A 144,179-nucleotide genomic window follows, 5' to 3' on the forward strand; every position below is an offset into this window, starting at 1 on the left:
AATGAATAAATTTAAAGAAACTGAAGAAAGATATGGATGACAAACTTTACAACCATTTTAATGTGACAGTAAACGTCACTCAGTCATACTTATCACGTGCGGTTTTCAATGAAATTTAAATTGAACTGGATATAGGCTTCTGCAAGACTGTCGAGTTTCACCGTCATTGAGATTGTTTATAAGAAACAAACTGTAAAAATAAAAAAAAAGTACCATATTTGTTTTCCATTTTTAAAAATAGTAGCTTAGCCACTTTTTCAATATTGTCTTTGAGTGTGTGTGCATGTGCGGTTATGACCCCACAGTTGTGACACACCTCAGAATCACTTGCATACACAAAACAGAATGAAAAAGTAGCCATATATATTTCCACCCTCTTGAGGTTACATCATTTGTGGTTGTTTTCTGCAGAGTCAGGGCTCAGAGTTTTGTTTACTGGTCTGGTTGGGCGGCCATTCACCACAGAACATTGCCCAGACCGCCTGGACAGCTCGCCTCTCTGTTCTGGGCGTTTAGGGAGTCGGATGGGGGATGGTGGTGGGGGGGGAACTGTGATTGTCAGGGATTGCACAACTGTGAGTGAAGGAATGTGCCTGCCCTTGGGACCCAGAAATATTTCAGCTGCAAATAGAGTGGGTTGAGGTGGGATGGGGAAAAGAAATAAAATGAAAGGGAAAACCAACCCGTGAGTAAACAATAAATGTAGTGTTATTCTTCCATATAGTATTTGCAGCTGTGTTTTGATACTGCTGTGTCCAGGGTAATTAAAGCACCACAGATGTGGTAATCTGTGTGTGAAAATTAAATAGCTCAAATAAATGCACGTGTTAAATGAACCTAAGTTTTATGATAGGGCCTGGCCCTTGTTGGAGAACCAGTGGTAAGAGAAAGGGATGTAAAACATAGGCAGATTATTTAAGACAAACTTTGACCCCTGCTAATCGTGCTCTGTGTGATTGGGGTCATGCAAATATCGCTGAGAACGCAGTGACTAATATGATTGGACAGAAGCTTGTGGACTTATTCAAACGGAGGGCAGTGCACCTTGAACCCTCCCCGGCTGTGTGTTTAATGGTGGGTCACATTTCAAACTGTCAGCGCACTGCATAGTGCACTTTGTACATTATAATTTTACATCTCATGAAGGAATGATAGAACAACTGTACCTACAAATGATTACGTCTCATGTTTAGCAAGGTATCGTTAGCGCTTCACTCTTGAACGTAACGTCTGACATGCGTGTGTCGTTTCCATGGCCTCGAATATCTCCAAACGTGTCGAATTCAGTTTCAAAATCAATAAATAAGTTTCACCGCCGTATGACGTATTTGTTTTCATATCACACACAATTTACATTTCCAGATTGAAATTGCATGTTTGAGGAAGTTCGTGGAAGGACTAGCAGGGAGAGAGAGGAGGATTCCAGGAGAAAGCCCCAGCGCAAGACACTAAACATCTGTTTGAGCTGTTAGTACAGGCAGTTGTCTTGTACAACATTGCAGACATTTCTCAGAGTACGGGGAAGCAGTTGCATTGTCTTTCTGGGGACAAAAAGCCTGAGCCTTAAATTTTTTATCATGTTGTTGCTGAAGCCATCAAAGGACAGACAACGTCACTGCAACTCTTTTACCGAGTGGATGACTCAGGGCACAACACGTATAATTACAAGTGACCTTTGAAATGATTGATTTGCTCAGGAAATGTATTAGATATTTTTCCTCTGTGCTGCTGGAAAAGGTTTTTAGAAATCCTCGGGTGAAGGCAGAATGAATCTATTACCCCTCATGTAGCCATGGAACATTAAAATCTGTTGGAGGATGACAAATGTTTGACTTTGTACATGGAAACGGGGATCAGCTGTGAAAGGAAGTGGTGTGCGAGGCATGGGGCGAAGAGGGCAAATGGACCAAAATAAAGTCAATTAATTACAATCACGATGACATGAAGACATTCCTTGTTTCTATAGCTCATAAACAGTGTTGCCATAGGACAGACACAAATAGTCTGATATCATGTAAAAGCAAGTAAACAACCACCAAGACAATCAACTAAACAAGGGCTTTGAGGAGGAGGACTGGAAACTATAAACATAAACCATGAAACAAATCAAACCATGTGTGCTGATGTGATCATCAGAGGTGAAAAAAGTAATGCCTAATCGAAAATGTCAGTAAAGTCTGACTTTACTCTAAAATCTGACCACTTTTAAACAAAGTAGGAAACCAGTTGCCTTGAAAAAATGAAGTAGGCTACATATAACTATTAGCATTTTAGTCCTTGTTAAGTTTAGTTACAATTTAGTTGTATTTACATAATTCTGCGATAATGTGCCAACTTAGAAATGGCAATGGAATTTAACCTGTGTAGAAGTACGGATGCATTAAGAGCAAAATGCACTTAAAAGGATGAAAAGTAAAAGTTCTCAGTAATACTGATTATTGGTGATAAAAGCAGCATTTTACTGTTGTAGCCGGTCGAGGTGAAGCTTAATTAAGTCTCTGAGGATACACCACATTTTGAGATCCATGAGTTGTAAAGACTGAGAAAGGATCTATTACGAGATGGACTAATTGGATAATACACTGTATGTGGGTGAAACATGAAAATGGCAGCTCGCTTGTCTGCCTACTTTGACCTCCTCCTTAAATCTAGATTCACATTTTACATACTTTTTATGAATGTTTTTTATTTTTTGAACATTGTAGTTTTGTAATTATTAGTTTTTTTTCAAGATGCACTATGTTGTTTTGGGACAAGACATTTTAATCAGGAGAGAGAGATTTTCTAATTACCTAATTTTACAATTTTTTTTTATGCCTCAACAAACTCTCTTTGTGTCCATGACTGAATAAACTGAATAAACAAACTGACCTTAAAGGACAACACAATTTCATACTGTTTCATTTTGTTTATATTTGGCGGACCCTGCCACCCTTCTAGCTTCAAACAGTGTTCTGGGGACCTTATAGAGAACTGAAGCCACGCCCCTTCCGGTTTCCCTCACGGGACCTTATTTCAGCAAAACTTTGTGTGGTGGTGAAAGGAGAGAGAATTTTCTTTTCTCGACATTTTAAAAGGTAATTTCCCAAGTCAATTAAGTCGCAGTTTGTCATTAAACTCATGAAATAAAATCAGTAACTATAAAGACTACACAGCCAACAGTCACGTGAGTGACGCTGCCTCATTGAACGCTCACCAAAACCCGAGCTGCTCCTGTATATTAGCAGCGCACAAAACTGACGAACACTCCTTTTGCATAACTGCGTTCGTCAATCTGACCAGATTTATTGTGATTTTTCAATACTTTTCGGTGCCTAGGTGGCGGCCATGTTGGGTTCGGTGATGTGTGTTGAGCGAGACGATGTAGTTAACCCAAAACTAGATGATATTTTACTTTACTTTAAAAAATTATCTTTTAAACTGACAAACATGCGGATCAAAAAACTTATTTGTCTCTCTCCATTCAATACCGTAGGCTACAAAGTTTCTCCGAAATAAGGTCCCATGAGGGAAACCGGAAGGGGCGTGGCTTCGTCTTTTTATTTTCCTCTGAGAACAGCTTGTTCATTCAGTTATGGGGAGAAAAAATATATATTACTGAGTTTGTATTATCACCTCATTAATACTGTAAACATTAAAATTACGAGTTTGAATTTCTTCTCCAAAACTACACAGCGCCCCTTTAATAATAGTTTCAGATTATAAATCCTGACTGAGTAATAATATTCCTCAACACTGTGTGTGTGTGTTGTAATTGTGTCCATGAACCGCTGGGCGAGCCTCTCGCTCTCTCTCTCCCTCTCTCAGTGTCTCTCTCCCTCCGAGCTGTGAATGGGAGGGGAGATGCTGGATTCGGGAGAAGGTCCGCCATTATTGGGAAGCTGAAAAAAAAAATAGACTTATACACACCGTCACACATTTAGCCTGTAAGGGGCTTAACGATAGAAAGGAAAACAGAGGCGGTCTTGGCCGAGCTGTTGTTCTCTGAACGCGGTCTGCGCCTCGCGAAGAAGAAGGCACGGCTCGTGTTCGCGTCTGCCACGGACTCTTTTTATTTTTTGACACAACAAAGGAAATAATAATTGGTCAAAACAACGTGGTGCTCGGACCAAGAAGGAAAAACACGCCGAAAACAGCGCTCGCTTTCCCATCGCCTCCCCACCCCCCCTGCCTTTCTTTTCTCTCTCTTTCTCCTCACAAGACGTTTCCAGCCGTGGTGAGAAGACTGGAGTTTGAACAGCATTTTTTTTTTCTTTTTCCCGACGACAATTTAGTTGTTTTTTCCCCCACACGCGCACACACACACACTCGCACTCTCTCTCCTCACACGGGGAAAGAGAGAGAGAGATGTGCATCTCGTCTCTGAAAACTTCAGGCTGATGAAAACGAGCACTTAATGTGGGAAGCGCTGCTACGACAATAACACAAAGAGAGAGAGAAGAAGAAAAAAAAAAAAGAAAACAGCGGAAAAATAATCGATGTGAGTGTTTTTGGAGGAAGTGTGTTTTTTTTGTGTGTTGCCCTGCTGAAAGTCTTTCACCGGCTGTGAGTCGCAGAGGAGCGGAGGGAGAGAAAAGAAAGGAGCGGACCAGAGCTGGAGAGAGGGAGGAATGCTATGGTATGTAGACTACACTGGATAATCTTTATTACACACCGAATAATACGCGATGTGAAGAGCTGAGCGATGTTAGAAAGGCATTTAAATAAAAAAAAAAAAAAGAAAGAAAGGGGAAAAAAGGCGTTTACTTCTCCCCGAGCTGCAGCCTGGGTTAATCTGAAGTGCTGCGAATAACAAGAAACTGGGAGTCAACCCCAGTCCCCCTGAGGGCTGGTGTGATTTGAAGCCTTTCATAGTGATAATAATGATTATTCTAATGGTGATACGAGGGCGTTTATATATATATATGTATATATAAAAAATAAACCTGTTCTGGTGTAGATTGGTTTTAAATGGGAAGTTCACAGAGGAAGAAAGCAGAGGTCATAAAAAATGGACCTTGTCCAAACATTAAAATTGTTTGTACAACAACACCTGGAATGCATTGGTCTTGTCAGGCCTGGAGAAACACCCCCCCTCCTCCTCCTCCTCCCTCCTGGTGTTGCCTTGAATACAAGGAGAAATAAGGACTTTCAATTGGCTGGAGGGGGAAATAGGATGTTTGGCTGTCAAGCAACTGTTTGGAAGCCGTGTCTGCGTTTCTTCACGTCCTGATCGTCTCCTGGATAAACTCGAGCAATTAGTTGAATTATAAATGAGGTGTAACACGCTGTTGTTTGGCGTGTTGCGTCAGATTTGGGTCATGACGTAAGCTCTCAAACAGGAGAAACTTTTGTCGTGAGTGATTATTTTCTCCCTTATTAAATGCCCCACTAACTTTGGCAACATCAAAGCTGCATGTACAGGGCTTCCTGGTGACACACTTAGCTAATGTGCGTACGCCCTGCCGGGAGGTAACTCTGCTCTGACAGGATACACACTCAATGTCTGGCTTGTTTTTTTTCCCCACCAATTAAACGTCTCAGGTGGGGGATATTTAACTTTCCTCTCTGGAAGCTGCATGTCTCACCCCCTCCGTGTTGCCAGATAAGACGCAGATTTTTAGGGTGACCCGATGACAACACGACCATCAATCTATTTCTGTGCCAGAGCCAGTCACTGCCTGTGTGTCACGGCTTAATCTCAGTGCCAGTGCGAAGTGGTCATTGCCCTGCCAGCCACTCCCTTTTTGTCAGAGTCCTTCCACTGGACTTTCATTTTAAAAGTGATGTGCCTGCCCGCATGTGGAACAGTGATTCAAGATTGACTGAAAGACTTCAGAGAGTGAGATGAGTGGGTGAATGTAAGCAGAGGCCTGTGATAACACAGAGGTGCGTGCTGTAGCAGGGGCTGTGGCCTGCACTGCTGTGTCACCGTCAGATAGAGGAACTTTGTCATCCGAGAATGGTGGTATGTTGTGGATTTACCGGCAGTGGTTTGACTGAGTTTTTCTCTCTTTGATCTCAATCAACCTTATTGAGAAGACCATGCTATGGAGGAAGTAAACACACACACACACACACTTTCCTCGGTAGGACAGTCTCTTTGCTCTCAGGTAAATGCATTAGCAGCTGTCAGCACTTCTGTTCTCTGCTTGATTGGGCCCTTTGCAGTGCAGTCACACCTCTCCAGGAAGCCTCTTTTCCCCCCTAATAGCCGTGCCATTTGCCCAGGCAGCATGCTGCAGCTACCAGCATATACTCACTCAGTCACTCAGTCACTCACTCACTCACTCACTCACTCACTCGCTCGTTCACTCGCCCCTGTCTGTCCGTTGTGCCTCTGGGCTGCGGATCGTGTCGTGAGTCCCTGGGCTAGAACATGTTCCTGGGATTAGAGGCGGGCAGGCTTTGTTCGTCAGGATGTAGGCCAGAGATGCGGATACATCCTTTGATGAGGGCAGTGGAAGAGAGATTCTGTCCCGCGTTATGTGGACGGATAAACACAGGGTTTGGCGTGCTTAGTAACAGAAACAGGAGGGGAAATCTACTCCTCGTATCAAGTCTAATTCTAATGGGGATGCACCGATACTGATAAAGATGTTTTTTTGTTGTTGTCTCTTTTGTTTTTCATGTTATTTATTCCCCCTCATGTGCCAGCGAAACAAAGGAATCTTTATTATGAAGAGTATTATCAAAAGTCATTCAGCCGTTCGCTACTCTACCTTTTTGAAAGAGCACAAATTTGATAACGCAAATTTATGAAACGACCCTTTAAAGGTGCACTATGTCGTTTTGTAGATTTGGGGAAGAAATTTTAAACTGACGAGAAAGATCTTCATTGACTGATTTTTTTTTTGCTGAAACAAGCCTATTAAACAATAAACTTAATAGTCAAACTGACCTTAAAGGACGACACAGTCTCATACTGTTTTACTTTGTTTATATTTGGCGGACCCTGACACCTTTCTAGCTTCGAACGCGGTTCTGGGGACCTAATTTTTCCCCGAGAACAGCTTGTTTATTCAGTTATGGATAAGCTAAATATTTCCTAGGTTGTATAATTACCTCATTAATATTGAAAATATACTTCTTCAAAACTACATAGTGCTCCTTTTAAAATAACACTCTTTTACATGAAAATGAACTGCTTCAAAGCCTTTTTTGTCTGCTCTACGCTACCAACTCATTGATAAGAATGTTTCACTACTTACACAGCCTTACAAGCTGATGGCAGGGATGTCACACCCAGTAGCTCATGAATGTGCCAGCGTAAAATTGATACGACACAGCAGATAAACATCAGCCACTGCCCTTATTTGAATGTCATCTTCTTCGCCAATAGCGGTCAACAAGGCGAATATCGGCCGATAAATCGGTGCATCTCTAAATTCTGCTAGTCCTTCACTTCTCAATTCTGGACCAGTAATAAAATGAGAAGGGTAATTGAAAAGTACTTGAGCCCTTTAGTGTGAAACATGCCCTAAATCAGTGTGAGTAGGTTATTTAAATAAGGAACGATGTGTTTCTGGCTTGTAATACCACTCTATTTGAAAACTTGCCCCGTACCATATAATTTCCACGTCAACCCAGGCTTTTATTTCCACAAACCACCGTGCCGCTGACTGAAACGGCAGCCTCTCTCACCTGCTCATTTGCCGATTTCACAGCTAGCCTACCTGTCAATGCGGGGCCACTCCATATGCCAAGGATGTAAAAATGTCCCTCCCGCTCGTCGCTAAATCTCTCCCTCTCTTGTATTACAGGAGAGGTTTGCTTGTGAGTCAGTGTAAGCCTGTGTTTGATGGAGAAAAGAGCTAATTATAGCGGGCAGCTTTGGAGTTTGGTGGACCAGATTACAGTCACTCTGCTCTCAATGGCCGCCTTGTTCTAGTGGCCGATTATTAGGCAGAGAGAAGTGCATTCTGGGATGATTGTATCTGAATTTCCATTAGAAAGTGTGCCTGCCTCAGTTGAACTGAGGTTCTCTTCTCTCCCCACTGTTGCAGCTCCCTTGCTCATTACAGATTTTGCAGATGGGGACAGCTTGACATAAAGGCCTCTGTAGTGTGGCCCTATTCTGTTCTAGAGCCAGTTTTACTGTGAATCCTGAATGGGCGAATTATGTTTGAGGCAACTGATCCCAAATCAGCAATGAGAGAACAAATTATAAAAATATATCACCAGTATTCCTGTGCATGGTTCACCCAAGAACTTTTAAACTAATTTTTAAAGAAATCAATCCGTAATAAAGATTGCATTTGCTCTATATCCCAAGCCCGTGTTATTATGGTATTGCTTTTCCAATACAAATGTATTATTAATGGATAATGCTAGTGGAAAGCAAGGGCTTTAGATATGATTAATGGTTTGAATGGGGACTCTGCAGGGCTCTAGCTTTAACTAGCCTTTATATTTCGAGACGGTGACACTGTTTGGAGGCCTGGTGGCCATGGAGATGAAGGACCAGGATGTAAGCCACAGAGGAATGGTGACCTCTGGACGTGAGCGGCCCCGCTTTGCTATTCCAGATACAATTACGCAACAGAGGGACAAGGGTAATGGGGCTATGGTAATTTGAAAGGGCTGTAGAGAGGGAACATGAGGGGATCAGTGGGAGAGACAGAGAGAGAGTGACACAACAAAGTTGGTAGTCAGTCGGAAGAGAAAAAAGCTACAAGAATGAGCGAGAGAGTAAAGTAAAGCTCGAGCAAACGGCTGCCAGTTTGTGCTTCAGGCTGTGTTCCTGGTATGTGCCCTTTCAGCTTTGTGCTCAGGGATCAACCAATCAATGACAGCCATAAGTAACCCTGCTGCTTGGCTATTGGCCACAGCTGAATTCCATGACTCAGCATGTCCGCAGATAAGATGTTATGATTGAGTCACTGCCAATGAAATGAGGCCACTGCCCGGAGTTCAATAGGTTGGACACAGAAAGTTTGCACCACTTACATGCACAGGTTTGAATGTTTTACCAAGTTTTGTGGAGCCTGGACGGAGAGGGTTGTCATGCATGAATACATAGTCCGTCATATTATCATGTTAAGGGTTTATTAGTCTCGCTTGTTCTCGAGTGAGTCAGTGTTTACGCTGACTGTACTGGGGAAAACCTCTCACCCTCAGAAACAAAGAGAGACTGCCCTGAAATCCACCTACACACGTATTAAAGGATAACGTCGAGCAAGTTTGCAGTCTGCGGACACATTTCTCACAACTAACCACACACCTCATTTCTGTCTTAACCTGTCGTGCTGACCTGCCCCTCGTCCCAAGTCTCCAGGCTTCATTGCCTAAATTGGGCCGGAGTCGGGAGGAGAGGTCCCCGTGTGTCATTGTTTGACTTTCTTTCTGGAGATTCTCCCTCGTGGCGCCCCTGGGTTTCCTGAAGGAAGTCCACCTACGATGCCTGGTTGTGTATGTGTGTGTATGGGGGAGGCCAGGAGAAGTTGATAGGGTGGAGGAGATGAGGAGAGCTGAGGGTCAAAGGTGAGACGATTCAGAGGAGAGCAGCAACTGAGGATTTTTTATTCCACTAATATTTAGGATTACAGTCAAATCAGGCAACTATTTTGATAACCCACAGCTCAAGACTAATTAATCTCACTGGTTGCACTAGTGCGCCTAACTTTTTCATGTAGGTGCACCAGCACATAATTTGGATGCACCTGATAATACATTTTAACTTACCTTTGTAACACCACATGTTTGAAACAGGAAAAAAAAGATGTTAATACACGTTTCTCTTTATTTAAATCACATGCAACACGAAGCTGCCATAATCTCAATTGCTTAAAAATAATAATAATAATCATAATATTTTTTCTACAGTAAATAATTCAGTGAAAATCAAAAAGAAAACAGCTGATATAAGGTTATTGTATTTTCATTATTAAACTTCCAAATACTGATATCAGTATCACCCTCCACCAGCTGTTCAAGCCCTCTTTAGCGATGGCCTCGTGATTGCTTAAGATTCCTCTAATAGTCAGAATAATCACTAAATCAGAATAAAGTAGCGAGCTCCGTTCGAAACACTTCCTCTATGCAGATTATAGTTCGTCATGTAAATGCTGTGTCCGTTGCTCGTGCTTCCCTTTCTGAATAGTGGCAGGTACAGAGGCTGGCACACCTTCTGCTTAACAGCGGAGCAGTAGTTCTGTATTCTGATACAACTTGTCGGTTCAGTATGAAGCTCAGTGCACGTCAATCCTTGCCCATCCTTTTAAAAAGGAGAGAGGTGCAGTGCAGTGGATTTCTTGCGTATATGATAGAACGTTTCTCCCTTATTAGCTTCTGTAGAACATGTCAATAATCCACCTTGTGCAGACATTTTATTTATACTTCCTTAGGCACCATCAGTGGGATTAATTTCACTTGGAAAAAAGGAGGGAAAAATGGTTCTGTAGCAGCAACTTGTGTGTGACGGAGAGACTCGCAGGTCTGGGTGTTTATCTGTGAAGACTGGCTGCACATGTAAGCTGCTCCTTTCAGGTATAACATTACAAAAAAATCAAGTAAAACTCATCTCAGCTCCTCTCCTCTCCTCCACTCGAACTGTTCTGTAAACATTGTAATAGAAAGCTGAGGTTGTGTTGCTAACTAAAGCTATTTTCATTTCATTTCTACACATTAGCCATAATAAGATTAGGTGTCTGGTGAATAGTATCACCACTTTAGGTAAGTGTATGTTAATTCTCACGGTTGATGCACATTGGCACTGCTGGAACATGATGTCTGGTTTGTGTGTTATCCTGCCCTGTCGTCCATCTCTCATGATGGCTTCTGCCCAGTGCTCTGACAACTTTATTGGAAGTGTCTTGGCACACCTGCAGCACTCAGACAGAGAAGAGAGAGGGCGAGAGCGGGAGGCAGAGAGGTGTTCTGCTTCTGACGTATTCTAATTAAAGTTGGCAGGTTTAATCACAGACTGATAAGCATCAGAGAGGAAAAAAAAGAGAGGGACGGAAGCAAAGAGGAGAAGGATTTGAAGAAGCCCTGCAGACAACCAGAAAGTACTTCGCCTGACCCCAAGTTTTTCTTACTTTTCTCGAACTCCTTTAAAGCCCTATCGATCGTGTTTCCCCTCCACTTCTTTTCTCTCTTTCTTGACTTTTTCACATTGTTTCTGTTTTCTGTTTATTTCTGTTCCCCTGGCTCCCGCCGTCCCTCAGTTTTTCTGCCCTTGGAGCACAGTGCAATGTTATTGTCAGCTGTGGTTAAGGACACAGGAAGGGCACCACCTTGTCACTAGACGTTTGTCTCAGATGCCACTTCAGGGGGATCTGGCCACCGCTGTGGTGGCCTTTGGCATCTCCCGGGTGAACATGTGCCGACTCTGTCTCTCTCCCACACACAACAAGGACACACAAAACCCTTGTTTTTTGACAGGGGACATTTTTTACAATGTTGTGATTAGGTATTCTTAACTTGGAGCTTGCTCCAGGCATTTTAACATTTGCAAATCATTACTTGGCTCTTCTCGTTTAGTATTCATGGTTGATGTGACTCAACTTCGAAAGTTTGGAAACTGTTGTTTTCCGTCTGAGGACACCTAAACAGTCTGAAAAAAATGTATGAACACAACACATACACTGTGACTAATAGTGACTGACCTCTCCTCACCCTCATAACATAACTGTCAGAGCGGCTCTGGCCGTTAGGCAGCTGTGACAGCGGACATCATATCCTCTTTAAGGTGAGAAGATAAGGTGGCTCTTCATAGCCATTTGTTATCACAGGCGGCGAGCCTCCGACACCTCTGCATCCCTTATCTGGCCTAGCCCCAGTTTCCCAGCCCAAGCTAGGGCTCATGCAAGCCCAGGGCTGATGAGTAAGCACTGCTCAGCCTGCGGATGGCTGCGCCTGCCGTTATCGATCGCAGCGCCACAGCCTGTCATCCAGCCACCACTTAGCTAATGATGTCCATGCTATTGTCTCACGGCTGGGAAAACGGCCATAAAACAGAGAGCGGCGACTAACGGTGTCGTCGGAGGGAAAGATGGATCTTACCGATAGAGGAGGCACACCCAAAGCAGCCTGAGCCAACTGTAACTGTGTTGTGCTATCTTGGGATGGGAGCACTGTCATTCTTCTTTTTATTATTATTATTATTATTATTACAGCTTATACTCTCTCTGTCTTCTTTCAGTTGTTGGCTGTCGTTATTGTGGTGCTGGTCGGTCCGTCTGCATCAAAGAAAGACAGGCCGCGATTTCTGCCAGTCTGCCAGTCCCCGTGTTGGCCTGGTTTTGACCTTGTTACTCCCATTGTTACTGTTGTCAGGCAAAACAGCACATTGTTTTTGCTAAACAAATACTCTTACTGATGAATCACCTGGAATCTCGGGGCAATTAGAAAAGGCTGCTATGAATGCTGCGAAGATCTATATCCACGTGTGACATTTCAGACGACTGTGAATGGATTTAGCTCCGAGTTCGGTTTTCGTGGGAGTGACATGGGTCATTTCTCTTCTCAGTGCCATAATTTCCCAGGATGCAGTAGGGGCCCCAAGGTCCATAGCTCTTATGTCAGAGTTCATTTCCTGTTGCAGTGCTCCAGCAGCTCCTGAAGATCCACCATTTTGTAACATTCCTGACGAGGACTGGGGAAATGTGTCTCGATCCACAGCCCATGTGTGGCGTTTTGACTCTACACAATGCGTTTCATAGCTTTAGATTATTTAGGATCGGCTGACCTAACCAGTGTTGTACAGGATGAAGGAAGTAGTAGAAAATGTAGACTTAAAAACTCATCGCGTTGCAGCCTTACAGTAATAAACGGTAGGCATAGTTGAGGTCACCCACACTACTTTCAATAGTTTTTGCTGATGATGCTCTAATTCTAATAATATAATAATATCCTAATAATACTCCTAATGCATCATCATTGGTCGTAAACCACCTCAAACCGCAAACTTGAGTCCTGCCTCTTCCTTTGTTGCTGCGCTGACTCCCCTGTATGTCCTACATTGTGAGGATAAAAGTAAGGGAAACATGGGTGAAGAATGTAAACATTTCTCGGAGTTGTTTTCGGTCTGAGGGTTGTTCAGGGAAAGGACAGCCTCACCGCACCGCACCACGGCTCGTATTAGTCACAGTCGTCGGAGAGAAGAGAATGCAGACCTTTTTGCCCAATGAGGGAAAAGGTCGTTGGGAATGCAGTTTGTCAGGTCAGGACGAGCTGGGCCTGTTTGTAGCTTAAGTCCATGTGACTGCGAGAGAGAAAATGAGGTGGAGAGAGGCGAAACTCAACTGGACATGAATATCAAAACACTAGCAGACCATTAGCGTGTATAGGTGACTTATTTTTATTTTCAGTTACAGACATTATGTCTACCGTAGAGTCGGGACCACTTTAGTGAGGAGCACAGGATCTGTAATGCAAAGAGGGGAGGCAGGATTTCACTCTTTACATTTGGATTAACATTTGAATTTTTCCATTTGTACAAGTGTGGGAGCTATTTTAAAATTAAATGTCAGATGTCTAATTTACCTTTCCAAGTCGTGAGAAAATTATTCATATCCACTTAATGGGTACTCCAGCTCTTTATTAATTCATTTCCATAAAGTCTGGAAACGTTTTAGAGATAAAAGCTCCAAACTTATGCAACAGGGGCATTTATTTAGTTTTTTTTTGTCGCCAGTATAGGTCAGGCTTCAAAAACACTGGAGCCTACATTTTCCATAATGCAACTCAGTAGAAGACATTAGACAACTTGTTTTTACAGGCTGTGTAGTCCTTAACATGGCTAGTAAATTGACTTTTAAGTAAAATTGGTGGACTGCCCCTTTTTAAAAACGCATTTTAATCGCACTTAAAGGTGCCCAATGTAGTTTCAGCGCCATTTTAATTGAAAGAGAAATATCTTTCGAGAAATATCACCTCTCTGGCTTCAAACAGTGTTCTGGGGAGCTTATTTTCCTCTGAGAACAGCTTGTTTATTCAGTTGTTACTCAAAGTGTGTATTATTACCTTTCTTATATTGTCAATATACAAATTTTGAGTTTGAACCTCTTCTCCAAAACTTTGTAGCACACTTTTAATGGATCTACCAATCTGTTTTTGGAAAAGATATTTCAAGAACAGAACAGAAACTTTAACTATATCAATAAAGTAAACTGTGTTTTCAATTTTTCCCGTTAAATTTGATAAAATATTGCATGTTGTGGAAGTTTATGAACTTGAGCATTTGATTAATGGAGACAAACTGTCTCTCATACCAGTGTGAATCTACTGGCACGCTGTCAGTGTTTGTTCATTCAGGCTGTTGTGGTTTCAGTCATGCAGTTACTCCGAAAAGGCAGCGTAGTTAATCACTAATGACTCCGGATGACTAATGGCGTATTCGTCCCACAGTGATTGTGGTAAATGCTGATTAAGAATGTCTTTTGTTCTCAGTTGTTGATCACGTCTGGTCAATGAGAAGACTTCGATCCACATATATCTTTGAACAATCAAGAAAGACATTGAACAAGCTTGGAAACATTGTGGTACTGTAAGTGGAATTTGTCATTTACTTAATCACATGCATCATAGATTGTGAAGTGTTTGGCTCCATTCCTGACATCAGATTTAAGATTTTATGCAAAAGAAATCAATCAGAAAATGCTTGAACTTTCACTCCAGTAGTACTTGAATACCCAGCCTAGAGCTGCATTCAATTAAAATGCAGCTTTACCCGTTCTGGAGCATGTGAACTCGGGCTTATTCAGGCTCCAGTCCACAGTCAAGACAACACATTTTTATTCCGATAAAGTTACTTGAGAAGAATGGGTTGCTAAGTGGAAATCAATTGAACTTCTCTGCTTAAGTGTTGTCTGAGAGTACCAACAGTAATGCTTTATTTTAACCATATATGTATTGAGTCTGTCAATTCTGAGACACAACTACGTTAAACAGACAGGAGTGGCAGCATCTAACAGCCTCTGTATAGCATTTAACATTAAGCATGGGATGATGTGAGTATTTCATAAAATACTTAATGATATTATCCTGATAATAATAATAATAATAAAAAATAGTCAAATGAGGTTAAAACTCTTAAAATAGAGCTAATACATACTGAAAATCAACTTACATCTTGTAAAGAAGTACATTTTTTTTCACGGGTGACAGGCTTAGGATTTTGGAATAACTAGAAAGACCTGACCTGCGATAACATCTTATGTTGTCCCATCATTATTTTACAATGTGTGTCATGCCATGTGAATACTGTGCATGATTTATAGACATGAAGACATGCCTCCTAATTATATACAACAATATCCTGTTCTGCTGTCACTGCATAGTTACCTCGGGCAAGGAGGTTTTCACTCATATCCGTTTGTTGGTTGGTGAGTTGGTTGGTTTGTTAACCTGGATTACACAAAAACTACTGAATGTTTTTCCACAAAACTTGGATGGAGGATGGGTCTCGGCCCAAAATAGACCACATTAACTTTTGGTGCGGATAAAATGATGCATCCAGGATTTTTTTCTGGCTTTCTCAGGGCATTTTCATTAATCTCTCAGGGAATAATGCGTGGATCTTGAGGAAAAAAAACTAGGTGTTAAGGTGGCTTGTATCTATGAGTGAGTATAAAAGAGGGCTGTTGGTCCTTGGTGGAGGTATGCGCTCTACTGCGTACCATTCATGTTTTAACATGACAAAGTTTTACATTTTCAGAATGCTAATTCATTGTGAACAAGTTTCAGTCCTTACGTTGGTTCTCTCACTTCTGATGTTGGTTCTTATTTGTTATGTTGCAATACACATCAAACACATGGTGATAGCATCGTAAAAAACATCCTCTTTGTGACAGAAAGCAGAAATGTGATTAGGGTGAAATACACAACGTAAACAATAGTAATGATTTTAAACAAACAGGCACGATTCTGATCTTGTCTGGAACATGTGATTGAAAAGCCATGATGCCTAATGAACGTTAGAAATGAATGCAGTATAGCAGTAATTGGCAGTTACCTTACCTTTTATGAGTTTCTGCCAGAACTGACATACAGCTATCATTAAAGGGACGTTGAAGCTTACATTATTTCCACCACCTGCTGTGTATGTATGGTGAAAATATGTATGTGCTTGTCAGCGAGATCAGGAGTCAGGCAGAGGTTGTTCTGAATAGCAAGAGAAGACTTGTAAGAGAAAAGTGTGTATCAGAGCCATCAGTTTAGGTGTTGCCATAAACATGTCAGATCGTTTGAGTCATGCTAGCTTGATTGTAGGGCACTTCTTGTTTGTGTGCTATTCGGTAGAACAAACCAAACAAGTCCCTGAGACTAGTTCAACCTGCCCTTGAACCACAACTCAAGGTATTACATGTGAGCACACTTACTGTCAGACACTAAGCAAACTCTCTTTCAACATACTCATATATTACAGAGGCTCCCATCCACAATATTTCAAATTTTGCTTCGCAACTATGTAAATATATTCCCTCTCTTTGCCCTCGGTTGCTCAGTGTTTGGCCATAGTGGATCAGATTCTTGGAAATTGTGCAACTCTGAGAGTTTCCACGTGCAGCTTTTCAACCACAGAGCAGAGCTTACATCTTAGGGCCTTGCTGTTTCCTTTCTCTCTTCCTTTCCCTGCTCCCTCCAGAGGTCAGAGTTGACAGGAGACATGGGTGGGTGGTGTCAGGCCTCTCCTCAGGGGATCCAGGGGGTCCTCGTGGGTCTTGTGAGGTTGGGCAGCAGCTCCAAAGGGGAAGACAGGAAGGAACAGCTCGCTGTTGTTCTGCTTTGTTTGTTTTTTCACATGTCAGTGCTAAAGAGGGAGACGCAGGATGTCGATGGTTAGGGCTCTATGACCAAGAAGTGTGTGCATGTGTGTAACTGCAAGATTTTGGAACCATTTTGTTTTCGTCTCCAGAGATTCATTGTTTTTGCCGCATTGTTCGATTCGACGATTCTGCGCCGCGCTTAAAGCGAAAAGGTTGTTTTAGCCCAAGCTGGGTCATCGCCTCGTCTGTAATTTTCAACATCATGTGCGAAAACACTTGTGCAAAGGATGTGAGAGCTCGGCGAGCGTGTTGGGGCGGTGCTCCCGGGGCTCCCTGATGATGTACCATGGTAAACAGCTCCCACTGCTTGCACAGCTGGGGCACACTTGACGGGCCTCCGCAGTGCATGGAGAGAGGAGGCAGACACAGAAAGAGGGAGACTGGACCGATAGAACAGACAGAGGAATGCTGTGAGGGCCTTCAGGGCAGGATACAAACTGCAAAAAAAAAAGGACAAGCGAGTGCAGAGGAAACAAGAGCAGAAAACTGATTATAAATGACAAATCCCCAGCTCTTGCAACCAAACAGCGTTAGCTGCCGTATCCTGAGGGTGGGAAAATGCAACAGTAATAGCTCCGACTCCAATCCAATCTCCTGTACGTACTCTGCGCTCATGTGTGTTTGTGTGTGCGGCTGTGTTTGTGTATGTGGCCTCCCTAAATTCAGCAGACGGAGACAGGAAATTTTGCCCCTCCCCTCCTGCGTCCTCCCTTCATCCTCTGCCCTGTGCTCAATGCCTGGCGCTGATTGGCTGGGGGGAAAAGCGAGGGATGAGGTTTTGTCGTCTAATCTGCCAGCCGATCGCCACTGATGGGCCTCTGTAGAATGGCTTTAGTAAATTACTGTTCCAGGGAAGGGCAAATCCCTTCTATCAGATAGCAGCTCTCTCTTCATCTCTCCCTCCGTTCCAAGTCCCTTTCTCTTCTTCACTATATCAGTCAGGCTTGGACTCTATCGCTTTGTTGCTACCTTGCTCTCCTCTTCTCTTCTGTGTCGCCGCGTTCTTTACTACTATGTCTCTTTTTATATAATTTAAATACCTCACGTCGTGCACCTATTTGGGTGTCTGCAGCAGAGCCGGCTTCCTCCGCCCAGGGGCCTCACACACACCTGGAGTGAATGAGATGAGTTGGTGTCAGAGAGAGAGACGCTCTGTGGATTTTGCTCGAAGGCTACTCATCGACATCAGCACATTACAGTGTGTGTGTGTGAACAGTTCCCTCTATCCCCCGCTGTGTTTGTGCATGTTAACAAGATGGACCAGTTTCCAGGGCGGCCATCTTGCCTTGCCCAGCCTGAAACCACACGAGAGATAATACTGTACAACCTGGAAGCTTAGAGGGAATTGCTTTTTTTTTTGTTTTGCATACCTGTGTCACAAAAGATAGAACTTAACCACGGGCTGAATGAAGATTAGAGAGGAAGATAGCTTACTAAAGAAGAAGGAAGTGTTTTTGTCTACGTGTGTGTGTGTGTGTGTGTGTGTGTGTGTGTCTGTGTGCGGGAATGTTGCCCGGCGTGGAAAGCTCCCAGTGACCTGCATTCTCGTTACAGTTTCCTCCGGCTCCTCCGCAATCGTGTAAAACCACATCGTTGCTCCGCGCTGACATGTGTCACATATGTCGCTCCAGCTCTATAATTAACAGTTTGTGTAGAGGAAGAGTTGGAGAGGCCACACACACACACTTTTTCATTGACAGTGTTTCATTGCTGCGCTGTTGTGATGAGGTGTCTCACCAAACAAGATTTACGGTTACCCAACCCAGCAGAAACATCTGTTTGTTAGAGGTTGTTGTTCTAACTGTTTTGTAATCAGTGTGTTTACATGCACATCCCAGTTTTGAGTCTCATGCGGGTTCGGATCGAGCTTGATAAGATGTTTACGAGGAACATGTGATACCTGGTTACAGATTATGACATGATAGGTTTCTAATCGTCTGAGGCGTGGGCTGTTTGAATGGACTCTTATGGTTATAACCCTTGCAACTGAGACACATCAGCAGCTAAGGATGGAGTCACTTTGGTTTACCAGTCGGCTGGATCAGCAGTTAATGGAGAACGAGAAAAACAACACAATTTACCCTTCACATTACAGACATCAGACTTCATCTCGGTGTGTAAATCATTTCTCTATATTGGTTGGCCGGTATTATCAGCAGATACCACAGATATATCGAATAGGCATAAGTGTCGTCAGTATCAGCCGATATGAAAACATTTTGGTGTTAAAGAACACAGTGCAGAAAAAGGACACTGGCTGATTTATGTTTATTACATTTCCTGCGAGGTTTACTGTTTGAGTGCAGTGCTCTCATTGTAGACAATAAAAGTTCATTATTAATCCGTAAAATACCCTGCCTTCATTACACATCTGTGCCACCAGTGATTCTGCCCTTTTCCAAACAGTTTCTAGCGACTCCTTTCCAGTTGGTTCTGTGTAACAAACCATCTGGCAGGTCAGGTTAATAGAAAACAGCAAATCTTCATTTTAATATCATCAAATCTTCATATTTATTTTAGCCATTTTATATATAATCCTCATTTTTTTGTTTTATTAAATAACACATGCATACAGTGATCAGAAACTCTCTATAATAGTAACTTGATTTCTAAACATATTCCCAGAATACTCCATAACATCGCTCCTCCTGACACAGCTGTTCAACAAACCACCTGTAATTTACATTTGTTCCCTGGACCACACTGTTTGGTAATGCCCGCGGCCTGCTTGGTGATGTATTGTCACTGATAATGAGCAGACTGCACAGCCTAATTTCGGCTGGTGTACCAATTCTGATTCGAACGACGGGAGGACTGGTGTTTGGTGAGCCCCACCCTTCTTCATCGACTCTCTCCCCCTGCAGTCTGAGAGGAAGCATCTGCCTGCTCCTCTGCCTCCCCACCGCTCACCACACATGCTCTCTCCTTCTCTCTCCTCGCAGCCCACACTGCTATCGCCGCGGCTGCTAGCTATCCAGCTCGCGCCGATGTCAGAGCCTCTAATCTCTCCAGCATAAAGGCCATGCAAAGGGAATTTATGTTAGCCTGCCACAGGAAGAAAAGGAGAAGCGGGGAATCGTTTGAGCAGGTTGACAGATAAGGCTCTTGTGCTTTCTGTGTGGTGCTTTTTAAGCCATGTTAAGCTGCTTAATTAGACATAATCTACAGACCCCAGACTGAGGCGGAACTAATGAAGTTAAAAGACTCAAATCCCATCCTACCATCACACTCTCCTCTCCTCCACACCATCACTCGCGCCTCTCGGTTTCATCACCACGCTCTCCTCTCTGCTGCCGAGCATCACACTCTCTCCTCCTCGCAGCACACACTCTGCCCTCTGTTGCTCCTTACCGTCCCACTCTCTCCTTGTAACAACATTAATGCCTTCCATCGCACCCCGACGTCCTGTCCAGCCTACATTACAACCTTATTCCTTTATAACAAAACAGCCAGATCTACCATGTACCATTGTATCCTCAGAACAAGTAAAGTGTAGTGTGCCGAACCCGAATGAGTATTACAGATGTTTTATGTTGTTAGGGCTGCAGCTAACAGTCATTTTCATTGGCGATTTCTCGATTAAAGATTTAATATCTAACGTTTCTGCATTAAAATGTCTAAAAAACGACAATATGCAAACACTCAAGGTAACGGTGCGTCTCAGTTAGTCACTTGTTGCTAACTTTCCGGGAAAACATCAGATGATACACAAGAGAATGAACATGACGTGGATAAAACATCACCTGGTCCTACTGTGCGTACAGTCGATAAGTTTAAGGTAAAAAATGACAGTCAGTGTTTTCCAAAGCCCAAGACGACGTCCAAGTGTTTTGTTTCATCCACCGGCCAAAGATATCCAGTTTACAGTCATAGGCGAGTAAATAAACCAGAAAATATTTACATTTAAGAAGTCGGAATCAATTTCTTGAAAAGTTACTCAAACCCATGAATTGATTATTAAAATAGTTGCCAATTAAAGGGGCACTATGAAGTTTTGGAGAAGAAATTCCAACTCAGAATTTTAATATTTACAATATTAATGCGGTAATAACACAAACTCAGAAATATATATCTTTGCCACAACTGAATAAACAAGCTGCAAAATAATGTCTCCAGAACACTGTTTGAAGCTAGAAAGGTGGCAGGGTCCGCCAAATATAAACAAAGTAAAACAGTATAAAACTGTGTTGTCCTTTACGGTCGGTTTGTTTACCCAGTTTATTGAGTCATGAAAACGAGGAGAGTTCGTTTATGTAGCTTGTTTCGGATAAAGAAAATTAAGAAATCAGTCAATGAAGATCTTTCTCCTCTGATTAAAATTTCTTCCCCAAAACTACAAAGTGCACCTTCAAGTCAATAGATGACAACTAATCGATGGATTGCTGCAGCTGTAGTTCACTCTCTCTGCCTCTAAGCCTGGTGCTGATGAGTGTTTAGGGGTGTATTGTCTGAGCAGAGAAAAGCCTTCAAATTGTTGACATTTTCTTGAAATGTGCTTATTTTGCAAAAGTTAGACGAAACTATCGATGCTTCTCTCACATGTACAGCAGGTATCGATCTTCTCATGTAACTCCTACAGAAAATGTCACAATATTAGTTCTGTGCTTTATATTCTGCACAGATTATGTTGCCATGATTGAACTGCACGAGTACATGCAGTATACATGCCGAGCAATGATAAATACTACATGCTGGAGGCAATGTAGGAGAATATGAACATCTCCCGTCTCATCCACGCTCTTTATCCAGTGTTAGCTTGACAGAAAAAGTAATCCTGCACATAATGAGGGTTTTCTGAGGTGAGGCACTAATGGCTGCTCTGATCAAAATTCAAAAGGTTGAAGCCAGACTGAGAACCTGCAGGGAAAATGGTAGAGTGTTATAACAAGTAACTTGGCAGAGTCTGCTTTCTTTTAGCACATTTCCATGTCCGCAGCAGTTCTGCTTCCACTCTCTCCCCTGCCCTTGTCCTTAAGCTAAGCCTTCTCGCTGCCTCTTGTAGTAAGAAGAGGATGTGTTTCTTGTGTCACTACCACACTTCTCTAATCCCACCGTGGGACAAATCTGTGGCCCTGGCATTGTGTAATGATCTGATCTTTGGGGGGGTGATACCAACTTTTTTCCAGCTCACATTAAGAGCTGCTTTGATTCGTTCAGGGAATCAATTTGTTGAAAGAATATTATTGGTAATATTGGCCAACTATTTTGATAATTGATTAATCATTTAAAGATATGATATGGAGGAATTCTGCATTATTACGTTTAAAAACGACTAGATAATTTGGGTTGCTCATGCAGCGTTCATCCACGCCAAACAGCAAGATGACTTTACCAGAGACTCAGGTTCTCTCTTCTTCGTCCCTCTCCTCTCTGTACTGATTTGTTCATGAAGTGAAGTTAATTTCCCCTCCAGCTCCAGTCAGCAGTCAACATTGCTGTACAATGGAGGTAACCTCCATGGATCGCTGCCGCAGTCAGGTTGATAAACAGGAGTGAAGATAAATCCACATTTTAATCCCCAAAGTTAAAAAGTAATCCCTGAGCTCTCCTCCCGTCTGTAAACGGCTCCAGATCAGAACAGAATCCGATGTGACTCTTGGTCTTTATTCTCCAGAGGGCCGGGCTCTGCACCCGACTACTTACATATTGTATGTTTATGTCGCTTTTTCAAGAAAAACGTCTTTGGGTCTGTTCGTTTGAACAAAAGATGCATTTTAAAGCTTTGGGCTCTGGGAAATTACAATTCATCAGTGAATCAAGAAAATAATCGTCACGCAGACTAGGCGATAATGAAAATAATCGTTAGTTGCAGCCCTGCTCACAATACTCTTTGTTCATGCACCAGCTCTTCTTGATGTGGCCCCCTGTTGTTGCGCTGCTGTGTTTACATATCTCTCCTATCTCTGCATCTTGCAGGACCAGCTTCTTTGTTGTGTTTTGAGTTTTTTCCCTGAAGTCGAACAGCGGTTCTTTCTCTGGCACGCTCGCTTGTAAACGCTCATCTTCTGTCCAGGAGGAGATTGCAGCTGACCATTGTTGGGTTTCATCATCATCATGAATGCACTGCCTCACTCGGTGATGGCCTGTCAGAGAATTTTCTTCACCCCATTATCTCTCTGCCTCTCCTTCATGCCCTCCTTTAGCCCTCCTTCTCGCCTCGTCTTTACCTGTAGCCGTTACGGCCTTTTGTGCTGTCAAACTCATTCTCTTCACCCTGTGTTCGTGTGTGTTTTCATTCATTCAGATGAGGCAAATGTAAACACCGACCCAACCTTTGCAATTATTACCCTTGGTGCTTATCAGCTGCAAGACCTTAACAGGTACATTTGTCCTGTGCATATTTATTCTCCTCAGCCCGATCAAATTCTGCGTTTTCTTCGTCTCCTCGCGTGAGAAGCCTCTCCCCTCCAGTGCAGCCCCGGTATCATGGTGCCGTTGAGTGGATCTGAGGGCTGCTGAATTCTGGTCTTGCTTGATTAGCCAGTGTGTGATGCTGTAGGCAGCTTTGTTTTGTTGCTGAATGGGCTGTTCCACTGAGAGCACAGGAGACGACGAGGAGCAGAGGAGGAAGGAAGGGATGGCGAGGAGAAGGGTGGAGTGGAAAAAGGAAAAGCGGGAGAATGCTGGAGAAAAAAAAAAAAAAAGAAAGATGAAAGCCAAGGGGGGGGAAGAATATATAAAAGGGAGCGGTGGGGTGGGTAGATAAATGAGACGGGAGAAAAGGCTGGAGCAGAAACGAGGAGAGGAGAGGGGACGGTGATGCAGGCGAGAAAAGAGAAAAGGACTGACCTCTCCTCCTGTGGAGAGGGAAGATAACTGTGAGTGTTTAGAAATGCTGAGGTGGACAGAAGCCATATCTTCCACCAACACAGCACCTGCTAGTCTGCCTGCCCCCTCCCATTCATTGACCGACTTTCTATTGTGGGTATTTGTGCGTCTTTCCTGCCTGTGGAAGTGTGTGTGTGTGTGTGTGTGTGTGTGTGTATCTGTGCCTACACATTATTATGCATACAGTAAGTATACCATTTCTGTTTCAGCCCATAAGATAGCAGCCTGAGATTCTGTGCCAGAAACATGTTAATACTCAGACACGACAAATCCCAGAATCCCTGCACTGCAGCACTTTAATACATGCATGCTTTAATAGCTTTTCTTGTAAAATATGGAAGGAGGTCTGTGCTGTGGCTTCTCCCTCGGTGTCTGCACATACATACAGTATCAGAACTGTACAGCAACAGGAACACAAATCTTGCTGATAGTCACACTCGGTCGTGGGCGTGGTCGCTAATGTGGTAACAATGACCATCTTGTAGGGCTGAAAAGATTTGCCAAATATATCTATTTGTGATATCTGGTTATTGTGATTAAAAAAAGAAAAGTTATTTCCTATGAATTAGATTTAAGGCCTGAGTTTGTAGTCTACGTAATGTAACATTACACTTCATGCTACTTTTAACTAGGACCCGGTATCGAAAAATGTCTTGACATTCGATACGAAATTTCAATACCTAAGGAGTTAATCTCATTAGTGTTAGTGAGCCAATAAGCATGCAGCATGCTTGTCGTGCGAAGATGCATGCAGGAAGAACCCTAGGTTTTGCCCAGAGACGGGGCTCACCGCGTGAATGTATCCGACGTGACGAGAAATATTCACAGACGAGGTGATGTTTTAAAGTTTTATTCACGATGAACTTAGACACTTTCGCCAACTTCCTTCATCACTCTCTGACGCATCATCTGACGATTCCCCGGAAGTTATAGTGACAGGTGAGCAAAGGAAACGCACCGTTGCCGTAAAATTAGGGATTTCTCTGGGTTTGAATATTGTTAAAAACATTTGGGATAATGATAAAGTACACGACTTTAAAAAAATATACATATATATACATATTTTGTATTTAGACTTTTACATATTATATCTTTCAACCAAAAAATCCTCGCTAGCTCATCAAATGCTCTCTCCGCCACCCGTCTGATGACGCGACTCCATGTTTATCTGGGCGTAGACAGATGGAGCATGATGAGATGTAGCCCAGAGAATTTGGGTTATTTTTTCCTTTTAGTATGAAAAAGAAGGATTTCGGTGCTGTCCGTGCCTTTCCTCCAGAGATGTTTTTTTGTGTGAGAGTGTGTAGTTTTGTGCGCCTGTGCCGTTGTGTATGTTAGGTTTTGTGGTAGCAGCCTGCAATGTAGATGGAATAAAGCCGACTGTGAGTGTTGACAGTATTGGCTTGTTAGCGCTGATGGGGTGGATGAATGCTCGGTGTGGCGGGCTTGAATGGGAAGGCAGATCTGCAGTGTTTTCTTGTACCGCATGTGTCTGAATTCCGCAAATCTCTCTTGATAAATTCAAGGTTGTACAGTAAAATGAAAATATGACAACGATAAGCCCCCTTGAGCTCCTTCTTTACCATCCCTGAGCCTCACTTCCACTTTCATTGCTTTCCTCGTCGCACTTTCTCTCATTCCTCTGCCCAAACAGTGATTCCTCTTTTCTACCTCCTCTTGTTTTTCCTTGTCCTAGAAACCCTCCTTCTTCCTTTATTGGTGACTCTATATGTTTCCACTCCTTCGTCCTTAACAAATGGTCTGTTTGATAGACGATTGGAAGCGCACACACTTGCACACATTCATTCACACACAAGCGAAAAGACTGAAATAAAGAAGCCCCTTATCTCTCCCACCAGAGACACTTCGCTCATGTGCTCGCATGCAGATGAATAATATATGTGGATACAAGCGTGCGCACACAGACACACACACATACAAGCAACCGATTGGTGGTGATGCTGACACGGGCCCTTGTATGCTGTAACACAACTGCGTGCATGTGTGCGTGTGTGTGTGTGTGTGCGCGAGCGCTCTGCTGACTGTTGTCACTGTGGAGGGATGTAGAGTCTCCAGGGGCATGGTGATGAATGGGAGTGTTGTCACTAGTCAGGTCCAGCTGCCTTTGTGCTGTCTTTACGCTGCATGTTCTCCTATTATACCACAAGCGCTGCATGTTCGGTGTGTCTGCGCGGCGGGCGAGCGAGCGTGGGTGGGTTTTGTGTTAATGTGGCCTGAATGAAACGATTCTTAACATGAGAGGGCGTTAAGATGTTCACACGCCGCATGTGCGCGAACAAGGTGTTAACACGGAGGACATTTGGGTGGTGTTTATAAGCCATGTGCACATGTGGGCATGCACCTGTGTGCACGTCCGGTTGCGACAGGCCAACATCTCTTGCATCAGATAGAGTAGCTGTGTTCTCTCCATTTGCGCGAGTAATTATGAGAGTGTGTATGTGTGTTTTTGGCTCCTGTGCCGGCATGTAGATATGTCGGTGTGCGAGCGCCGGGCTCTGAGAAAATGCTGTCAAAGCAGGAGCTGAATAATTTTCCTCCAGACACATTCATGATACGGTGACGTGTGCGCATAAATTTGCCTGCCAGTAGACGGGCTGTATGGTTTAGTGTGTGATATCAGAAAACCCATACTTACGTGGGGAGGTCTTTTTTCCCTCCTGTTTTATAGATGGATACTGGTCCCACTGGGATCTCTTTTAGAAGACGAGGAGAGTGTGCGCACCACACACACACACACACACACACACACACACACACACACACACACACACACCACACTATGCCTTTAAGCTTTATGCAGATGAATCAGGTTGTGATTTGTGTACTGTGGGTGTGGAAGCAGGTAGTTCTGGGATGGGAAGTTACTGTAGAGCCTTGTGGGATTACACTACACAGCAATTACAAACGGCAGGTGTGACTATTTGATAACTTGATGCATTCACCGTGCCCAGTTTGACACACATTCAAGTGAGTTTTTTTTTACTTTAGGTGTTCTCTTAAAAAGAAGCTTCAGTCTTACTCTATAAAGGCTAAATGTAAATTTGACTCCTTGACTATGTAATCATGTGTCGTCTCTTCATGATTTATCCCAGTTTATTTTTACACCACAAAAACCCCAAAGAACATCCTTCCAAATCATCCTTTGTTCGTGCCTCTAAGTGTTTGTCAGCCATGTTTTTTGTTTTGTGTGTGTCCAACTGTTTAAGTCCCCAAAGCCTGTTTGATTGGGTTTGACGGATTGGTCACTGCCAGTCAGGCAATCTGGGACAGGACTTGGCTTATTATATGTCTCCGTCTCAGCAGTCTTGGTGGGACACAATATGGATACGGCAATATAGTGTATCACTTCCTCTTGGGATATGATTATTGATACACTGGTGCTAGGGCTGGGCAATGTATACGATATAAATCCTTATCGTGATATGAGACTAACCCTAACCCTATACTGTCCGGACCCAACTGGCGCCAGATATCAATATTTTAATTACAACATGAAGGCACTTTAAACAGATTCCCCTGACAATTTGACCTCCCAGTGTCACTCACTTCATTTCAACATTTTAAGTCCAGGACACTACTTCTTTCTGGTAGTTTGGCATTTTGCCAGTTTATTTCCATTTGTATTCTTCAGTTAGATGTTTGTTGATTATCTCGCAGTGTATTGATTATGGTAGAATTGCTGTATCAGTAACTATCGTTGCAGTGGGTTATGAATTGCATGGTATTCCCACCCCCTACTCAGCAGTAAGGTGATGTTCTCAGAGCCATCTGAGGAAATAAATACAGTTGTCTGTAACTACACTGACAGTATTTTCTATGGAGGCTTACCACTATATGGACGGCGCTAAAAGAAACTCTTGCGGCGATGTTTCCTGGTCTGTAGGAGAGAAAATGACTGCAAAGCATGACTGGGCATTAATGGTTGGGTTTATGGTCTGGAAAGCATCACTTACATGCAGGTCCTGTTCAGTAAAACTCTTTCTCGGTGTAGATTCATACTCTATATAGGAAGATGGAGGGAGGAGGAGTTTGTCAGCCACTTTCTTTCTTGCTGTGACGGAGATGTAAGTGAGCAGTGTAGACCATTTTAAAACTGGAGACAAATACGGCTTTCATGTTTCTCTTTCTGCTCCTTGGTCATACGGCACATAATGTACAGAAAGTCTTCTATCAAATTCTTTTTCTGCGAATAAGATAGGCGTCAAAGGTGCAATATGTAAGACTGTTAGTTGCCAACATTCATTTAGTGTCCTTGGATTTGAATATGCTGGTGTCGTCGTAGTAGGTGGAGGGTAGTATGAAAGATGTGGAGCCGAGTAATTGACTTGTCGTATATGGATTTTGTAATTTGTTTGAATGCTAAAAACCCACCTGACACATTCATTTTACTCCGTGTACGCCGCGCCTTGCTAATTGACAAGGAGTCCGACTGAACTGACTCATCCTTTTGTTTATTTTGCAAAGCTTGTTTTCGACACAGGTGATAATAACAAAATCACAGCAAGGCTTTAAGTTATTGTTGGACACACAGACGGGCTCTCACCTCACCGTGCTCCTTCAGGGATCTAAATGGGAATCTGACTGGAGGTAAACATGTCATTGTGTAGAGCAGCCCGGCAAACAGACAAACCTGACAGGGCAGTTAATGGGGAGATGAAAGGATAGGGTTTAATAGGCGGCAGAGAAAAGAATAGTAGATTTATTTAAACAGGGCAATATTTACCAGTCTGCACTGTGTCAGATTGTGTTTAAATTGGCCTCGCTGCGCCATTTGTCTTTGAATTCCTATTATTTAATTCTGCTCGTTCATTACCATATTCCCCTGATTGTGCCAAGAGTTTGATTTAGCTTCTATCATGAGTTGTTTCTACTGAGGCAAGAGCCTCACTTGAAAACCTAAACATCAGAGTGGATTGTGGGACGGGAGCCAGGAGCTGCCGCTGCTCCTGCTGCTGCCACCAAAGGATTTTAGAGGTTATTGGAGGCTATAGGAGCCGATATGTTGGTTGTTTCAAATTAATGTCGTTAATAAAATCAAAAGTTGGGGACATGTTTCTGGCTGCTGCATAGGCGACAGTGAATTAACCTTTTCTCTTTAACAAAGTTACAAATTGCTGCTGAAACAGGTTTCAGTGTGCGACTCAGATCGCCACTTTTCCTTTCTTTCACTTCCAAGGGCCTTTTAAAGCCTTCTCTTCCTCTCTCCCCTTTCGACTGCCATGGCAGCAAGTCTCCAGAGTGCAATAGGAACAAGGCTTTATCTGGCTTAATTCGTTTATTCCTTTCTTTCCGGCCTTTTTTTTCTCCTCCCCCCCACCCCTCCTTCCCCAGTAGATTTTATCACATTTAGATGTTTGGTTGCGCCCCCCTGCTATGCAGTTTGGCTTTATGAATGAGCCCCCTCAAGGTCATTTGGTCACTGTGCCTGTCGAGGCTTTGCACACGCAGCTCACACATACTTCCTTTATCTCCTGTCATGAAATAAAAAAATAAAAAATTGAAACTTGTTGACTGGCTCACACCTCCTCCCCCTCCTCCCCACTCTCTCGGCTCAAATCCCCATGGAGACGGGAGAGAAAGAAAACGAAGCAAAGTGAGCCGGAGAGATTGCAGGAGAAAGAGAGAGAGATAAAGACAAAGGAGAGAGCCTTAAGTCCCCTGATGTGTGTTGAGTGGACGCTGGCAAAATAATCCCTCTTTACCTTCACACGACAATCACTGTAATGACCTTAGCCTGCGCTCATCAATAGACGGACCTGCGTCTTCAGGGGGACAGGTGGGGCGTGTGAGTCGGTGTGTGTCTGTGAGAGTGGCCTCCTCCTTTGTCTGAGATCAAGGATTAGAAAGGCTTAAAGATGGTACGGCGAGCTGGATGTGCGCATTTGTGTGTCTTTGTGAGGTTAGTGTTATCTACGATGACGTCAGCAGCACTCAAAGAGACTGTTGGTGCATATAAAACTCTAAAATTCGAAGACTGCAGTTATATTGACAATGAATGGGATGTTTTAGAAAGAGAAACCTATTCTTTGGTGCTGATAGTCTCATGGGGTCATCATAACTTTAAAGACAAGATTGTTTTTGTCCCTATTTTTTGTCCCACTTAACTTCCCCCCATTTAGCTTTTATTATCAACATATGAGTACTTGTTAATAGTGCAATATGTAAGAAGTGCAATATGTAAGAATTTTATAAATACTGATATACTAAGTATATTTATTTAAATATAAGTATGGTTAAAATATGCCGTATATAAAATACAAAGACATTGATATTATGACAATTGCATTAAATTATGTTATCCATTATCTATTTGTGCAACAGTTGCTTCACGGTCGGAGTTATAGCTCTTGAAATTCACGATGAGAACATATTGTGAAATATTCTAAAAGTTCAGTTTAGCACATATGATCTGTGTGATTTTTTTAAAAAAGAGAGAGAGGCTATTAGAGCGAAAATCGCCATGAAGGATTGCACACTGTTTCCTCCTAAGCCAGGAGTCCTTGTTTTGTCTTTCTAGGGCCTGTGATGTCAGAGATTTTGGAACCATATCAGCTAACCTGATTGGCCGATGTGCTCATACGAGAACCCTGGGATATGAGGTAGTGAGGAGCAACAGTGCCAATCAGAGGGGGAAGAAGGGATGGGTGGAGAGAGGAAGGGAATAGTGGAAAGGAGTCTTGGCATCATCGCTAAGTAGTGGAATTTAATAGTGTGTGTCTCTGTGTGTGTGTGTCTGTGTGTGTGTTCATGGGGTGGGAGGTAGGGGGTTAACACTTGGATTAGAGCCAGGAGAACTGCTTTAAAATCCAACCTGGTTGCTTTCCTGTTTCAGCAGAGAGAATGGTCTAATTCTCGCCCCCTGCCTTTTCCTGAGACATTTCCCTCCTCCGGGCCTGGAGAGGCAACAGGGCCGACACGGCATAGAAACTAGTTTGAGGAAGAATAAATCATATACTACACATGTAACTTTTAGAAATGAGGAGGAGGATGAGGTCAGAATAGGTCAAGATCGATTTGTTTTTTCTTTCTCTATAAGGCTCCATCTGTGTCCGTGCTCTACCATTATATTTCTCACATTTCAACAATGGTACATTATTGCAGAATGTAACTTTAGACTTCTCTTCTTAGCCTAGTTCACACATGCACTCCTTCCTGAAATGTTTCTGGACATTACCCAGAGGAGCTGAATGCAAAATGTCTGAATGAGTTTGCCCGGACATTAAATAGACTTTACTCTTCCAGCTCCCTCACACAAAGTGTGTGTAATGTCAGTTAAGTCCATTTTATCGTCCTTTTCTGCTTGCCTGTGGTGTATATTGCTTTCCACGCTCTCGTTTATATTGCAAATACAAATGTAGTAGAACTGATTAAAACAGTCATCATAACGGATGAGTCCTCCCCCTGCACATTTACCTAAACTAAATGCAGTATTTCCAGTATGTGAGAACCCATCTGGCACAGATACTCTTGTGTTGTGTGACAGGACGCCTCCAGATAATGTCTGGACCTAATTCAGAGTCAGAATCAGAGTTTATATGAGAAAGTTACTTTAGTCCGCAGCCTCTCGGGCTCAAATCTGCTCCACAGATTGAGACTTCCAGTCCAGAATACTAGTTTGACCGCCGGTACTCTCAGGTTTTATAGGAGGGAACAGGCCCATAGAGCATGTACATGTAGCTGTTGGCGAGCTATTCATTGAATGGTTTGACATTTTGGGAAATACCCTTATTTTGCTGTCTTCAGAGTTTGACGTGAAGATTGGTTCTGCATTCAAATGTGTGTGCCAGTGATTGAGCTGGAGCCAGGGTGGTAGTTAGCTCACATTTGCATAGAGACGGGTAGTTGTGGCTATTGGAGTGAGCCAGGCTAGCTGTGTCCCCCCACTACCATTCTTTATGCTAAGCTAAGCTAACTGCCCCCATGTCTTTAGCTCCATGACTAGCATACAGACACTCTGATGTCTTGATCCAGTTTCCGCTTTTGCCAGTTCTTCCACTTAGTGCTCAAGTATTTCCCCATTGTGGCCTTCCCATGCTAGTATATCAAGACTTACTGGGATAACATAAGTCCATTGGTGGTGTGATAGCCACTGCTTTATTTCACATGTCTTCTCACTTCTATTTACAAGAAAACCAAAAAGTACAAGTCGTACGAAACAAGTATATTCACAGGATGACCACAAGAATATTAAATAGACAAGAGATTAAAGAAGCTGTTTTCGAGTTGTATATGCACAAGGACACACTTACAAAATATCCTGCACCCTGCAGTGTTTATCTATCTGCGGCGAAAGCTGACTCCCTACTACCCTGAAAGGCTGCATTCCTCTGACTGTGCTGTAGACAGGATCAACTAGCCAGTGGACACCGCTAAAGTGAGCCTCGGCAGGCAGAGCTCGGCCTTGGGCTCCGATGCTGCTGCAGCTGCAGGCGGTCGAGTGCAGAGCAGCAAAGTTTCGAGCTGTAATGGCACTCCAGTGGTTGTCTGGAGGCTGATTTAAAATGGATGACCAAGCAATAACCCCTGTAACCTCTGGACGAGTTGCCCCAGAGCCTGTCAGCTTCTTCCACTCGGACTGCAGAAGGAGCTCAGAGGTGACACTCCCACATGCTTTAAGAGTGTGAAAAGGTGATGTGTTTACATATGCATTCTCCGTTTAAGCTTGCGGGAGATACATCGTGTTTAAGCCAACTCACCACTTTTCCGATCTCATTCATTCGTCTCTGAACCTGAATCTGGCTCACCGAAGAGACTACGCAGAGGCTACTTTAGTTAGGAGCTATTAAAGCATGGAAATGGTTTGTTTGTTTGGCTTTCTATTGCTCCTGCATGAATTGCACCTTGGCGGAGCTCGCGGGAGGGCAGAAAGAGAGAGCGGAGCTCTTGGAAAAAATGAAAGCGATAGAGGAAGAGGGGAAGGGAGGGGAGGCACGTTAAGGGGGGGGGGGGGGGGGGACGCCTCTGTAGCCATCTGCCTTTGTGCCAACAGTTGGTTACTGTGGCAACCAGTAAAAAGTCATTATCTTTAATTTACACTGTGGCAGGTTCAGGTGTTTTCAATTGTATCATTAGCTTTTTTCTCCCCGCAGTGACTCACCCGTCTTTGGCAGCGGTCCTTCGCTTCATTCTGGGGCTCTTGGTTCTTTTTTCCCCCTGTGTCATCCTTTCTTTTACTCTGCAGTGTAGCTTTCTTTCAGGCGATTTAGGGTGTGTGTATCTCAAGCACTTGTCTCCGTCTGTAAGGCTATCCCGTTCTTTGGGCGTGCAGCATGATGCCACTGTGCTTTCAGATGGCGAGGAGTCGTATTGATGGATGACACAATGACAGACGGAGCGAAAAGTGACGAGAGAACAATTTAAAGAAGGAAAGTGACGGGAGCGTAAAAAATTGAATGGCAGCGGAGACAACTGTAGAGAAGGTGGAGGGCAAAGAAGTAGAGAAAGTGGTTGTCTATCCCTCTTAACGGGGGCTTATATCTTTCACGTCGGGGCTTGTCAGGGCGGCAGCAGCAAGAAGTGCAGATGAGCGATCGTAAAGTAGCCCTGTCTGTGTACCATTAGCCAACCGCAAGTGCTAAGCACTTACCAGAAGCTGCTTGTGTTAACCTCCTCCTCTCCTCCCCCAACGTCAACTCTCTCGTTCTCCCCTTCTTTCCTCACTTAGCTGGAAACTCTTCTTGTTCTCTCATAATATTTTTCATTACCTCATTTATGATTTCAGACACTCCCGTCCTCCCCCTCGCATTACATCCACATCCAACAAACTTTTTTTCCTTGCCTCATTTCATCTCTCTCTTTTCATACTGCGGGACACACAGGTTCTTGAAAGGGTTGCGTATAATGGTGGAAAATAATTTCTTTTTTCTTTGAGCCACTCAAAATGAAAAAACACAATTTTGCTCCGGTGTCTTCAAACAATACGAGCCCTTTCAAAAACCATTTGTAGTTTTCAAATCCATTTTGTTGTAACGAGCAGTTTCTCGTCCCCCTCGCTCGCTCGGTCGATTAGTTTGTGGGTACAAAAAGTGTCCAGTTCGATGAAAAAGTAATTACGCAAACAAAAGCCAGGATTGGGACGTTCTGTCTCTGACGATTGTTTGAATCTGGGTTGTGCCTTGAGCCTGTCAAAACCAGTTGGCAGAGCAGTGTCCAGACCGGAGCTTTTATTACTGCTGGCTGCTTTATTAGCCTTCCACAGAGCGGGGAAGGATTGAGGGGATTGACTGGAGATGCGAGTGGAAGTGGCACCTATTGACTAGTTTGTCTTGTGCTACTGACAGGGTGAGATGATGCTATAAGGATTCTGCTGCTCAGGCCAGCCCATTAGCACCTAGGCTCCACACATGAGAACATGACAAGAACAGACCGCATGCGGCGTGGCATTCACGGCCTCACAGTGATGCACCGTAGCTGCTAACACTTTCTCAGAGCTTACACTTACACCCAGCGTTCTGGAGAAATTGGTTCATACTTCCTTCCACTTCCCTCTTAGCCCATCCTCGTTCCTTTATTTCTGTCACTTTCAGATTTAATTGGTCTCACGAATCAGCAGCGCCTGAACATTTCTCTTGGCTGAGAGGAAACAAAAAACAACTTTTAACACGCTGTTTATTAAAAACGTTTGTTATTTAAGCAGAGAGCAGGCGAGTTAGAGGGCACGTGAACGTGTGAGAGGAGAACGTGCCGTATCTACGTTGGAGCATATGGTGTAGGTGTTGGGTGGCTGTTTGTGTGTGTGCGTGATGACCATCTGTCACCTAGTAACAGTTTGGGTGATCTCTGGATGATGTAAGATCTCCCCACAGGGATCAGGAGACCTGATTATATACAAAGCAGGTTAAGAGTCCAGATGGGAAGACTTTAGCAACATCATCCTTCAATTCTGAGTGATGATCAGAAGGCAAATTATTGTGTTGCTTCAACTTCAGAGTGATAAATATTCAAATGTGGCTCAAGTACAGCTGTGATTTTCTGACTCCTTTATATTTAGTGTAATATATGTGGGCTGTTGAGTCTCAGCAGGTGCTGCAGTTTATTAATTGCTCTCGGTTTGATGTGTAATAATGTAATTTAATACGTTTGGGGAGTGTAGTGCGGGAGCATAGGCTAAGCAACATACAGAGAACTTTGTTAGCGACGAGGTACGGCTGCAGGATTATGACAAAAAAAAAGTAACTTTGGAAACATAATGCATTTTTTTTTTACTTTAAAAGTGCATTATGTAACTTTTTCAGCTTGCCCTCATCAGAAAAATGGCAATAGAGGTTGACTGTGAAAGCAGCTGATTATGACCCATCTTGACATTTTGGTATATAGGCCTATATTCTTTCACTGTAGGTCTTACATTGTGTACCTTTTTTTTAAAAACAACAACAATTAAACTGAAAATCTTATAATAATATATTTTGGTATAATGTAATATATGATATGTTAAATGTAAAGATTTATTTAATAAATGATGTGTATAATAATCTTAATTAAATTAAAAGTGTTTTCATAATTGATGGAAACCAAAATCTTAATAACAACATTAATCTAAAAATAACATTAGATGCCAGCATGCCAGCAGCGACCATTTCACACTAGCCATTCTCTCTTTTTCTTCCACCATGTAAAGCAGGAAGCAGAGGATGCTGAACACACAGGTGAACGCAGCCCATATGCTGCACGATGGAAAGTTTCTGTCATAGTAAGGCAAAACAATGGAAGCTCTGTGGCCGCGATCACATAATTGTTGCAATCAGGACTTGTGCCGTGAGTTAATTCTGGCCGTCACAATCTTCGCAGCGGTAGATAAAGTGATAAAAATTCAACTCTGGTGGCAGCAGCGTCGCTCTGCGAACGTGCACAGCCTTCCAGTCTCGGGCACCATCTGGAAAACACACCCAGCACATCTATTAGGCCCCCACTCTAGCTAAGGATGAGCGCTCTGCTGAAAATGGGCTAATAATGACAATTAAATTGGAGGTAATGTCAGCAGTTGATGTGTCGCTCACAAATCATAGTATTTTATGTGGATGGCTTTTCTCCGCCGGGGGAGTGGGATTGTGGTTTTGAATAAGTGTGAGTCACTGAGCCGATTTATTGGAAATCTTAAGAAATGTTGAATCATATTTGTTTTTTATAAAGATATTCTCTGACTGCATGAACCAGAGGTGAGAGAGCAGATCATCTACTGTCAGGAAATAAAGAGGAGCGAGGTCTGCTCGAAACGCTGTTCGGCTGTAATGTTGCTATAGTATGAGAACACCACTCCTTTTCTGCTTTATGGGCTCTTTTATTGAGGAAATCTATTATGCACAGTCTGATTTTATTTGTAAACAGAGAGAGGATGTGCTGGAAGCAATTTTCAGTTTACACTAATGCACCGAGACGTATATTAACACTGACAAATATTCGTTTTGTTTGAAAAGCGGGCATAGGTCTGAAAGTATTCCTCAAATGATTGCCAGCCCTCGGTATTGAAAGACGAAGGGCGCCCCCAGCTCTGAAATGAGACAAACACACACGCAGACACCGTTGCTGTCGAACCAATTACACTTGCATTTGGAATTGGAGGCTCATTCAGGTGGAAGATTAGCAGCTGGGTTTGAAGGCCCGCCGTCCAATCCCCCTCCCGCACGAAGAGAACAAAATGCCGTCGTATTTAACCGCAGAAACAGCACGTGTTTGTGTGTAATAATACAAGCATCCCTCCTCTCCTGTTGAGTCTACTGGACAAATTTGCGTACGCTCTATATCTGTCTGCGTTGCAGCTGTTTGTTTGTGCTGTTGCGTCGAGTTTGGCTGGGAGGGCAGGACAGCTGTATTGGATGTCTGAAAGTGTGTATACAGTTGTGCTGATGCCGACAAGCCTTCTAGCAGGGGAGCAGAGATCAGATGTATGCTAATATCACCAGCAGACTGTCTGCTAGTCTGACAGGGGCTGGGCTGCGAGGTTAGGTACGAAGACAGAGCCGAGAGAGACATGGAGCACAGCAGAGACATGCTAAGACGAAGGAATATAGGAACAGGAAATATACGGAGAATTAGACAAGGGCCAGGGGGCAGTGAAAGAAATGAGGAGCGAGGCAGTTCATGTCTGGCAGAGGGAATTAAGTGGGAGGGAGAGTAGAGGCCCACAGATGAGCTTTTGTGCCAAAGGAAAACACAGGCTTGTCTGTCTTGCCGGCCGTGAATATAAAGCAACAGTTGCTGTTGTTGTTTATGTTGTGGAGCCTGTTGAACAGGGAATTTGTGGAGCAAATGTCTCCGTGTACCAGAGTGCATGTCAAAAGTGCAAAGCTTTCAGCGTTTGGGTCCCCAAATCCCAGGCAGTCACGCTGCATTTTGCAACTGCGACTAATGATTATTTTCATTACTGAGGCTTCTGTCTGTAATTATTTTTGTTCTTAATTGTTCAGTACATAAAATGTAAACAAAACAAACCAAATTAATTATCACTAGCACAAGATGACATCTTCAAATTGCTTGTTTTGTGTGACCAACAGTCCACAACCCAAAGACATTTTCAGTCCCCAATTATGTAAAATGGATGAAAGGAACGACTCACATTTGAGAAGCAGAAACATTCAGCTTAAACAACCGCTTAATTTTCTATCAACACAACAGTTAATTTATCAATATTTCCAATTCTTTCAGTTCCACTGAGAGATGCATCATGGTGACAGATGTGAAGCCAAGCTCAGACTACAGGAGTTTAAACTCCAACCAGTTTTGAAATCAGTTTGTGTCTTGACATAAGGAGATAAATAATGGCACATCCCACACTGCAGGACATTGTTAAGATCGCTGTGCCAGAGGGAGCAGTGCGCCACATGATCTCACGTGATCTCATGAGGAAACAGATGTAAACAAAATGGAGATTATGTGATTGCCTGTTAAAGAAAATGACAGTTTGAGTTTACCAAAAACTCAAAAGTGTCGCTCTTGTGTAGATATCAAAGGTGGTAGCAAAGTAACACAGCACATGAAGTAAGCACAGCAGAAACGTCAGACAGGTCGTCCAACATTTTTAACTATATATTTTGACTTGTTAGAGATATGGCTGAAAATAACTACCGAAATAAACAAGTGTGACTATTTCTCAAATCTCCACAATACAAATCAAACGCTAGTTTTCTACCTGGAAGTGATTGTTGCAGGCGCGACGTCATGGTGATTTGGTCTACACGTCTCTCTCATTGGTTATTGTGTTCCCACTCGGAAAGTATTGACTCCTAAATATTAAACGTATTTGAAATTATCGGGGGAGCTCTGACGAGCCAGTTAGTTCGGGAGGTTTAAGACTCGATCTGTAAACCCCTCACATTAGCAGATAATCTGGGCCGAACATCAGTGTTGACCAAAGTCCCAGAGCAGATTTGTCCTCCGAATTTCTGGAAATCAAGGATAAATCATCCCAAAACACCGGTAGTCTGATCCCTGCTTTAGTGGGCAAAACGCAGATCTTTGTATAATAAATTTTAGTGACTAATATCCGAGATAACTTCACAGCAGATGTGTGTGAAGGTCAGAGAACTGCTGTTGCAGTTTGCTAAATTGTGTCTCTCACTTTTGCTTGCCTTGCTGTCAGCTCGGAGAAAAAATAACCTTATCAGTGAAGAAGATACCACACTGTGAGTACTCGTGCATGTTCACAAGCGCGGCGGATTTACTGTATGCGGTGGTGGTTCAAATTTATAGCTGTCATTGTCCATGTTTCCAGCACATTATATTTAGCTGTGCTATCTGCGAGGCCTTCTGGCACAGTTGAAGAGGTTAAACCACAGTGACACACTCCTTCTCTGCCCTTCTCGCTCGCTCCTTCCACTCTCTAAATAGTCTGTCCACTCTTTCAAGATCCCGTCTTTATCTGACTTAAACCTTGCTCTTTCCTCTGTCTCCGCTCCTTGAACTGCTCAGTTGTAGTCTTGAATTTCAGATTAGGCTGTAAATATGGTCTCCTCTGCCCTCTTCCTTCTGTCTTGCTCCTGATATCCTGCATTCTCAATTGTCGACTGATGTTTGCTTACGGTCTTTGTCTCTCTTATCCTTCTTTTCTTCTGCCCTTATCCTGCATCCTTCCTCCCTCTCGCTGTATGTCCACCTCTCTCCTCAGGGGGTCGATCAGTAACTGGGCCTCTGTCTCGGCAGTGCCAGGCGCAGGGAGGAAGTGGAAATGAACTTACAGCTCAGAGACGGGCTACATGGCAGTTTAGGTTACTAACGACTATAACACACAGATAACCTCCGACATAACAGACCAGTGTGGAATAAATATGAATTACTTCATGCACGTGTTTTTCTGGCGCTCTTGTCGGTATGCAAATGTGCAGTGTGAGGGAGCAGCAGCAGGGGGATTTTGTTATCTGTGTCTGCGGTCTGTGTTTTTTTTTTTTTTATGTGGTTATATCACCGTGCCATTGGATCATGCTAATGCACAGGCGGCGCCAACTTGTGATCCCGCAAATGGAAAGATGCAAATAGCCGTAGCTAATCCAGAGTGTCCATAATCCCAGTCACAACTGACCAGCTCTCCTGGATGAGGACCTGGATATGTGATGGGCTGTTTGGGTGCTGGATTAATACATCCGTGTGTTTGTGTGCAGCAGCAGCAGCAGATATGTATTTTTTTCTAACATAGGTCGATTGATTCAGGCTGTGCTGAGCTGTTGTGGTAAGTGTTTTCTTCTTTTAGGAATAATTTATGACGGTTGGATTTGCCGGTGTGGTTGGGTTGTTGTGTTTTGCACTCATGGCCACATGTGAAACGCATTAGCAATGGTGCGATTGCTCGTGTTAAGTTTTCTTAAAATTTTCCTCACTCTTTCCGTCTTACTGTACTTCCTGTTTGGTGAGTGATAGATGGATGTGTCGCAATTGCGGGGAGAGACAAATGACTTCTGTTTGAGTGGATACACACTGCACCACTGAGCACTTCCTCTAAAGTGTGTTAAATGTGGTGTGTGGAGGCAGATTATTATATATTTATATATATTCTTAGAGTAATTATTTAACACTCATGCCTGCACGCCAGTGATTACGTGCTATGTATTTGCATTATGTTGTTTTGGCCCTGTCTTCATCTGCATTCATATCATATTTATCACCCCCGCCCCCTTTATTCTGCGGATTCATCTGTGTGTTTATACCCTGGTGTAATGAGAGCACAGCCTGAGCAGGAAGTAGCATCAGTGCGAGGACTGCCCCCACCCGCCCACAGCCCCTGCCCACACCCCTAGTTTCTTACTAATGGACAACAAGTCTCCAGAGAGGGGAGGGGGGAGAATAAAGGGGGGGGTGAGGAGTGTGGGAGAGAGTGATGGAGACAGAGAAGAAAAAAATTCTTGACAGATGGAGATGGGAAATCTATATGATGAGGATAATGTTGTGGGTGAGAGCACAAGAGGACAGAGAGAGAGAGAGAAAGAGGGAGAAAAGTAATAAAAACGGAGTGGAGAGCGGAAGTACAACTGGTTGCAGACTTACATCATGCAGAAGGAGCGAAGAGGAGAGGGAAAACATATTTTGGACGGAAGCAGAGGGAGGGCGAGCCAGACGTGTATCTTGGAGAATAAGGGAGAGAAGGAGTTTTTCCCTGCTGCCTCTCTGTCATCATCATCACCAGCACCACCACACTGCTTCATGACTATTTCATGACCTTTGTTTCTGTCAACTCCCAGCCTTCCTGAGTGTATAATACTGTACAACCACAGGGCATGCTGGGAAACCGTGCAAGCTGGCCTCCTCGTTTATCCTCGTTTTCAGTACGAAGTGTATTCAGCAGTGTTTTCCTTTGGTTTGTGAAAGACTTGGTTGCACTTATTCGGCAGAGGGTTCAGGGGTCCTACCACAAGAAAATGTAACATTTTTTAATAAAAAAATAAAAAAATAGATAAGTTCACATCATTTTAGATCACTATTTTATATGTGTACAGAAAGTTAGAAAACTAATGCAAAAAATTCCACTGGTGACTGACTTGAACCGTTACTAGGAGTAATTTTGTTAGTTTTGATTTTCTCCACATTGATTTTACATTTATCTGGCTTAGGTGGTGCCCATAATGGCTCGGGGCAGGGAAAGCCCTGGGATTCAGTCAGAAGTATCAGAAAGTTTTGTCGTTGTGCGAGGGAATATCTTGAAGAAGAAGATTACTGAGAAATCTCTGAGTACCCCCACGTATATTACAATTATATCAGCCCCTTATTTGTATTAAAGAGCAACCTGCAGGTTAAATTTTTAAAGACATAAGGGCAGAAATTTTGAGCTTAAAACGCCTTTTTCCCGCGTCATATAATGTCACAAAAGGGAGTCTGTGTCCTTGATTCTGCTTTAGGCCTTTTTTCATTGGTTTTACATTAGATTTTACATTGTGGTGAATTATTCACCTTGTGCAGATTGCACAAACTTGGCCTGTCAGACCTTCAAGCCCTCTGTTTCCTAAAAGAAAATTGGCTATAGCTAGTTTTGGTGGTTGGTGTGTAGCCTGGTCCTGTGGCACGTGAGGAGAGAGGAGGACATAGAGGGGGTGGACTAAAAACCGCAATCAGGTTTGAAAAATAGAAAAATCTGTCCTTCCTGTTGTCGGCACACAATACTCTTAACATCCACTAAATACTTTAAATGTTCCACTTCCCCAGGACATTCTTCTCTCTCTATACTTAGATTTGCATCAGATGTGCACTCTCCATTTAAGCTTGCACGTCAAAGCGATGAGGATTTTTCTGTGTATCAAAACAAGCCTGACTGACAATCTCTTCATTCCCTGGCCCTGACTCTTCTTCCCTTTGTAATGAAAGGAATGCAGCCACCCTGTGAAGGCTACATAGTCTCTCCTCATGGGCAGTGAACACAGCCTGCCCTTTGTAGCACGTGTTATGATGAACTTCACGCCCTGCCGCCCTAGCATTAGCTTCAGGCTGCACTCCCAATACCCTACAGATGCATCCCATCTTCATTGGCTTCTCTTGTCCTTGAGACAGTCAGTGACCTAGAAAGGTGGTGGTTCAGTCAAGGCGAGATTGCTGTGTGTTTTGACTATATGATTAGATGGATTGTAAGAGAAAGGAAGGGGAAAAGGCAACAGGGGAAATTGAGATGTGGTATTTGGGTATGTCCTGCTTGTGATGCTGTTTGTGATTAGTCAGGGGGAGAGTGATGTGACGGGTCAGACCCTGACCCTTAACTCATCCAGGCCTCGCCACGCCCCGGCCCCTCTTCCCTGAGGGGATTCCAATGTGCGGCTCACATGACCCAGGCCACTGACCTCTCTCCCCTTCCCCTCATCCTCATTCTTCTTTATACCCCCATCCTCTCCATGTGCACAAACTTCTCACCCTCTGTCTCCTCCCCCAAACTCCTTCCTGCATCCACTCCTACTCTCTCCTCCCTCTCCTTTTCGGCTTACCCTCGTGTTTCAGGGTCAGAGGCAGATGCAATGCAGGCCCTAACCTATCTCTGCCTCAACCCTAAACAGCCCTCAGCCTCGAGACAGTGGTATGTGGCTGGACATGCGCACCAGACACCAGGCCTCAGGGTGAACTGGGAGACTGGCTGCCTCACTGCTCGACTACTGGACTGCTGCACTAGTTGTGCTCAGGCAGTGGTGTCTTTATAGGTCTGCGGAAAGAGGAAATGTATTCCCTAAATGACTGGATCTATTGTGTATGAAACGCCGCACTGAGGCTGCCAGCAGAGAGGCTGAAGAAACTCAGAAACAAGCTGAATTGTGCAGTTGTAAAGTCATATATATTCTGTTTCTGTCAGTTCAGCTTGAGCCCGGCAGTCAGTCTCATGAGGCGTTTTATTTTCTTCCATTATGAGCTGCTGCTATCTTCTAAACTATTGCATCCACACATCACTTAAGACTGAATTCCTAGCCGTCTGTTTGCATCTCGCGCCGACATGTCGGTCTGACAGAACAGAAAAAAATGAAAGAAAACCTCGCATCAGGTCCCCTTTGTTTGCCATTCCTTTTGACATCATTGCAAAAAGTCCACTGCTAATGCGCTCAAACTGCACCCTGCTGCAGTGCGTATGTTAGTTGACTGTCGCAAAAAATGTCCAGATTCACATAAGCTGTGCACGCATAGGAACATTCTTAGAAAAAGATAGGTGGGGTCAGGGAAGCAGATGTTCGCGACTGCATCTGTGAGAGTGTTGAGCCTGGCTAGCCTCCAGCTCCATAGGGACTCTAGGAGCGCTTGACTTTATTTAATCCAGACACTCTCACAACCGGTCACAAACATGACCTATTTCACACATGACACGATGACCACCGGGATGTTGCATAGGATAAAGTCTGTGTATGTGTGTGCATTTTTATGTGTACGCTCATATAGGTCATTTGTGCTAATGTGGGTCTATGCCAGGGCTTCCACACTTATCTGTATGTAACACCCTCTGTCAGCTCAGTCGCCTGCGACTTCAAGCATGTCACAACAGTTCAGTCTGTGTGCAGAGATGCAGCTCACAGCAACGTTTGCCACAGCAAAGCTCAGATAGCTACCTGAAATCCTCCGTGGTTGACCTCCGAAAGGAAATGTAAATGGCGTCTGCCACACATGACTGTAGCATTAAATTTAGCTAATAGCAATTAGCAAGGAATTCAAATTATTGAACAGACTTGCAATTTCACCTTAGGTTTTAAGTGTGTAGCACAGGAGGGGAAAATGTAGATACAATATACAAAAGATGATGATTAGCAGCCTGGATGCATGTTCGGTTCAGCCAGTAGAACATATCCAGGGGCAGCAGGTCATGTTTTTTTGGAGTGACTGCAGTTGAGGCTGTCTGCTCTGTAATGTGAACATGATTAGGTCAGGACACAGGCGCACTTTCAACCTGCTGATTCGAGCTCTATAGACACCACACCTGCAGTTCTTCTCATCGGGTCAAGGCTGCATGTGCAGTACATTTCCCAACTGAATGTGTATATAGTGATCACGAAGTGGGTGTACACACAATATAGATCTTATATAAACTGATGCAAGCACAGACATATGCAGTAAACACTTGGAGAAGAGAGTTCTGGAAAGAGAAGACCATGAATTAACCACAATCCCCAGGTCATCCACCTATACGAGTGTATCGACCAGCAGGCTTGGTTGAGCACAACACACACCACACCTCATTATTACATGGACTGAGTCTGTCTCTGGGTGCCTTGATACATTTTTCATGCATGTTTCCTCTATAAATATCAAAACACAAGACATTCTTTTTGATATTGATTCCCTTTTCTTCTGGCACTCACTGAAGCACCTGGTGAAGCACTTGGGAGATCTTGCCTCTGTAATGTTAATTCACTGCTGATTGGAATTTGCTCTCGTGAAACTCGGGGTTTCACGGCTTTGCCATAACTGTCAGCTTTGAACTTTGATTAGTGGCACTCAGCTTTTTCAATAAAACCCAGAAATATACAGTATATGCTGTAGTCGATGGCGGCAGGTGTGAGGCTGCTTTTTATCTACAGTGTGTTCAAATGTATTGAGTTTCTTACTCCTCCTACTGTTTCCTTTTCATTGTCGGCGTGTTGGACTTTGAAGTTCATCTTTGCGCTTCCCCAGTTCTCTGTTGTCTGACAAACTCAATTCAGCAGCAATGAAGGCTTTGTCTGCTTTTGTGCACTCCGTCAAAAGAGCTATTCATGATTAATAGTGGTTTTAATGTCTGTTTTACTACATTAACTCCTCAGTTATGACATAGAGGGGGTGGTCTTACACTGCGAGTCTGTGTGCTGGCTGTCTTGGAAGATTTTTGTTCCTTACAAATTGTGCTGTCAAACAGGGCTATTCCATAAAGAGCATCCCCGACCCTCTGTCCTCCCTCTCATTATTTTTATGTCTGATCTACTGATGGAATAAATTATGCTGAGATTGGCCAGTCAAATAAGCCTCTATGTATCGTAGGTGTATGTGCTGTTTCTAGACAGCGCTACACAAATTTGTTGCATCCACTGTAGGTAAATATGTCGAGACATTAGTGACGGTACATCAGCCAACTCTTATCCGTTTGCAGAGTGCTGTTCGGTGAGAAACATAGAAAAACATGTTTTTGATGGAGACGAGTCAGCCAACAGGCAGTGCAGCCTTTTAAAATGCAGATGGCTTTCCCTAGTTGGCCAATTAGTAACTTTAGCTCTGGAACACTTATCTGCTTTCATCTTCGTGTGTGTGTCTTTCGTTCGGGGTGCAGGGAGCTTAGTGAGCCTGTTTTCGCAAGTATGTGGTAGTGCATGTGTTTGTGTGCACGGTTCGCGATTGTAAACCCCACATAACTTTATTCTACTGCTGTCGGCAGTAAGACGACCAGCCATACTGTTAGATGTCAGATAATAAGCCAAAACACATACAGAGTCTCGGCAAACAGGAGTGAAATGTTGAAGGCACCCCTGTTAGCAGTGCGGTCCAGGCAGTATCCAAATTAAATGTGTTAAATCGGAAAAATTGCCTTTTACTGAGCTACAGCTGGGTTAAGTAATGTGCAGCATTCCAGCAGCTTTGCCACTGACCTCAATCTTTTCAGGAAACATTCGGTGGAGAAATAGGATCACAGATTAAACATTATTAACACCACATAGGCACACAGTAGGAATTTAGATGAGAGACACAATAGCTCTCTAATAATAAATCCTGCCATTGGAATGCTATTTTTTTTTGTATTTTTTTCCTCTAGATTAATTGTATCCCCCCATTTTTTTCTCTCTGTCTATCATGCAGGACCAGACCCCAGCCCAGTGAGCTCCTCTTGCATGGAAATCCTCCTTCCTTGGCAGCCTTCTCCTCTCCCTAGAGCTAGCGGCCAGCATGGCAGGATGAGCCTCTGCCAGCGATGATGATGGCCAAAAAGCAAGATGTCCGGGCACCCACCTACAACCTGGTCGTGGTTGGGCTGTCCGGCACGGAGAAGGAGAAAGGCCAATGTGGTGTGGGCAAGTCCTGCTTGTGTAACCGCTTTGTCCGGCCAAGTGCAGATGACTTCTACCTGGACCACACCTCTGTTCTCAGTACCAGTGACTTCGGAGGCCGTGTGGTGAACAATGACCACTTCCTGTTCTGGGGAGAGGCCGGGCGGATGGTGGAGGAGGGGCCAGAATGCCGTATGAATGTGGTGGAGCAGACAGAGTTCATCGATGATCAGACGTTCCAGCCACACCGAAGCACGGCACTCCAGCCTTACATCAAGAGGGCAGCTTCCACCAAGCTGGCTTCGGCTGAGAAGCTAATGTATTTTTGCACAGATCAGCTGGGGCTGGAGCAGGACTTTGAGCAGAAACAGATGCCCGAAGGCAAGCTTATGGTGGATGGCTTCTTACTCTGTGTGGATGTTAGCAGGGGTATGAACCGTAGCTTTGAGGACCAGATGAAGTTTGTGACTAACCTGTACAACCAGCTAGCCAAAACGAAGAAACCTGTGGTGCTGGTTCTCACCAAATGTGATGAAGGAGTTGAGCGCTACATTAAAGACTCACACACCTTTGCCCTAGCCAAGAAGAACCTACAGGTGGTAGAAACATCAGCGCGCTCTAATGTCAATGTTGATCTAGCCTTTCTTACACTGGTTCAGCTAATAGACAAGAGTAGGGGAAAGCCCAAAATTATCCCTTACTTTGAGGCACTGAAACAGCAGAGTCAACAGATTGCCTCAGCCAAAGACCGCTATGAGTGGCTGGTCAACCGAATTGTGAAGAACCACAATGAGACCTGGCCTGTTGTCAGTCGCCGTATGCAGACTGCTCCTGAGTACAAGGACTATGTTTTCCTTGAGGGAACAGCTAAAGCCAAGAAGCTCTTCCAGCAGCATGTGCATAGACTTAAACAAGAGCATATAGAGAAACGTAGAAAGGCCTATCTAAGTACACTACCACAGGCCCTGTCTGTACTGTTGCCAGAGTTGGACGAGATAGACCACCTGAGCTGGTCTGGAGTTCAGAAGGTCCTGGAGACAAAGCGAGATTTCTCCCAATGGTTCGTAGTGCTGGATGACACCCCTTGGGAGACCACACCACACATTGACAACTTGGAGGATGATCGCATCCCCCAGGACCTCCTGGAGACCCCTGCAGCTGAAACTATCTATGAGACCCACCTGGAGCAGCTAAGGAATGAACGCAAACGGGCTGAGATGAGATGGGAGTTCAAGGAGAAGCTAAGTGTCTCACCTTTCATCACACCAGGGAAACCCTGGGAGGAGGCCCGAAGCTTCATCATGAATGAAGACTTCTACCAGTGGCTGGATGAGGCTGAATATCTGGATATCTACAACAAACACCAGAAGGAAATCATTGACCGAGCCAAAGAGGACTTTCAGGAACTGCTTCTTGAATACTCTGAGCTCTTCTATGAGCTGGAAGTGGATGCAAAGCCAAGTAAAGAGAAAATGGGAGCCATTCAGGAGGTGTTGGGTGAGGAGCAAAGGTTTAAAGCCCTGCAGAAGCTGCAGGCAGAAAGGGATGCTCTGGTATTGAAACATATCCACTTCGTCTACCACCCCACAAAGGACACCTGTCCCAACAGCCCCCACTGTGTGGACAGTAAGTTAGAGCAAATACTGGCCTCCAGATTCCCTACCCGCTACCCATCATCAGACAGTTCAAGACCGGATGGGGGGAGGGCTGAACGGATAAATCTTGTCATCTTAGGGAAAGATGGACTAGCCAGAGAAATGGCTAATGAGATAAGGGCCTTGTGCACCAGTGATGACCGGTACGTGTTAGATGGCAGGATGTATGAGTTAGCCCTTCGTCCCATAGAGGGCAACGTACGTCTGCCAGTTAATTCATTCCACACACCAACCTTCACACCCCATGGTTGTCTGTGTTTGTACAACTCAAAGGAATCCCTCTCCTATGTTGTAGAAAGTATAGAGAAGCTTAGAGAGTCAACTATAAGCAGAAGGGAAAGGGAAAACAGCTTATCCCAAATCCCGCTGTCCCTCCTTCTGGTCACCAAGCGCGGGGTGGGGTCCATAGGGGATATTGGGGGGGAGACAGCTCAGACTCTTATCCAACAAGGGCAGCAGGTGGCTGGAAAGCTGCAGTGTGCTTACCTAGACCCTGCATCTCCAGGCATGGGCTATGCACGCAATGTCAATGAGAAGCAGATCAACCAGATGCTGAAGGGCCTCTTAGAATCACGGAGAAGCATAGGGAGCAGTTCCCCTCCCTTACCCCCTCCATCCTCTGCCTTCAGAGACTCTCAGTCCCAGCCAATGCTAGAGGCAGACCTAAGGATAGTCATGTGCCTCATGTGTGGAGACACGTATGACCTAGACCAGCTCCTCGCTCCCTTCCTGTTGCCCCAGCATTGTCGTCCTGCCTCCAGTCTCAGTAGTGGCACCTCCGTTTTGTTGGATATGAGTATAGGAGGTCAGAGGCAGAACATTGAGCTATCCCTGCTCTCCTTCCATTCCACATTCTCCCTCCGCAAGACCAGGCTGGTCCATGGCTACATTGCAGTTTACTCTGCTCGCCGCAAGGCCTCTATGGAGACATTATGTGCTTTCCTGTGTGAGGTCCAAGACATCATCCCAGTCCAGTTGCTAGCAGTAGGGGAGAGTCAGATGGAGCTGTCAGACTCAGAGTCAGCCAAGGAGCAGGTCAGTCAGGGAGAGGAACTGGCCCATGAAATAGAGGCCAGGTTTAACACAGTAATATGTGGACATGGTGGGGTGGTAGGGGGGCTTCATAAGATAGACCTTTTCCAATCTTTCCTCAAAGAGGTGGTAGAAAAGCGCACTATTGTTGAGGCCACACACATGTATGATAATGTTGCTGAGGCCTGTACCAATGAAAGCATCAGCCCTCGCTGTGGCTCTCCCAGTCCAGTTAACATTCTTATGGATTCAGAGGATGATATCGACCCATCATCGCCTTACCCTACCTTGAGGGAGGATGGCAGTCTCGGTTCTCACCTAGGAACCTTTAAGTTGCCAGATCTGGATTCAAGTGACACTTTCTCTGTCATTTCTGAGCTGAGCACCTTTGAGAGCAAGCTGAACAACAAGGTTCCTCCACAAGTGAAGCCCAAGCCTGTCCGTAAGGTTAACCTTGGCCCCTACATGGATCAGCAGGGTGGCACCAACCGCCGTTCCCTGCCCCAAGCTGTCACCTGGGCGCCAGGTAGTGATGGTGGCTATGACCCCTCAGACTACGCGGAGCCCATGGATGCTGTGAGCAAACCTCGACCCACAGAAGAGGAGAATATTTACTCTGTCCCTCATGACAGCACACAGGGCAAGATTATCACCATCCGCAATGCCAACAAAGGTCACTCCAACGGGAGTGCTGGGGGGAATGGGTCAGATAGTGAGGCTGATAGCAGTTCACTGGAGCGCAGGAGAAAGTTGTCTGCTATCGGGGTAAAGCCTAAGCTTTACAGAGACAGATCCAAACGGCTTGGCAAGTTCAGCAGTTTTAGGACGAGCTTCTCTATAGGCAGTGATGATGAGATGGGGGGTCCACCCAAGGCCGGCCAGGACGAGGTTGGAGCCCAAAAAGACAACTCCATCGAGGAAAGCGAGGACCCCAAAAGGAGAAATATTCTCAAGAGCCTGCGCAGAAATACAAAGGTTAGTGTTTGTGCAACCGTCTGTTTTAGTTAAATATTAGTGACATATGGGTTGAATATGCAAATGTATCCATGTTGGTGCCTTAAAATGGTGTTAAATCCTAAACTGAGAACATTTGAATTTAATTAGTTGATTTAACTACTCCCAAACACAGCAGATATTATTCCAAAAAGTTGCATATTTCTTTTGGAGCACATCCATTGCCAAAGTACATCACTTACTGACTATTCAGAGTTTTCTCAACCAAAGTTGAAAATACAGTAACCTGTATTAACTAACTGTAAAGCACCATTTTTCCTAAGTATTTTGTCAGGGAAAGTGTCACTTGTTTAAAAAGTGGAGATCAGACTTTTGAGCAAAACACTTTCTGTAAATTGTATGCACTGACTAACTCGGCAATACAGGATGTTGTGCACGTATATTACTTTGTCTGCAGTACAGATGCAAATGTATTTGCTTATGCACAGTTTGGATGAAATGTCCAGTGTAATAAGCAAATTATCGTTTGCTGAATAACTGTTTATCACTAAAGTGGAAGAATGACGAATGATGTAGTATAATCTCGCTACATTCTGCCGCTTAGCTCAGTAAAAGCATCGAATACTATAGAAGTTCCTCTGAAAGGCATGTCTGCAGACTTTTCCCCTGACCACTCTGTGAGAGCTCACTGAACTAGCCAGATCATCAGAGGAAAAAGAGTCAAACTCCAGTCACTGAACTTCTGTACCAGCAGGCAGAAACTCTTAATGAATAGGGACAGAGCCACAGTATATACTGTGCCATTTTATCTGTTTGTGCACATGTGTATGTCTGCTTAGTTGCATCAGGTTTCCAATTATATTAGAGCTGGCATAATAATGTTTGCAATTTATTTTAGCAAGATTTTAAAGGAAGAACAATTCTCCCTATAGTAGTGTCTGAAGAAGAATTAAAACAAATGTTACATCTCAGCAAATTAGCTGTAAACAACCCTGCTATTCAGGAAACAATAGTACTAACAAGCAACACAAAACTGTGAGAATCTAAGCACTGGAGTCTTTTGTCCAAACATAAAACCTACACTTTAATTACTATTTACAGAAGCGGATTGTGCAGTCAACTTGCTGTCAGCGTCATATGTAATATGGCCACACGTTGTTTACAGCTTAGCTGCCAAAGGGTGCACTGCATGTGCCATTACTGACCCAGTGATTGACATCAGCGTCATCTAGTTAAGGCAGTGATGTTTACTGTTGTGCTGCTGCAGTAAAGTACAGAATGTGCCATGGCTGGTCAAGTTGTTCCCTAGGACTCTGAATTCTTCGCTGTCGGCTTAGCTTTCTTTGCTTCCTTCCTTTCATTCTCTCTTATACACATTGTTTGTCTGCTCTTCTTGCTGATTCATTCTTTCTGCTTCTTACATTTCTGCCACACTTTTTCTCTCTCGCTCCCCATAATGTTCTCCTCATATCTCTCTTTGTATTTTTTTGCTTGAGTTTTTTCGTCCACGCAGGAACCTCCTCTCTCATTTCTCACATCTCTATAGAGCTGCAGCAATTAGTGGATTAAACGATTAGTCAATCTAAGAAAATTAATGGCTTTAGTATTTTGAAAATCGATTCATCATTTAATTTTTCAAGCAAGATTGTCAAACATTTGATGGTTCCAGCTTCTCAAATGTTAGAATTTGCTGGGGTTTTTTTGTCAGGTATGATAGTAATTGAAGAGTGTGGGTTTTGTACTGTTGCTTGGACTAAAGAAGCAATTTAAAGACATCATTTAAGGCTCTGGGAAGTTCTAATGAGCAGATTACTTGATAATAAAAATCATTGTTAGCGACATCTCTAAACCTCTGTCTCCCCCCTCCTGTTCTTTCTGTGCTTGTCTCTCACACGTGTTGTGACGACACTTTTGACCTGACACTGTCAGACTTATCTGCCTGGTATGCTGTTCATTCACACACACACGGTGTGGTACAGAAGTGCCAGCTGAATAGGAGTTACAGCTGCTTATGTTGTGCTTGTGCGTCTGTGATAATTACCATGGCTGTCAGTAAGGTGGAACTGGAGGGGGATGATTAATGTTTACACACACTCGGCTGTGATGTCCAAGTACCTATGTGAAGCCTGTCTTCTTGCATAGTTTCTAACTGCCAGAACTAGTACGTTCTTTCCTTTGTGCACCAACTGACTCCATAAGCTCATCATGAACTCAATGCCTTTTGTCCGTCTGAAAAAGTGTGTACGGTCAGCCCAGTTCATGCCCCATGTTATTAAAGGTTAATCCCACCAATTTAACACATCAAATTGTGTTTTGAGGTCTTGGGGAGTACTTCTACATACAGTATATGAAAACAGGAGTATAGAGCATTTTGTGGCTCCAACACTCTTTAATGTGTAAAAATGGTGGAGTTACCCTTTGAGTATGCAAGCGCCAGTAACTCTGACTATAACCCGCCCCTATGCTCTGATCCTGCCATCAGAGGGAGGCAAGCTGGATCAATAAGGTATCAAATAGCACATTATAAACCTACATGTTTCAAAACATATCCCCAAGCCAGCAGAATTGAGATCAGTGTCGTCATCATTACTCTAATTAGTGCCTCTGGTTTGCGCCCTCCAGCAGTCTGGGGTCTAGATGTCTACATTAAAGGCCGTTATGGCTTAATTGTGGTTGTAACAAAGTGATCAAATTCCATCAGCTGTTTTCGAAGCAGCTGTCTCAGAGATAAGAGTCCATTTTCAATCTACTGCAGCCTGAAAGTCACCTCTGGATAACTGACGTATTATCGAGCTATTTGGTCATTTCGGGGAGATGTATTGTAAAGCAGTGACTTGGAGTTGATACACAAGCAGTCGTTCCTGTTAGTGGCTTGTCAGGGTTAACACAAAGTCCAATTTTGGGTTTATGCAGTGTAAACACTTTCCTGGTCAAAGCCTTAGGGTATTGTCTACCACTCTGAGTCATGACGGGTAGGAACAAATAATTGAAAGTACACTCTTAGCCCATTTTAAAACCCCCTTTACCTCAGGCAATGACCAACTGTGTCTCTGTCCTGCCCGCCCTCCCTCAGCAAGTGGCCGGAAACGTTTCCTCTCTCTCTCTCTCTCTCTCCTGCAGCTTTTTTTCCCTTTTTTTTTCAAACCTCCTCAGCCAGCAAGAGGAATGCTTCAAATTCCTCAGTCACCTAGTTCCAGTCTAGTGTCCTCTCACAAGAAACAAGAGGGAGGGAGACAATCAAAGAACAGGAGAAAACACAACCTCAGAAAGAAAATGAAACCAAGTCAGAGAGAAAAAGGATTTATGATTGCACTTTTTTTTGTATTGTGGCTTTGTGTGTGTCAGCGTGCTGTGTATGTAAACGCTCGCCATGATGTCTGTATGTTATTATTAAGGATGTGTTTTGTTTGTCTTTTGTGGTAGAGGTCTGTTTTGTCTTCTCAGCGCTGGCAACATATCCTGTCTCAGTCAGCAACTAAAAGGAGTGGCCAGAAGGCAAAACTGCAGGGGGAGAAGACAGTGAGAGAGAAAAAGTGGGTGGAAGAGAGGAGGGGGAGAGCATGGAGACAGTCTGCTAAACTGAGATAGGGCACAGATATACAACACAGTCAGTGTGATAGGACACAAATAAATTATGAGCTTCTACTTGGAGCTACAAAACTCAAGCTGGCAGTGAGTTATGACAGCGGAGCTCTCCGCTACCACCTAGGCCGTTGTCCTGTAGCGTCATGTCTATTATTACTTAACCTTTGAATTCAATTAAAGCTTCATGTGGGTGTTTTGTGCAGATGCAAAGGCACGAAAACATACTTCTCATTCATATGTGACATAGCCACAAGTATAAGGATGACTCTATGTTGAGTGTCACAGAGGGGTCGGGATCTGGCAGGGCAGCGTGGGAGGTAGCTGGAGTGATAAGTGAAGGAATTCCAGTAAGGATTGAAAGATAACTGGGCAGAAGTTACTGTCTCGCTGGGAAAAGTCTGCAGTTGTGTGTCAGCGCAGAGCCTTCATCAGCATCTCGGGGGGGAGCTGAACTGAATAAAGTGCAGACTCTTCCAATAAGGCAGTCAGTGCCGCCGAGTTATCTTTGACATTTTGTTTTCTTGACACTTGAGCACCCAGTTGACAGATGACGTAGCGACAGTGCCCTTTTTCTACAATTTATGATATAAAAATACCCGAGGTAGAAGAGCCTGAATGGTGCTGGAGCTTTGAAGCCAATACTGATCAGTGTAACAATGTATTCATTTCTTTCATCAACATTTTCAGAGAGAAGACATGAGTGAAAATATATTGAAGAATAAGATCTTTCATGAGGCTGACCGCAACCATTATTATTTTGAATTTCAACTATGAGGAAAAACACATTACAACTGCTACAAGGAACTTTCATTTTGTGTTGATTCTGGCGGCCCCTGTGGACAAAAGTTGTATGAGCACTCCCACTTCCTGTCGTAAAGATCTTGATCTGGCTGGTTCATGTTTGTTATGAAAGAAAGAACCGATTTATTTTTATTACAATCTTTCTTTTCTTAAACACAGCTCTTTGCAGGATGCACGGCAATGAGGTGATGCATCTATTTGTGGCTACGGTCAATAACTGTAATATGACCACGGTGAAACGAGACAAACTTTGTTTTAGTGCTGTACCAGACTACAGAGCCGCTTCTTTCCTGAGGCTGTGAGACCCCTCAGTTCATCCTCATCACTGCCAAGGAGATTGTATTTTCACCTGTGTCTGTTTCTAGGTTGGTTGTTGGTTTGTCGGCAGGATTACTCAAACACTACTGGAGAAATTTCAATGAAAGCTGGATGGAGGATGAGTCAGAGTAGACTCCATTAACATTGTGAGAATCATTCAACATTTTCGCTAATTTCTCAGGGAGTAATGCATCGATCTTGATGGGAAAAAAAGGCATATTTAGGTGTCTGGTATCTATGAGTGAGAATAATTGTATGCGGTTAAAGGGGACTGTTTGGCCTTGGCTGAGGTATGTGCTCTACTGAGAGCCATTCTAGTTTTATGATTCATCCAACCTGAATAAATTATTAAGAATAACTATAATAACTATGTAGAAATAGCCATCTTCTTGCTGATGGTCCTGTTTATGTAGGTGATATACAGGCTTCAGTATTAGATTGAGACTGTTTCATAACCAGTTAAATGTTCCTTGTATTATATTTAAGATACTATTTAATACTGGAATGCTGCAAATAAAAAAATGTATTGCTGCAGTATACTTTTCCATCTCTTTTGGGTATCTCCCTACATGCAGGGCTGATAATGATTCAACTATAACCACATATCAGCCAACAATATTGGCCTGCAGATGTACTGGTCAGGCTCTTTTAGGTGGAGGCCTAATGAAAGAAGATAACTTTGCAGCACTATTGAGCCAAAAACTACAGCCTAACAACTGAATAAATACACTAAATGTTCAAACAAGAGGCAGTGCAGACGAAGTCCAGGTGACCCTTTGTTGATCTACTCAGTCTTAATTAGTTTTTCGGCTTACCGCTGTGAGCGAGCGTGTATATACATGGTATCGAAAATGTTTGGTGGAGTGCAGCGAGGCCGGTATCTGGAGCAGAGGGCACGCCGGGCTCCTTCTCTCTAATGAGCACTCCTCTGCTCCTTCCCTGTGTCTATCTGTCAGGCCTGCACTGCTCCCACAGTCTGTATGTGCCCAGCCAACCATGCATCCCTGCCTCACCACCCTGCCTGCCAGGGCAGAGCCTCGGGGGGCTGACAGACTTACTAGAGATCCAGGCCTCGGGGGCCTTCAAAACATTCCCACCGAACACCATTAAAGCGCAGCACAATTACTGCTGATGCCTCGGCCATACGGAGGCAGGCGGAGGATGTTGCAGGAGTGTATTAGAGGTCTCTTAACAGGAGAATAACGGGAGTTGGAAAGTAATTAAACAATGAATAAGTGAGTTTGATTATCTGAGAGCTGCAGTGCAGTGGAGAGAGAGAGAGAAACACTGAATGCAAAAAGAAAAGGAGGGCGAGGATGACGAGGCCAGAGCGATGAAGGAGCTGATGTATATCTGACTTTGCACAGAACAGGGTTCAAGACAGGAATGTCTGATTACTTATCAGTTTAAGGTTTGAAGGAATGTGCGGGATGGGTGTGTTCACCTTTTTGCTTCAGTAGACACAAACACAAAACACTTTGAAACAGGTCATCTTCTTTCCCATCGAAATCAAGTCATCTCGGGAACAATGCCACAAGGCTCGGTGTCGTTTTTGAAATGTTGTCGTATGTCAAATAATCTCTCTCACCAATCTTGTCTTTCTTCTCAATTTTTTCCCCCCTAGAAACCGCGACCCAAACCCAGGCACTCCATCTCCAAACCCATCGAAAGCAACTACTTCGGTATGCCATTGCCCACAGTGGTCTCTCCTGAGAGGCCCATCCCAGTCTTCATTGAGAAGTGCATCCGTTTTATTGAAACAACAGGTACGACTCTGCTTTAATTTACATAATAATGAGTACAGATGCTTAATAGGAGAAGCACGGGCTGTTGTTTCCAGTCATTTAAGTATTAACTCTTTTTAAAATGATTTCAAAGGCTCCATTCTGCCTCTGCGTATGCTATACCTGCCTCCTTTGATCTCTCCCTTTTCCCTGCATTTCTTCCCTTATCTTAATCCTCCTCCCCGCTGGGATTGTTACGTACTGTGGTCTTCGCCTCTCAGACTGTGATTCTGTCGTCCTCCTTAAATCACACGCAGCCTTTGTGTCTGTGTGCGCATGCAACGGTGCTTTCTTTTGTGTCTCCCTTATTCTTTGTTTGATAAATGGTGGTGTTTGGCTGAGCTGTAGGCTTTATGCGCAGGCACCTCCAGGGATGTGAACCATGGGGGGATGTAAACGTACTTTTTTGATAACCTAGATAGCTGTCTCATAAAATTAAAGATGAATGAAGTGTGATAACATCCATGGGGGAAGCAGGTTACTTATTTTATATACAGCTACTTTAAAATGAGTCGTCAGAGCCTCAGGAAAGCCAAGGTTCTCCCCGTCTCTCCTTTCTGGGAGTACTGGGAGCACAGATGTGGTTGGATAGCCTCCTCTAACCTTGCTACCCTGTTGCCCAGATGTCAGGCCCCCTGCCAGGCTGTGCTGGTGCCCCACTGGCCTGTAGGACTGCCAGCCTGCCTTTCAGTCTGACACCAGCTGTTACAGTAAACCGGAGGCGACTTAGCGCAGGGTCGATGTATAGATACTGGCACGTGTCTCTATTCTTGGCTGGGCAGTAACCAGGATTTTAGATACTGAAGTCATCAGTCTGCTGCCAATCCTCCACCACCAAACGTCTAAACATTTTATATTAGGCTATTTAGATTTTTTGCGTATTATTATTTAGTTAACTCAACCCGACTAACTTCCATGTAGCTAAAAGAACTGCCAAAGACACTTTTTCTATTTAACAAGGACATTTCCCTCAGAATTATTAGGAAATTGGGTTCATAAAATAAGGAGTGATTATTTTTCAGTGTGACGCTCTAAATGCTGTTCCAACGCTCTCTCCATGCTGCCAGGAATACAATATTGAAGTGCTGGAGTAGAAGAATTAATATTTTTTTCTTCAATAATGCTTTTATTTCGACTCTAAATGTAACCTCCCCCCATATGTCCCAATAAAAGGGATATGACGTAGGGTTGTCAAGTCACTATTACTGTTTAAAAGCATAAAAAGCACAAAAACAACTATTAAATTAATTTAATTTCTCCGTTTTATGGCTGGTAGAAAACAGCATTAAAGGATTAGTTCAACCAAAAATGAAAATTTTGACATTATCTACTTCGGGGGAAGTTTCGTAGTCCACAAAACATTTCTGGAGCTTCACAGCGAAACAGCATTGCAGCATTCTCCTCAACAACTGAAGTAGATTGGGACGTGTTTTAAAATGTAAAAAACAAGTAACAAAAGATGAAAATGGCTCCATCCACATCTCTGGAAGCCACGAGATGAAAAATTGACATGAAAAATTTTTATTTACACCCTTGATGCGCAGTTGAGCTCGTGGACCCACTTCAGATGGCGTGCATGCTAACACTGTTAGCTCAGTGAGATTTCAGCATTAAATAAGGTGTAAATAACGTCACTTCAAAACAATTCGGGATCTCGCCGCTTCCAGAGACTTACAGATTACACCGGGTGAGCTATATGGAGCCATTTTTCAATGTTTTAGTCCCCATCCACTTCAGTTGATTAGGAGGATGCTGCAACACTGTCTTGCTGTGAATCTCCACTGAAACCACCTGACTCTCCATCTGCTTATCATCTAAGGTGCATTATCGCCACCTACTTTGACAAACCTGGAATGCAAAGAAATGAATGTGATTTAAGAGGTGTGTATTATTAAGATGATATCAATGATGATATATTTTTTAAACATCACGTTATCATCAGTACAGATACATCGCTTCACCCCTTATATGAGCAGATACTGGTTTGAATGTTAGTCTCAATGTGGTATAGGGAACTTTGTTATACTTTTTAGTTAAATGAAAGTTAATGTTGCATAAAAATGTACACACTCATTTATGTTATTGTCACCTTGCATAGGTTAAGTTGCATTTGTCCAAGTGAGTTTGTCCGCTGCTTACTAACATGCCAAATCATTCCAGTGTAATCTCCGTCCTGATTAAAGACTCTGTGTTTGTGGATTACTGCGGCCTCACAAAACATCCACAGCCCTCCTCTGTGCAGGAGTACAGGGCCAAAGCTCTAGATAACAAGGCATCACGTTAGATTTCACCTCTCCCTGTTCACGTGTTAACTGGAGCAGTCACAGCACTTACTTCTGGATGAAGGAGAGAAACTGGTTGAATATACATGCAGACTGGTGTGTGCACGCAGCGCTGCTCCGGAGGTGTTTTCCACCTCTCACCCTCACTCACTCCTTTAGTATTTCGCCTAATCCTCTGTCTCCTCCTCTCCTCCTGTGCCCTTGTTCCTCGACTTCTTTATTCTGATCCAGTCATCTTCCTCTCGCTGTACCTTCACTTGTCACATTTGATTTCTTTCATCTTCCTGCTAACCCATATTTCTATTTCTCCCCCTGTCGTACCGTCACCTCTCTCAATTCACTGCATTTTTACCTCCATCTCCTTTTTCCCTCCTTCATTGCTTTCTCTCCTTCCTCTTGTCAGTGTGCTTTGTGCGTGAGGATATGTGTTTGTGTGTGTGTCCGGGTGTGTTTTAGCCAGGGGGTTGCCAGGTAATGTTCTGCCCCATCGCTCCCTCTGTCCGATCAATAACGCAAGGTAGGAAATTGGAGGAATGTTTGGGCTCAGCTCTTTTCTGTAAATGTTTAGCGAGCTCCTGTGTTATTTGCAGTGTTGTAAAGACTACTCAAGAATCATACCTGAGTAAAAATAGAGATAGTGTGTTAAATGTTACTGTGGTGAAAGTGAAAGTCACCCATATGAGTACTGCTTAAACAAAAGTATCTGATATTAAATGTACTTGAGTATCAAAACTAGTTAGTAAGTAAATTATACACATAAACACACTGATGCAACATGTAATCTGCAAAGTAACTAGTAACTAAAGTAATCAAATAAATGTAGTGGATTCAAAAGTACAATATTTGCCTCCAAAATGTAGTGGAGTGGAAGTATAAAGTAGCAAGAAATGGAAATACCTAAGTAAAATACAAGTACCCTCAAAATCGTACTTAAGTAAAGTACTCACTGGTTATTCAACACACATCGCCGTCACAACCAATAAGAACAGTTTGTTTACACACTAACACACGCAGCACAGAGTGGCACACACCCGCACACAGGAGGACTGCTGCTAGAGGGGAAACGAGTTACAATGTGCTACTTAGCTCTGATTGTAGCTGCCGTAAGTCTGACTTCACTTATCCCGTATCGGCGTCCACAATCTGTGGGTGTAATGGCGCTCGCAGGAAATTACCGCACAACGCTGACACTATGTTTGTCACTATAGGTTGAGCTGATAATGAGTGACGTTGTGAGGCTGACCCTGGACCTGCAGCTTTGACCTACATCCTTCCCTTTTCCCTCTTTCTTCTAACAAAAATAGTCCCAGCTAAGTTAAACCCAAACCCAGCTTTTATTCTTGACTGTTTAAATGTCATCGACAATCATCTTAAAGTGTGAATCTGGAAAAAACTGACCTTAGTCTGTGTGATAAAAGAAAGAAGTCTACAAGTGAGAAAATGCAACATTTTCTTATTATTTCACATTTTAAATTAATATATTTTGGCAATACACTGAACCAAACCTCTTTGTTTGTATATGCTCTATTCAAAAGTCTCATTTCTTTGTCGCCTTTTAATTGTGCTTCATACCTCTCTCCCTTTGTCCTCCAGAATAATAGGGGTGGATGTGTTATTTTGTGTGCTTTTCGTGCGTTCTTGTTGGATAGCAACTATATAAAAATCAATCCGGAGGGACTGCTGTTATCTCTCCTCGGCTCTGCCTTTCTCTCAGCGTGGTATAGCCGCAGTGTGGTCGGCTCATGGGTGCCGAGGTGATGAATGTGTGTTAGCGTGCGCGGGCATATCTGCTGGCCGTGGGAGCCTCCATAGCGACGTAAAGGGCAGCACCCAGCGATAGGCTGTTTTCTCGTGGTGAACTATGAAATCGGCCTCTGGGCTGCTGAACCCGGAGAGACGCTGCGGTCCGGGCTGATGTGGGATCAGCTGGAGTGTTGTCAGACAGTCGCATGCTGCAGGAGCACTCGTCGTGCTCTCAGACTTTGAGTGATTGGAGGCTCACGGGGGGATTTTGGCCACTTGAGTGCTGATAGAAGCTGCAAAGTCACCATAGAGGTTTTATGCTGTTGATGTTATGTGCATTGCATGAGGTTAGAGGCACCTAATAAAAGTCCTATGTGCACTGTAGTGTGGATTGACAGTAGCTTAAGGGAAGCTTAAAGGGAAAGTTCACCCCACAATCAAAAATACATATTTTTTCCTCTTAACTGTAGTACTATTTATCCGTCTAGATTGTTTGGTGAGTTGCCGAGTTGTGGAGATATCAGCCGTAGATATGTCTGCTTACATAATAAAAGTAGTTGGCACTCTGCTTATGGTGTTCACAGCGCCAAAAAAATTACATTTGAAAAGCTTAACAGTAATATCTCTTTGCAGAAATCATGTCCTGGTTACTCAAGATAATCCACACACCTTGTTGTGAGCAGTTTAATGAAGGAACTGCTTTCTTTCTACCGAACTACACCCGCTGGCTGTATCACTGCGCAGGAAATGTGCATCTACTCAAGGACAAGAGGCTAGCTAACAAAGCTAGCTAAGCTGGAGAGTAAAAGCCATTAAAGTTTGCATCTGCGCTGTCACAAACACAAGCCTCTTGTCAATGAATAGATACACAAATAATAGTTGTTTCTTGATTTATGAAAAAGAGGTAGTGGTGTGCTCCTGGGCTGTCTTTATATTATCAAATTCAAGAAAAACACAGATGCTCTTGAAGAAAAGGGTCAGCCAATGAGAGGAAAAAACAAACATCAGGCACTCACGAGTGGAGCAGGAACAAAAATACTTAAATAAGGTTTAAAAGCTTTTATTCAGAACATGGCTACTTACAGAACAATAAAACACTGACAGATTTCGACCTTGAAGGTCTTTCATCGGGGTACGAAATGGAGGACAAAGATCAGCAAACATTCTTTAAACTTGGCAAACACATTTCTGTTTTGTTCTTTTGAATTATAAAAGGTATTTTGTTTTTGTTCCTTCTCCATGCATGAGTGCCTGAAGTTTGTTTTTAATGAATAATTGTAGAGTTGAAATCTGATATCGTTCCATTTCATTCGAGACGAGGCAGGCATCTCTAAAACTCACACCAAAACAACCTACGTGGATTAATAGTGCTGCAGGTTAGAGGGAAAATATGTATTTTTTATTTAAGGTGAACAGTCCCTTTTTAAAAGCAGACGTTAAACTTTCCGTAGGGCTTAAGCACACATTGTTTCAGGATGCTGTTTGCCACAGGAAGTGCTCATATTTACGTTGACCCCAGGAAGTGCTGGTGCTTTGTTTGACCCCAGAGGAAGAGGATGCTGCCGTCTGTTTTGGAGCGCTCACCTTTCAGAGCTATCACTGTAAAACTCTTATACTGACCTTCTTCATCCACTGACTTTTCTTCCCTTCCCCCTGCCTTGTGGTGTTCATTCTCCTGTAACCTCCATCTTTTATGCGTTTTGTTGTTTCTAACACATTTCCCGTCCCTCTATATATCCCTCCTTATCTTAATCCCTTTATTTTTTCTCAGTCTCTCTTTCATCAGCCTGACCCTCACTCCTAGACGTCCTCACACTCCCCCGCTATCTCTCTCATACATGGGTGCTCGTCCTATGTTGCCGCTATCTCTCGCTCTCTCTCCCCCACCACTGCTGCGCCTCTCCCCCCCTCTCCCTATCTCTCCTCCCATCCCTGTTTTCCTAGTGTCTGGCTAGAAAAGCTTTTGTGGATAATTGATTGGTAGAAGGAGCAGATCGATGCTGTATGCCTTGACTGAGAGCTCTCTCATTTCCTCCCTCTATCTCGCCTTCTTTTTCTGCCACTCCCTATCTCCCTCACTCCCTCTGGATTGCTCTTTGTCTCCCTGTATCGCCTCCAAAGTGTCGACAAACAGAGAATTTCAAGGGTGGGAGGTGGAACCTTATCTTGTTTAAATGGGAAAAAATATTAATGAGCTTTCTGTAACTGTCCTCCTTTGAGGTGAATGCTTACGATCTATATGAGCATGGATCCATTTCATCCAATACGAGACTACTGCAAATTACCGTCAGTTAAATTCCTTCCAATTTCGGGTGGTATTTACTCAGAGTACATACGACTGATGTGATATGCTAATTAAGAACTGACGCTGAGCTGTTGAAGACATGTTTTGAGCGTGTCTGCAAAGCAGCGGAGCTAAAAACAAGCGCTCTCCGTGGCTGAACTTAAAATATTTTGAAAGGCTGACAGTTTTCAAACCTCTATTTTTTTTCCCGCAGGATGAAAGTTAGACGGCATGTGAGGAAATATTAGCTTATTTAGTCGGTAGTTGTCAGCTCGACAAAAAAGATCAGCGATTTAATTAAAAAGGCCTGGCAGAGTTGCGCAAAATCAGTGAGATTTTTTTCTCTTAAAACTTATAGAAAACTGTCGACTTTATTAGATTGCAAAGGAGAAGGTTATTGCTGTAAATGGATTATAAAAATCCAACCAGGCCTCCTTAATAACTATTCAATTGGCTTCTTCAGAGTGCACCTGCTGTGATCCATTAAAAGTCTGGGAAAGTACATATTCAAGCTGAAGTTGAGAAAAAACAGACGGGCAGAATTGTGTGAAAAATTGCATCCCCGCTGTTTTGTTTTGTGTTGTTGAAGTAATGAATGGAGAGCTCTTGTTAAGGCACCTAATGTATTCACCTGCAGTGTTCTTCATTGCTGCCACTTTAGTCGCCTGAATTATCAAATGCACCAAAGTGTATACTATATAATACCTTCTGGACGTGTGTGTTCAACAAAACAGTGTTTTTTCCAGATATTAAAGCAGACGTGGATAACTTTCCAACTCTTCCCCCTCCTAGTGCTTCTTTGTGGTAGCACTGTTGCTGCTGCTGCTGTCGCAGTGTTTTCAACATAGCTATAACTAGCAGCCTGGCTAATGTCCAAAGTAAAAAACAACGGTGATATTCGATTATATCTAACATCGGCCCAAACCTGCTGCCATTATCTTTGGGGGGAAAATCAGTCCCGGTGGGCAGGCTGAACGGCAAAGTGAAAGAGACGTTTTATAGGGAACCAATCTATAAGCAGATGGTGGCCTTGTTCTACATCCATTACACTGTGCAATGACTATTTACTTCAGAATGATAAAGAAGCAAAAAAAGTTGTCTGTTGCCACTTTAAGTCACACAATTTGACTGTTAAGTGTCGAAAGAAATGCTGCAAATCCTCAGTAAATATCTTCCTAAGTAGGACGTTGGATGTGAGACACAAAGCACATGGCGTCTGCAGTTCCTCAAGTCATTTGAAAGTGTGTGGCGCTGAGGCAACTTCAGCCTGTCACAGCGTATCAGTGGGCTCTTAGCGGGCCCGCAGGAGTTCTTTATGAGTTTAATAAATAGTGCTAATAGTGTGTTTAGATGGAGCAGGACACGGGGAGAAGCTATTAGAGCTGCCTGCATTAGCTCTACTTTTTCAGCCCTTCAGAGTGCATCTGTACCCGGCGTAGTGATATATCTAAGGAGGTGATTGATCAGCTGCTGTAAATACTCGGTGCAAATTAAACACATGAAACCAACACTGGGCTAATAAAACGCCTCTTTTCTCTCTCCCTTTCCAATAGGGTTGAGCACAGAGGGCATCTACAGGGTCAGCGGGAACAAGGCGGAGATGGAGAGCATGCAGCGGCAGTTTGACCAAGGTAAGTCACTTTTTCTGACTCACACATGCTAATTCGTGATTCAGCTGTACGCTTGCTTCGTGTGAAGACAAGGCCATGAAGATGTGAGTGTTTCTGTGTGTGCCTCTATCTATAACAAGCCTGGATCCCCTTAATTAACCAAGGGTATTAATTCTACTGAGGGAATTGGCCTTGGCTTCCTTTTTAGACTGCGGAGCTGCCTCCTCAATCTCCTACCTGCTCCTGCGTGTGTGTACTGTACAAGTGCTCTCAACTTGTGTGTTTCCACGCGTGTGTCTATCCGGCGCGGGCAGTTAATTACCTCCAGATTGGTTTGGTTAATGAAGCATGTCGCTGCCGAGATAGATAGCAGAGCAAGATGGCCTGTGCACGCACGTGTGTATGCGGACGTCCACGCCTGGTCGAGGTTAAAATCCAACACGGGTAATCAGAGTTGAAGCCCCGCGTTGAATCATTCGGAGCCTCAGGCCGATGGGACGAGACAATTACAGGCGAGACTACAGCGAAGGTGCCTCATGGCCATACTGAAGATGGCACTTCATCAGCTCCCGGAAGATTCAGATAACTCGTTACAGGAGAAAAGCAGCGTCAGAAACACCACGTGCTGGAAACTCTCTAAATGGGAGGCTGTTTTAAGAAGCCGCTCAGCGTATCTGTATTACTTTCTTCTTGCCACTCTCACTTCTACACATGCTACCCTTCTGTAGAAAGTAAAAAGTTATCAGAAAATGGCTTTTTTTAATTAAGTCTCTTGCACACACACATGCTCTCCCTAGAGCACTAGAGCACCACTCTAGTGGTTTTACTGTCTGAGCTGTCTCGCTCTGCTCAAATCGACTTTATAATTGTCTACAGTTAATTCTGCTCTTATTTAAGTGTGTTTATAAACCAAAACGATGCCGAGTTACATCACCGAAGATTGAGAGAAATTGAGAGGTCAGAGACACTCCTGTTTGGGCAGTATGTGGGTGAAATGGATAAAACACCTGAACGATCATAAACAGTAATTTCACACTGTAATATCGATATATATCGTAATTTTCTGTAAAATCAATGACATGACAGGAATGTCTGTTTTTGATCCAGAAAATGTAACACCTGACAAATAAAGGTACTTTATCACATTGATAGAAAACTCATATAAAAATCCATCATTTCCATAAAACACTCCTGTTCATTGATAAGTCGAGGCACCGTGAAGGGACGGGTGATCTGGCGAAATTTGATCGCGATTGACCTCGAAGGCGTCCTAAGTCTAGTTTTCGGGTAAACTGTAGAGATTGTGGTATTTAATGTCCTTTTACTTCTTAGTCCAAACTTCACATAACGTCACTGACAAGCAGATCCGCATTACGATAACACACGGGGAGAGTGATGTAACCAACCAGATGGCTCTGCTGATTGGACAGATTACCTCACATGGCTCTTCCTTAGGTGACGTATTGTAAATAATACAACGCGAGTTATGGCTGGTGACATGGTGGATGAGACATTTACACAGCAAGCTTTAGCCATTTTCTTTTCACAGAGCTGTTGTTCCTGAGGTTTTTATAATCTGTCCATTTTGCCCACATACCTTATTTACTGTATATATGTGATATGTGTGTTTTTTGCTCAAAATATCTTCTTTCCATTGCACCCTTTTCCAGACCACAACCTGGACCTGGTGGAGAAAGACTTCACCATCAACACAGTAGCTGGAGCCATGAAGGCCTTCTTCTCTGAGCTGCCTGAGCCTCTGGTGCCCTACAGCATGCAGGGAGAGCTGGTGGAGGCCTTCAGTAAGTCCTGGGGCGGGTCTGGGTGTGAGGGGACACGCGGGGCAGAGGGATGTGGGGCGAGTTCTCCACAAAAAATCCGGGGTGTATTGGATTTCGCCTTAAATCCTTTCCCCTTCATTGTAACTTTTCTTTAACCTAACAAGCAAAACTCTTGCAATCCAAATCCATCCATGGGGAGAATTGGATTTGCCTCCTCGGTGAGGAGCCGGGCAACGGAGGAAAAATGGATGGAGGAGAGAATATTTAAAGCTTTGGGGAGGGAGGATGTGGGGATGATTGCACATGATGGAGGGATGCAGGAGCGCTATGGATAACAGGGTCCGGATGAAGTCATGAGAAAACAGTCATATGTTAGATAAACGAGGGTGCTCCTGCGCTTTCCACGGCCCCTCTTTTTCTCTTTGTGTCCTGTAATCTGTCGGAATGGAGATTTAAGGCGTAGCTTAGTCTTGCATCGCGCCAGAGATTTACCCCGGGGCCGCAAGGCTGCTGTCACTCACCGAGCTCTGCATTTGTGTGTGTGTGTGTGTGTGTGTGTGTTTTTAACGGCCCCAGCGAGACCCCTCAGCCGTGACAGAGACCTGATAAAGCTCCTGCAGTCTGTGCCACAATAGAGGAAAAAGAGGAGAGAGTGAAAGAGAAAAAGTGAGCTGGAGACGAGAAAATAGCAAATTATGCTCGGCATTTTCAGAAGAGGTGGAGGAGAAGAGAGATGTAGAAAGAAGCTGCGGTGGATGTTAGTGGATATTGTCATGGTGACGTTGCTTTAAATAAGCCGTAGGAAGTTAGTTAAGTTTTGATTGCCGATGATGGATGTGCAGCAGGAGGAACTGAGGCTGTGTGAAGCCACTACGCCTCAAATCTGTTTTTGATCCACGCTGACCTCATTGAGGGAATACAAACTCAGATTCTCTGATTGTAAATCACATTTGTGATGTGGATGAGAACATCTGCTGCTCTCTCGCCTCGCTCACATTCACACAGGATGGACTGTGTTAGCTGGTGACGTCAGCTTTTTCTGACTCACTCCTCGCTGCCATCAGGCTCAACACACCCAGCGTATGTGAGTGAGTGTTTGGTTGTGTGTGTGTGTGTATGTGAGTGAGTGTGTGCGTGTGTACGTGTTTATAGGACGTTGTGATGGGTGTATGCGCAGTATGTTTCTCCCCTGGAATGTGTGTGGTCTTTGTCTGGTGAAGTGTAGTTTGGAGTCCTTTTGAATCGCGTGCGTGCGTGTTTTCATCACTCGGATGTGTGAAACTCGTACTGTTGTAGGATGAAATCACTGTGTCCTGCACGGATTCTTTGAGAGCTGAATCCAATTGCTTTCACTATGCTCTTCAAACTCTCCTCTATTGTACACCCCCCTCTCCTCCTGTCCCTCCTCATCTTTCCGTACTCTCACACTCCCCTGACATCTTTTCCTCAGATTCCCCTAATCTTTTCTTTCAGCCACTTTCCTCCCTCCTCTAACCTCTCGTCTCTCTCTGCCACCATTCAGAGATCAACGATAGGGAGCAGCGCTTCCAGACGATGAAGGACATTCTGCGCCGCTTCCCCAAGGAGAATTACGAGGTCTTCAAATATGTCATCAGCCACTTGAACAAGTGAGTGAGTGACGGGGTCAGAGATGGCCTCTGACAGCCGTGCTGACTACACCGCCGGTCACCCAGTCAAGTGACCTCGCGGTGACGTCACCGAAACTGACAAAGTAGTGGTTTTACTCAGGTTGAGTCATGATCTGTGTTAACACAGAGGTTGTTTAATCTCTATTTGTGTGTGGAAGGTAATGGATGTTGCAGTTTGTTTATGTATTAGTAGCTCTGTCAGCTTAGGTAAGACAAATTGACTTCTGCATGTGCTCCAAAAATGCCAGGAAGAGTTTGTATAGTTATATTATATATCAGATGGGTCCCTGCCTGTGGGTCAGGACACCAGAGAGGTCCCATGATAAATCTGAAGGGGTCGCAAGATGATTAAAGGGTAACTCCACCAATTTTACACATTAAACTAAAGGTGTTGGGCAGTACTACTGCATTTGTGAAAAAGTAGTAAATAGCCTTTTGTGGTTCCAGAGGAAGCTGCATGTAATTTGATAAAGTTCCTCCAATGATGTTGAAGTTGCATTGTGGGTAATGTAAGTGAGAATGTTTTGAGAATCAGTCCACTGGTCTAGCAGTGCACTCCTATGAAGTCACAGTGTGGGCCTTGTGTTTAGTGCTAATTAGCAAATGTTAGCATTGCTAACACACTAAGATAAGATGATACAATGATCGTGGTAAGCATTCCACATAAACATCAGCATACTAATATTGTGAGTATGTTAGCATTAGCATTGAGCTTACAACACCACTGTGCCTCTCAGAGTTGCTGGCATAGACTTGTTAAATTATTTAAAAATAAAAAAATATTAGATAAGTTGCAAATATCGATTGCCAAGAAATTAATCAGTGACTATACTGATAATCGATTGTTATTGAAAGCAATTTTAAGCAAGAATCTTAAACACTTTCTGGTCTCCAGTCTTTGGATTTTCTTTTCTTCTCTGCTATATATCACTGTGAACTGATCATCTTTAAGTTTTGGACTGTTTGCCGAACAAAAGAAGATATTCGGTGACATCATCTAGAACTCTCGGAAAATGATTTTAAGATTAATCGGTAATGAAAATAATTGTTTGATGCAGCCTAATAATACATTGTAGATAAAAGAGACTTCTACTGTTTCAATTTCATGCCATATTATGAGCGAAAGCCTTTCATAATGGCATCAGCTTATGTGATCAGGAGATATAGAGGACACCATGAGGTTTTGATCAGCAGCAGATCATGTGAAGCATCCCTTTTCTGAAAGTTTCTGCTAAAATGACATTCTTTGTGTATCCCAGGGTGAGCCAGAACAACAAGTTGAACCTGATGACCAGTGAGAACCTGTCCATCTGTTTCTGGCCCACACTGATGAGACCAGACTTCACCACCATGGACGCCCTGACTGCCACCCGCACCTACCAGACAATCATCGAGAGCTTCATCCACCAGTGCTCGTACTTCTTCTACAATCAGCCACTGGCTGACGGCCTGCCCGGCTCCCCCACCTCCACGCTCTCCTCCGGGGGAGGAACCTCGGCCTACTCCTGCATGGCTGGAGGCTACTCATCCTCGCCGACTCCGTCCCCGACTCCCTACGTCCTTCCCGCCACCCCACCTGTCATCCCCCATTACGGCCCCCCTATCCACCACCACCACCACCATCACCACCACCACCATCAACATCAACATCAGTCCCCGCCCCACTCCCCTCCCGCCACCCCTCAATCCCCGATCCCAGCCCTGCTGCCACCCTCCCTGCACCCCCATCACCCCCCTACGGAACAACACACGCTGTGAACCAGGGATCAAGGGAAAGAGGGGAAAAAAATGACGGATAACAAGATTCAGAGAGATTTAAGGGTTCAGAATAAGAGATTTTGAAGTTTTGGGAAGGAATTAAAGAAGATGAATTGAGAACAGGAGGTAGGAAGAGAAGTTGGGAGAGATTGAGTGAGATGCAGTATGTACAGGGAGAAACCTACATGTTTGGGAGAAGAAGGGGGCGCTTGAACCTCCGTTTGCTTTTAGAAAAATGGACACACACGCAACGCAGAAAAAGGGGAACACTGAAGAGCCTCTGAACTGGCAGTATGATCTTTCTCCCTCCTCGCCACTTTATCCCTTTGTCTCTCAGTCTCGCTTCATCTAGACCTGCCCTCCTTGCCTTATAGAGAACCTAGACACAAACACACTAATGAAGAAGAGTGAGATGATGCCAGTAACTGTTAAAGGGACTCAGGGAGGGGCCTCGGAAGTAAAGTGCAAGGGCGAATATGATCTGTTATGTTGGGATTGCTTCACCACACACACACACAAACAGACACACACTTGACACAAACACCCAGTGGCCAGTGTGCCTCTGACAACCATCCTCCTCAATCCCGTAGTAGCGTCTAACTGTGCTGGGAATTTTGGTGGTCAGTTTTTGCAAACCAACCCACCTGCTGTACCTACCTGGAGAGCAGAGAGCAGGTCCTGAACGTGCGTTTGTTTATTTCACCACTGTGCAGAGGACTGGAGCAAGAAACACGTCTTACGACTCTCCCGACAGGATGTTCTGTCCTCTGCGACTTACACATTCCTATCAGTCAACCCCTCACAAACACACACACACACTCACAAAAATTCAGTTTCAGTCAAGGCAGTATGCCAAGCACAGAAAAAAAAACAATCTCAACCGACCGGATCTAACTAGGCAGCAAATTGGAGCAAAGGATTATGGGGGCTCTCACACCCTTAGCATTCTGGGAAGGCTCCTCCTCCCAGTCTCCTGTTTGCTCTCTCTCTCTCTCGGTTTGAACTTCGACCTCATCTTTGTAAACATGTGAAGAAAGCAGCTTAAAAAGTGGATATTTTAATTGGTCCAAATCTTGATTCTTCAGTCACATTCACACTCTTGTTTATTCTGTTCTTCATTTCACAAGAACGCAGAGATCTCCTGGCCTGTTGCTCAATGAGTGGCCTTGTGTGCAAGTGTCTGTGTGACTGTGTGCGCATGTATCCATGCCATTTTGTGTAACCTGAATTTCCCTGTATTAGTCAGATAGTGGGAATAATTCCAGGGTTGGACCTTCACCTGTCATGTCGCTTCTTTCACGCTCCAGTGGTTTTACGAGCGAGTCGACGCTGCAGTTTCCACAGTGAGGACCTTGTTCAAAAAGCACTTTTCTGAGCACTTTGAAGGCACATTTTAAATTGGAGCTGCTGTGACATGACAGCCACCTTTTCACTTTATTGTCAGTCCACCCTACTCTCTTTCTCTGGGAGCACACCACTGACATCTAGAGGAAGAACTGGGTGTTGCAGCCATAACCTCGCCTCCACTACTGCATGGGCGTAGCACCATTTTCCTACTGTTTTTTTTTTTTTTTTTGTAGCGTCAGATTCTCTTATAGGTGCAATTGTTATGATTTTTCATCATTGTATGTCAGGTGAATTTAACTCTGGAGCTCATGAAGTGTCAGAGGGCAAATAAAATAACAACAGCAGTTTTCACTCTGGTACAAATCAATTGAGATTATTTAGATTCAGGCTCTGTAGCAAAAAAAAGCAAGTGGCTGTGTTGCAGTTGATTAGACATGCAGTGAATAAAATTGCCTCTCTGTCTTCTGTTGTTAGTTTCCACTTCACCAGAGCACTCAGCCCTTTGTAGAGGAGTGCGTGCCACCTCCCAGACGCCATATTTAAGTGGAAGGAAATGGAGATTTAGGAGATTGAGGCACAATGTAGCATCACGGGCCAGAGAGTAAGAGCTTAGACAGGTGGGAGGCTTTTTATCGGTAGAAATAATTGGTAACCACTGCTCCAGGCCTCGGCACGCTGTCCTCGAACGGCACAGCATCATTTCTCTGGAAAGACGACTCAGACCTGCTCTCTCCGGACTCGAAATACGATTTGCGAGAGTGTAACCACTGCACCAGATTCCCCCTGCTGTCACTGTTATGCCACCACATCCCCGAGTCATTCCCTGTCCAAGAGAGACATTTGGGTCCGGGAGAGACGGAACAGACAGTCCATTCATCCGTCTGCATGACTGGAGTGGAGCATCCCAGAATTCCTCGGCCCGGTCTGCCGTTACCGTAGAAACGGGCGAGATGGGGCTCGAGAGGAACTGCTGAGCCCTGATCGAAGCAGCTTTTTGAAGTGTGTGTGCGTGCACGCATGTGTGTCTCGACAAAGAGTGTGCGCATGTGAACTTACGTGTGTTAATGTTAAGCAGATGCTCAGCAAGGTCACTTATTCTGTTTGACACTGAATTGCATCTCTGCATGTCTCCCCAGACTGTCCTCTCCTCCCAAAAGGAGTGAAAAAAAAAAAAAACCCAAGCCTTTTAACCAATCACTGAACTCTTACTGGAGCTTTTATCAGTCTACACTACCTATTTACCTTGTGTGTGGATGTATGTGTGTGTGTGTGTGTGATGGAGGAATTAAAGAGTGTGTGTTTGGGTGGGTGGGTTTGAGCTAACATGCTAGCAAGCTGTGCTTGGCGGACGGCCAGACACCAGCGTGATCCAAACAAACGTGAAGGAGAGGAATGCAGTTCTCCTTGCGGTCATTACCCCGCTGTGTAACCCTGTTAGCTCGTCCAGATTACACACACTGATCCTCAGAGAAAGTGTGAGAGAGATGGGGGAGAGATTGGGGAGAGCGAGAGGGAGGGAAGACAGACAGCGAGCTGGTGAATGGGATCATTATTTGGGAGACGGAGGGAGGAAGGAGGGGTGACCACTGGTACTTGTGTGTGAACGCCGGCCAGTGGCGTTCCCTGTGTATATCAATGTGTTAATACTGAACTGACTGTGAGGCAGCCAAAGACTGTGGAAAAAAGGGTCGAGGGAGAGATGGGAAGCAAAGTGACAGTTTAGAAGAACAATTGAATTAAAAATGTGACTTTGGTTCAGCGATAACATGTGGCTGCATTGCTTTTCTTTTTTCTTTTTTCTTTTCTTTTTTGCAACAATGGTGACAGATGTCTGTTAAGTTAAAATGAGAAACAAGCAAAACTATATTCAAATGGTTGTTTATTGGTATGTTAGGGGGTCTAACACTTTGCCCTTTAGTCAGTGGTGATAGAAAAAAAATAAAGTTTCTTTTTATGTTTTATTTTAATAATTAAAAAAAATACAAAGCATTTTTTTTTTTTTTTTTTTAACAATTTCTTTGTGAACGATTGAGAGACCAGCCCAGTATAGTGCATGATTTCTTCCCAACCAAGGAAGAGGGCTCCACCACTCTCACTATTTAAGAGATGATAAAAAAAAAATATTAAGAAATAATGGGGGGAAAAGAAAATGATAAAAAAAAAAAAAGAAATGAAGTACTGTAAAGAGAAAAGATAACATCAAACAAAAAACCTGTCATTATTTGCTGAGTATGGTAATTTGTCTCAATGGGAATGGTGTATACAGCAAGGCCTTATGTGATCTGTATCATAGTTAATAAATCAAATCTTGTAAAACATCTGCTTCGTGTCTCTTTGTTACACATGAGTAATCAGTGACGCGTGGAACAGGTAAAGGAAATCCTGATCGAGTCTGTGGAGAGAGGTGAACGTCCTGGGACACCGTCTGCAGTAACGAATCCTTCGTCAACTTCAAACTTTAAATGAATCAACACAAAGGAAAGGTTTGTGAGTCAAACTGCTGTTAACAACTTCAAGAAAGAACTCATACATAGCTGTTTATCAGCACCACATGAAAAATCAGCACATCACGTATGAGCAAACACTTACGGGAAATCATGGACGGATTATGAGACAACGGGCCGCTGGGCACATTCATAAGGCTCTTCACTTCTTTTTTTATAGGAGCGCACCACAATTGAAAGAGACGGGGTCTGTTTGTAGTAATTGTATCTCTTTGTGTAATAGGTGTGTCTTTTTTTGTAGTTGTTTTATGTCTGTGGCAGGTGTGTGTCCCTTTGTAGTCCCCTCCAGTTAGTCAGAACTGAAGAAGCCTCTCGGATGAAACGTCTTCAAGAAACTGAAACGAGTCCAGTTGCCTACGATACAGCACTTAGAAGTTACCATGAACTGGATGACAAAACCTTCATCAACGTCCGTTTGCAGTTGTTTTGATGTCTTTTTGTAGATGTTTTGTGTCTTTGTGGCAGGTGTGTGTCCCTTTGTAGTTGTTTTTATGTCTTTTTTGTAGTTTTGTGTGTCTGTGGCAGGTGTGTGTCCTTGTTTCTTTCTTGTCTTTTGTCTTTGTAGTTGTTTTGTTTCTCCGCACAGTTGTTTGTTATCTTCTTGTGGTAGTTTTGTGTCTCTGTTGTTGTTTTCTGTGTCTTTGTGTTCAGTCTCTATTTAGTCACATGGTTGACTACAAAGATTTAAAGAAATGTTAACAGTCACTTCAATCAGAGGCTCTGGCCCGGGTGCCCCCTGACACATCTGGGCCCTGCGCCCAGTAGACCTGTTCAATAATCCATCCATGCAGGTGATGGTCTTTATCAGTGTTTCCTAACCTTTGGAGCATGTGACACCATGAAATGAAGAGACGTCCATTAAAAGATTTTAGATGCTTAAAGAGGTCAGATTATCCGGTTGCTCAACATGAAAGATTAGAGGAGGTTCTGGTAAAATATAATAAAAAATTAGTTGCATGATTATCAATTTATTTCCTGTTAATCATCTTGAATTGCAGCCCCTCAGATTTATCTTGCAACACCTTATTGGATACCGACTCCCCCAGGTTTAAGAAACACTAAAAAAGCTGAAAATGAAAAGTAGGCCCAAAACAACATAAATAAAATGGATTTAAGTAAGTTGGAATATAACACACATGGTATTTGGTGTGAGTCCAACCTTCAGAGACCACAGACCAGTTTTTCATCGTATATTCACCTGAACTCGTTGAGTCACCTGGTAAGATATATTACATTAATTTTGCAGATGTTTTTCTAAAGTTTGGGGCTCTATGTCTTGCTCAAGGACACTTGGACATGTGGAGGAGGAAACTGGGATCCTTACAAAGCTTACGATTGATAGCCGATCTGCTCTGCCAGCAGAGATACAGCTGGCCTAGATGCAGTTTTTGGGTGGAGGAGCAAAATACCACAGCAATCCTGATCCGTTTCCACAGAGAGCAACACTACAACACACACTCTTCAAACATATACTGTAAGAAAAGACGGGAAACGGCAATTTCCAATGAAATAGGGGGGACAAGCGCACATGAATTTCCTCCACAGTGTGCTCTAAAAAGTTTCGTTCCACACAACATATGACAGACTTTGCACCGCAGATTGTTCCTCTGTTCTTTCCTGCACGCCGTTGAAGGGACAGTAAAGCCACAGGGAGACCAAACGAGGTCACGGGGGCTCACGGGACCCTCGCGGTTCTGGTGAGAGCGGCCCCAGAGGGCCTCGGCCTGTGCCATTTCAGGGTGATGCAAGGACTCCGGTCCCTGTGAGGGCGATGTGAAGGCCTCACTGCCATTTCATGGTGCCCTCATCTGACCTTTTCATTGAGTCAAACCAAAGGAAATCCATGTCCATGACCTTTGTGGTGCATCTCTCCACTCTGGCACGGGAAGAAAAAAAAAAAGAGAGAGAGAGAGAGAGAGACGGGCGGCTGATTGGGAATGAAAAGGGCAGGACTGTGTGCACACAGGACACACGACCCTTGAACTCTAACCTTTAAGGAGTGTCATGAGGGAGCGAGCGGTGTGGGGTTTGATTGGAAGTCAAATATGGGCAGCGTCAACATTGCTCGACTGAATATGGAGATGAAGGACGGATGAGGAATTCTTGCACACTTTGCAAAAGTGAAACAAATGACTACAGCTCCAGTGAGCCCTTTTAAACACACCACTGTCATCTAATATTCCCTTTCTGCCTTTAATGAAACGTTTCTCCACAGGGCACTTTGCCGCCTCCTCCCAGTGTGCGTGCGCGAACGCGCCACTAGGAGGCCGACTTGCCCCGCGCACTACCCGTGAGGCACCGCTCTGCTGTATCCGGGTAAAGGAGGCAAACGCAGAGCATGGACCTAATTGATTGGGTCAAGGTTTGGATGTCAACAGCGAGACGACGTTTTAATCCGGCGCTCACAGCGAGATGAATGCCTGAGACGAGCATCTGAAGACTCTTCTCATTGATGTGGGAGCTGCACTTCCCCTCTCACAGTTTGAAGTTGAAGGAGGAAATAGGTTTGACTAAACTCCAGAGATGGTGCGGAGGGAGGAGGAGGAGGAGGAGGAGGTGGAGGAGGAAGCATAAGCCTCGGAATAAAGACAAAGAAGTTAATTTGAAGTCATTGCTGCTGCGTGTTAGAGGTGCTTCTTTAGTGGAGAGGCATGACCGGGAAAAAAAAGTTGAGGTAGACAGAGGAGGAGGAGGAGGAGGAGGAGGAGGGGACATGTATGTAGAGAAAGAGACTGGTCTTATGATGAGTCGAGGCACGTATCTCCGCTCAACCGTGTCTTTCTGGGCTTCGAGCTCGCAGCTGCGGCGGCGGGTATTGAATTCAGATGCGGCCTGTCTCTCCGCTCCGGGCCGCTACAGGTGGAGATGCTCTTATCAATACGCACTGTCCGAGCCTGACCGCGGCCCGATCCGTCTCATTGATGATTTTAGGTGCCCCTGCCCTCCTCTCTCCTCCCCGAGGAGCCCATTGATTAATGTCTGGGTCACACTGGTATTTCCATATTGATACCTCGATTGATGACGGCGCTCCAGGAACAGCCGTATTGACCCGCGCGGAAAGTGATACGTTTCAAAGTGTTGGGCGGATGTATTTACGCATAATGGGCATAATGAGGGTTATAGATACACGTGGAGGAGGCAGGAGCAGGAGGTGTAGGTGGAGATCACATCAGTAATCCCACAATAACAACAACATGTTATTATAGCCTGCTGTTACTACTGATGATGTGTAGTAATAAGATATAGTGTGATTATTAGAAAGTGAGATTACATTTATTGATCATTTGGAGGAAAAATAGGTGTTACAGCCGCATAAAAAGCAGCGATGGAATGTAACTAAGTACATTTACTCAAGTACTGTAATTTTAATTGAGTATTTCCATCTCCTGCTGCTTTATTCTTCCACTCCCACTACATTTTTGAGGCAAACACTGTACTTATCACTCCACTACTTTATTTGATTACTTTAGTTACTAGTTACTTTGCCGATTACATGCTGCATCAGAGCCAAATTAGAGAAAATTTTAGATGAATTTATTGGTAAAACACTAATTCTGATAATCAGTCGACCAATACATGTAAATAAATGAATCATTGACTTTTACTGGCACTTTTGATACTTAATTACATTCAACATCAGATACTTTAAGACTTTTACTCAAGTATGAGTTTTGGAGACATCTGGAGATACGTGGGCAGGAAGGTAATCTGAAAAGTAACTAGTAACTGGAGCTGTCAGACTATTGTAGTGGAGTAAAAGTATAACATTAAAAAAAAAATGGAAATACTCAGTTACACAAAGAACTTGTTTGTACATTTATTCAAGTACTGTACTTAAGTACAATTTTGAGTTGGTTTTACTTTAATTTCCTGCTGCTTTATTCTTCCACTCCACTACATTATGGAGGCAAGTATTGTACTTTTTACTCCACTACATTTATTTGATTAGTTTAGTTACTAGTTACTTTGCAGATTACACGCTGCATCAGAGCCAAATATGTGTATAATGTACTTTTACTTTTGATAGTACATTTACTGCCAGGTACTTTAAGTCAAGTACTATTCGTCTGGGTGACTTTCATCTTTACTTTTACTCTCGTGTGGTTTTTGGGTACATTTTCCACCACGGATGAAAACAATCAGTGATGTACAGTGACGTGTAGCAGAATAGAGAGATGACTTTCTCCAAATCTTTGCTTTTTATGTTTTACCAGAAGTTTCACCCCCTGCAGGACTTCAAACACCAGCTAACAGAGATCAGTCAGAGAGGAGAACCTTGATCTTTTGTTGAACTTCTCATCACATCATCATCTACAAAAGGTGTTTAAATGGTCACAAGCCAAAAGTTTTGGGAACCAGTGTTCAGTTTGCCGACCTTATGAGGTTTTCGTAAGAGAAATACCTTGAAAATAACATTGAAATTGACCACGAGGGCCGGCAGAATCACACTGAGAGCAAAATGACTAAATCATCATTTTCACAGCTACAAAACAGGACGGTACAAAACAGAGCTGACAGTCAGCACTGTGATCAATGAGTTTTAAAGCAACATAAGACCACTAACAGAGCTCATGTGTGCTCAACTTGCAGGTGCATCAATAAAGAAAATGCTAAATTACTACCCGTGCTGAAAACCAGTGCAAATCAACAAAAACAAAGAGGACTCGCTTTCATAAAGATACAGTATGATGATATGCTAGCGCTCAGGGTTACACTTAATCACTTGTAACCTAATGTGACCTTTGTAGCTCTGTTTGTAACAGTGAACCACTTATTTTTACTTTTTTTATGATGTGTTTATATGGTTTTCTCTGCTCCTTACAAGTATGTAATCATATCGCTGTGTTATTTCCACGCTGTCTTTCTGAACGTGGCTGTTTTTTCCTCATCGGGTCAAGTGCACACACTGCATAATGCAGAACAACTCCACAGAGAGCCCGGAGTTGTGAACCCAATTTTGCAGACACCCTAATTTAAAGGACAGGGAGACAACAACATGATTCTGTGGGACTTGTTCTGCTTGTTGTGGAGATTACTTTGGAGGCAGAGGGCATTGTGTGGAGATGATAGTCAGGGAGAAAAAAAATAAAGCGCTGAGCAGAACTGATCCCACTTTACACTTTTAGGGTCAGTGGTCGAAATGGGCTCCCGGCCTCCAGGTCCCCGCGACAAGGATCAGGGGCCCGAACGTATATCTGCTGATTACATCTCCTGAAGTGGAAAACATGCAAATAATAAATGTATGAGCAACGTGCTTGTTTTTTTGCTTGATTAATTATGCCGTTTAATTCCAGATCCACCACGCCGCTCCACCGTATAATTTCCCAGTGGTCTTGGCTGTTTCTTCTCTCACATGCGCTCTCTCCTATTTTTTTTTTTCCTTCCTCATTGCGAAATGAATCATGGATCCAACCGTCTGTACCCGGGGGAGAGCGGCGAGCTGGCGAATGGGCTGACCAATCATGAGCATCAGAGGCAGACACACAGACGGAGGGAGCCTTTTGTTGTGTGCTGCACTCATCAAGTTAGAAGACAACTACCCATTTGGCCTGAGGAAAATAAAAAGATGGAGTGTAAGGAGACAAAATAACCAACTTCATCTGTGTTTATCTGTTTTTCTCTTTCTTGTTACATTAAATCTCCTCTTCCCTCCTCTTTGCTCTGCAGCTTATCCAATCAGACTGGCCAGTGTGTGTTTATCAGAGTGGGTGGCAGACTTTCAGTGCCATTCATAATGTCAAGTGGGACCATGACTGCTCTGCTATTCCCAGCCTGGCCAACCCTCTCTCAGCCTCCTGACAGTTCCAGGTTAGCCTTCTCTCCTCTCTCCCCTGGCCCTACTCTTCTCTCTCCTCCAGCTTTCCTCTCCAGCTCTCCCAGGGGCCCCACTGAGAATACTGCTCAGATCCAGGCCTCTGAGCCCCAAAGCCGGCCCTAATCCTCCGCATCGATCGCCCTGAGAATTTCCTCCCCAGCACAGCAGGTCCCGCTCCCCGGCGCTCACACTCCTCAACCCTGAACAGCCAGCACTTCTCAGTTAGAGAGACAGAGAAAACAGGGTCAGGCACATTACCTGTGTCATCTCAACAGATGGGTCTAGCTGATGCGATGTGTGTTATTATGTGGTTACAGCAGGCGGCGTGTTGCTCCTGAGAGGGCTGGTGTTGATGCCTCGCCAAATTCAGTTAGACTTGGCTGTGATAGGCTCGATGAACATCTCTCAATGTTTCAAACTGAGCTATGTGTACAGTCTTTTTCTATCACAAGCTGCAGTCAGAAAACTGGTCTAGATCAGTTTGCCGTTGTATTCCTCTAAAAACAAGCGGTACTTACCCTATGATGTACTTATGCAACTGCCACTTGGAAAGGCGGCAGTAGTAGCTCGACTAATTGTTGGGTTGTAATTAAGAGTGTGGGTAAAATCGTTAGCAAGCGAGCTGGGAAGTCTAAACACTTGAGCTTAATGTAATGGATGAAGGGTTTAAATAGTTAGCAATTGATAAGTGATTAAAATGGCTAAGTGGCTGAAATAGTAAGCTAAAAGTAAAGATAAATGGTTGAAATAGCTTAAAGTAATGGATAGTTAGAAGTTGTTAGCCAAAATTAATGAAAAGCTACCAAAAGTAATATATAAATGGTTAAAATAGTTAGCTAAAAGTGATGGATAGCCTAAATGGTTGAAACTATTAGATAAAAGTAATGTAAATGGTTAAAATAGTTGGTTAAGAGTTATGTTAAAGGTTGAAGTATTATCTAAAAGAGATAAGTGGAAATAGTAAGCTAGAAGTAAAAGCTAAAACTAATGTAAACAGTTAAAATGGTTAGCTAAAAGTAACGTAAACGGGGCTAAATGTAATGTAAACATTCAAAAGAGTTAGCTAAAAGGATGGCTAGCCTAAATGGTAGAAATAAATGTTTAAAAAAAGTTAGCCAAAAGCAATGTAACTGGTTAAAGTGGTTAAAAAAACACACAAAAAAACCCAACAACTTTTAGCTTAAAGCAGTTATGAGTGTATTATTTAGACCTGGACAGCGCTGCTCAACCTTGCCTCTAGTTTTTCCCTGCGGCCACTGCGGTCCTGAAAGCATTTTCCTCATAGCACCATTATAAAAGAGACTGTTGCCAGGACACCACCAACTGCAGACAATGTCAGTTATGAGCACTGTGTTAGAAATTGAACTTGATCCATTGAGGTTTAACATTTATAAGAGTTACCTTGAGCCGAGAAAAGCAATGTAAAAGTCTGTGACATCATCACAGTGTTGTGATGTCTGATGGCCAAGCAGGAAACTTTTTTAGCATACGTGCCAGGCAAGCAATTTTAATTGAACTGAATTGGCGCCATCTCTGGTCTGGGATCTAGCTCTAATAGTTAGCTTTAAGTTCTGGATAAAGGTTGAATATCCTGGCTCCTGCCACTCACTCATGATGTAAACTTGAGCAAAGAACCCTAAACACTGACAGTTCAGTTGCAGGAAAAACTGTTACATTATCCACTTTTATATAATCAATAGAGTTAAATAACATCCATTGTATCAGTTCAGACTAGTGGGGTCATTAAAGGGGCACTTCAGTTTATCTAGCAGGGTTGTTGTGTATCAGACAGAAAAGATTGGGAGCCCCGTGGGAACACCAGATAAGTTTGAAATATACAGTTCATTGTTGAAAACAGCCTCCCTCTGAGAAATCTAAAACACAGATCTGCTGGTATGAGGATACGCCACATTTCCATCCATCATACTGATGAAGATGGAGTAATGGAAGGTAGTGTATGCTATACAGCTCTGCTGGAGGATGAGAAAGCATCATTACTAGAGTCCTCCTGGGAAAGCTCCCAACCAACAGTCTATCCCGTGTAACATACTTGTTCATAATTTATTAACGCGGCAAGCGTCCCCTGGACTCCGCTGTGTGTTTTACTGCAAGTGTGGAGGTATTCGAGAGGTATTTTCCTCGATCTCTGTCTGCTTGTGAACAAGACCGGCAAGGCTCTGCATCCAGTACAATAGTAGATGATTAAACCTCATACTTTATTAACACATTGGCTGTGTGGTTGGCATGCTAAGTTCATCCCAGTCATGAATGAGGCTGGGAACATTTGGCCCCGTCAGAATGCTGCTCTGTGGACCAGTTAGAGCGTCTCCGTCTATACTGGCATTTTAAGAGCCAGTACAGATGGTAATGTATCAATACTCTGTTTAAACAGGGCTCGGAGCCACATTTCTAAATCAGCCCCTGAGATATTCTTGGCTAAATCTGTTTCCAATCCTTTTCGGGTGAATTTACAAATTTTGGTTGACTCGTGGCTCGGTGTATCATCACGATGTACTGTGGGATGCATCTTTTATATGCATTTCGATTTTCCTGCTATGGATAAATTCAATACTCATGCACCTTTTACTCTCTCTGCCCATCTTTTTCAGCCTCTCTATACTTCTCACTCATTAGCTTTTTCTTTCTACCTGAGCTGACCACACACACGTAGCCTTCACACACGCACGCACACACACACACACACACACACACATACATATACACTCCATTTTTTCCCTCCATCTCCTCCCTCCCAGCTCTCCATACTTCAGTGCGTCGCTCTTTCCTCTCATACCTCCCCTTCCCTGCCCTTACCTCACGCCTGCTTCCTTCCTTCCCTCGCTCTCTCTTCCCATTTTACCCTTGCTCTGCCTGCTCTCCTCTTGTCCGCTCCCTCCCTCCCTCCCTCCCTCTTTCTCTTTATTAATTTATTGGGTTGTTATTCTCCTTGCCTGGCTCTGCTAATGAAGGCAGGATGCAGATGAGGGCGAAGGTCGTCTCCGTAGCGATCGACCCCACCGCCCCGCAGCATGGCACTCTGACTGGCACAGGTCAGTGGCAGCTGTCAATCAAAACACACACACACATGCACGTGCACGCATGCACCCACATACAGCACCGTGTCACAAAAAAGGAATTCACACACAATGATGTGAGCTGTTTTGTATTGCAATTAACAATTTATAATTAGCCGCACAAATTCAGACGCTTCGGAGCACATTGAAAGCGGTGGCTCCCAGCCTTTTTTCTTATAATGAAGCAGGCAGTGGTAACATGCATCATAGTTTTTGCATGTCTGTGAGATTGCGAGCAGCTTAACCACAGTGACTTTTCCCCCTTAGACTTTTTAAAGGCCCGAGGGCGTAAATCTGTCCAGAATTTCACAAGAAAAAAAGCAAAGATTAGAGAAAAATCTAAAAAAAAAAAGACTTTTAAGTAGAGGAAATAGACAGAATTGCCTCTATTTAGTCTACCCTCTTTGATTGTATATAGGGTGGACAGTGAGACAGCATAGCATGCTATAGCACATGGGAGGAGCCATATATTTGATTAAACTCTCAGTATCACTATACTGTTCAACAACATCGCAAATTGCAGCCTTTAAAAATGGGCATAAAGTTGAATCAACACATCTCTGAAACATCAAACCCTTCATGAATGTAGGATTTATCGCAGAGCCGTTCTGTTGGACTGGTTGGTTTTATGAATAAATTGGTAACTGAGAGTTACGTAATGTTGTCAGTCTTTGGTCCAGATTGAAATGTTTCAACAACTATTGGATGGATTGCGATGACATTTTGCAGATAGTCACGGTGCCCAGTGCATTAATATTATAGACTTTGGTGATCCCCTGACCTTTCTTCAAGTGCTACCAAGAAGTTTTGATATTTTAATCCGTCCAATAATTTGATTTTACTTACCTGCAAAACTGACATTCCCAATAGCCTCAGCTGTACTTTGTACTCAGTAGAGACGGGGGGGAAAAATCGATTCACGTAAGTATCGCGATTCTTTTTTATCACGATTCCTAAATCGAATCTGTGAGCTCGATGCTAACACATAATGGGAACTCCCATTATCATGCTAACAAAAGTTATCATCGCGATAACACTGTCTTTACATATTATCCGTTTTAATACACCTACTTAACATTAAACAACATGTCTGTTCATATTTGCAGGAACATACAGTATTTCATATGAACTGCTGACTTTACACTCTGCTTCAACCCTGAGCAGCTACGGGAACCTCAGAGGGTCAAAACTGAAATAAAAGTCAGAGAGACTGACTGGAAATATGACTAACAGATGACTCACAGATGACTCACTGATACACAGTCTTTAAGAAGTGTATGATTTAACTTCTTTCCATGGTCTACTGTCAAAAAAGAAACAAAATTGCAATAAATTGGATCACTGGATGTAAATACTGCAATATGTATTGAATCGGCCCCCAAGTATCGTGATCGTATCGCATCGACAGCTAAGCGTATCGTCCCAGCTCTAGTGTTTAGTGTTAATTAGTAATTGTTAGCATGCTTACGTGCTAAAACAGTGTTTCTCAGACTCCTTGGTAATGGTTTCTTGGTCTTGTTAATCATATTACGACTCTTTAGGGCTTCCTGACCCCCAAGATGGGAACCACTGTCACAGAGAACGTCTAATGTGTGCGAAAGGCATCACCCCAACACGCACACACACAAATCGATGCATGGACAATCTTTCATTTAACACATTAACATATGCCTTTCTGTGTCCACAGGTTGAAGTGTTATAGCAAAGTGTCTAACCCCTGCCATGTCGTTCATTGGCCTCGACATAGTGAAGACCCGAGGATCACTCCTCCCTGCGTCCCGTGTCTCAGCACTTGTAGCATTTACCACCTCTGCTCTTCATCACAGCATGTCAAGAGATTGTGTGTGTGAGTGTGTGTGTGTGTGAGTGTGAGTGTATGTGTGTATGTTTGTAGATGCACTCTGCGTTCAGACATTCTGTATGCATGTCGATTTTGTTCATGGTTATTGTTGTGGGTTTATTTGTGCGCTCAGCCATGTTCTTGAGTGTGTTCACCTGCATCGGGGTGTCTGTGAACGTGCATGAGTGCACACACACGCGCACACACACGTACACAGGCACACGCGCGGACACACTCACACACACACACACATCTCTATTAGCAGTATAGTAGTGTTAACAGTGTTATGCCATGCGTGAACCTCCCCACCTTTCCCTCATATCTATGCAAAGCTGAGGTCCTGTCAATCAGTCACCTTGGTGACATAGAGCCCCACCTCCCCAATTAGAGCTGACAGGGCAGGATTAGGAGGGGGGCGGGCCCCCGCCGACCTGCCTACGTGTCAATCACGCGCCGGGCATCCACACGCCTGTTTACTGTCAGATCCCATCTCCGTCTGTCAGACTGCACGGCAACCATCGCCCAGGGAGGAGAGGGGGAGGGGGGGGGAAGGCGGAGAGGGGGGAGGAGGAGATCTGATCGGAATTAACTATGCTTCTCCCCACAGACCGGCCGTGCTTTTAATTCATGAAAGGGATGAGAGGAAAGTGGGAAGAGAGAGGGAGTGATAGAGGGAGGAGAGCATTTAAAACCCAGAGCAGGGCCTTCTTTAGAAGTTTTCAGAGTGATGTTTCTTCTCTCCCTGACAATCACTTTTCTTCTCTTGCTGACTCTCCCTCCTGTCTTTCTCTCTCACTTAGACTTCTTTCGAAGGTGTGTCTCATGCCGCCTTAAAGCTGCTGCGATTTATCACCGGGGCCCTCCTCTCTCTGAAGTTGTTATTTGACCCTGGTTTTTTAAAGTCGCACAAATATGTATTAGTGTTTTTTTGACTTAGAGAGTTAAGGTCAATTTATTTAGTTCTGCACATGCTCATGCAAATTTGTGTTTCTGTTTCAGTTCGTGTCTGGGGATGAGGGTCCTGCCTACAAACCTACAGTATGTGAATACATAATGCAGTTATGCTCCTCAGACTGTGTGTGTGCTCTAAAGCAGTGTCATGTGTGCACAGTTCACACAATGCTAATGTGTGTGCGTTTGTGTTCGTGGCTCTGCGGTCCCTGGTGTGTGTGCATTTCTTCTTTTTTTAGGCGCTCTGGTGTTGGCCTCACTTTGACCCTGGTGCCCTCACTCTAATCCTTTAGCAAATGAGGGCTGTGTGGGGCTGAAGGGGGTCTTTGGGGGTCTGCGCCAAGACAGAGTTTTAGGATTAGAGGACCAGAGCGAAGGTCCCAGGGTTATGAGGGATGAAGACGAGGGAAACAATAGATTGTACTGGAAGACGAGGGAAGGATATTGTTAGCATTGTGCTGGTTATCAGTGGTCATGTGGGTCTTGCTGCCTCCACCGTGTCTTGCGTCCCCTCACGTGTTTTTTAGGATCAAAATCTGCACAACTGTTTTCAGTTACATTGGTACAAAGTTAGACTATAACAGTGTAGATTCATAAACCTCTTTTCACTCATTACTACAGAACCATGTAATCAACAAACAACATTTCTAGATTCCTTAAGACAAATCCATTTTTGCCTGAACAGAATACCTACACATCCAATCATCTCGTCATCGTTTGGTACATAATATATTTGGATGATGCTGAAAAAAAGATTTTCTTTAGGTTTTTTGATATTTACTGTTTTGCCAAATTGTATCCAAATTCTTTTAGACAAGACTTGTGTTGACTTCTCTGCCGTAAGACTTGAACAGATAAAATGTGTGTATCATCTTTAGGTGGCACCGCAGGAAATCAGATTTCTAATTGGACTTAAGTGATTGGTCATGAGTCTGACATAGCTTTAATTATCCTGCTACAAAATCCAAATCATTCTCATGTAGAATTTGGGTAATGTCCAAAAATAGACGCAACAAAAAGTTGCCAACACTGACATATCCTCACTTTTTAAGTTGATATTGTGAACTTGATGGCAAACAGTTGCTTATATACACATCCAACAGTTACCAAGGGAAATCTGCCACGCTTTGTTCACCAGCTAATTGCTAACTGAGTCTGTCTGCTGTTAAGTGCAGAGCTATGGTGACCATATCCCAACAAGCCAAATGTGGGCCAATGTGGGACACGTTACCAATGCTGAGAGTCTAAAATGTTAATATATCGTTCAAATAAACATTTCTATTCTGCACCTTTGCTGTTAACAGGTGCTTTGCCCTTTGGTTAGTTCAGTAGTAAGCTGCTTATCTACCACCACATGATATTTTTTGTCTTTTTTGTACCTCTGGTTGTAGAAAAATCACTAGTGCTAATTTACTACCACATGCTTCTGACCTGGAGTGCTGCACAGTGTGTTAAATACTAGTTTATTTCAGCTGCTGTTATCTGTCCTTTTTCTTCCACATTCAGCCGAAATGCCGTTGCACAACAAAGACAGTGATATGTTAACCTGTATTTTTATCAATTCACCTGTATTTCATGTCCGTGTGGTTTGATTGACATAAAACAAAACACGTTCCCGTGATGACAGCCTGGTTTCTCTTGACAGCCAGTGGATGAAAGCCAGATTTTAGGAAAGCGTGTCATCTGTCTATCATCACTGCAGTGGTTTGACAAAATGTCGGACCTCATCTCGATATGTGGGACACGGGGACAAGGGATAAATATGCTGTGCAGTGCCATATACAGTGCGACACCTGTTCAACCTATGCTGAGCAGGTAGTGAACAGGGAATAAACCCAAAACAGTCAAGTTGCAGGACAAACCGCTAAACAATGAGGGGAAACTCACTGTAAAGCTGGAGGGGAGCTGCGGATCTGCATGTTCATCACTATGAGCGGCACATTGTTCGTCACGTTGTTATAAAAATATAGATTAAAGCAGATTTAGATGTGACTTAAAATCATCTTCACATTACCTGTTGTTAAGAGCGTGTCTGGGCAGAGGTCTGAGCTCTGCTTTTCTATTTATCTCTATTTCCTGCTTCCACATCGTCTCTTCAACATGTATTTTGCATTCTGCCAGTGTGATTGTCAAGTTGAATTAATGAACGTGAGTTTATTTTGAAAGAAATAAAAAAAAAAACGTTTGTCAGCTATCATGCAATATGCAGCTGACAGGTATACATGTACCATGTCATTTCTGCTGATAGCCGTGTGTTCCCAGTATTTGTTGGTACCAGGCATATGCGGGTCGAACATGTTTGTGTGTGTTTGCATTAGAGATGCGTTCCAGGGTTGTGTCTGAGACGCCGCTCAGGTGTCTGTTGGTGTCTGTTGAACGACCTCGCTGCAGGGAACAGGCTATCAGGCTGAGAGGGAGGCTATCATGTTAATTACTTTACACACACCCCGCCAGCCAAGCGTGTAACACAACTGCTGAGCTCACACACACGCTCACACATGCACCTGGGCACACACACATACACACACACAAAAAAAATCTGCCGTCTTTCTTTCATTCTGTCGTTTTTCTGTCTTCCCACTCGCGTTGTTTGAAGGCCTTGGACATCAATTCCCCTTTGCTTTCAAGAAAGATTGTTTTATATTCTAATCAATTCAACTCCGTCCTGTGAAATTAATTGACATTCATTCAATGATTTTAAATTCCTCCGAGGCTGTTCTTTTGTTTCTGCCTGTCAGTGAGCTGCAAGTGAGATCGGGCTAAATGTTTTGTCATCTCACACTCCAGGGTAAGCCAGCTCCAAAGCGCGAGCCTGAGGTCAGCTTAACCTCCTCGCAATCTCGTCTCTCGTCATCTATACTGCTCGTGAGAAGGGAGTGCGGGGGCGGGGGGGGGGGACAATAACAGATTCATGATCAGAAACTTGTGTGAAGCTCATTCTTTCTGTGGCAGCCTTCATATGTCTCCTCAGGAGGATTTTTTTGGGGGGAATCATGTCAGGGGTTTGGATGCCGGGTCCGGTGCTCTCAGGCCGGCGAAAACGGAGGAGTGGTATTGGCTGGGGCAGGTTGATGCCTTTAGTTAAATGATGCTGGCACGCAGAGGGATTGCTTTGGGAAGTTGTCATCCATCATGATTTTAGAACGACTCAAAGCAGCACTCTGCTTTTGGGGTTATGGTCTGGGATCCATGATTGATGTGAGGTGCATGTGTGTGTTGGAGGGAGGCGTGGGAAGAGAGCGTGTGCTAAACATGAGCAGTTAAACTCTTCCTCTGGAGAAGTTTGTTTAATTTTCTCTCTGCTGTGTTGTTAAGGACGCTAATGGGAGCTTAGTTACGCTAAATCAGATAATAATGATCCATTTACCACTTTGTGAAGCCTACCATGTGGCAAAATGTCTATACCTATTTATCTTTGAGAGAACTCTGATTTCTCGCACGTCTTTCCCCGATCGCTTTGCGTGCGCCTGGATGCACCCCCATGTGTACGCTATTGTATTTCTTTAAGCTGAAGCATTTTGTCTCCGCCCGTCTCTGTCTTCGCTCCCTTCCAGGTCCAAGTCTCACCTAAGTTAATTCTTCAATTAGCGTGATCCAGATATTCCAGAGAGATCATGGAGAGGATCCCGCCAATCGATGTCCAATTAGCGAGGCTCCCCAGCCCAGAGAAGAGCGGGGCAGCCGCCGTGGTCATTTTAGAGAACAGGAAGTCGGGCCGGGGTTCTGGAGTTGAAGGAAGCGGTTTAGAGGAGGAGAGGAGGCATGAACGAGAGATGAAAAGTGCTGGAGAAGAAAGCGTCCGAGGTCTGTGTAAGTGGGCGGAGGTGAAAAGGGAGCATCAGGGGTCTGAGGAGGTGGGGAGCAGATGTTAGATGCTCAATCAAGCCGTGTGAGGACAGTGTAATTAATCCATTGAAGATGTCTGATTGCAGATGACTTTGGGAATACCAGAGTGGTGGCTGGGCCTGGGGTGGGGGGGCGACTAAGGGGGAAGGGGAGAGGGCGGCAACAAGATGGATGCAGGCATGCGGGGGAGTGGAAAAGCGGAAGGGCAAACAGAGGGAGAGAGTGAGATTAATTGAGACAAGGGAGATACAGTAGCTTTTAAATGAGAAGGATGAGTTTCAGTGACAGTGTAGGAAAAGGAAAGAAAGGGAAGGAGAAAAAAAAGGAAAGAATTGATCATGTCGGGGTCAGGTCGAAGCATCACTCACAGCACTGTAGCGATAAAGACCTCCACCAGATGTCACATGTATGTAAAGAAAGAATCACGAGGCTTCTCGCTGCTAAAACACTCTCCTACCAGACAAATGAGTGTCTATCCTCTTCTAATGCTAATATGCTTTTAAGGCACTATTAGCCGGCGGAGTTTTGCTTTTATTTAATGGACTATTAATTTGTTTGAATGCATTTTGTCTCTGTGGCTACAGTACAGAGTTGGCTTGGCTTTAGCTCAGCATCCTGAACGGCACATGATTTACTTACCCACAGCTATTTGGCGGCTAAGCCTTTATAATCTAATTAAATTTGATAAAGCAGAGTAATCATCGGAGTATTATGGCGAGTACTCATCGTACTGATATGGTAATTCTGTTCTATCGTGATTGAATGTTTTCATTAAGGGGTTTTTTTTTCTGTGTTTTAAGCCGCATTCACTTTGTTGCGGTATGTGGTCGATAGCAGAGCTGATGTTCGTTGTTTTCAGGAAGAGACAGACGGGAGACGGTGCTGGAGAGTCACAAGGCGCCACCTTTCACGCATCCAGGTGGAGGGGAAAAAAAAAAAACGCTGACAAAAGTTGAATTCTTTAAATGTTTGACTTCTTTCATGGCAGAGAAGACAGACTGGATGTTGACAAGTCAAAAAGCACTTTTCCTCTCTTGACAATTCAAGTCAAATAGGTGCAAACACCTGCACAAACAGTCGTAGGACAGTGACACGTTTTTGTAGTTTTGGCTCTGTGCTGGTTTTATTTTTTATTTGTTTATATTTTCACTCTTATGTTGTGTCTGTCACTTTTATCTAACAGTGTATAATCTCTATAAACAGATATCCACATATGATTGCAGAATCTGTACGCAAGGGACAAGATTTTGGTATTTGAAAGTGCTCTGATTTCCATTTGAGCACACTGGCTGAAATGCAATCTCAGGACTCAATATGACTTTTTTAGGGCTGATACTGATCTGATATTCATTTGTGGTAAAAATGAAAATCTTCAAAATTCAGGTGATGGAATGAGTAAAATTTACTCACGTACTGTTCTTAAGTATAATTTTGAGGTACATTACTTGAGTATTTCCATTTTCTGCTACTTTACACTTCCTCTCCACTACATTTATTTATTAAGTTTAGTTACTAGTTACTAGTTACTTTACAGATTCATATTATCACATATGTGAGAGGACGTTGTATCAGAGCCAAAGCAGCACATTTTTAAAGGAGTTTATTAATCGGCAATCTGATCACTGATACCGATAACCACAGAAATGCTAAACAATAATAATTGGCCCGATAATTGGCCCTAATACCCCTAACTCAGGACCCATCAGCTATCGTTTGATGATGATTTAGCTCTTTATTAGCTTTTTTTTTAAAAATGTATCTGTATTTAAAGAGATTAGCCAAATTGTCGTTTCTCACCTAGTCTCACTGTAAGCCCCGAAACATTGGCCATTGCACAGGCTAAATCATTGTCAGACTATAGCTGAACTTATGACGTCTGTATCAAACTTGCTTAATCCAGCAAATTTGATTAAGAATAAAACAATAACAATCTAATTAAAGCTGCTTTCAACTTTACTTCAAGTGTTTACGTTCGGATCTGTCGCCGTTTTTACATAGTTGATGTCTACGTGACATAAGTAATGTATTTGTGAAAATTGAGGACATAAATGAAATCATCACATTGGTGTCAGAGCCTTTACAGTAACCAACAACCAAGCAGTCACTTGGTATGATCCCTGGTGATGCTCCACCACATTTGAACTGTAACCAACATCACTCTGTGTTTGTTTCAAGGCTTTTTTTTTTGCTCTTCAGCAAATTTAACATGTAATCAGTTGGTGCCTGACTGGCCAAGTCGATAATATTCCAGTATTTGCCCAAAAAAGCTCCTTGCTTTAAGCTGTACTGTGTATAGAAATGGTGAAGATTCCCTCAACTATTCGCCTAACGTGGATGCGAACACCCTTGAAAGCTCAACGCTGAAGGTCAGCAACCTAAACAATGTAATAGCCGTCCTCCCATTTATAGACTTACACGGTACATTTGTCCACTTGCCACTTTCTAATAAAGATAAGGTGCTAGATGAACATCTCTTTTAGTAGCGTCTGAGAGAAGAAGGTATAATCTCGTGTTTTGGCTGCGCTCTTCCATTTTCCATCTTGTGTTCATTTACAGAAGGAATTCCATTTAATAATTAATGCAAAAAAATGCAACCTTTAATACATTCAATGAATTATTGAGAATGAACATGATACTATTTTAATGGATTGCTTTTTATGTATCTGCATGCGTGGAGTGGTCAAAGCTTGTGTTTATTAAAATCCCCATGGCAACACAGAGGGAGTTTGCCTTCGCAGTCACCCTGCAACACATGACCTGCGTGACTGTGTTTACATGCGTGCGACTCGATAACGTAGAATTACATTTTAAAATTCAAATGCAGATTAACCCTCACAATTATATTTACCGTTTTAATGGAATGATCTAATGAGGTGGAATGGATTGCGATACAGTGTCTGTGCAAACACGCGTCATGAGTCTTGTTTGTGCGCGTCTGCATATGTATTTATTCACGCTACATTATTGATAGATAAAACTGTTATTTCAAATGCAGACACATAGCTGTGATACAGTGCGCAGCTTCACGGCACACTTCTGGCCATCACGGCTCGAGCGGTTCGGTTTGCTCAGTCGCGAAGAGTATGATTTCCAGGGGAGGCCGTGGGGGGGGGGCCACGCGAGGTCTCGAATGAAAATAAGGTGAAGAGAAAAAGGGGGGGGGGCGAAGTAGAAATTAGTGGGGAGGCAGATAAACATAAAGATGACAGTGCGAGATAGAGTGATAGGGAGATGCAAGAAGACTGCAGAGAAAATTGTCCAGAGTGGAGAAAAACAGTGACAGGCAGTGGCAGAGTGGAGGGAGAAATGTAACAGACAGACACGGGGAGAGAGAGACAGGCAGAGACAGACAGAGCGAGAGATAGACAGTGACAGAGGGAGAGATAGACGAGCTGTGTGAGGATGCAGAGAGTGTCCCCCTCTCTCGGCTGCTGCCAGAGGCAAACAGACAGCCTCTCTGCTGGTGGAATGCTAATGCAACAAGCTGCTCCTCTCTTGTCTTCCCTCCCTTCTTTACCTTTCTTCTTCTTTAACTCTCCTCTGTGCAGAAAGTTTAGAGACTATAGACAAAAGCGTAGACTTTGATAATGGAGACCCCGACGCCTTTATACCGTTTGCACTTTGCAGATGCGTCTGTTGCCGTCTCATCGGAAAATAATGATTTTTAATGGGAGATTAGTTGTGTGTGAATGTGTGTGTGTGTGTGTCGGGGGGAATGTGAGATGAGTTATTATTTGACCTCTCTCCTGCACCTCACCCCCCCCCACCGTCAAGTCTTATACTGACATCATGTTTGTCTGCAGCTCAGTAGCCATGGCTACCGCTGTGTCAGTGGGGGGTCGCCATGTCAGGGGGCCAATCGCAGGTCAGTCAGTCGACCTTTCTCTGTCTGTGTCGCAGTCGGCTGACCTCTGACCCCCAGCCCCAACAGAGAGACACAAAGCAGTTGTTCTGGGGACGATATACGTCTCCTGGCTCTATCGTCCTGGCAGGTTGTTAACTTCCATCATTTAAGACATTCACATCACATCACACGGAGAAACGCCCGCGAGTGAAGTCCGCGGTTATTTTTCCTCTCGGATTCCGGCGCATTTTCCTGCTGTGGCGACAGTCATCAGTCCTCAACTCCAGGCAGGACATAACCTTGAGTGGAGCAAGCCGGCTGAGCCCGTCTCCCACCCACCCACCCACCCAGTCTGTCTGCCTGTCTGTCTGTCTGTCTGCGCGGAGATGGCAGCTTCTGAGAAATGGCGGCACACTCTGAAGTGTGATCCATTTAGATAGCGGCGAGGTTCTCTCCCTTGCGCACACGCACACATGCGCGCACGCTCCCGCTAAGCACACACACCGCGCGACGAACAAACGCTTGCAAACACACAACCCCCGTGTGCACATGGACGCAAAGAAACAGAAACAGATCTCTCTCGCACACACACGGCAGTCTCTTGACATGCACTTGCTTGGTTGACAAGTCATCTCAGATAAGCTTGAGTGACAGGTAGGGAGTGTTGACTACCAGTGTGTGTAGAACTCTCTGCTAGATATCGCCACCCTATGATTATTGTAGTATTTGCTTAATCAGATGTGTATTATTTACTTCTTAAATAACAGCAATCCATTCCTAAAAGATACGGGTCAGATCGTTTTTTCTTTTTGTAGAGTTCATCTTGTGTCGGGTATTTCTTTTCCTTTGAAGACGCTGCCTCCCTCTGTTTCATTTTGGTTGTTAATTTCCCTGCCACCTTTTTCTATCTCTCTTCAAACATATTGCACTGCCTCTGTCATCTAGAGAGAATCTTGTCAGTTTTTTGGCAGCAGATGTATGTTCACGCTATATTTTGAGGATTCAGGCCTTGTATACCCGCTCGCTTACACTCCCTCCCCTCACTCCCTCTATCCCCAGGCCTCCCCGCGCTCCATTCCTCTATTTTCTTATCTACTTTCTTCTCCTACTTGCTCCTCTATGTCATTGCCAAATCTCTCCTGTCTGCTCTTCTCTGTCTTCTCCTCTCCCTCCCTCCTACCTCTCTCTGTTTCTTTTACACACCCTCTTCTCTCTCTATCAGTCTCTCTATTCTGTGACTGCTCTGGCTGGTCCCCCTGTGGCACACCGTGTCGTGTCCCTAATTTATTTATAATTAGTGCTCTTTGTCGGGATGTGCGGGGAATGTTAAAGTACACGCCACCTCGCTCTGGGTACAAATGGGCTGGTGTTCCTCCATCCTTTTCCGCCCGCCCCGACTGCCCAACCGACACGGCCACTGGGATGGACAGAGCTTACATCCCGAAACCCAGACGCAAGACCTTTAAAATTATAACGACTCCTCGGAGAAGAAGGCCTTGCACTGCGAAATTCTCCATCTTATCAAGTCGTGTCTGTGCAGAACTGAGTCCTAAAACACTTACTTTGTCAGAACAAGTCGGTGCAAATTCTTCTGTAATGAATTTTGTAATAATTTTCTGGAAGTGAGCGGCTCCTCTCCTTGTTGAAAGCAAGGAGAGGAGACCGCAGTGCAAAGTGCAACTTGATTATGGAAAACACTCAAAATTCTTCCTTCACGTGCAGGTTTTTTTGAAGAGAGTACGACTTTAAGACAACAACAACAACTTAATAATAAGGCGAGTTTACACCCTGACTGACACCTGCTGAGATACAGATACACATTGTCAGTGCGCTCACCTGTGCAACGCCTGAATGCAAAACAGAATAACAAGATGGGACAACATGTAATCTGAAAGTGTAATTTATTAAACATCCTGTTGAATTTTAATGGCCATCACTTGTAAAGTTGAGTTGTTTGGGGGATTCGAGCCGCGGCAAAAAAAAAGATATTTTTGTATCACACCACATTAATGTCAACGCCATCTTTACACATGATGTACATGACCAGGAATGACGGCGCTGACAGGACTCGCTGTGTGTGTGTGTGTGATCAGCCAGGAAGAGCTTTTGTCCTTGGGCTGAGAGGGCACCTGGCTCCTCTTCCCGTCCTTGTGATCTCTCTGTTCCCCCTCTCTCGTGCCGCTCTATCCCTTCTCTATCTGTCTCTTCCTCTCTTCTCTCAAGCTCCGATCCCTTCATCCCCCCATCTCGCGCTCTCCCTCTCCTCTGCCCAAGGCGATGCCGTCCTGCAGGCTTTGATCAGGGGGCCAGGGAGGAGAGAGGAAGTGGGTCAGAAAGTTGTGCTGGAGACTGCAGGAGAACAAGGCTGGAATATCGAGTAGGTGAGGCTGGGAGAGGGAGCGAGGGAGAGATGGGGTAATCTAGTGAGAAAGTGATAGAATGAGAGAGAGGGTGAGATAGTGGGGGGGGGGGAGGAGGAACAGGGAGGGAGAAGGTAAAGAGGAAGGGGAGGGGGGTGAAATGGGGCAACAGTGAGAGGAAGAGGAGGGAGGGCGGGGGCTGCGTGAACTAAAAGAGTAGAAGGAGATAAAAAGAAAATGAAGAGAGCAACAGGAGGAGATAGAGGAGAAGGACGTGGGAAAGGAGAGGTGTCTTCATTTACTGAGAGGGAAAAAAAGACAACACATTTGTCTTGAACGTGATGCTCAGCATTTAAACAGCAGGTTGGAGGATAAGGCCCTGTTTTAACTAATCTGCACAGCGCAGGACAGATAGTTCAGCTCAGTGTGTGTGTTTGCATAGGCCTTCCTGTATGTGTGTATCCTGGCAGTATAGCGCTCGACTGTGGCTCTTTGTTTTTTTTTTTAAGATCATTAAGATGCATGGTTTATTAATATTCAGATCAAACCATTAATATTCGCGGGGTGTTTCTGCTCTCCTTGTGTCGTCAGCTCACCTGGGACTGGGGAGGGCGGGGGGGGGAATGGAGGAGTGATGTTGGGGAGGAGGGGGGGGCAGAATTAGGAGCAATTTAGTGGGACTTGGTGAGACGAGGGGGAGCAGAAGGTACAGTGGAGGTGGTGGAGGTCCTGTGAGGGGTCGGGTGTATTGTGATGGACAATCTGGCCGTGAAGGGCTGCGAGGCGGGGGTGTGGAAGGTTGGGGTGTTTGAGGGGTCCACCGCTGGGACTGGGAGGTGAGAGGGGTGAGGGATTTTAGGGGGGAAGCAGGGATGCAGAGGGGGTTTGGTTCTGGAGTAATTGGGCCAATGGGAGGCTAAACATAAACGTGCACACACATTAAAAAATAGGAAAACTCACATGCACTTTTTATATGCACACAGTCACAAATATTTCAGTACAAAGACATATATATTAAAGAGTGTTATGTGGGAGAATAACAAGCATGCACACACACCTTCCTTCCGTTTATTTCTACACATATGCAGACACTAATTGCATACACACAATCATTCATTAAGTCACATTTTGGGGCTGCAACTAATGTTAATTTTCATTTTGGGTTCAATTCATCGAAACCATTTGGTCTAAAATTTAGGGGAAAAAATCCCGAGGTGACGTCTGGGCTCTTCGGTCTGACAATCCAAACTCAAATATATTTTATTTATAGTAATATATAAGTGATAAAAGCAGGTAATCCTCACATTTGAGATGCTGCTTGACCGACTTGATAAATGACAATTACTCAAAGATTAACTGTCAGTTCATTTTCTATCTCATTTCAATGATCAACTCATTGTTTCGACTCACAATTATAAATACTTGCACTTCAATGCCTTTTGTATGCATATATGTACCCCCCAAACACACACTCACACACAGCAAGCACTTCAGTCAGCCACAGATACACTCAGGCATGCACAAAAGCGGACAGCAAATTAAAGTGGTAATTACTTTTAAGCCCAGAAAGGTGAAGGATTGTATGGCAGGGAGCAATGGGTCACTGTTGAATAGAGAATAGCGGAGCAGGCAGACAGTGTGAAAGGCAGATATGCATCTCAATGAAATATGGAGGAGCATACTCAACAAAAGGCGAAATGGCTCCTTAATGGCCACATGCCCTCAAAGAATTATTGTCTGATAGATTTGGAATATTATCTGCTCTATTGCAGTTATCTTTAAACACCCCTTTTATACTTATCATCCGTGTGAACGGCTGAGGGGAAGGTGAAGAAAATGTTTTGTTCTTACAGTCTTAAATACTACACTGACAGCTACAGAACCTGGAGAAGTATTTCATTTCTTGTCAGAAAAAGATGCCAGATAAAAATAAATGATGTTCAGTGTTGCAGAAATGGCTGCTTCACACCATTATCATTAATAGTTTGTTTTAATGAGAATGGTATTTTAAACACATTTGTATGAAGGTTACAGTAGGTTTCCTTCTCATTTAAGGGTATTTCAGCAGTTTAACCAGATCCTACACATCACATAATGCAATTTGATTGTGTCTTTTTGGTCTAACGAGTACTTCCCAAGACTACTAAATTGATTTTGATGTGGAAAAATATTTGTTCTTCCCTTTTGAGGTTGCCGTTGTGAAAATACTCCAGTTTCTAGTTGACTATCAAGAATTATCTCTTAATTATTCAAGAGTTAGAATAAGATTGGGGAAAATTGCCCTGCTTGAACGTACAGCAGTCACATGGTTGATCATTTCTTTAACATTCACTACTGCATGTTGAATGTTATCCAAAGAAACATTATTATCCAAAGGAAGAAGTATTTTATAAATGCTGGCAGCATTTTTTCTTGTTGGGGGTTTGTACATTCAGATATGTTAAAATCAAATTTCAATATGTTTATGTCTGATGTAGCCTTGTTTATTTTTGGCAGTATTTCAGCAGAGCAACTTCATTCTCATTCAGTGCACGAACGCAGTGTTTTAGCTGTAAAGAATCTGCCAGTTTTCACGATTTTATCTTGCTTCGGAAAAAGAGAGTATACTGTGGTAGTTTAGGCGACACATTTTAAATCTGATCAATCTTTAGGTCAGAAGTTCTCAACCTTTCTGTGTTTGAGTAAATACCAGTCACCTATGAAACCTTACAGATAGAAAAAAAAGTGTAATTTTTATTATAATTAATATTTATCACATTTATGTCGGCGCAGGAAACCAAATAGAGTTTAGTTTCTCTCCTGCTTCCTGTTTCGTATTTCTAATATCTGCTTTCTTTTATTGTTCATCGCGTTTGCTTTCAGCGAAACAGTTACTGCGAGAGCTAAGCATTTCCTGATTTTGCTGCTTCGTAGTAAAAGCTTTTACAGAGCTTTGTAACGGGGGACTTTTATTGTGAAGAATTCATGGGAATAAAATGAGTTTATCACCAAATTAGCAGAGCTATATTAGCAGCGATTCTTGCATAGCAAGAATGAAGAGTACTTGCAGCTACTCCTTTCGCCACTATTCAAGACAAGTGCGTCATTAATTAAAGACACACCTTCAAGCAGGGAGGTGCATCGTAATGGAAATGGAAATCTCTGCCGCGCTGGGCCGATGTGCCGAGTCAAACCAAGCCAGCATGTGTATAGAGTTCGGTTTAGTCACTGTGTGGACTTTGAGTTATAATATGTTTTGCTTTCATTTATTTACGTGTAGTTTCGTTCTTTGCCTACTTTTTGGTGGAGTAGGTGAAAAAATGTATTTACCTACAACTAACCTATTGCTAGCCAACAGCTAGGCTGATCATTCCACGGTTAAGTAAACCCTTCAATTGGACATATCACGGCTTGGTCTAGAAGCTGTCCTTGTAGAGGCTGTGCCCTCCATAACAATCTGCAAATTAAAGGTGGCCATTGACAAACTTTAGAGGTGCTGGCCAGACCCCAAGGTGTTCCTCCACCTACCGAGTGACTGCAGGGATTTGGCTACTTTTCTGTTAGTATCTCTAGATGATGCACTTCGACCAAACACCTGTGGTCAGTGATGACCTCCCTACCAAAGGCTATGATATAACAGCTCAGATGGGATGTATTGGAAATTGTCTTTCCCATCTTGTTCTAACTTTATTGCAGACTTTCGCAGTTGTTGCCTTGATACAGCGCCTGAGTGATGCTTCTTACCAGGTGTTTGTTCTCATGACCAAAGAGCTTGACAAACTGATGTCCACTTTGACTTGGGCCAGCGTCTCAACATGGCTTCCCCGGTCCCCCTTGTCAGAGGGGTACAGGAAGACACTCTGCACGCTGGCCATCACTCCAGGCCAGATGTTTGGGCCTGCAGCCAAACAGACATCGGAACATAGTGCACAAGTGAATAAGGTCATGGTTTGCTGACTTATGCCCTGCAGCCAGTCGCTTGAGAGCCAGAAGCTCCCCTTGTCAGCAGGGTCACCTCTAACAAGTTCCTCCACAGCCTTCCTTGTGGACACAAAGGGATAAGGCACCCAGAGATGACATTCCCACAAACTAACCCCAAAGCCGTCACACGGTTATAGGAGTCAAGCCAGCAAATTCATACCTGTCAGGCTGGGGGCTGTGGCAGGGGAACCTGGAGTCCTCAGCAGAGGCTCCAGCACATATATGTGTAGTCTCAGGGAAATACAGGTGTCCAGAATAAGGCTGCAGACATGGCAAATGGAGACTGAACCGGATGGTGGTTCTGTTGATCTGGGAGAGGTGCAGCAAATCGGAAGTCGACCTGTTTGCTTCGGGAACATCAACACACTCTCCACCGTGGTTCTCGGTCTCAAAAGCAACGTTTACTGGGGGCAGGATGAGCTGGCACATGCCTGGCCGGACAGCTTTCTGTATACCTTCCCTTTCCACTTCCACTACTCGTGTTGATACTTGACTGAATAGACAAATGCAACCACGCAGTGCTATTGGTGGCCCCAAACTGGCCAGGGAGGATATAGTTTTCTGCTTCTTAGCAGAGCACTTTGGCCTCTCCAGCATGACAGGATCTTCTGTCACAGTTTAGGGGGCACATTTGGCATCCTTGCTTTCAGCTGCATGTTCCCCTGAAGGGTCTAGGCTTGCTACTGAGTTCTTGAAATCAGACTATGATCCAGAACACATCAAACATGATCGAGCATCCTCAACTCTTCCAGTTAGTGCAAGTATCAGAGCATTGCTCCGGGACTCTCCATCTCTACCATGAAGGTATACCTCAACTCAACATGTTTTAGTTGACAATGGAACTATAGGGTAACATCATCTGGTGGGCTGTTTTCTAAGAGTTGATCTCCCGCGAGGTGCCTTCTTGGGATTTGCCTTTCATCCTTGAGACTTATGTTCGCACCGTTTGAGCCCCTGGAATGAGCTGACCTGAGAAGGCTGTCTGGTGAGACTGCCTTTTCCCTCGCTGTTGCATCTGCAAAACAAGTCCGTAAGCCTAATGCCATGTTTGTTGCCAGGGACTGTTTGCGTTGGGGTCTGGGATTACCATTTGGCCCAACTTCCCATTTCTTTCAGGTCTTTTCTGCTCCATCAGTCTGCAACTGAGGCACGTTGGGTCCAGGTTCCTTGTGACCTTGTCCGTTTGGGTCATCCAAGTATTACATGCCATCTTGGCAGTTGGGAAGAATAAAGCAGAACCTGGATCACCATGAATTCTGGATCACTGCCAGAGTTCCTCGTTACTTGGACTCCTGATGAGAAGATTCAGTAGGAGACGACTGCCCTTTATCAGGTCACTTCCATCACTCAAGTCACACATGTGACTTTGTTGGTATTATGTCTCGACCTTCTGTGCATGCACGTAATGCATTTCCAGTTATAACACACCGTCTCTGGCACTCATCCAGAATCTCATACTGAATGGATGACTTGTACTTTTTTTTATGGTTTTGCTACTTTATTGAAATGAAGGTTCTGAATGTGCCGTTGATGCCTGACCTGTTTGAACTGCTTTTCTGAAAAAGGCTGTTTTCTGTCACTACATCGAACTGACCACAGTCGATAGCATGTGTAGACAGGCGGAGAAACAAGGCCAGACATGGGTGTGACTGTCTTGCTGACTGCAACAGTCGTCACACGCTATTCCACATGCATGTGCAGAAACACACACAGAGAAACACACACACTCACACACTGACTTAAGGATTTTTACTCTTATTTACCCACTCGATTCAATTACATTTCTCATTCATCAGGCCGGGTTAATTCTGCAGCCTGCGGTTGTGGTTTTTGTTACTTCCAGGAGCACCCTGATTTGTGAAGGGAACACCTGTAATACTGCTCCGCGAGGCAAGCCTCCGGTACTAAACTAAGCCTGTGAGGGCTCAAACACACACTGACACACACACACACAGAGTCAGATATTCCCTGCCAGTCTCCTTCAAGGACGCCTGGGGAAGACTTGGAGGACAAAATCACACACTCCCCTCTCCCAGTGTCTCAGACGCGCTGCACTTCTAATGCAGACAGAAAGCCTCCTCCAAAGAGACTAGGCACACACAAACTCCCTCTCCCGCGCAGACACACACTTGTACTTAAACACACAAATACCCTGAAAGGCCCTTCCACCTTCCCATCCATGTGAGAAAAGCAGGACATTTTCTGTCTGTGTTGTTTCTCTTATTGTCGCTCTCTCCTGCTCTCAGCTGTTTCAAGCTGTTGAGTGTTGTGTGTGTGTGTGTGTGTGCGTGCGTGCATGTTTCAATGTGTGTGTGAAGTGGAGGGGGCTCACTGGGACTCTTTGACGACCTCATTCACTCCCTTCTTCTCCCCCTCGGCCGCGCCATAGCCGACATGCCCAACAATGAGGCGGGAGGGTGGGAGTGGGACAAAAAACACTGAATGCGTCTTCATTTGCCTGAACTTTTCACACGTCTTTTTCCTTTTGTTGCCGGCCGCCCGTTCACTACGGTGCTGTGAGCCGCTCAGCCAGTTTCCGCTGGCAAGACAGCCAACCAAAGCAGCCACTTTTCCTCCCCCCCCTCCTCTGTCACCCCTCTCCGCTCCTTTTCCACAATGTTAAGCCCATTTTTAGCTTGACATAATCTGAAATGGTACTTAAGTGAATTTATGTCTACCTCAGTGCATTAACTTCTGCTATTTCCTCCTTTATGTTGCTGTTTTTTTTGTTTGTTTTTTTGCAGTGGGTGCAGCAATGGAGGGAGTGAGAGGGAGGGAGAGATTTGAAACTCAGACCACGGAGTAGACAGCCTATCAGTATTCAGTAGAGAAAGTGAGTGATGGAGGGAGAGAGAGACGGAGAGAGAGAGCGAGAGAGAGAAAAAGGAGGAGGGGGTGATGTATCAATATTCTGAGTAGTGTTTGAGGGCAAGGGGAACGAACAGAGGAGAGGGGGAAGGAGGGGGGAGATTGGTGGGAGAGAGAGTACTTGAGTGAGTCTCTGAGTGATTATTTGTTCACGTATACGCTTGCATGTGTGTGTATGTGCATCTGTGATCGTATGTGTTGTTTGCTTTTGTGTATGAGGTTGTGGGTCTGAGCACGTGTTGACCATAGGTTGTACATACAGTGCATTTACTCAATCACTGTACGCAAGTACGATTTTACTTGAGTATTTCAATTTTATCCCGCTTTGTCAAACATTTATCAACAGAACATATGTTAAATATGTGAGATCATAAATTTTATGCTGACCAATCAGATGAATCAGGCTTTTAGACGGGCCACAGTTCATGTATTAATATCAGATGATTACTGAATGTTTCATATATGTTCGCAACAGGCAGTAATGTGGTTTTGCGGTCTCTGCAGATGTGGAGAAAGCCTTCAAACACGTGAAATGACTGCATCTGGGCCCCGTTTCTGAAAGCATTTTCAGCCTTAGATCTTAACCAATAGACTTAGCTGGGTTCAGACTACACAATTAATTGTCCGACCCGACAGATGTAGTCAGTCAGGAATGAAAATGGGCGATGGGCGTGACAATTGGATGCTTTATCCTGTGCAGTGTGTAACACAGTGGACGATGACTGGTGCTGCCTCATGATGTCCCAACACAAAGACGAGCACGTTTGAATTTATTTTGCTCTCCGAAACAAATTCCACGGCGTGTGAAATGTCCGAGACAGAGAAGTCTTCAGTTCACAACTGTGAACAAGGCAGAGCAAGAATAGTGTTGTTGGTGCTGTGAGGTGAAACTGTGAAACGGGAAAGATCACTGTTAGTTTTTTCTTACTTTTCATTAGATTTTTCCAAACAAAGACAGCCAGTATCATACACACTGCTTCAGACTCCAGTGATTAAAAAAAATCTTGTTTCCAGAAGTTGGTCCCTAGCACCCCCTTCCTGAAAAAAACATGTTGGAGGACCAAAGTTTAGCCTGTTGTGTCTCCTGGTCAAGTCTTGTTGCCCTGTGGCTTTTTCAACAAGCAGGAGTTATGTTTACATTCAGTGTCACTGATCAAAACACTTACTTTTGGGGTTAAATAAATGTGTTGAATGCATTTATTTTCTCATAATCTATCGTTCTAAAGTGTGTCATTGTTTACATTCATGTTTAGCAGCTAACAGTCTTCTTCTGCTCTGCCTTTGTTGATACGTCGCTGCACATCTTGACGTGTTTCCACCTGTAGATCAGTGGAATCATTTTGGAAGGGTGTGTGCATCCTCATCCACAAGACAACCAAAACTCATAAAAAAACAGCTCCATAGTGCTCGCAGAGGTCAAAAATACCACATTGAACCTTTCAGGTGCTTTTGGGAAAGGGGGCTTTGTTTTCTTTTGACCTTAAAGTGCATTTATATTCATCCAGTGGCAGTGGCGGTAACAAGTAGTGGGGTTGGATGTGAATCCAGAAGGCTGCCAGAGGCATCAGACGAGGGTCTCCGCCGCTGTTTGCACTGGTAATCAAGTCATTCGCTGAGGTATTCTGGTGCGATGCTGCTTAATACTTCGACTCCTTTACATTGCAGAGAAAAGTGTTGTACTTTTTACTCAGCTTTGTTAATTTTAATTACATTTCAGACTAAGATTACATCATCTTTACTGTATAGAGTGGTTGGAATTACCTCCACCTCCACGAGCTAAACCATATAAATGCTGCTTTAATTTTAATGCATCAGTAATAATAACACAATATTATGATCTGTCTTTTATAAGCATAGTGAGTATTTTAACTCTGACTTTACTTTGCTGTAAATAAGTCTGTTCTTGTACATAAGTGCTTAGATTGTACTTAGATTTTGAATGCAAGGCTTTTATTTGTAATTATGTATTTTTACATTATGCTAAGAGGCAGTGTCTGTGTGCATTATGTGAGGCTGTTTGTTGGGCTTCAAATAATCTGTTCACACGGTCACATTATGTGGACTCATCTTCCGTTAAGGACAAAGACGACTGTCTTCTGAAGAAAAACGACCACATTTGTCACTTGTTAAAATGCCTAATGCGACTTTTATGTTTACCTGACAAAGACTCTCTTGTGGCGTCGTGAATTAGATCTTTTTTTTCCCTCAGAGGCAAAGGCCAAGGTAGTGTGAGATTTTTAAATAATTATGGATGGATGGGTCAACAAATGTTTTTATTTTTAATTTACCATGACCTCCATCTCATGACCTTAACCTTTCTTTACAAAACAGGCATTGCGTCTAAATCTAATCAAATCTTAACTTTAGCGGTGGCAGTGTTGGTTGTTTTGGATGAGAATAACTATAATTTCCGTGTTTTTATCCAAATTAATTGACTTTTGATAATAAAAGATCAGAAAATTCTGATACTGTGTGGGTCGTTTTGGAAGACAGTTGCAAACACTGGGTTTGTTCATTTAGGTTGGATGACTTGTTGGACATAGATCCGTTTTCCTACAAGGTAAAGCATTCAATTTTAGCGTTAACACTTGTTTTTCGGTTAAGGTTAAGGTCAGGTGAGTCTCCAGGAATTAATTTAAGTCAATGTGATGTCCAACTAAGTGCCAAAAACAAGTTTGTGTGTGTGTCTGCGTGTTTGCACGGGACAGGAGTCACAGTTTACAATACGTGTGGATGTGATGGAATCTCCCACTTGTTTCAGTCATCCCTTCCCTCTCCGTCTCTCTCTCTCTCTCTCTCTTTTACTCCGGCTGCTAATCAGCATTTGAAAGGCAGCTTTGACACTGAGAAAGAAAGTGAGGGGGGCACAGGGAGGTGGGGGTAAACGAAAGCATGAGACACAGCGAGCGAGGGAGTGAGGGAGGGAGAGCCGGAGAGAGACTGAGGCGAGGGGCTGTACAAGCATGCCTTTTATATTTACTAGTGACTGAGAGAGAGAGAGAGAGAGGGAGGGAGAGGGACAGAGAGAGAGAGAGAGAGAGAGAGAGCAGCTGAAGGCAGAGACAACTGGTGTGCACGGCTTTCCCAAGAGGAAATGAAAAGAAAGAAGCTCAGCGAGGAGAGTGAATGAGTGAGCGGGAGAGAGGAAGGGTGGGAGGGAGCATGCCGGCTGGATAGAGAGAGAGAGAGAGAGAAAGAGAGAGAGAGAGACGTAGTGAGAGAGAGAGAGAGAGAGCGAGGAAGAGATTCTCACACTGGCTGTGTCCTAATCCGAGTCCATCTCCAAGAAGCAGCGGAGCAGAGTGTTGGTGAAGTGAGTCTGAGAGCCAAGGAGAGCTACATCAGCTTCACACACAGGCACACACACAAACACACACTCACACTCTCTCTCCCTCTCTTTCTCTCTTACACACACACACACACACACACACTCTTTCTGCAACGGGAGTCCACGATGTGTCCGGCTGCACGGTCACGGCTTTTGTGAAAGTGAGGGGATTGACGCTGCCCCCGTCCCAGCCCCCTCGGCTCACACACACACAGTGTTTGTTTGCTGTGTTTAAGCTTGAGGTGCCGGTGGAGGTGGTGCTGCTGCTGCTGCTGCTGCTGCCGCTGCTGCTGCTGCTGGTGGAGGTGGTGGTGGTGTGGTGGTGGTGTGGTGGGGGGGCACCGCCAGGGCAGAGCAAGGGGCTCCGGAGAGGAGGAGGAAGAGAGGAAGAAGAAGGAGAAGAAGAAGAGGAGGAGGAGGAAGAAGAGAGAGACAAAGTGGATCAGATCAACAGCAACAGACTGAACGCTGGAAATGCCCGTCAGGTGAGTAGATAATGGATCTAACAACTTTATGGTCACACACGCACACACGCATGCATGAGCGTACACACACTTTCTCACTCTCGGGCTTGTTTTTGTCACACACACGCCGGACACACACGCACATAAAGTTGTCACCTTTTATCATGCAGATTCTTGCTGTTAGTCTGATTTATTTTGATGTCTCAATATGTTGTCAAATCTCGATAAGGAAAAAAAAACGAGTTTTATTATAACTTGTTAAATTTACACCTGAAGTAGTGCTTTTTAAAAAAAAATGTTTTATGTATTCTGTGATAAAATATCAGCATGTGTGCAGCGGGGGGAACTTTTTACTGAGTCTAATTAAGAGCAGAACAGAAATATTTCACAATCGTAACATTTCTTAGACTTAATTTGCACGTTAGCAATCAGTAGAAAGTCAAAATCATTTAGGATATAAATTATAAAATGAGATTAAAGGAATTAGGAGTTTATTTCTAAAACTCTCCTCTACTTACTGACATCTCTTTTTTTTTTACTGCATGACAGCATGCATGAATACACAGAAAATCCACTGATAAATGTGCATATTTTAAGATAAAGCGGCCGTTTTATAATGTACTATAAATGATTATTGTTGTTTCATTTGCTCAGATAATTAGACTAATATTTGCTCTTCCTTGAAAGCACCGTCACTGCTTTTCCACAAAGTTTCTTTGTGCATTTCATCAATTTAGTGTAACAGATAAAACATTCTCCAATCTTTCCTCTTCAGATAAGCCAGATAATTATGCGTGTAGGTAATTATGGCCCAACTCTTTCTGATAAATTTTGCATGCTTGCGTGTGTGTGTGTGTTTGCGGTGTGTTTGCGGTGTGTGTTTGTGTGTGTGTGTGCGGGCGCTGGAGTTTGAGATACAGAAGCAGAGAGCAGAGCAGAGAGAGTGAGCGGCTGCGTGTCCGTCTCCACCTGCAGAGGCAGAATTGGACACAGTTTACTGGCTCAGTAACATTCGGTGCCTTCAGGGTGTTTGCAGCAGGTGGTCCAAATTGGCAGAATGACTGTGACAAACGCACAGTGTTCGCCCGCCGCTGCTGTAAAGTAAATAACAACATCAAACCATCACGGAGAGATTTCAGGTTTTTCTGCTTTTTTTTTCCCTCTCTCTTTCTTTTTTTGCCATAATTTGTCGTTACTGTGGCTGGAGGCTTGTCACCTGGAGTAAAAAAAGTCAGACTCTCAGAGTGGTGGAGCAGTTATTTCACAAAGGAAAAATGTGTGCGTGCATGCATGAGTGTGTGCAAATGTGTGTTTGCTATAAATTCTGCTCTGTTTCATAAACCGCCAACAGCATCATTTGCACACACACCTGCTGAGAGAGCAGGTGCTCAGATAAATTCAAACCAAATGACTACCTGCAGAGGAGAGCCACTCTCTCAGGTGTCAGGATGAGTGAGAAGAGTTACTGCCCGTGCTCACATGTTAGCCGGCAGTTTTGAGTGACTTTCTGCAATTATTATTTTATCTTTTTGAAATATTTTTGTAAAGATCGCACACAGCAGCAACGTATGCATGTTGCAAAACTGACACGAATTAGGGTTAGAGCGTGTCCGTTGGTACAGTTTATACCTCGGCCCACTGAGCCACGAAGCCTCTCCATCCGTTTCTCTTCTCGCATGTGCAGGATGCTCCGGTCGTGACCCACCATTAGGCCTTTTATATTAGACCCAGACGCAGGTTTCTTCTTCGGATTTTGGATTTAAGGATCTGCAGCTCGTGCCAACAGGCAACTATGTGACAGACCCCGACTTGGATTACTTTGTGAAACTGAAAACAAAGAGTCCCGTTGAAGATGGCAGACAAAAGTTGAAATGAATTTTTTAATAAAAAGGAATTCTGAGCAGCAGGCAGATGAGCGCCGCTTTTATTTTTCTGCCAAAAATCAGCACTTGGGTGTGTTTCTGATGCTGCTGGGAGGTTCACATCTGGTTTTCTTTGCCAGATTCTCTATTAATGTTCCATAAATAAGCAAGAAAGTTTAAATCAGTCGTTTTTTAAATGCAGTTTGGTTGGCAGACGGGAGCAGATTCACTTTTTGTGACTCATGGACAACTTCTCAGGTAGACAGACTCCCTCCCTTCCTCTCTTGATATTTTTGTCTCTCTCTGTTGCTCTCATCGACACACACACGCGCGCGCACACACACACCGAGGTGGTCAGTGTCTGGTGTGTTGACAGACAGCAGCTCACACATGCCTTGCTCTCGGCGTGCGTGCGTGCGTGTGTGTGTGTGAAGAGCGTTGACAGACAGTGTGTGGGTCTGTGACAGAGGGTGTCAGCGCAGTGTCAGGGAGATGTGTTTAGTGTCACACTCTGCTGACCTGATCTCCGGTCGGACTGTCCACTCCGGCCCCGCTGTGGCTCCTTACATAACCCCCGCTGTCATTCACACACCGGCCTGAAGGGATCCACCAGGCTGCACACACACACACTCGCACACACACATGCATTTACTTAGTGACGTGCGCACAATGTATAGGCATCCACGGGCTCTAAATCGGACGTCAGATCAGGTGCGAATCTGCCTCACGAGATCTCTTTCTCATGTCGTTTTTCCCCTTCTTCCTCGCTCTCTCATGTAGTCCGTGACATAAAGCAGATGCTACATAAATTAACACGAAATCTGGAAATACTCGAAACAAAGCTCCGAGCAGTGTGTGGGAATATAGTATGAGGCCAACGGGTATCCTGTTTTTCCCCAGCGTGCTTGCGAGACACCTACACAACTTGTGCAACTCTTATCAAGAGTTTGACACCGCTCTGAACTCTGACATCTGCACCATGCTAATTGATGTGTCTGTATTAGCATGTGGACATCTCAGCGCTGGTGTGTAGAACGAGGGTGGTGCTTTCAAGTCCGCACACACACACACACTGGTGTGTACGTGCATGTGCTGGCGAGAGTGAGTGACCCTGTGTGCTGTGCTTTGGCCTGTGGTTATTTGGAGGTCAGTGCTGATGTGGTCTCTGCCTGCGGGAGTGGATTTACCATCTTCCGCCTTATAGAGACCTGCATCCACTTAACGGACTCCTCTCTCCACAGTCAGAGGGAGAAGTTTTTCTCTCTTCTTTCTACCTTTTCTGTTTGTTCACCACTAACTTTTTTGGGGAACATCTGAACATTAGAAACGCTGTATATGAATATGATCGGTACTCTCTCTTACAATGCAAAATAAGAAGCTTTTATCATCGACTTCCCTTCACCTTTAGCCTCGCCTTACATCGAGGTCGTGGTATTTAACCTCAGAATAGATCGCAGCTATTATTTTGACTTGTGCTACTTTATTGACCCGGGATCTTCTCTTTCAAGCCCAGATATCATAAAGGTCAGGGATGGTTAACTCCATGATGGACTGAGCGCTTTTAGAGACTGTATTTCTTTTTATCGACTTTTAGGTGTTTTGAACTTTATGTTCATACATTTGAGTTCATTTCACGCTCACTGTTGATCCAGAGTCTCTTTATGCCTTTTATTTATAGCGAAAACTAACCCCAGGATGTATTGCACTACTTTTAATACAACGTTTAGGGATTCAAGATTAGACATTTTGTAAAATCATATCAATTGATTTAACGTATTCGTTATGTGGATTATTTTGCGCATCCAGTTGCTCCAGAAGTCATAAATAAGAATTTAAAGGGGCACTATGTAGTTTTGGAGAGGAAATTCAAACTCAGAATTTTTATATTTACAATATTAATGAGGAAATAATACAAACTCAGAAATATTTCGTTTTTTTACATAACTGAATAAACAAGCTGTTCTCAGAGGAAAATAAGATCCCAGAACTCTGTTTGAAGCTAGAAAGGTGGCAGGGTCCGCCAAATATAAACAAATGAAAACATTACGAAGTTGTGTTGTCCTTTAAGGTCAGTGTGTTTATTCCGTTTATTCAGTCATAAAAACAAAGAGAGTTTTTTAGTTAGTTTCAGTCACTAAAGATCTTTCTCTTCTGATTAAAATCCCTCCACCAAAACTACGTAGCGCACCTTTAAGATGGCAATTGTTGCCGAGAATGTCAGTTTATACGATGAAGTCAATACTAAGCGAGGGATGACATCAGAGCAGTCTTCAGAGACTAAATCATTTTACTTGGTAAAAACTGTAAATATATATGATTCCGTGCGCTGATGCTTTCAACTTCATATTTAATACAGTTCAGGTGAAGTGCAGCGTTTCTTTTGTGTACACTCAGGCTGGGCTGGATGGTAATTATGACAGGCATGGATTGGATTCTGCGTAGCTCCACGCCCGTGAGGAGTGGACATCAAAGCTCGCTCACCAAAGCCCTCTGTAATAAAAGAAGAGGAGGAGAAAGATATTGATTACCAAGGGTGAACATTAGCAAATCTCTTTCTCTCTCCTTTTTTTTCATGTATGTCTTCATCTGTCCATCATTTCTCTCTCTCTCTCTCTATCTCTCTCTCTCGTACTGTCTGATTTGCCTCCCTCCGCCTCAACTTATGCTCCCTCCATCCCCCATCCGCTCTCCATCCACCCCTCTAATCATTTATTTATCGCTGATCTCTTTATTCCGTATTCTTCCAGTTTAGGGACGGTCCACGCTGCGACTGGTTCACTCGCGCGAGGCTGTTATCATCATTCCTTTACACCCCTCCCGAACCCTCCTCTTCCTCCTCATCACCGCAGAGATACCTGGGGGCGGGCGGGGTCACTCTGGTCCAATCTAACGCCGTATTGATTCCATTAGATAATTAATGACCCAGGCAGGGGCCAGGGAGGAGCAAAGAGGGGGTTAGGAGAGATGTGGGGGGTTAGGATGATGGGAGAGGCGATGGAGGAGGAGGAGGAGGAGGAGGAGAGAGGGGGGGACGCCAAGGCCCTTGAGAGTTGGAGAGAACCTTGGGTTGGGAATGATCCAGAGTCGTCAAGGTCAACCGCAGCCGGCGCTCCGATATGGAAGCAGAATGCCGAGCGAGTCAGAATATGGAATACTGATAGAGAGCGAGGGGGGGGGAGATCTTCATGTCCAGCAGCTGTCGATTGATCAGCGGCTGAAAAATTGTACATTAAAAAGTCTTTTGACTTCCAAATCCTGAGGTCCAACCAGGGCCGTAATGCATGATAAGTAGTTTTCAGCCCTCCAACCAGAATACCAAACTTCATCTCCCCGTACGCTCCAGACACTCATTTACAACTACTCAACAACATGAAAGGCAAGATAGAAAACTAGCTACATCAAATATTCTGTTCATGTTATTTCCAACCATGTTTTCTACATCTTCCATGATATTGAGCGTGCTCTATTTGATAAAATATTATTCACAGGAGTATCGTGCATCGCTGTTGTATGTGGACTCCGCTTCTACCTTTAGTCGGAGATAATTAAAGACGGGCGGGGGTTTGAAGATGAGGAGAGAGCTGTGTAAAACTGTTAGCAGTAAGATTTTATTTGATGACTGCTGTACACAGTTTGATGTTGGGTGAAAACTCAAGCCTGCTTTGTCAGTATATTTTATTTTTTGCTCTTACAGAGGTGAAAGGAATCACGTCGCAAATGGGGCCTGGCATGCTGATGTGTGGGTCCAAACTACAGAGTTTGTTCTGATTAGTGCATCGTGTTGAAATAAACATAGGAGAAAATTATATGAAATTTCAGTCCGCATGTTGAAAATGAGGTGAAACACTCCCCAGGGATGTTGGATCATTGTTTATGCTACTAGACTAACCTCAAGGTCTTCAGGACGCCCTCTAAAATGTCCACTTCTAATCAAGAAAGCACTTATCCTCGGTTTTATTTTGCTTTATTAAGTTAGGGACAAAGAATTATAGGGCTGCAACTAACGATTATTTTGACTGTCGAATCATTTGTTGATTATTTTTGCGATAAATCGATTTGTTGTTTGGTCTATAAAATGTTAGAAAATGGTTAGAAGTGTTGATCGACCCACAGATATTCATTTGACTGTCCTAGAGGAAGAAAGAAACCAGAAAATATTCACATTTAAGAAACTGGAATCAGAAAAAAATGACTTTTCTTTTTCTTAAGAAAAACTCAAACTGACTTATCAACTAATTAATGAATCTAGTTCTTAGATCTCAGAATTTTTCAGAAATCCTAGAAATCCTTGTAACTGGAGCTATCGCCCTCTTCCCGTGCGTTGCACAGGCTTGGTCCTCCTCTTCACCTTTGCATGGTCGCAGCCTGCATGCCGTCTCTAGTGGGCCATGAGCGCTCCTCTGCCTCCGCATTCACAGTCTTGGCCAGCCTCTGTATTGGGCCCCAGGGGTCGGTGAGATGAGGCATAAAACAACCATGTCTCTACCTAGGGGAGCTGGTGGCATGGCACTGGGGCTATTGTCTGTCTGCGTGCTGTTTGACTTAAATGTGTTCATTTGCCTGATGCCCCTGACTCCCTACGGGGAGGGGGCGGCTCGGGGAGAGGAGGGGCACGCTAACGAACCTCTGACAGCTGGAGGCCCTAATTAAACGTCCCTGCTGAAAATAAACAGAGCGGGAGCCAAAGCGAGCAGCCAGAGAGAGACGCACGGCAAACAGCGGCTGCGAACGCTCGCCGCAGTGCCCTCCTCTCTGTTGCTGTTGAGCCCGTGCCAAGAGAGCACGGCTCTATAGGGTAGGGGTCTCAAACACACACTATACACACACACACACACACACACACACACACACACACACACACACCACTTATGAATATGTAGCACTGCAGCAACACATTATGAACACCTGCGGTCACACTTGATACAGGTTGATCCCTACAGCTGCGGGCACGGCGGTAGTATATTCTTACTTCTTACTTAGAAGTCACACTTTTTCCCTTTTCCACACATTTCCCACGTCGTGCCGTCTACAGAAGGCGTCGACTCAGCTCGATTGTTTTTTTTTTTTTCGCGCTCTCTGTCTGGATGACACGTCTGACATTCAGCCTGTTGTGCTGCTAGCTAGCCGGAGCATTAGCAGTCAAAGTGGCGGGGTCCATTTGGGTGAGTGCATTAATGGGCCGCCCAACCTGCGACAAGGTTATGAGGCTGATTGAATAATTACTGTGGAGGCCCCTGTCCATTACGCCCCTGTGTCTGCCCAGATAGAGGCAGACGCACACAGAGAGATGGAGAGATAGCCGGAGACAGAAAGATGGAGGGAGAGATTAGATAAGCACAGATAGGGTCAATTAAGAGATAAACATACAGGTAAAGGAAAGTAAAAAGGCGGCGTGCGTGTGTGTGTGAGTGAGAATTTGAGAGTAAATTGTCTCCCTGCCCGTGTCTCCTCCTTGATCTCCCCTCCCGTCCTACTGTACGCGGCCTAATTTGGCATGTAGTGCGTTTATCCAGGTGAGATAGAGAAGGTGACAAAGGTGAAGTTGTCAGACAGAGGTGCGCCGCCCTCTGCTCGACCCTGTCTCCTCTGCACCAGACTCACAGAAAAGAGCAACTGTCAGTGATGCAGGCTGGAAGCTTGAGAGAGAGAAATATAGGTTTCCTATAGCGGAGTGAAGCCTTACACATAAGCCCAGGACAAAATATTCTGTCAATGGAAGTGCCCTGGGAAGAGGTTAAACCGATCGACCAGATTGATCAGATTAGCAACTTTGCCACTAAATTCTCTGAATCCCTTATAATAAAACTTTAAAGGGGAGAGATGCAACTACTGTTGACGTCTACGCAGAAGTTTAACCGCCCAGTCAGACAACAGTTCAGTAGTGCAGGCTGTATATACTGCATAGTTCTTCAGAGGTGGCAAATGTCCACACATTATTTACTCAAGTATAAAGTACAGATACAGAAAAAGTACTGATCCAACTTCTTTACTGAAGTAAAAGTAAAAAGTGAAGCTTCAAACAGTTCACTTAAATAAGGCCGTGGGTGGGGAATGTCTTCTCAGAATCTGCTCCGGCCTCATCGGCAGTGTTACCTCAGCTGTTAGCTCAGTTTAATCCATGCTGCCGCTTTTGTCACTACACGCCCCCCCGGTCCCCATTCTAGTCTCCCCCTCTGTCTGTTTCCTCTTGTCACGTCTTTTATGCAAAATAATTGATAAATCCCCTCAGATGCATTGAAACTAAAGTAACGAGCATGTTTGGTAAATGTAAGGAGTAGAAAGTACAGAAAGTAAGTGTAAGAAAGCCTATAAAAGTAAACAGAAAAAGGAAAAAAGTTTTCAAATAAAATAAATACTCAAATAGAGTTTATTAAACAGTGTTTTAAGTATTTGTACTTTGTTGCTTCCCACCTCCATCTCTGCAGTTCTTGTCATATTTCCACCTTTTAGCCAAACTATGATGATGAATGCGGTACAGATATTCATGAAGCCTTCTGACTTTGCTAACCCCCCTGACTTTTCATTTCTATCAAATTCTTTGGTTTATAATCAAATACCAGTAAAACAGATGACACTCGCTCAGCCTCGACTGCATCGTTATCGTTGATTAGCAAATGATAGCATGCTATTCTTTCTCACACACATTCGGGTATTTGGCGACGAGTGACCAATCCGCCATGATGTCGGAGGTGCACACAAGAAGGTCATCGCCCAGGTTATCACTCTTAAATATTTACTTTCGGTGCATAACCATGGTAATGAAAAATTCCTGTGAAGAAAAGAAAGAAAAAGCACTGTGGCATCCGAGCAATTTGTAGGGATAATCCTTCAGTCCGCAAGGTTTCGACTTTTGATTATCGTGTGCTAGAGGACTTGGCTGCAGCACAAAAACTTGTTCAAAAAGGCACCTCGTGCGTGTTACTGCGGTTTGCTTTTCCTACAGTACGGCGGATAACATTGCAGGGAATTGTTGCTAAACATCAGCATTTTGGCATTGTCGTTGCGCGCATGCTTGGATGGTAACGTTAGCGTTTGGCATGGTTAAAGGAGATGTTAGGAGGTAATTATTCATACTGTACCCCCTCCTGCAGTATCCACTGAAGCTGATCTCTATATCACTAACCTGGGACCATGTTAGCCGTAGAAATTATAAATCTCTGCTTTACCGCTGCCTAAAACTACTAAAGGTAAGTGGCTGACCCGATCTCCCCTTTCAACAACTCCTCTCTCTCTGTGTTGAATCCCTCATCGGCTCTGCAGCCTCTGAAATTGGTCCAAGAAGTTTTCATGCATACATTTAACGTTGGCTGTTTTAGCCTAGATTTGTGAAATGATATCTGCCAAACCTGCCCAGCTTCTGCTGACCCCTCTTAGCCAAGGTCAGCGTAGCCATGCTCAAACTCGAGACATAATCCATTTTCGACTGCCCCGGCAAAGCTCCGCTGAGTTGATTGTGCTGACCCAGCCGGGCCAAAGAAGAAGCGAGTTAGAGAGTGAGAGGAAGTAAGGGAGAGAGAGAGGGCATCTCAGGCCCAAGGGCATGACACCGCGGTGCTCGGGGCCACACCAGCCCTTTAAATGTCAACACAGCACAGAGGGGAGGGAGGGGAGAGGAATCGGAGAGGAGCGGGGCTCTCTTTGAGGACAGAGAAGAATATTGGCAACTTTCAGTACAAGAGGGAAAGTGTTGGAGACGGGCAGAGAGCAGCAATAGATGTGGAGGAGTGGGCAGTGGACGGCGTCGTCTTCAGAGATGTGTTGCAGACAAGTTTAAATATCCTCTCAGGGAAGAGCGGAGACATTTGGAGATCTGTGGTTTCAGTTTAATTGTGACTTAAAAGGAGGCTGCGTGTTTTGTCTTATGTCTATTACCTTGGGAACAGTCTGTGACCTTTATGTGGGGAAGTACATACAGTACCTAATTGCTCTCTGTCAACTTCACCTCTTTCTTTCTTTCTTTCTTTATTTCTTTCTTTCTTTCTTTCTTTCTTTCTTCCTGCAGAATAAGACCTCCAGCCTCGATGAGCATTTTCAGAAAGGCAATTTTTCAGACAGATGAAGTAAAAAATCACGAGACAGGTTTTCATCCGAGCACTTTGATGCAAATTATATTCCATTGAATTAAAAGGGCTGAATGGAAACTGCAAATGGAGATAAAATGTCATCATTTTTCTTTATTGAAAATCGGCCTTCTGCTCACTCCGAGCTGAAAAAGTATTTTGTTGATGAGTGAAATCTGCGGCTGCTAATTAGAAAATTAAAGACTCCCATAACGTGTTAAATTGCACGTGTTCTGTCCCTGACTATTTCGTCTGCCTCTCTTCCTCTGCTGTCTCTCGTGGATCTCCAGGTCTGAATCTGTCACGTCCTCAGCCAATCAGAGCCTTCGTTAACGGCGGCGACGGCGGCGCGTGATTGGGAGAAGGATGGCGACCATGCCGTTTGTCAGCGAGGGGAAGTGCGTGAGCGTGGAGTGGGATTTCCTACAAGGACTTCTGGCCAAGCCTCCCACCCTGCCCTGGTGAGACACGACACACACACCCGTCCCCTCACACTGATACTGTATAAGCCGCCGTGCATGCCCGTGAATTAATCTGCGCAAGGTGAAATCCATGCGTTAACACCCTTGCACACACCGGCAGCCTGAAGAAGAATTTCCTATCAATGAAACACGATCCAGAAGATGTAAGTGTGATCTCCTCGCTGCTACATATAACCTGCATTGTTGCCCACCTGCCAATCCTGTCAGAGCCGTGAATCCCCTCCCCTTAGTGGGAGATTAAGTAAATTTGGCCGGAATTATTAATGGGCAGTCATTTACAGGCGGATATAAAAACTAAGCAGAATCAATGTGTGTGTATTGATTGTTCTCGGTGGCTGGGGTCGAGGCGGTATAATAATGAGATGTTACAGAGGCTGGCAGCATGAGTCCACAACACACACACACAGAAAAACACACACTGTTTTCACTTATTAGAGAAAAGCAAGGAGAAATACAACAGCTGCGTCAGCTGATTAAGACATAAACATATGTACGCACGCTATGTACAGCCTCTTTCTTTGTTCTTTCCTTGCTTTTACTCACACACACACACACACGCACACATGCACACAGCACTGGTGGTCTTTCTTAGGATGAGAATCAACAACACAGACACGAGGGAGAAAGGCTGCTTCTTCTGTCTCTCTCTCACACACACACACACACATTCACACATACACACTTTATTCCAGCGCAGCACCGACACAAATTGTGAAGTGGCTGTGACAACATAATTCCACCACTCAGGCCCCATTGAGGAGAGTCAATACCCAATCAGAGAGACAGGCTACCTGAGCCCCGGCCCCCCTCTGTCACTCCGCCCCTCCCTCTCCTATTGATCCCTCAATCACGGCTTCAGCTCACTAGCCCGGGACCAGATGAGAGAGAGAGGGAGGGAGCGAGGGAGGGAGGGGAGAGGGAGAGAGGGTTGGGAGGGAGGGAGGGAGGGAGGGGAGAGCGAGAGTGAGATAGGCAGCGAGAGATCGTGTATGTGTGTTCACGTATGGATTTTGGAGCAAATGGCATTATTAGGACTGTGCTGTGGCAGATAGAAGAAGGGAGTTTGTCTGTAATTACCAGGCCGATCTGCAACGGGTCAGAATGGAGATTGTTTCACTTGAATTGCAGGAGCCATTACCATCATATGTATTTATGAAATGAGTTTTCTGGATTGATGCTCGGGTCGTCCGCACAGAGCACGAATCACTCAACAGGTGCTCAGTGAATGGACACCATGTGATACCCCCTCCCATCCTCCACAGTGCTGATTCACACTGTTTTCTCTGCCCCTGTTTTCTCTCCTCCCTGCTTTTATCTATTGCTTCCTCCCGTTTTCCTCCCGTCTCTCCCCCCCTTTCACCTCTCAGTCTCCAGAACCTACGTAAAGAGAAGTCTCGCAATGCGGCTCGTTCGCGGCGGGGGAAGGAAAATTTCGAGTTCTTCGAGCTGGCCAAGATGCTGCCTCTGCCCGGGGCCATCACCAGCCAGCTGGACAAGGCCTCAGTCATACGGCTGACCATCAGCTACCTGCACATGCGCACCTTTGCCAGCCAGGGAGACCCGCCCTGGAGCCCTCTGATGGAGGGAGACAGCAACTGCAGCAAAGGTGAGCAAAAGGGAAACACACAAGATTGCTGTAGAGACAGACTGGCACACATGATCGAAAACGTCTGATGCTACTATCAGTATAGTTGAATTACTAGGACTACGCCTGCCGCCATTTCCAAGGATCACGTCACTGCTAGCCACGAGGAGAATGTGTGTGTGTGTGTGTGTGCCGGTTGATCAGCGTGGTAGAGGGTTTGGGGTTCAAATAGTTTGTATGGTAACGTTACCTCAAGCCAGAGCACGTTATGACACCGAGAGCTAATGTGGCTAAACACATGGAAGAGCACATTGGGAAGAAGAATCACGAGCTAAAAGTCAAGCGGGCCAGGACAGAGAAGCTAACGTTAGCTCTGACAGCTGTCACAAACGACAGCTGACTTCACAGCTAGCATAATTAGCTGAAACTGACATCCCTCATTTTTATGTGATTGCTTTTAACAAACCAACGAGTGCATTAAATAGGTATACAAGCTATTTTAAAAATGTGTTTAAAAAAAGAGTGAGGCAAATATCTCATTTGCACAACTTTAACCACTGGACTATTCATGCTTTTCACTAAAAAGAGGGCAATTAGCTGGTGGCTAGCGACAGAACACACCAGAAACTCTGGGTCTGTCTGTTGTTTCCCTCCAGTCTCTCTCCTGCTTCTTCTTGTGTCTAATCCTATCTTTCCATTGACTTTGTATGCAATCACGCCTACACCAAAATTTGATTTGTGTCCCGTCCGAACACCCAGTTAGTATGAAACAGAGCCGTAGCTTCTACCAAGTTCACACTCCCATGGGAATCTGAGGTTTTAGTAATTTGGGAAGTTGACATGCTGCATTTGCAAAGTAACATTTTATGGGCTGATTCCAATATATTTTACACTCAGTGCACTTAAATGTAATTCATTTTAGACCAGGAAAGGATTCAGACTCCAGATTTTCACCAGATTTTCTTTCCTGGATGCCTGGCAAGGGCCTGGATTTAGACCCTCGTTGGATAATTAAATGTTTATATTATTGAAAATATATAAATCAAAATAATAAAAAAAATAATTTGTTGTCTGGTCAAAATTTTTGTGGTGGGAGAGTCTTGGACTGGTGGCCTCAGTATTTTTAACACCCTGGCTACACCCCTGATAGGAAATATTATTAGAATTTGTGAATTGTTGACACTTTTTTATGCCTCTGTGCTGTTTTAATTGTTCAGAAATCGAGACTGACTAGTACGCAGCTTTAAATGAGACATGGTAGTGACAGATCATTTCTCAGCTCAGGATTCGTGCTGTTCCGCCTTCAAGAAAATTATACAGCAGAGATAAATATGATGATGTTCGTTGCCAATGCACACAAACCGCCTGAATCCATGCTTCAACCTCGCATGTCCCTTTCAATCAAAAACAGTCCTCGGCAGTCTGATCTGCCCACTTTCTCCCGCCCACAGAGACACCCCACACCACAAAGATTCAGCCCGGACCAGGACAATTATCCGGTCCTCTATTAGCCGCCATAATTACTCATGCTAGCTGTATGTGAGCGCAGGCACGTGCTCATTCACATGCCTGTAAACATACATGTGCACATACAGTAAGCACACAAAGGAGGAGTATTTACGTGTTGTGTGTTTGTGTGTGAGAGAGAAAGGGGGAGACAGATGATACACAAAGAGGGAGGGAACTATTGGTGCGATTTGTAATTACAGAAATTAACTATATAACGAGGACAGTGTAATTATAAAGCCTGTCTAATTGCTACTATTACTGAGGGGAAACGATGCAGCTACAGTACAATTAGAGGTGTGTGTTTGTGTGTCTGTGTCTGTGTGTGTGTGTGTGTTCATGCCAGTTCTTTTCTATTTTTGAGGAAATGTGAGCAAAAAACAGTCGTGTTCATAGCACGTTTGTGTGTGACTGTGTGTGACTTGATTCAACACAATATGTACAACACATTCCTGATAAGATATAATGGTTTTTAAACACTACGGACAGTTTAGTCATCACATGGAGAACGACCCATTGTATAAATTTGGATTGAAATTGCATATTTATAACAAAAAGCCTGTGTTACAAATTGAAAATGTGGCATTTAAAGGACATGATATTTACCAGACAGGGATCCTCTAAAGAAGAAGGTGTTAGCTGCATTGTGGGAAATGTTGGATCCAGTGTTTTTGGAGGTTGGGCCGTGCCAGAGGCTAAAACACTACAAGTCAGAATATCGTGGTCTTTGCTTGTTTGATTCTGACCAACCTTTTTCAGTTTGTCTCTTGTGAGGTAAAGGATGGACGTGTAGTATGAAATCCCTGAATTTCCCCTTTAATTTAAGAAATCTAAAACATGTTTTTATTTATTATAAAATAATCCAAACTCTTCGAAGCATCTGTGTTTTGTGTTTCTCAACGCAAGCATCCGTAAAAGGTCTTTGGAGAATAAAGTCGTGACAAATGATCATTGTTATAAAACTGCAGATCAAAGAATAAGTATTAGTATGTACATAATATATTACACTGCTGAAACTCAAGATCTGAAGTATTAAGTAATTTCCTGTCGGAAATATCTCAGTACACTTAACAGAAGAAACAACCATTTCTTTACTTTTTAATTTGACTTATTACTAGTAAGAACCTTCAATTAATTGTTTTTTACTTATTTTTGATGTGGCATTTTTTCCAGAGCAGTAGTTGCGACAAAATAAATAAAAACAGTAGTCAAAATAAATGCTTTCTACAAGTGTTTAGTTGAACCATTGTCCCACAATAGATCCTTTTCACGGCAGACATTTTGGCTTGTCAAAGCAGTAAAAGCACAGGCCAATAATGTTAACGATGGCTCCATTCTATTAAGTGTCCCAGTAAGCCATGGCAGTGAGTGAGCATGCACAACACCAGAACCCTGGAAAGCAGCTCACCTAAATGAAATGCAGCCATTAATTTTATAAATTCCACCTTCTGCTTTGACAAGTGAAAAATGTCTGTAGTGAAAAAGCACAAAAGAAAATGAGTTGCTACCGTACAAGCAGCCACAAAACACTTGAAATCGCCTGGTTTGGTGAGTTAACTCCACAAAGATCTCCAAAAAAAGTTGACTTTTTATTCTAGACTGCAACATTTAAAAGGTTTACAGCATTGTAGCTGATTTAACAAGAGACAACTGAACTTGTTGTAGCAGAAATAACACTAACAATGATCTGTTTAATGTTCAACGCTTGGACCTCGAAACTGAATTCAGCCATCAGTCCTTTTATATTTTACACCTGTTGCTTTCCCTACAGTCACATGTCAGTGCGCCTTACACTTAAAAGGCCTATTGACGTCCATTATTGCACATACTGTATCATTTTCTCTACATTGATTAGGTGCATTGATTTTCTTTGTATACTAATTGCAAAAGCAGTACAGGACAATGTGACAGGTAGTATAAGTGCACTCTGTGCACAGCACAGCATAATAACACGATCACCTCATCATTTCAGTGCTAAACACTCTTTTCAGTCTGTACGTCAAAGCCGCTGAGGTTCAATACCCAGACATTTATAGGAATACCTCACTGAAAACCAAAAGTATCTCACTCATAAAAAATCATACCTTAATACACACACGGTGAGCCCCAATCTATAGCCACGATATCAGAAAATATACATTGTTATGGATGAATCCATTGGGATCCATCGATATCTAATCAGCCATGCAGCGCAGCACAATCTGAATGTCTGAGTGATATCCATACACTCGCTCACTTTCCACGCAGCCGCGGCCTTGACTGAGCGCTACACGTAGTGGATTGTTTTGCCTCAGCGTTCCAGGCTTTCCTTGGCCTTGATCGAAAAATACCTGCTGTTTAGAGAAGTAGCCGCGCTGTCCTGTGCGCGCACTGGAAGCGTAGCAGAAAGACAGATGCGAGGTGTGCCGTTTGCACTACAATGAGAGGCACTTCTTGTACAAATGTGAGCCCGTAACTGCGAAATGTATAGAGCAACTGCACGAAGGTCACGGAAACACATCCCAGCCCGCGGTGGTCAGAAATATCTCGAGCATTTCTTCCGTAGTGTTTTACTAAATGTTTGGAGATTTTTACAAGCAGGTCACACAGTCTCAGCGGGGCCAAGGCTGAAAATGCGATGCTAATTTGGACATCAGTTTGAACAAGTCTACCCACAATGCATTGGCAGGGTTTTAAGTGTGATGCATGACTTTAATTCCGTTAGTGGAATGTGGTCAGAGATCCAGCTGAAAGGGAGAAGAGGACGGAGAGGAGGGGAAGGGACAAATGTAGAAGGAATAAAGAGAGAAAGAGGAGAGGAAGGAGAGGAGTGTGAGGAGAGGGAGGAGGTGGAGGAGGGGAGGGTTGCATTCCTCCACTCCCCCACCTCCCCCTCGTCCGAGGGGTTTTTGGATGGGGCGAGGGCCAGCGGAGAGGGAAGGAAGAGGTGGAGGCTGGAGGAGAGGAGAGAGGAGAGGGATGGAGGGAAGGGGAGGGGCCGGTGTGGCTTTTGTCTGCTTCCCACGTTTCAAAGCCAGTCTTGAAAAATGAATAGACAGAGGAAAATCAATTGCATGACCTTCACAGAGAGAAAGAGAGAGATTGAGAGAGCAGGAGAGGGGGGGGAGAAGGAGGAGAGAGACAGATTATGGAAGGAAGGAGCAAACGAAAAGGAAAGGCTGAAGGGAGGAAAAGTAAAATGACCCATGATGTTCATTCCCATTCAGTGTGTGTGCGTATGTCTGTGCGAGTGTGTGTGTTTGTGTGTGCGCGGGTGTTTGTACCTATTTGCACAGCGCACTGAAGGATAAACCCTTTTATTTCAAATCATTTATATTTCAAAACCTCTTTGTATTGAGTACATTTTGCTTTGGGGATCAGTTGTTTTTTTTTTTCTATTTCCCTGCCTTTTTAAATGTCACATTAAAGGATAATTCCGTTTTCTTTTCTATTTCTTATTTTTGTAGCTTGTGATAACATTGTGCTCGCTCGCCACACTAATTGAAGAGCAGCAACACTGCTGAAAAGCAGTCGGACAACACAGGAGGGTCAGCGGATCAGACAGGATGTAAACAAGCCAGTTTGAGTAGTAATTCTACCATTGAGCTTTACTTTCTTTTCCAAATAAGTTGTTTGTTTAAAGAGTAACTTAAATAAGGCTGGATATTAGTGTTTCACTGCACTCTCATCCTCAAAGTTTGAATGTGTTTTACCTCTGAGCACACCCTGCGTCACTGTGAGGGTGTGGTCAGAAGTAAGCTTAGCTGGAGTTAACTTCTACATCACTTGAGCACGGTGAGAAGATCAGCTGCTCTGAAAAAACAAAAGATTTGGATGATCATGTTGTGATTTTCACCTTTTTTTAAAAACTTTGTCCCGAGGTGACATGTCATGTTGGTGTTGCTGACTTACATTGAGTGAGAGTGGTGTTACATATAACCATACTATAAAATGGTATTTTAGTATCTTTCTTTACTTGTAACATTTTCTTTAAAAATGAAGAACATCATATGTGCAAATAATGGCACAATTCAAACGGGATCGAAAATGTCTTCCTCCCTCCCCATTGACTTCTGTACAGTTTCTTTCCAAATAGTCCAATGGGGCTCATCTGAATGGGCGGGCCTCTCTACATAAAGAAAGACAGCATGACCCATCGCGCCCTTGTGGCTGGCTGGTACTAAAACCCATACTGACATGGGTCGGACTAAAAACTCAAAAGTACACGTCAAACGTCTAGAAACTTTGGTTTTAAAGGTGCAATATGTAAGAATGGGCCAGCTGTTGAATTCATATTCACGACAACCACTAACTGCTACTTAACTGTTATTGCTACTATGTAGCTGCTGTTAGCTAGTTGACTCAGGCATGAAGCTAGCGGCCCGGTGTGGGAGTTCGGAGAACCGTGTTGTGTGTCTTGATTGACCAGGTCTAGCTGGTTTGCACACTAGATAGCTCTGCCACGCCAAAACGTCACAGCTGTCATTTCTCCACATTCTGTAAATATTTCAGTACATTTTTGAATGTTTTCAACTAAAATTCTCACATATTGCACCTTTAATTAGTCATTTCTCGATACTGCCGCTCCAATGTCCAATCACTATTGCATAGTCTTTGGCTCTAAATGACGTCACCCACGCAAGAAGGCAGCCCCCATATGTGGGTGTTTGGCTTCATTTATGTACAGTTGGAGGAAGTGGAGATGCGTCGACCATCTCTAAATACAGTCTATGGTAGAGACTGATCTGTGTTGGATTTTTGAGGCAAAAACACAATACTTATATTTGAGAGTTTTGCCACAACATGACGAAACATACTGGATAAGGATCGCTTCAATTTGTTAATTAAAGAATTGCGAAGATAAACTTTTCAGTGCTCTATCGCTTTCTAAATCAGCTCAAACATATCTTTGGCATTTCTGTGGTGCAATTTCCTGTTTCTTATTAACATGCACATTAGTTAATATCAGCATATCTGCGATAAGCTAGTATCTACAGTATAATCAATAACATAAGCCATGCTGATAAATAACTTGGTGAGAACAGTCTTATCATAATGAATAGAAGCTCTGGCCAGAACCACATTGTGAAAAATTTGAATTTTCCTCAGTTGGTGCATTTTTAATGAAGTTATCCAGGTTATTATAGATTTTTTTCCCATGAAATTTAAGTCAAATTTATGTTTTCTCTCTCCACAAATTTGTAGCAACTCAGCCTTTAGCAGGTGCAATACAGCAGGTGGAGAACCCCTCAGTCTTTTACAAGGTACAGTACAATGACAACTCACTGCCAGCAACAGGGGCAGCTGAAGTGTTTTACTGTCTCTGTTAGTGAGGTCAAACACACCTCTCTCCTCCCCAGCGTTGGTGACATTGACTTTCATTCAGCCTCCGCTCGCTCCCTCTCTATCTCCCGCTCTCCTTCTCCGCTCTTTCACTGCCTCTGTCTCCCTCCCCTCCCTCCTGCCTCCCCCACCTCTTCGCGCTCTCCCCGCATCTGCCTCCCCTCTAATTCACGGCGTTTAAAGCAGCCGGGGCTTTTAAGGGAAGTTAATTGCACTCAAATTATGTTCGACCGCAAAAGGAGCGAGGGAGCGACGGAGGAGAGACACAGAGATGGAGGAGAGATGGAGGGAGGGATGGATGTCAGAGTGAGAAGATAATTGCGCCAGAGAAGGGACGCTGCGATTAGGGTCACTCTTTCTCTCTCTCTCTCTCTCTCTGTCTGTCTGTCGAGCGGCCGAAACGTCACATTTGGATGGTAGTAAACAACTTGGCAGGTGATCGGGCTCTTGTTTTGAAAGGGTGAAAAAGACGGCAGCGGAGCAAGACTTGAGAGACGAAGACCGATAAGAAGAGAGAGAGAGGGGAAGATCTGTTTGATTCCCTTCCTAACCTGAAGTTAAAAAGGTCGACACTGCAGGGCTGGAAAGGCAGCCTCTGTATATGTGCATGTAGAGGGGATGTATAGGTGTGTGTGAGTGTGTGTGTGTGTGTGTGTGTGTGTGTATGTGTGTGGCCATCACTCATGGACTTAACTGGGACTAAATTATGTATTAGACAGAGGTATAATGGAAATCATTCAAATGAAATTTCTATCTTTTCTTCTCGTGGAGCGCTGGGGAGACCCCGAGAATTGACCTGCGAGTCAGACTATAATTAACGTGTCCGATCGCGCCCAGTCCCATTCTGTCTCCTATTCCCACAATGAAATTAAACCTCGCGGCAGAGTGCTGGGAAGCTAATGAAATGGGAGTGTGACAGAAAGGGCCGACCCAGCGATCTCAGGCGCACACACGGGTCCGCGTCCGGGTCCAGGTGCACATTATTACACGCGTGTACACAACAGCAACTCGAGTCTTGCTTTCTAGTTTTACTTAATCAAAGTAATTGCCGACATCTGGGGACAATGAAACAACAAAGTCAGACTGAGGCGAGGAATGAGTCATCAGACAACCAGACAGGTTATAAACAACAACAGTTTAGCTGATTGTTTGGAGGTGAAACCAAAAATCAGTGCAGCTAAAAAAATGTTGGCAATAATCCCTTATTGCTGGTGCTTCAATTGGGCCATTAGTCATCAGTGTAAAGTGCTGCCTCATTAGATTTCTCTCCAAATGAGTACCATTACTTACTTCTTGACACTTTTTATTGAATATTGAATACTCGTGGTGTATTTACTGTGAATTTTACACCAAATAGGTCTGATTTCTGCGAGCCACGAGAAGGAAAAGCTACAGCTGTGTGAGGTACAACATGTGGTGTAGTTGAGTCTGAAAGCTGCTTAATCACAGCTTAGATTTCCACTAAAATCTTTTCAGAGCCCAGCTGCTAATACGTGTCAATATTACATGTTTTAATTAAACTACCCTCAAATTAATGGTGCACTTTATAAGATGAAGTTGAAAACCAACCAGCCCCGTCCAATCCCAGTCCAAAGCTCCCATTTTCGTGGTGTAAGCTAGCTGTGATATGCTTGTTTTGAGTGTCAATTCGACAGGTGGCCAATCATTCACCTTTAAGGATACCTTGAGGAGTTTAAACAATGTTTATATAGGTCTGTTCGTCTTTTGTTCATCGAGGGTTTGTGCTGTTAAAATGCAAAGAAGCGTAGCAGTGTGTCATTAAAGCACCAAAGAAGAAGAAGAAGGCTGAAAGCTAGCAAACACAGTTTAAAACTTTATACGCAACTTTATTCATGAAATTGGCTTTGCAGTTTCTTAAGAGAAAGGACATTAATTCACCACTCACAGATACACATGATGGATTATCAGTCAGTCTTTATTTGTATCGCGCCAATTTCCAAAAGTCATTTTCAAATTGAGCAGGTCTAAACCACACTCCTTGATTAATTTATTTACACAGGCCAACATTACGCAGGCACAAGCACTTGGCGACAGTGGTGAGAAAAAACTGCCTTTAAACAGGCAGAAACCTCGGAGCAGAACCGGACTCAGTGGTGGGTGGAGATCTGCCTTCATTTATGATCCAATTCATCCACTGCTTATTGCACAAACAATGACAGCTTGCACTTACAGGTACGGTAAATGCCAAATGAGTTTGACTACTTTGGATATTTGATCAGAACCTGCATGATCATCTAACTGCTTGTGTTTCTTGTCCAATCAGACTTAGTTTGAGTGACAACGCAGCATTCGCAGATCTTGGCAATGAACTCGGTGACTACAGGAATGATAACCAAAACTATTAGGAAAAAAATTAAGAATGCACAGTTTTTTGTCAAATGAGGGATCTTATGAACATTTTGGGTTGGGTCTGCATTCTTAGATCCCTGCAGTTAACTTAGTGAGGATAATGTCATTCCTGATGGGAACGAGAGCTAGGACTACAAAAATAAGACCCGAGTTGAACGACAACAACATTTTCTTGAAATGATTTTGGACGATTAGGTTTATGATTAGACAAGATATTACAGGAGTGATGATATATAACAAACAGAATCATGCAGGACCCTTTCACTCACACACACACGCACACACACACGTATAGAAGTAGGGGTTCACAGCACCACTACAGAAGGATCTTTGTTCTCGGGGTGAGATACCAACACCGCTCTCTCTTCACATGTGCACACATTCGTGCATGTGTCCACACACACACACGCACACCAGGTCCAGTGTTTTGGTTTCCTGGCTGCCCTATTGTACCCTGGCAGTCTTTAATAAATGGTCCTCTGTGTATTTGTGTGTGTGTGTGTGTGTGTGTGTGTGTGTGTGTGTGTGTGAGAGTGTGTAGACTCATCCGTCAGCCCTCCTGGCCTCATGTCACATCCAGCGTTTCCTCCGCCCCGCTGACACTACTCAGCACTACTGATCACCCACCATCACCTTCACTCCTCCAGGGATCTGTGGCACACACACTCGCACACTCCCACACTATATATGTCTCTTTGGTTGTGAGGCATGCACAAACTATCTTCCCCGTGTGTGTGTGTGTGTGTGTTTGTGTATCCTTTTTGATTCTTTCTCATCTGGTCATGATGGGGGTTGCTTCCTCCTCCAGACTCCCCTGCGCTGCAGCTCCATCGCAGCCCCACAAGGGAGCCTGACAGGCAGGCAGAGAGCGAGCTGGGCTCCCCATCCCCCCTCCAGGCAGCGACTGGCGAGGCTGAAGGGTCCCAGCACCAGACCCCCTTTCATAGGCCTGAATGGACCTGCCTTATTTATATTCACACTCCGTCACACAGGGGGACCCCAATCTCACAATGCCACTGTGGCTTTGTCCGGCAACTCTGTATTTATGTGTGTGCGTGCAAGTTTGTGTGTGTGCGCGGGTATTTGTGTTGTTTAATCGGAGGGCATGTTGCCGCTGTGTAGTCTGTGCATGAGAATTCATTGCTGTGTGTATTCCTGAAGTGTGTGTGTGTGTGTGTGTGTGTGTGTGTGTGTCTATAGCTCTAATGGAATGCCTCCCTCTTCTATTCACTGGACCCACATCACAAGCAGGCAGCTGGGCAATATATATATGTGTGTGTGATTGTGTATATGTTTGTGTGTGTGTGCGTGTGTGTCTGTCTGTGTGTGTGTGTGTTCCGACCCTCCCTCTGCGTTCAGTTGTAACCCAGAGCAGCGCTTTCATTTTTCTGTCATAACGTGTATTGATTTCCCTCAGCCTTGCAGCGACACAAACACACACACACACACACACACACACAGAAACACACACACGCGCACATCCGATGATCCTTAAAGTCACGCACACGCATGCACACATTCATATGCTCTTGTAGGCACACATTTCGCGCGCACGCACACACATAGTTTGTCTCTGTCGGATAAGGAACATTGTGTTCAAAAGCAGCCCTGTTGGGGTGAGATTAGTTCTCACGTATGGTCCCCACTTTTGCAATCGCACACTCGCAGGTGCACACACACACCGTCACATACTCTTTTTGACATAAAACAGTAAATACGGCTGATTGCTAAATTAATCTTCCACGTCACCGCGGCCCCTCATGGCCGGCTTTGCTTGGGAGAAAGTGATCACTCTCGCCTTCCTTAGTGTTTTCTCATTTTCCCGGCCGTACCCTCGCTGCTCCTCTCATACCTATCTTCACCCCCCCTCCCCTACCTAACCACCTCCAACTCTATTTGTATTGTAATTGCCTTGGTAAACAGCACCACTTTGGCACTGAAGCAGCTCTGATAGCTTGTGTTTGGGATGCATTAAGAGAGGCGATGCAGACGCTACGTGTGTGTGTGTGTGTGTGTGTGTGTGTGTGTGTGTGTGTGTGTGTTTGTTTGCGTGTCTGGCGGCAGTTGAGCGGTGTGCGTCACATAGCAGCCCCCTCCTTATGCTCACTTTCTTTTTCTTTTTTTAGACAGCCGCGACCGTTTCGGTCGATTCTTCTGTTTATCAGACATGATTGGTTCAAGTCTCACTTTTCATTTCGGTGCAGAGTCAAAGATGTCACAGAGATGCAGCGTGATTACAAAACCCCGCTGAGTCACATTTACAGATGATTCTGTATAATTACTAATATGTCATAGCTGCATTCATCTGAGAGTGGGGTAGCTGCCAAGTTCATTAATATCGCTTTACTTATAGTTACAAAACGCAGCTTCACCTGGAGTTCTTTCACCTCATGTAGTTATTTTCTCATCCAGAAAAGTGAAATTTAACGTTTGAAAGGATGCATCTCAAAGGATGCAGTGATTTTTTCTTACTCTTTCTGACATTTATCAGGAAAGGATACGAACAAATCGGTCTTTAAAATGTATTTTTAAGTATTTCTTGCATGTCATCTCCTGTCTCACTCTCATCCTATTTCCTGTCACTCTTCAGCTGCACTGTCCAATAGAAATCCATGAAAAAGGCCCCAAAAATTGATTTTTATGCTTTTATTAGTGAGTTGACTGTAGAGAGATGACATACAATCAGAGGAGAGAGAGATGGGCACAACGTGCAACACAAGGACTCAAGCTGTGAACTTTGCAGTTAAACCCTGAGAGCTCCTCTTTTTACAACATTTAATTTTCCATCGTAGCGAAATGATTTCATACATATTTTTGATTTAACTGCAATTTTCCTGTCTCTAAAGTACATTATGTGCTAGTTAAACTCACACTGCCTCAGATTTTCCTTAATATGTAATGATAAAATTTGTATGAGTGGTAAGAGTGACCAGGGATCTTAAAACTTCTTATCTTATCATGACTCTCAAAAGTCTATGTAAGTGTCTGATGTGTGTTTGTCTCCTTTCTCTCTGCAGTAAGACGGTCATCCCATTCTCTGGCTACCGACATGTTTGAGCAGCACCTAGGGGCGCACCTCCTGCAGGTAACGACCACAGCACCCACACCCTTCGTCTTCTTCTTCTTCTTCTCTCATCATTAAAATTATATAGCGTCGCTGCTGTCCCGTGACAACCATGTTCCCAAAACTTTCCACAAGTTCAGAAAAACTTCAGATGGGTTTTCAATTGGTTTGTTAAGCTTGAGAAGCAGAATTTTCTCAACCCTTAAAGGAACGATCTTTATCCCTCTGTTTGTCTGAAAAGTTTAAAATCTGTCGAGTATTTTCCCTGACAGACGAGCACATTTGTCTCATAAGTGACTGCCTCGCGCTACAGGGTGTCACTCCCGACTCAAGTCTTCCTCCCTTCGGTCTCTCGGACTTACATTTTCCGAGCAAACACATGCTCTCGCATTCGCACACATGGACAGGCGCACATCTCATAAACCTCAGATGCTCGGACGATATCGCCGGCTGCCAAAGAATGCCTCCCTTTGCACTGACAGATGAATGGAGCCTGAGGGGGATTCTAGGGCAGGAGGGTCTGCGGGGATGACGAAATGCAGGATGTAGAGACAAAGGCTCAGAGAAGGTAACACTGCAGATTGTACTTTAGACAAGGAGAGAGAGTAAAACCTTGAAGGGTGTTAATGCCTTTTATGTAAAGTTTAAAGGCGCTATACAAATAAATTTGCCTTTCCTTGGCTGAGAAGGAAACAGGTCGGAGTGGGAGAAAGAAGACGGGAGAAGAGGCTGAGAGTTTTTCGAAGTGAGAAGGTTGTGGTAAAACAAAGAAACGTTACATATGTCTGCTCTCTGCCGGCATTTTAAAGAGGAAGGGGAGGCTTAGGGAACGGCGCTGATAGAAATCAAATTAACGCTCCAGAAAAACTGTATGAGTCTTCCCTCCCAGCCGTCCTCCCGCCGTAATAGCCTGATAATTGCACTTTAGTTCTCCGACATTCAGGCGGCTGGTTTCTCCTCGCCCGCGACACACGACGCCCCACACCCCGGCCACGCATTTGCATACTGGATGTGTCAGTTGCATAAATTACCACTGCCACTTTAAGCACTGGGCCGCCAAAATAGCAATCATTCTTCTAGAGCAAAGTGGCCCTGGTCTGTGCGCCTGTGTGTGTGTGTGTGAGGCTGTGTCGGCTCACTCCTGGATGCTTGTTATGACGATTAGTATTATTCTCTGAAGCAGTCCTCTCTAATGGTCTGGCTGTATACCTTTCACTTCTCATTAGAATCACTGCAGGCTGTAATGACTCTGGTTCTATCTGTGTCTGTGTCTGTACTGGTGTCTGGGTGTGTGTTTATGTGTGTGGCCGGAGAACCAGGACGAAGCTTTGGTTCTGAGTTTATTACAGCTGATTGAAACAGCTCTGGTCTATGAGCTCAGTTCCTCGTATCGCTCTGCTCTATTTGTTTATGTATGTTTGTATGTGCGCACTCGTCCGAGTGCATGACTGTGTGTGTGTGTGTGTGTGTGTGAGTGTGTGTATGCACATGTGGCATTTTAGCTCCTGTGCTGCTTTCTGTGTATTCAGTAATGCACTTCTTGTTGACAGCTGTTGTGTGTAGCTGCAGCTTGCATCTATGGGAGTGTTTCGTGTCTGTTCACTTTATGCGTGTGTGTGTGCACGTTTGTGTGTGTGTGTGTGCACACGCGCTTGTGAATTGAGAGAAGAGGCCGAGGGGTGACGGGTTGTTTGTTCTCTAGCTCATTGTAATTTGTTCGATACACACTAATTGCTCTAATTTGTCTGTCTTGTTTCTGTTTGCCTTTGTGTGTGTGTGTGTGTGTGTTTGTGTGTGTTTTTTTATGTGACAGTCTCTGGATGGCTTTGTGTTCGTGGTCAGTATTGAGGGACGGTTCCTCTACATCTCAGAGACAGTTTCTATCTACCTGGGACTCTCACAGGTAAGACGGCCTCATCGCACACACACTCACACTCACACACACACACACTGGAATAATCCTTTGTATACAAGTGCATTTGCACACATGTGCCTATCTTCTGCTTACACTTTCATATCCCCTCCCAGGAGTGTGTGTGTTTGTGTGTGCGTGTGTGTGTGTGTGTGAGTGTGAATATCTTTGACTGCACTCTTTGCGCTCATCTCTGGAGTGCAACTCTCTCGGGGGCAATGCTATTCTCTCTCTACCTCTCTCTACCGCCCTCTCTCCCTCTCCAGGTGCTCACCTCTGTTGATTGCCTGTGGCCTCTTGTACTGTGAATGTTAAGTCCTGCCATTTTGCCCAGATGCATAAATAATAACAGTAATTACTGGCCCAGCAATCAAAGTGTCGCCCCAGCGCGCTGGGCCTGTCTAGGGGAACAAATCGATAGGCATCTTAAAAGCCACATTGATTGTAGGGAGGGGGAAAAACACCAAGGGGGATGGGAAGATAGATAGAGACAGCCGGAGAGAGAAAGAGAGGGGGAGGAAAAGGAGGAGAGGTGTGATAAGAGAGAGATGTTTGGAAGTAAGAAGAATCGGTACAGCATGAGAGAGGCAGAAAAAGAGGACAGTTAGTGCTACAATAACACAAGTAACTGAGTGGTTTTTTAAACGTGGACATTTGCCGTGATTGAGGGTCTGCCCTTGGCGACTTTAAAGCTCAGTCTTGGGACAATACTCACACTCTGTATGTATGTTGAATGAGTCATCGGTCACTGTAAACACTGGCTGTGATGAGATGGCTGAGATGGGGGACAAAATCCGCCATCCAATTCTGTATAAAAATGCACTGTAAAGTAGGGCAGACAAATCAAGTGGGTATCTGCCAAAGTTGCAGCCGTTTTCGTACGACATGACTGTAATGTCTGAATATAATATGGACAGGGCTTCCTTGCCAAGCCGTGGCAGAAGGATGCTCGCTGGTAGGTTTGTTTCCAGGACACGACACGGACAAGTGAATAAGTTATTTTCAACTGAACTTTGAATTTTGCCCTCCATTTCTTTAGTTAAATTTATACTTAACACAAAGGATTAACTGGAGTCCCAACATCACCTGACGTCAGTTTCAGTTTATATTTCAGCATTGAATTTCACCCATTGATGGCACCAGATGGATGTATTATACAGGCCATATTGTTCTTTAATTATACTACTCACAGTAACTGTGTTGGCACTCTAGGATATAGAGCAACGATGGGATGATTCCCATTGTCTCATTACTCAGTAGGAGACTCGTGCCAGTACTGCTCCGTGCAATCACCAATCATCAAGTTTTTTCCTCCTTTCACTCGATATGATACACAGCAGAAATCCTTGGAGAGCAAGTTTTCATTGGAGGTGTGTTTATTTGTTGAGTCTTTCTTCAACTTCCTTGAAGAGTATCCAGCTGAAAAGCGATGCATTAGTGTCCTCTATGGTCGAAAGTTTCAAGCCAAGTTTCTGTCATTGCTTCTTCAACTAAGTTTGGGGGTTTGTTCAAAGAGCCCTGGATGAAAAAATTGACAACCGCTAACATCCAGCTTTTGTCTTCAGTGGAAAAGGGTACAATCTGTATTCAGTCAGAGGCTAAATGACTCTGCAGTGGTCACGAATCGGGTGGACACGCTACTTTTTACCCCCTATGCTATGACGCGCGTTGAAGTTACGGACGGACATTGCCGTGTGAATACTCTGCCATCTGTCTCTGTTCAAGCAGCGCTCCAACATCGTTCAGTCGGAGCTGAACAGAGATGAGAAAGACGCGAGATGCCTCACTCCTTAGCTATTTCCATCATCAGCTTCGGACAAAACATCTCTTATTCAGAGTGCTGATTGTTGTTGATTTAGAGTTTTTAGAAACAAGTTTTAACGTCTTCTGGATGCTGCTTTCTTCTGTTCACTGTTTTCCGGTGCATTCGCGACATCGAACGTGACACACCAGAATAAAGCAAACAGGCAGACTCATCTGCTGTCAATAGGAAATGAGTCAGTCGTCTGTTTTTAGCTCTGACGTAAAAATGGTGAGTGTGGTTGGGCGTGGTCGCAGTTGTCCTCTGTATCACCACATCCAATAGTAATGTCACGGCCTACTAAAAACAACCTGCAGTACACCTGTACATCAGTGCAGCAAGGTGAGACGTTTAAGAAGATTTTCCAGGATTGTTAAGCTACCTCTTTGGAGCTGACAAAAGCTAGCGGCACGCCAGCCTCGGCAGCTTCACATTATGAAGAGATCTCTTCAGAGCCAGGATAGAGAGGAAGAATGATCACAGTGGCCAGTTACTCTTTCAATGAACATATGGGCGTGCGATTATTGTCTTACGTGCAATAATCGGGTTTCTTGGCTCTTCACTTTGCAAAGACAAATACATAAATAATGCACACACACACACTCACACACACATAACGATTAAAACACATGAGGGCAAAAAAATTCAAAGATAAGCAGCCAATACGGACAAGCGGTGAGAGAGATGTGGAAGCCAGAAGACGGGACAAAAAGGGAAGATACAGAGAAACAGAGAGAAACATATAGAACCAGACAGACAATTACGAGAGAGAAAGACAACAAAGGAGAGGAATATGGGAGAGAAAGAGAGACAGTGGTAAAGAGGAGAGAGAGCGTCTGAGTGTGTAAATAGAGTTTAAATGTGCAGTAGGAATGAAATTCGCCTTGGGATCGCCTAGGTAAACAAGACAGCCGAGGCTTTTGGTGGAGATGCTAATAAAACAGAGCTGTTCTTATCAGCTGAGCAGATGGCCTAACCCATCACATCTACTCAAACAGGGCCTAAGCCATCAGCATTCTAATGAAATTATTTATGATCGAAGATTACGTTCAAAACCTTGAACATACAACGCCACGTTTACCTTCCTGAGGAGATGAGAGCAGGCGGGTGGGGACGGAGGGGGTTTATGATGAGAAAGAGAGGCAACCCGAAAGGGCAGATGGAATTAGGAGTTGAGGAGATGAGTTAGGGGGATATGAGAGTATATAGTGTGTTTATGGACACAAGAGAAACATACAAAAAGAGAGGAAGGAAAGGTGGGAGGGAGAGGACGAAAACACTTTGCTGGGGAGTGGAGGCGAGGCGGTCACAGGGGAGAGAGGAAGGACAGACAAACAAATGATGTTCTGAGTGAAAAAGTGTAACTGGTGGTTTGTTTTAGAGGGCAAGTCGCCCCCGTGGACCGCCCCTGCCCTGCCGTCTCCTGTCCCCCCACTGTCTGACCCCTCTGCCCTGGCTTACACCCTGGGCATCTCCCCTGACAGGGGGGTTGCTTAGCCGGCTTAGCCCAGGTCAGGCACCTTGACCAAGGGCACAGCCTGCCGCCCACTCCCCTGACGCCTCCAGGTATCATTTTTCTTCACACTGGGTCTCCAGGCCGGAAACACGGGGATAAACCTGGGAATGCCACATCGCAGAAGGGGGGGGGGAGGTGAGTAGGGAGGGGGCGTGGGAGGAAGTAGAGAAGGATGGATGGAGGAGAGGACGAGGAGACAAAAGGCTGGAGAAGGATTGGAAGGATGGAGAAGTAAGAATACGAAAAGGGATAAATGGGGTAAAGAGAAGGGAGGAAGGGTGGTAGATTAAGGGAGGAGAGAATTGATCTGGGAATGGTTAGTATGCAGCCTCCGCTCCCCCTCCCCCCTCTCCCCCTCCCTGCCTCTCTCCTCTCCCATCAGTCAGTGAGGGCTGAGGGCTGAGAGTGTGTTGTGGACCACTGCCCGGATGCCTCATACATATTAAAGCCCCCTGCTATTATTTATATCATGTCTCTCCTTCCCCTGCTTGCTGCCCTCCTCCTCCCTCCTCCTCCCCCCCTCCTCCCCGACCACACCACACCACACCGCCATACATACGTGCACGTGACACACACACGCAGGTTCACACAGATGCGCTGACAGACAACCGCTCACACAAACAGTGACACACAATGACGTGCGGAGACACAAAAACCGACAGTCTAGTCACATACGCGGAGAAACAGAGGCGCGCCGTGTGCTTGCATACACACAAACACACACACACACACACACACACACACTCGGAGAGATTTGAATGATCTCGGTCTCTCCTCACGTCTCCCTTCGCGCCACATTCTATACCTGTTTTTATGTCTGAGCCTGACTCATCCTCTCAATCGCTCCGTCTCTTTCTCATCTTCTCATTTCTGTCTGATCTTTTTTTCCAATCCCTCCCTCCTGCCCGTGATGGAGAGATATTATACGGATAGGTCTTAAGCCCGGTAAAGCCCATAAGGACCTGTTTGTCTCTCTACCTTGTTTTCCAATACCACAGGGCCAGGGGGATCGTGTCTCTTTCAGATGGCCGGTCCAGTGTTCAGTGAGCAGAGGTAAATGTAGTCCTTGTTTAAAAAACGACAAGAATTCCCTTTGCAGAAGAATCGCTATTCATAAAACACAAACAGACACCTTGACCACAGACAGACGACAGATCTCGATATAATCAGCTATAAAATACGTCTAAAGTGAGGTTCATCTAGAGTTTTAGAAACCAAACCCAGTCCATTTACTTGTCAAATATCCAGCCTCTTAGTGCATAGATGCAAACTCTTAATTTTTAAAACATTAATGAACGAGTCAGTTTTGATGTCAGAATCAAAAGGAATGTGGCAGAAGGGATCCAGCACCTAGTAATTACACTGCCGACGTTATATCTGCATAATGAAGCGAAGAAGGATCAGAAAGAAGCACTTATCCTGTACATTCAGGGTGTTGTGAAGCTTTCATATAGCCTCACCGCATTAATACACAGGGTATTTAATTTTTAATGCCTTAAACATACATCTAAAGGATGTTTTGTAGAAATCAACAGAATTTGCAGAAATGCTTCTTCTTAAAGAGTTACAGTACTAATTTAGTTCCTTTTTTTCTTGCAACCATCAACTTAGATTGACACTATCTGTACTTAATCACTGTGATAACAGCCAAAACAACTAAAAGCGACTATAGTCAATATTTTGTAGAATACTGTTATATCAAATCGCAATGCTGAAACGATGCGAAAGGAGAATTTCCACCTGAATCTGCAGATCTTGGCTTTTGACAACTTTCATAGCGAGTATTAGCGAGTTGTTTAGACTAGCTGTCTGACCCGCAACTTAGCTGTTTTGGTTAGCTCTTACTAATATCATTTTTCGGCCACAACAGGTAACTGTTTTCAGCAGAGACCACTCTACAATCCTCCTGTACACTACCTGCTCAGCACCAGACATCAGACAGTTAGCAACTAGCTGGTGAACATAGCGGAGCATTTAGTAGCTAAAGAGTCATACTGTATAACTCTTCCAGGAACTGGTGGAGACCAAAAACAGAGCAAAAATTGGACTTACATTCATCAGGTGGACAGAAAGACGACTGTATATGAGTGATAATTTTGCTCTATAACTGCTGGATGTGTAAATAAGAAACAGTGTGCGACCAAGTTACAATTTAAAAGTAATCTGTCAAAGTTATGTTCATAACAGTCAAGTGTGGTTTTAAGTGATGGGCTAGCTTAGCTACAGTCATTCAGAAATTATGCTTGACTTGATTCATTTCACCAAAAAAGTCAGCAAAAATATTTTTTTAAGAGGAAAAGCGAGAATTAAAAAAAAAAAAAAAATCATATTTAGCATGTACCAAGAGATAACAGAACAACGATTATCAGGTGCTCTCTGTGCTCAGAGTTTAATTGATGAGGCGTTTAAGACGTTTGTATCAAGGCATTCGGTGGCGTAGAGGTTAAGATGCTAACATCATGACTGAAACTTTCGTGGTTCATTTGCACCTGGGCACCTTTTATCACATCTTACACCTCTATCTCCAATCATCTTATTTATATTTGGGCTTTAAAATGCTCAGTAGGTTGCCGTTTTCACATGTTCTTTAAAGTCTGGTAGAGGCACATTTTTTCAGTGCCTAGGGTAATTAGTCCATATGGTGCCCATCAAATCTAGTATTTAATAATATGTTTATTACAGGTGGCACAATTATAAAACACAGGGCATGCCCCAGGAGATTTAAACCCCGTCTGGGACTAAGAACCTCTGTCTCTCATCCTCCTTCACTCGGCGGGGTTTCCTCCATCTTTACCCCTCTGTGTTCACTCATCGTCCACCGCCGCTCTCATTCCTCCGCTCCCGCCTTCCCCCGTTCCCACTCCTTCCTCTCCCCCGGCTGTGATGTCCTTGAGGGCCTGCTGAAGCTCCCATAAAGCCTGCAGTAAATGGCTCTAATCCGGTAATAAATGGCTGTGTCCTACAGACAAGGGTGTGAGGCTGCTGCAGCCACGGCTTTATCAGATGGAATGGTATTGGCACACACATGCACAGACACACACACACACACACACACTTTCACACGGATGTAATAGCAGCTGCATACATGCTCTCTCTCACACACGCTCATTTATACAGCTTCAGATGGAATCATATCTGCTCCAATTGTGCTGCTTTTATGGATGCCATGCAAGAGCAGCGCCACTATTACCTTTAAATGATTAGAGATGCGACTGTGATGCATTATGATGATAGGATCGTATAGAGCTGTAGGAGCTGTTGCGTCGCTCTTTATGCCTGCTGGGATAGACTGTAACTGAATGAAGGAGCAGGGAGGGACGTGGGGAATAAGAAGAATAGTAATGTGACCTTTGAAGATACTTGGAGTTCACCTGTTTTTAATCAGCAAATACAATTGATTTTTATCCTCCCCTGGTTTTATTTGTGTAATACTGAAGTCACTCGGTCCTCTGAGACTGGACTTAAATGTATGTGCGTGTATGTGTGTGTGTGGGAATGTCTTACAACCTCCATAGTCCTTGTTGAGTTGTAACCCAGAGCAGCGTTTTCATTTTCCTGTCATAACGTGTATTGATTTTTCCTCTGTGTGTGTGTGCGCGTGTGTGTTTGAACTCGCTCGAGGTATATGTGCTCTTCTGTTTCTGATCCGCGTGTGTGTTTCTCTTCAGGTGGAGCTGACCGGCAGCAGTGTGTTCGACTACATCCACCCAGCGGACCACGTCGAGATGGCCGAGCGGCTGGGAATCAGGCCGCACCTGAGGGCCGAGGCCGGCTGCCTCACGGCCCCTGAGAGCGCTTCCAGCTCCGCGTCCACCTCCTCCCTGGCTGGCACCCCTGAACCAGGTACTGTTTATCAATTTATAGAGAGAAAACTGAGAGAAATAACAAATAAGGAAAAAGAAGATAATTTTTGTTAAATTCTTCTTCTCTTATCCTCAACAGCTCCCTCCAGTCCTCATTCTCCTGCCGACGAGCCTCCCGACCGTGGCTTCTTCATCCGCATGAAGTCCACGCTCACCAAAAGAGGCCTGCACGTCAAGTCTTCAGGATACAAGGTACGATCATTTATCATAATCTGAAAACATACCTTTTATTATTCACACATTCCTATTTACTTGCTTGTTCCTGGAAGGATAAAATAACAAGCAGACCTTTTGTCATTTTGTTTGCCGCTGCCAGGGTTTCATAGCTCTGTCAAGTTGGTCGTTTCAGTGTATTTTATGGCGGTGACCTTATTTCACACCGGACCGCTGCTCGTAACAGTTTACTGCCATCGCAGCTGTAATGTGATCGCTGCTGCATTCTTTAGCTCAGAATCTGACTTTGTGTTGTTTTTATGTTAAATGTATGTTAATGATTGTTCTATTTCTGAGTTCGTCTTGTTGTTTCCGTTATCCTCTTCATCGTGGATTGTGCCATTTGTGACCTTGCGTGAAGGGAACACACACTGTTGTCTTCTGCCCGTCAGGTAATCCATGTCACGGGGCGAATCCGCTGCCGCCCTGCCCTCGTGCCGGGCTCCGCGCGCTCAGTGCGTCGACCGATGGGTTTGGTCGCGCTGGCACACACACTCCCGCCCTCCACGCTTAATGAAGTCCGCATGGAGAGCCAAATGTTTGTCTTCCGAGTGAACATGGACCTACAGGTCACATATTGTGAGAACAGGTAAGAGTTGTGAAAAGAAAACACAAGAATTATTTTTAGTCTTCCAGTGAACTCTGATCCTCCACCAGTTACTGTCCAGACTGAACAAGCTTTCTCCTATAAATATTTGGGCATCTATGTGGATGATGCTTTATCCTGGAGTGCACATAGGAGACTAACAATAACAGATCCTGTTATGGTTTTTTTACGCAGTATGGACAGTTTCTCTGTTCTAGCTGTCTGCACATTGAATACATACAAAGGTAGATTTTTTTAAAAATGTGTAAAGTCTCGTATCATTTTCCAGTGCTTCCACTTTCATGTTTTTTCATGAGTAGCTGGCAGAGTATCCTGCCAGGTGGTGGTTTCAGAAGACACACCTGCTACTGCTTAATAGACAAACGTGTGTTTTTGTTCCGTTTCTTCACAGGATCTCAGAGTATATGGATCTGACCCCAGCAGAGGTGGTGGGACAAACCTGTTACCACTTCATCCATGTAGAGGACCTGGAAAACCTCCGGCAGAGCCACGAGGACTGTGAGTCACATCATCTGCAGTACTGTCAAAAGTACCCTAAAGTCATACCTGAGTTAAAGTAAAGATATCATATAAAAATATTACTTTGAGTGAGTAAAAGTGCAAAATTGTAGTACTTGAGTAAATGTACTTATTAACACTCCATCACTAGCCATATGTAGTGTATTAAATTCAGTGATGAATTGTAACTAAGTACAATTGCTGGAGTACTGTGTTTAAGTACAATTTTGAGATACTTTTACTTTACTTGAGTATTTCCATTTCTGCTGCTTTGTACATTTTGGAGCCAAATATTGTACTTTTACTCCACTACATTTACTGTGATGACATTTAATGTTTTTTCAGTGATGAACTGTAACTAAGTATATTTTCTCAAGTATTGTAGTTAGGGTACAATTTTGGGGTACTTGTACTTTACTTCAGTATTGACATTTTCTGCGATTGCACTACATTTATTTGATAACTTTAGTTACTGGTTACTTTGCAGATTACTACATCAGAGCACAAGTTTCATAATTTTACATTCATTTATTTTATCGGCAATCAGATAAAACAAAAAAATTAATTCCAGCCACAAGTTTTACTATTCAAATGTATGACTTTCACTTTTACCAAAGTAATAATTTAACAGGATATCTTTACTTTTACTCAAGTATGAGTTTTGGATACTTTTTACAACACTGATATGTAGTTTACTAAATTGAGCCCCACCCCTCGTTAGTCTAAACAAATATCTGAACTCGAGGGAGGCTTGATGAATCAAGGAGAGCCTGTTGAAACCTCTTTCTGTCCTGTTGTGATCGGCGCCCTCTGCTGCCGTCATCATGAACTGCCAAACCAATATCTGTCCTCTTCTCTTCCCTCCCCTCATCTTCCGTATCCTGTACCAAATCCTTTCTTTCAACCCTCCACCCGTCTCCTCCCAGTGCTGAGGAAAGGCCAGGTGGTGACCAACTACTACCGCTGGCTCCAGAGGAGAGGAGGCTACCTGTGGATCCAGTCCACCGCCACCGTCTCCATCAACCACAAAGCCCCGCACGAACGCAACGTCATCTGGGTCAACTACGTCCTGAGGTCAGTGCAACCACAGCAGAGACACTTTTTTTTTTTAAACTGGAGGACTGCTGATACGAGCTGAGTTTATATATGCAGGCACCACACTGTGTACAAAGATCCTTTGAAGGGATAGATGATGAAATGCAGAGGGATTATTGGACGAGTCTCACTCCCTCCAACATGTGAAAAACTGACGAGGATACTTTAAAAAACAGTGACATCAAAGCCAAGCACATTACCAGTTAATGTTAATGGTTAAAAACTTAATAGTTATTTTAGATTTTGATATAAATATTGAAGATTGTATTTAAAATTATAAGATGACAGAAATTTGAGTTATCTTAAGTCATCTCATGTTTTATAGATTTTAGATTAACTTGAGGTATTTCTTGCCCTAAAAACAGATAGTTCATTTTTTTTTTCTAGTTAAAATGACAGATTATGATTTATAATTATTTTTTTAGTGAGCTAATTCAATTTAGAAACATGACCTGGACCTTTACAAGCTTTCACAGTGAATACTGATGTGACGGACAGTGAGATTATCTGACTTTTTTCATGAATAACTTTGCTTTTTTTGGTCAAATTTTCTTTATTTACACATTTTTGAGTTAAAATTATTTATCGAACTGGTGTGGAAGTCATTACTCGTGCAGAGTCTCCAGTAACAGCAATACAGCATTACTTACTCACTGTTTAATGTCATTACTCTGAACTGGCAGGCATGATCTTATAAGGAGGCTTTGAGGCTGATTAAAGAAAATTGCTTTCTGTTTAAGTTTAAATTACCTGGTAAATGTGGTATTACTTTTGTTTAAGGCTTTATTTATTTACTACACAGGCACAACAACTGCAGTAACCTCGACAAAATATGCTTTTCCCGTATTTCCCTCTTGTACACACACACACACACACACACACACACACACACACACACTCAGCCAGACACTGATGCAAATATACTCATCGCACACACGCACAACAAACACAGCACATAACACAAATACATGCACAGCGAGCAGCAGTCAGACAAAAACAAGAGGAGTAGGCTGAATTTCAATGCTAATTGGACTGAAGCTATATAATTACAACAAATGGATGTCAGAATTTTGGGGCTGAATGGTGTTTTAGTTAATTAGTGCTGTAATTACAAGAGCTCATTAACTTCTCCAGCAGCCTCCTCCTTGTCTGAGCTTAACTGTGTATAGGTGGGCTGCTGAGTTTGTGTGTGTGTTTCTGTGTGTGTCTTACAGGGCGGGGTCTGCCTACTGTCTGTTTGTCAGTGCTCGTGTGTGTGCGACGAGGGCTGTTGTGAGGACTGTGTGTGTGTGTTAGGTGGAGGTTAGAAGGGTGTGAGGCAGTTTAGCTACTGGAGGTTGTTATTAGGCTGATTATATGTTGTTTCCATCTCTAAGTATTCACTCAAATCAGCACGCCACTAGTGTTTTTTTTTAAAGCTGTAAGTGGTTCTAAGTGGTAGATGATCATTTGTGTTTACGTCCACCTTTTTTTCTCCCTCCTTTCTCCATTTTTACATCCATCTATCACTCCATCCGACCAGTCGAACGGAGCTGCCCGACACTCCCCTGGACCTGCTGCAGCTACCAGAGAACGTGAGAGCAGAGCGTCTTCGAGTCAGCTCGTCCCCCACCAACAGCTCCCCACAGGCCCGAGGTAGGACAGCACACACACTTCAATCCCTTCCAACAGTGCCCCAAACCTGCCTGAACCTCGTCTTATCATTAAGATCTCTCTTCCTCCCCAGGTTCGCAGCCAGCGAAGAACTCAGCGGGGAAGAGTGAACCCGACACTAAAGGCAGAGACAAATTCACCGCCTCCGCCATCCCATCAGAGGACAGGAGGAAGCGCCTGCTGAGGTCCGAACCTGAGGGCGCTCCTCCCGAATCCCGTCGCAGGCTCGAGGAGCTCCGTCATGCAGAGGAGAGCGTGTCAGCCTCCTCTGACCTGGCGAGTGAAAGCGAGGGGGAGGAGGAGGAAGAGACAGAGTGGGACCAGGGGGGAGACAGTGACAGACTGAAACAGGAAGACGGCGGGGGAGGAAGTAAGCAGAGTAGGGGGGGAGACACCCCGACCAGAGGGGAGAGGGGGGGGCGGGTGCACAACGGCCGGGCTGTGATCCAGCAGCTGAAGAGCGTAGTCACCCCGTCTCCCCTGCCCGGCAGCCCCAGCATCAAGACTGAGCACGAAGCCCTGACCAGCGGGGGGCGCTGGGGGTCGCACACACAAACCTCCAACCAGCCCCAACCCTCACATGCACACACGCCCTCCAGCAGCCTCAACGGCGACAGCCCCACCACTCCAATCCCTGATTCCTCTTCCAGCAGCGAGGCCCCCCCGAAAGGTTTGTTCACTCCCCCTTCCCCAGCTTTGTCCCCGGCCATGTCCGTGTCCTCCCCGCTGCCCCGTGATGAGAGGGCCGTGTCGGGGGTGGTCAGTCGGAGCAGTGGCGGTGCAGGTGGCGGTCCTGACTTTGAGCTGCTCCAGAGACTGGCTGCAGGCGGCGCAGCGGGGCGGGTCCTTTTCCACCCCCTTGCCCTCGGCCCGCAGGGCCCTCAGAGCCTCTACGCCCCGAGCACTATCCGCTACGCTCCACCTGAGCTGCCCCCCTCCCACCACCACAGCGGAGGACACAGCGATGGCCTGCAGCTACGCTCGGACCACCACAAGGGACCCCCGCCAGCCTTCTTCCCCCACCTACAGCGGTTGGCCGGCTTGCCACCCTTCAGTGGTTTCTCCCCGTCTGACAGCCCTTTCTCCTCCGGCCTGCCCTTCTGTATGAATGGACTGAGGGGGGCTGCAGGCTCCGAGGAGGACTGAGACTCAGAGGGGAGGAGGTGAGAGGAGAAGATGAAAATGAAGGACGGAGCAGAGTGACAGACCAGAAAGAGAGACATTGAAAAGGGCAGGAGAGACAGAAGTGGCAGGACATTAAGCCTCTGAGGACGTTACTAATTGGACAATGAGTTGAATAACTGCGATCTAAAATATGTGACAAGTCGCTGCCACAGGGAATTACTGCGTCCGCCTACTGTGGACAAGTGACAGTGACTCTCAGAGAAAACGGGACATGGAAACTTTTGACTGGTCGTCCCTCAAGACTTTCTGTCTCTACAACAATAATGAACTCCGCTCTGTGTCTTTCTTTAGATGACTGTGTTGATTTCTGTGTCTCTTCCACTCAGAGAAGCCATATTGTACATAGAGACAAAACCATAAAGACCCTCAGCTCACATTCCTCCTCGCTGTCAATCCAATTAACCCAATTAACCCTAAAGCCAGTAGAAAGAGATGGACACTCGTATGTAGGAAGGAAAGTGACTTTGGAATATAAATTTTTATTATTGCAGTATTACACAAATTGTCTCTTACACTGCAGGTGATTATAGGGTTTCCCCTTAAAATAGATGGAGACAGCCCTCTGGTGTTTTTGTATTGAGATTCAAAGTAATTAAAAAAAAAAAAAATCCAAGTATTCATCAGTCAGCCATACTTAAAGCACACTGTTGGGACAAAA

General features: G+C 44.1%; 2 protein-coding genes and 1 long non-coding RNA gene across 4 annotated transcripts in view; 2 read left to right on the forward strand and 1 right to left on the reverse strand.

The window, feature by feature from the left end:
• The first annotated feature begins 3,818 nt into the window (after positions 1–3,818).
• Positions 3,819–72,391, forward strand: arhgap35a (Rho GTPase activating protein 35a). Of its 2 annotated transcripts, none has more exons than XM_084351129.1 (7): positions 3,819–4,618; positions 45,303–49,152; positions 55,460–55,601; positions 63,482–63,559; positions 65,209–65,340; positions 66,842–66,947; positions 68,228–72,391. In XM_084351129.1, the coding sequence occupies exons 2-7, from the start codon at positions 45,415–45,417 to the stop codon at positions 68,724–68,726; spliced, it is 4,695 nt and encodes a 1,564-aa protein (XP_084207255.1). In that variant the 5' UTR covers positions 3,819–4,618; positions 45,303–45,414; the 3' UTR covers positions 68,727–72,391. The 2 variants fall into 2 exon arrangements, with proteins under 2 accessions (XP_084207255.1, XP_084207256.1); XM_084351130.1 differs by lacking the exon at positions 3,819–4,618 and adding an exon at positions 14,413–14,470.
• Positions 72,392–104,746: 32,355 nt separating this feature from the next.
• The window catches only part of npas1 (neuronal PAS domain protein 1), a 41,236-nt gene continuing 1,803 nt past the window's right edge, over positions 104,747–144,179 (forward strand). Inside the window, exons 1-12 of the mRNA XM_084351525.1 lie at positions 104,747–104,948; positions 115,140–115,310; positions 116,699–116,937; positions 129,132–129,199; positions 130,992–131,081; positions 138,076–138,250; positions 138,350–138,462; positions 138,876–139,072; positions 139,482–139,588; positions 140,515–140,662; positions 142,206–142,318; positions 142,410–144,179. The exon at positions 142,410–144,179 is cut by the window's right edge and continues 1,803 nt beyond it. Of these exons, the coding sequence (XP_084207651.1) occupies positions 115,216–115,310; positions 116,699–116,937; positions 129,132–129,199; positions 130,992–131,081; positions 138,076–138,250; positions 138,350–138,462; positions 138,876–139,072; positions 139,482–139,588; positions 140,515–140,662; positions 142,206–142,318; positions 142,410–143,482 (2,418 nt within the window). The 5' untranslated portion in view covers positions 104,747–104,948; positions 115,140–115,215 and the 3' untranslated portion in view covers positions 143,483–144,179. The remainder of the gene's footprint in view (positions 104,949–115,139; positions 115,311–116,698; positions 116,938–129,131; positions 129,200–130,991; positions 131,082–138,075; positions 138,251–138,349; positions 138,463–138,875; positions 139,073–139,481; positions 139,589–140,514; positions 140,663–142,205; positions 142,319–142,409) is intronic.
• The window catches only part of LOC311256443, a 40,582-nt gene continuing 5,283 nt past the window's right edge, over positions 108,881–144,179 (reverse strand). The window contains exon 3 of the long non-coding RNA XR_014622501.1: positions 108,881–109,279. This is a non-coding gene — a long non-coding RNA (uncharacterized lncRNA). The remainder of the gene's footprint in view (positions 109,280–144,179) is intronic.

This window comes from Pagrus pagrus (genome assembly GCF_965226575.1).
Source record: "Pagrus pagrus genome assembly, chromosome: 4".
NCBI lineage: Eukaryota > Metazoa > Chordata > Actinopteri > Spariformes > Sparidae > Pagrus > Pagrus pagrus.

Bases quoted from the DNA above. Each gene is read 5' to 3' on its own strand.
- arhgap35a (XM_084351129.1), top strand. From the start codon at position 45,415: ATGATGATGGCCAAAAAGCAAGATGTCCGGGCACCCACCTACAACCTG. The intron at 63,560-65,208 runs GTAAGTCACTTT...ACCCTTTTCCAG, and splicing joins GCAGCGGCAGTTTGACCAAG to ACCACAACCTGGACCTGGTG. The intron at 66,948-68,227 runs GTGAGTGAGTGA...TGTGTATCCCAG, and splicing joins GTCATCAGCCACTTGAACAA to GGTGAGCCAGAACAACAAGT.